This window comes from Physcomitrium patens, chromosome 8 (genome assembly GCF_059467195.1).
Source record: "Physcomitrium patens ecotype Gransden chromosome 8, ASM5946719v1, whole genome shotgun sequence".
NCBI classification, from domain to species: domain Eukaryota; kingdom Viridiplantae; phylum Streptophyta; class Bryopsida; order Funariales; family Funariaceae; genus Physcomitrium; species Physcomitrium patens.
The window spans coordinates 11,586,675-11,695,545 of record NC_143417.1 but is presented as its reverse complement, the minus strand read 5'-3'; the positions used below and the strand labels follow the sequence as shown (position 1 = coordinate 11,695,545).

The window sequence follows — 108,871 nt, the reverse complement described above, 5'->3', positions numbered from 1 at the left end:
CCAGGTGTATTTCATTTCTGTGACTTTTTCCACGTAAGCTGCAATGGGTGAATGTTGGCCAAGGGAGGGTCGGCAGTTTTCTGACTGCTCTCCTAACTGTGGCTACTAATCAACTGCTTCTGTTATCTTTTCTTCTTCCTCTAGTTTTCTTGCCATTCTCCTTCTTTTCTGGTTTTTAGAAATTAATGTGGATGTGGATTACTCAGTCTTTTCGTTCCAATCACTGCATTCTGCCTGCAAAATTATTCTCACCCAAGCATCTTCATCTTCTTCTGCTGCTTCTTCTCTGTGTGCATCTGTGCAAGCGTGGCCTGTGTTGTTTTTAACGTTCAGACGCGAAAACGCGTGTAAAGATAATTGGAGACAATCAGTGTTAATAATATACAATTTTGGGTAATAGTAAGAATGTGACACAAACTGAACCCCACGTGGATTCGCTTCCTCTCCGAACATGCTGCACCCCCATGATAATGAAACTTGACTCCAGCTGTGTTTGATGTTTCTTTTATCTTTTTTTTTTTTTTTCTTTTTTTTTTTTTCCCCTTGTGGATTTACTTCCAATGCACACAGAATGGATGTACCGCACCGCCCATGCGCAGTCCACGATGGATGATTTCGTTTAATCTATTTTATTTGTTTTCTAATATTTGTTTTTCCCATGCACGTCGTTGGATGATAAGTGCCGCACCACCTACAGTCTCTCTGTCTCTTTATCTCGGTTGCCGTGTCCTGACTGAACGCTGGCATGGTCTGGTCTGGTCTGGTCTGGTCAGCCTTTGCGATCGTTAACTTTGCACCACATTGGAGGAAAAAGCGAGGAAAATTAAGCCGCCCAGTCAGACAGCCATCAAGCCACTTGGACCAGGTTTTCGAGCATCAGCAAAATAATGCAAAATAAAGAACATGAAGACAAACACTCACACTTAAGTATCTCTGTAAAGGTGAAAAGGACGATCAGGGAAGAAAAAAGGAATCGGGATAGGAAACCCTTCCGAACCTTTGGCCCTTCTTTACTTCCCATTGACCTCGTTTTCAATGGGCGAGGAGAAACTGCCCAGTCTCAAACCCTGGAAAATGAATGTATTTGAATCACTTTCATTCAAATCGATATTTTGGGTCAGTTCAAAATTCTTCAATATGCCCAGTTATTGAACCGAATTGAAGAAAGTGAAGAAGTTTGTTTCAAAACCAAGTAGCAAATGAGATGCAGTATTAAATTAATAGCTTCTCAACCCATGTCGGCTTTTGATTCCAACCCCCGTCAACAGCAAGTCTCGCCCTTGTCACACACAATAGTCTCCACCACAAGCTTTGCTGAAACAAAATTGTGAATTTAATATGCAAAAAGGATTCTACTTCAATGTCACCACATAAAGGACAATCTATTGTGTGGTGATTGTCCACAAGGGTAATTTGCTGAAGCATTTTCCACCTGCATTGAATGTTAACTTTTTTCTCTCAGAAATCATTCTTACTCCTAATAAAACCTGAAGAGGAATACACACAAACTCATTGGACCGGCATTTTTTTTTCACTCGTAAGTGGCAAGTAGTTGTTATTGTTTTTTTGTTTGTTTTTGGAGAATAAGATTAATAATGCTGCCCAATTCATTGATATACATGCCAAGTGGAATGTATCGGACACTTGGGGACCCCTCCTCATTGCTTGCTTGTAAAAGCTTTCGTTTGAAGGGAGGGAGGGGGGGGGGGGGGGATAATGAGTTTCAACATGTCCCACCATTTTCATGTGGGTCCATCGCCAGCTTGATTGTGGGTCGCTTCTCATTCCCTCCTTCCTTCAAGCTCAACATGGGCTTTGTTGCATCGAATATGTTTCCAAGAGTTGTCAATATCTGCATTGAGTGTATACGCGTATGATCAATGTGCGTTTCATGACCGACACAAATAAAAAGAAGAAATGGAAATCCTTATTTGCAATGTGAGGAGATTCCCAAGAGAAAGGCTATTTTTTGATTGAGCATTATTTATTTTTGTCCGGTATTCAAATTCTGTGCAATGACGTGTACATTGCTTCCTAGAGCCTGCAGCCCGAAGCGGTCACAACTACTTCTGAGTGTTTTTCGTGTTTTTATTTATTTCTGTTTGTTTTTTATTCTGTTTTTATCGTCTCGCTTTATTCACGGGCCGTTCACGATGAATGCGTTGTATCAGTGCTAGTGTTGTGAAATTCAGCGAAAAGGTTTGAAAGGAGGAGAGAGAGTAAACCAAACAAAGACTAGTCCTGCTGGACATCGTTTTAAAATTCGGAAAATACCTCAAACCCTTCGGTCACAAAATGGCAGGAATTCTCTTATGCCAAATCTCACACCATCAAATCCCTTCATCCGCAATGCCAGACGCTATAGTTCAACCGAAATAAAAGGAAAAAAGGAGAGTACAGATAAACTCCACAAACAAGATCACATCACATCCTTTGCTTATTCCACCGGTACACTCAAGCCACCAAATCGACAAAACCCCAACCACTCAAAGCAGCAAACATAGCAACAGAAGGGGACTCAGCTGGAAGCCACTCCCCCCTCTGCGCGGCTCCCGTCAGAAGCTCACCCTCCGATGCTTTTCCCCAATGCACCATCATTCCACGAAAGAAAAAGAAGAAAAGATACTCGGGTCCATCTACAATGAAGGAAAACGAGAGTCCAAAAGGAGGAAATTCTCCGAGGTCTATGGCTTCAGAGGAAGAGCCACAGAGAGAGAAAGAGCCAGAGACTGCGACGACGTCGTCGCCGTCGTGTGTCGGCCGAGTTATGAGGAATCGTTCCCCTCGTGGGGCACGGATGGAGAACGTCCACGAAAGCGTGGTAAGATACGCACCGTTCCCGACAAGTGGGCATCGTTCCCAAATGCGAGCATATCACGGTCCCATGTCGGTTGCAAAGAGTACTGCAGGAATCTGCATAGGGAACATTGGTTGATTCCCATTAATAGAACGCGTTCGCTACAGGCTTCGATTTAATGTGATTGGATTTGCAGATTTGCTGAAAACTTTGGGGCTCAGCTCGACGTGAGTGCTTCGAGCTCTTCCTTGGGCGAGGAGGTAGGGCTCCGCACTCTCACCCACCCACTCGGGCTAGGCTGGGCCCCCGATGGTCCTCCCGGAAGTTGAGGAGAGCCTGCGATCGGTGAGATCGTCGCTGATCGCAGGACTATCGCTCCCAAATCTACCACGACCGAACTGAAAAAGAGATGCTTTTGCGGAGACCGGGTCTTTGGGCTCTCGCAGCAGCCTATCTGAGTCGGAGGAATTTGTCGTTTCGGCAGCGATGAATGGGACGGCGTAATTAGGGGTTAACGAACTGCAAGGACTAGGATTCCGGTCGAAGGAATCGGGATGGTGGCTGTGAGAGTCATGATGGCACGGCGAGACTGGCTCTCTCAAAGTTGTGAGTTTTGAGTGGCGATTTTGCACCCACCTTGCGTATGCGTGAGTGGAACGGTTTCATTGGGAATATGCTGTGGTATCTGTCATTCCACTGCAATGTCCTAGGCTAGCAGATAATTTCAGATATAGTTGTTATGTTTTAGTTTTACTGTTTTTTACTTTATTTTGCGGGTATGGATTGTAAAAATCCTGCAGAATTGTGAGTGTTGAAATTATGTCTGAACATGGGAACGGCTTGTACGAAGCAGTTAAATGACAAGCGTTCAAAAGTAGGTTATTTTATGTACATCTTTCTGAATATGCTTTCATACTCCTCCTTCGCATGGGGAAATCTTATAATCTTGTTGTTAATGCTGATATAACTACAGATTCGAAGATGAGCCTGTTCTTTACTCACAACAGGTTCAAGGAACCATGGACTCCGTAGGAAGAAAGAGAGAACATGTAGACAGGGCATCTATTAATGCCCATGAATATGTGCGCCCATGTATCTTACTTCTACCAGTATATTCATGAAATTTATTGACTTGGACGAAAATAAAAGAATAACAATGTATCATAATATGATGAAGTTCAACTACAATGCATTGTTTTTTGTTTGTTTCTAGTGAGATCTTTGTACATGGCAGCACATTTGTAAAGGTTGCCGTCCAAAACCCCCATGAAGGTCCCTTGCTTGGTGAAGAAAAGTTTTATCCTTTTAAATTTTTTTATTTGAAGATAGTACAAAGAGGACATAAAACAAATCATTTTTTATTACCATTTTATATATTACAACACATATCTTTTCTCTACCACTTGAAAATTAAAAATATATGTGTAAATGATACATATATATATATATATACATATATATATATATATATATAAAACATTTTTTTTACGTGGCATCTCAATATATTATAAAATCACCCTTCAACAAAGAACTCAATGGAAAATTTAGAAATGACATTATTTATACCATGTAAAAATAATAAAAATAATAAAAATCACCTTGACTTTTCCTCTCAATACACTTTGAATAATTTACCTCAGTAACTGATAAAAATAGACTTCTTTGTTTAAACCAGCCTATATATACATATAATTTAAAAACTATATGTCTCTATAGGCTGGTCTAAATAATTTCTCAAGTTCTATTGTAGGGATAAAGACACTTGTAGTTGTGTCAGTGATACACAGAAGTATCTTTTCCCCTTGTGAACCTTGTTGTACAACCTTGCAGAGCCATTCAATAATGCCCATGATGAAGAAGAGTAGTACCAATGGTTCCATAGCCATAAATTATTCATTTCTCCCCCCCCCCAACCCCCTCTCTGCAATATACTGGGTTCTTCTTCTTTTACAATACCTCTAATCTGAAAGGTTTTAGTTCTGGAATGTTGCCATCCTCACACTGCATGCATTGTGGGTGCTGGTTTTTCTCACACTTGTCAGAGCTGTGAAATAAAATGTGGCCAAGACTGGATGCAGAAACTTGCTGCAGAATATATATTTATTTTCTGAATTTTTGCACATGATATCTGGCAAAATAATAATAACATGTAATAAAATTTAATGATCATAACTGTGAAGTAGGAGCACATTTTGGTTGCACATAGGGAAGGCAAATGCCCCCCCCTGAACTTGTTGTCTATGAAAACAGCAAAGTAGACAAGAATGATTCCACACATTGAGGGAAGTTGACAAGAGTAAATTTAACTACAAAAAGGAGGGCAACCAGTGGAAGGTAGTGTGAACCAGGTGAACAAGAAAGGGTGTTTCCTTGCAAAGGCAATTGGCACTGAACTGATTGATTGATTGATTGAGTATGTATGATATGCAGGGTCACAAAATCCTTTGGGGATACTGCAACTGATCACCCTGGTTACATTTCCCATGGTTATTAGTATTAAACTCCAACTATTAAGGCTGCCCACTAATTTTCATTTAATTTTTTTCAATGAGAAAATAGTATATTTCTATACCATATATGTGTATACATGTATGTGTGAGAGAATGATGCCTTCACCCTTTTAGGTCAACATGTACATCTTAGAGCATTGTGAAATAGGACTCTATGATTGAAGTGTCATCTCGGCAGTGGAAAATTACCACCAAAAATGGCAACTGAGGGGCAAGTCATGAGTCTCTGTCAGCTGGTCTCCTCCTACAACCATTGTCACTCCAATTGTCAAAGAAAAGCATTCCCTTTCTTTGCATGTATAACATTCTTTAGTTCCTTTGAAAGTCTTGAGTACATATTCCCATCTTTCTTTGCATACATTCACATTTGGTCATCCAAGTGATAAGCTCATGGCATGCAGCAAACCCACCTCCACATGCCCAGAAATGCCGCATCATCAGGACCCCAGAAACACACAAATGCTAAGGGGAGAAGAGCTCAATTATTTGAGAAGGCCTTCCCATTTTGGAGTTTTCTGACTGAAATGGAAGTGGACAAAGGTCACCCAAGTGATCTATATGGCTGAACTGGGTCAAGCTCTTAAATTTAACCCCCCACTCTCTCTCTCACTCACACACACACACACAACTCCTTGAATTACTGCTACCCATCTCTGGAGCTACCCAAAGGGTGCCACAACCCATTTGCGTACTATTTTAGTATGATAGGACCCAGTCTCTTGTCCAACCCAACATTCATGTTTTGGAAGTGCCCGCTTGGGCATCTAATAGGTTCCCATTGTTCCCCAATCATTGTTGGCATAGTGTGTAAAACCCCTCTTAACATAGCTCACATGAAGTGATAACCCCATTTCATGCCCTTGCCTAGTGACAGCTTATTGCTATGAAGCCTGGATGCCTACTATTCAATAATTTAGTTAGCAAATGAGTTAGATGAGGTGCATGAACACCCCACAAATAAGAAAAATCTGTGTGATGTGGATTGAGGAATGTGCCATGCTGGTTTATGGCTTTTAACTCCTAATCTCTAAACTTTGCATGACAAGTGTCATTTTGCCAGGAATGCCAAGATTCTTTTGCACTTAGTTAGCTCTAAAATGGGCCTAAAACAAGATTAGGGTTTGTTGCCAAATGATATAAAGAGCTGAATTGCTTCTGTCTCTGTAAAGTTGTATTTATTTTTAAGCCAACAGAATAAAGTGGGCTAAGTCAGCGAACAGATGGATGTGTTTTATTCACATAATCTTCTGTTCATCTATGTTGTGCACTGATTGGTGTCTTCTTTATCCTTAATGTGGTTGTTTTTATTATTATTACTATTATTGGTCTGTCGAATAATAATTATTCCTGATATATATTTTCTGAAATATCTTCGTTTTATTCTATTTTTTTGTTCTGTGATCATGCATTTTTCATTTTTTTCCCAGAAAACGTGTTGTTTTTTGGAGATGTGGCATGCCTTATTTATATTTATTTTTTTGTGTTCATCTAATTGATGCTTTGAACTTTCATCGTCAGAAGTTATTAGTAACACATATGTTGTGAATAATTTATACTTCTTTAAATAATTAACTGAATACTTTCACTTGTATTTTATAGGAATACTTGTTATCTTTTTTCATCTGCATTCAGTTTCCTTTTGCAGCTTTACGGCCACAATAAAAAGCACCCGAAAAACAGCTCTTGACTGCAAGCCATCATTTTTCTTGTGCTTTACTAATCATTCTTCTTATTTGTAAAATTGCATCATGAAAACCGTTTAAAAAACATTTGGTATTTTTGATTTCTCCACAATCAAACATTACTTCAAAATTATTTAAGTGTAATACTTTAATAATTTCCTAAGCATACACACAATCCTCACTGCATAGTTCTTCACAATACTGCATAATTTCCACTAGAATGTCCATGGGTTTTTCTTTCTATCTTTAAGAAGTCCAAAGCAAAACACAAAAAAACAAAGTTTTTGTTTAAATCACAGGATTCAATATGAAGGGAAGGACCCCATCAACAGCGACGAATGAATTGAACCAACAAATGAGGAGTCCAACATTCATCGACACCACGAAGCCACGGAGACCCATCTCCGCCTCTTTCACAATCGTAGACCCCCCAAGCCCGTTCCCTTCATGGCAACTCGTCATTTCCAGACCAGCGAAAACACAACTGGCAGTCCAGGCTTGGTGGTTAATGGGAACGTGATGGGAGAATGCGTTCCTATTTATGGGATCCAAGTGAACACATGTTTGGGGAATCAATACGAACGTTGTAACTCACCACAAGCCTTAGAACCTTCACTTGCTAAGCTTGGGAGCACCCACTGGCCTACATTCTACTCAAATCTGCGTTATTAACACGATAGCTATTCTGGTGCAAAACTCAATCTCAATGCTTATTGGGTTCTCTTGTTTATTTAGAAGATCATAGGTTTAAAATAAATGGGGGAGAGAATGGAATATGCTACCGTCATATTACCACATTCCAGTACTTCTCTTCTTCAGTATTTCGAAAGGTCTTTTTCATACCACAGGCTGAAGACCTAAGTTAGTGGAGAAGAGAATACAAAAAAAAAAAAAAAAAAAAAAAAAACATGACTCTTTGAAGACCCTCATAGGAAGTCTTAAGTGATTGACCTTCAACCGCCTGTGTAGCCGATGCTTGGATGCAAAAGAATTGGCAATGGACTATCTTTGGAGTCTTGCTGCTTTCACTGTGTGTACCTTAAGCTAGAGAGTTTGGAACTTGAGGATTTACACTACAAGTTCAAGGTATTTTGATGGGCCATTTTGGCTCTTGGCTTTCGAAATCCCATGTCTCCGTCTCAGTTCGACAGGCCACAAACCTTGTTAGCTTGTCTATAATACTTTGTGATAGTGCTTTACACTGATTTGTGGTGCCAGCTATATATATATATATATATATATATATATACATATGTGTGTGTGTGTGTGTGTGTGTTCATGTTTGTTCATTTCTTCTGAGTGTTAGAATTATGTAGGGCAAACTTGCACAACCTTTGTACATGCTGCCAGGTAGATACTGTCCATCCCAACAGTGTGTTGAAGTACAAGCTTGGACATACTCCACTGTACACGAAAAAATCAAAACAAAGAACAAGGCAAAGCAAAAAATTAATAGAGGGAAAGGGCAGTCATGTATTATTTCAGTGTAGTGGGCAGAGGTTGTTCAGTGCTTTACGTGCGAAACTTAAACCCTCATATCCCACTGAAATTAATTCCTACTGTTTGGATAGTTTGCAAACACTTTGTTGCTTGGTTCCTTTCCGACCGGGATGACATTTTCTGCAGAATAGGACTAAATTGTGTTTGATTGGATAACCATACGTGTGCAACACCCATTGATTGCTTATATATAGTTAGTTAGTTAGTGCACAAAAGATACATATTATGTATTGTCCCACAAACTGGAGCTTTCCTGGGAGTGGTTGCCAATTGTACCACAATCACTAGCAGTTTGTTTCAACTCCCACAACCCTATGCAATAATGCAGTAAACCCAAAACTGGGCTATAAAAAAATGGCACGTATCTATCTGTGCTGGGCTCTGTGAAACACGCGGAGCTAGGACCACGGCATTGTTCTGATGAAGCTGGCGCAGTCAGTGAGAATCACATCTCCCCCTCCAATAATACACTGTTGACATGGTGTGCAAAGGCACTCTGACATCACTCTAACCCAAGCCCCCTCTCTTTCTTTTCTCCTTGACGAACAATCCCGGAGCCATTCCTCGATGCTGGCCTGTCCGTAAAGTTCCTCGTTCAATATACCTGGTTGATTGATGGATAAAGGAAAACAAAAACAAAATAATTCTCATTATAATAAAAAAAGAGAGTTTTGATTTGTGTACGTGTGGGGAGTTTCAGGTGATGAATGCCGAACTACCTCCTTACATAGTACCCGAGCAGATGGGTGAAAGTTTGACCTATTTACTGTGGTTTCTGGCCAGCTGCAATATGATTATTGAATTATTCTGGACGAATGAGGAGGAGAAGTCGTCTTTATAGGGGGGGGGGGATCCACACACACACACTCGTTGTTTCACATGATGCTTGTGGGAAGAAGGGTGAAGGCATTTTCTGAGGTCTGTGTGTGGGTATATTCGTTTCATGTATTTTGTATAGCACAGAATCCCACGTGGTAGCACCAGACTGGGATCTGAAAGTGGAAAAAGAAAGTGTATGAAAACGAAGGACATTTAGTCTCCGTCTTGATGGATGCCGTCTCCGGAATCATGTGCCGAAATAATTTGGCAATTTTCGCACCGCAGGGTCAAGCTCCAGCAGTGCAATCATCGCCCTACAGGTAATGGCCCCAGTGGATCTGTCCGTGCAGAGTGGTTTGGGAGACGCAGTGTCAGAAATCAAATCATGCGGCGGGAGGGTAGCAGGGAGTTAGGGAAAGGATTGGTGCTAACAATCCTCCTGGAACCAGCCTACAAACGGGTAGTGGATCGACTACTCGAAGCAGCACTTATGCAAACTGAATACCACCTTGTGTCTCTCAACTTCCAGCAATTTGGTCGAAATTAGGTGCAGCGGTTCTGACATGAGGCTGACGCCTATCTGTTTGGTTTACTCGAATGGTTCCAACAAAAACGACAGCCCAGGGTGAGAGTTCATTGACAGCCACCTCAGGCATGGCTTAAGTGCCGTGTCAGCAGCATGATTGCCGCAGGAGGGGGCATGTAGTGGGTCTAATTGAGTCATGCTTTTGAGCTTCTGTGACTTGTTTGGCATGGATCGAAGAGTTTGCACCATCCCGGGTGAAGGTGTGGGACATGCGGTCACGGTTCATTATTTCTGTTATGTATCTACAATTCAATGAATGCATCGTAGCAGAACAACAACCTGCCAGATTTGTAGATGTGATTGTGCATGTGTTAAATAGCACGGTAGGCGACGAGGATGCTGGACTGGTTCAAGAGCCTGGACACTAAAAGCCAATTGAACTATCTCGCTTTCAAGTAGGCACTAAGCACAGGCAACAATAACGTTGAAGCGTTATATAATGACGTGCTCTTATTAACAGTTGCCTCTTCATTTATGCTTTCTTGACGGGCTATCGATTTTTCTCAGGTTTGCAGCCAATGCAAAGTTGTGATAGACGGGGAAAGCCACCAATCCTGTATGAGGGACAGGAAGAGACATGGGGATTTGAGGTGTAATGCTGCAACTGGAAGGTCACGAGAAGGTCTGTCTGTGAACGCTTCGTGTTACTGAACAATTAAAGCTCTTTATGATTGCTGCAACTCCATGAACTAGAGTATCTTCTCAAGAACAACCCACTGCCTTTACACCCGCCGAAAGAGCCTCCATGGATTGTCAGTATTAATAACTAATCAGATTAACCAAACTGTATTAAGTGTAAGCAAGCACCTTCTAAGAAATGCAACATGCTATCCCTTCAAATTTCAGGAACTGAAAATCAATGAAATGTGAAGGGATAATGTGTTGTTTCTTCCAACGCTAGCCTCAAACCGACGTTGTGGCCAGAACGAGGGTTTGAGAGCTGCATGGTATCTCAAGGCCCGCGGACAGAACTATCAAGCATCACTTGTGAATAATACGGAAAGAAACAAAGGAATTTTTCCATCACTAAACCATGTGAAGTATCAAGATCAGAGACATCACAAGCTATACGTTAAGCAAGGGGATAAGCAGCAGATGATGTATTTCTGTGCTTGTACCTCCTTGTGGACTGTCGATCCTCAAAGGCTGATCGTTAATAAGTCACAAATGTGACGAATAAATCTGGCGTCGCGTAGATGACAAGAATCATCATGACAGCATGTATGAAAAACACTACACTTGCACATTTGTAGAAAAAGAGGGTTCATAAAGGAAAGTCTTCCTAACTTCACGCTGTCGCATGTACATCTGTTCAACAACTACGCAGAGAGCAACAGTACTGTACAGACGGGAAACGCCGAAACCCTAAACCCTAGGTACATTAGTACAATAAAAGTTAAGAATTGATCACACGGAGCATCCGTATTTCATGACATGCAGTAATACGTTAAGGACGACATTGGCAACCGAGACCAATATGAAAGGCGAGAAAGGTTTGAAAGCTGCATCAGTTCCAGGTTTGGCATGACGGAATCTTTGCGTGGCCACTGCGAATGGACGTCAAGCAGGCCCAAGGACCCATCATCTTCTACCTTAACACCAAACCCAGCCACGAAATCCACCGAAAAACACTGACCTGAGACCTTTCACAAAGGTCAGCAAGGAAAAGCAGAAGGAAGTCACACAAGTACGAATCATCGACTTAGACGGAGCGCGTGACATCAAGAGCAACGCGCACCTTGATTGAGGGTTTATTTAAGAAGTTGGACTCATATTAGGGTCTAATAAAGAAGTTTCCCAAATTCTAATTCCAACGACTGCGCACACAAGATCCGTGACACCACACTTGAATTCGTTAAGCTTAGGTGACCCTCACGGCGATGGCTGTGTGACCCACAACCGTGTGACTTCGGCCTACCCCATCCAAATTTTCTTTGCACTAGTCATGGCAGAGGGCAGGTTTCAGAAAAATTGAGGTATGTAATCTTTTGGACGTTTGGATCACGGAAACATCATTCGTTAAGAGCGAGGTTCAGGAAGTCATTGCTTATCCTACTCTTTTCATGACGAACTCTTATTGTTCGTCTTGAATCGGATGGTGCTGCAATGGAACAGTTTTGCATATGAATTTGCCGCTGGAGTATTCCGAAAATTTTCATGCGTGTGGATCTGCGGCTTCAGATTGAGGCGTCGTGCGTTTTTTTGCGTTGTAATGAGGTTCCCAAGATCAAATTCACTTCGGGGGTGTAGTGCGCTATGGAGTTTCTTTTGCGGCTCGTTGCTTCTCATTGCTCAATTTGTGTAGCATCTGCTGTATTGTGATTGTTGTTATCGAGGAAAACGTAGTCGCTATCGCAGACGGACTATCTGCCTGCTGTAGCTGTAATGGATTACATTTCAGTTGAACAGCACTTAGTGCATAGTAACAGATTTGTAGTGCTCTGGAAAATTTCGTAGCTATTTGATTCAGGCATTGTTCTGGACATTGTCAATGATGAGTGGTTGACAGACAAACACCCCAACAACGGTGTACATATTCCCACCTGGCCGTGATAAGGGAACGGTAATAACAATTGTAAACCAGTATTACTGTGTGTGACTTCTTTGTAAAATTTTCGTGGATTATGCAAATCTAACTCCTGCATTCGTTTGACACATATGCCTTGCCTTGTGGACGTTACTTTTCCTGCCAATCATATCAATGAAGAAAGTGTGAATTTCTTCTGGCTTTCCCTTACTCACACGTAGTATTGAAATCTCCAATTTTGTGGAGTTTCGTTGAATGGTGAGGACCTGCAGTAGTCTGTTGAAAAGTTGTGCTTTCTCAGACTGCAATTTCTGACCAGGAAACTCCATTTGGTCCAGGATGATAGATAGTGGACATTAGGATTATAGGTTTCAATGTGGTGCTTCTATCTTGTGTTCCCACTCTTGATGCACCTTCACTCTGCACTGAATTAGACTCCTAGTGGTAATTCTGCACATTTCTCTCATGAGGATTTATTGAAAACAGAAATAGTGTTGCAGTAATCGTGGTTTCTTTTGTGGGCTCTTGATGTTGATGTGATTAGGGTTTGATGTCTCTATTCTTGAAATAAATCACATGTTAAGAAGACCTCGGTTCCATGACACAATTACATTCTTTTCTGTTCAATATTTAAGTGTGTGTAGGCTTCCTTTTTGAAAAAAACGCTTGCGTTGTTACTATATTGCTGCAGCCTTTGTTCTGTGACAGATCGAGAACTACTACTAGCCAAAGAAGACAAGTGGACACAGCTGCGCCTGCGTTACGGACATGCAAAACTAGGAATAAGTAATGCTGCTGCGGAGCTTCAATGTCATAAGATCCTTTCAGAGACTACCTTATCTGAGTTTTGTGAATCAATTTAGTTACGATTCTTCGCGCTATTTCTTGTTTTTATTTTGATTTCATTTTTTCGTGTGTGCACATGCATACAAAGTCACGATATTAGGAGCCAGTAATTTGCAGTACACTACCATAATACTTGCAAGACTAGGAAGAAGGTCGATACCAGTGTGGGGTTTTCATCTCTTAGTTATTGATTTATCTAAATCAATAAACACAGCTGGTTAAAATAAATTGATTGATATGTTTGCTTATTGATTGATTTAGAACTTTTATTCCAGAAGCTTTGATAGCAACTACGTTCCACATTAACAATCATCAGCAGTGTAATTTTGGCAGAGGTCGATTGGTTGATTTGGTAGTATTTTCTAAAATTCAGCAGAACCAGACCATGTACCTTCAAATCTTGTATAGGATCTTACAATCTTTGGCTTGTTTCTCGTTAAAAAGGTAGTGCTATTCAGATAATTGTTAATAATCCATGCAGCAATGTGGTTGGATCTGGATATCACACTGCTACAAAATGAAGTATATCTGCAGTTTGTATGGGTTACCTTGGCTACAGGAAAATAATTCCTAAGACTTCGCAACATGCTTGAGCGATGATACCAACTGCCAACTGAAGATGCTAGAATCCACATTTGAACCTATCGTGTGATCCCAAGGTCTTAACAAGGGTGTATGTATATCGGATATGAACCTGTTGAGCACTGTTCTTCACTCATAAATGATCTCAGATACAAGCTCCGTCCAGCCTTTCTTGAGTTGCTTTGGGATGTTGGACAGTAAACTAGCTGCCTGGTAAGGTCCATGTAGTAGTGAGTCTTCAAAAGTGTAGGTGGTTTCTGGTCGGTGAGGAATTCCGGCATTTGCTAAGCATTTTAATCCAGTAAGCTAGTTTTGATTCAGTTTGGATTGAATATGTCGACGTAAGACAAGGGTCATAAGTCTTAGAGTCTAGGGCTCCTGCAGAATTGAAAATGTATTAGTTTGTTAGATGTTTTTTCTGCAGCGTAAAGAGTGGTACATCATTTGACTTATAAAGCTTGTATGGTGGACACACGAGCTCATTATGCGAGATACCCTCTCGACTTTGCTTGCACGACACTGATACTTAACATCAATTTTATATTTTGAATGTATTTTTACATTTGTTATCAGAAGCATGCTGAAATATGTAGGGTAATGAGATTTGGATCATTGCCCTATACGTTCAACAAACATCTCATTATTGAAGATGTGAGGCTGCTGTTCTAGATGCATTGTCATTACGTTGGTGGAATTTCTAAGTGAAAGTTGTGGGACAGCCGGTGTAAAAAGACCGCATCTGTAAGACAGTCAACTGTAACCTGAGAACTGGATATTTCTCTCTTTCAGTATAACGATTGCCAAAAGGTGAAACTTTACAGATTTTCTTGTAGTGAATTTCGCTTCCTCTGTTGTCAGCCATGGAGATCCCCCCCCCCCTTTTTTTTTGATAAGCATTGGAGTATCGTGGTCTATTTCGAAGAACCTTTCAGCTGGAAGAATCACTAGACTCTTCAACGGCGTATCAGTTGTCCCAATCTAAATTTATCGACTGTGAAGGTTGCAGCTCTATTCCAGTAGAGGAGGTCATTGCTGCACTCATAAGAGTGCTTGTTGAGCGTCTCTGTTTTCAAGAATGTGGTTCACGTGCAAATGTACTTGATATATTTTTCCAGATACAATTTGGTCAACTCAACTTTTTGATTATAAAAAGAACAACAAATTTCAATTATTTGCACATGCCACCTAAGTCTCGGCTTAGTTCGACCTGCCCATGATGCGAGAAACTTTTCTTACGTAGCACATGGCTATTTCTTAAGATCCTTTTCGGCGCGTTCTACGACAGCGATCTCGGTGAGTCTAAGCCACAAACACCTCTTAGACTCGTACTCAGTGAATCAATATTTATTGTTATCATTTATGCAGTACATGGTTCATCGACGTGTTGAACGTCCCTGAGTCATATCTTCTAGGTTATGTTTTTCATCCCTGTATGCTCTCATTTATCGAGAAGCTTCGACGGGGCGTCGGACTCCAAATTCCTGGCTTGATCTTCGCTACATGACGGTCGCAGATTCTGCAGGACGTCCGGCTGTGAGTAAAATCTGGAGGTTTTCGTCGTTTAATCTGCACCCTAAGGACAATAAAATCATTTCAAGTACGATCAGTACTGCACACTTGACTGCCAATATTGCCTGATTAAAATTGATCACTAGAGTTGGAACGGACAGGGGTATTACTTCCGGCAGCTTGTCTGCAAACTACGAACATACAATTATCATGCCTGATACATTTTACCACTCTTGGAATATGGAGTTTTATCGGTCTTGGTTTGGAGCCCTTATTGGAGAAGATCAGCTGACCATCATCACCAAGTACGGAAGATTCTCCAAGTACATGGTCCTGCTTTTGATATGGAATCCGCTTTCTCGAGACGAATTCATAGCCGGCCTTCCCTCCTGTAGGAAATGGTGCTGTCGAGCACGGTGCGGCGAATCGAAGATCCAGACCTTCTCCACAAGGAAGGACAAGGCAAGACAAAATTAAAGCTCCGGGAGATCGGCACTAATCAACATCTTACAACCCAACCACCAGGCACTGTAGAATCTGCTGCCAGCGCTCAGTTTGTCTGGAAGGACGAGCTGTACTTGCTGAGGCATATTTCCAACGTGACGAAGAGGCTAGTGTCCAGAGCCATCTGCATCTGCTACGACAGAAGCTCAAGCACTGGGTTCAGGGCTTGGAAAACCAGATCAGTTTCTAACGGATCCACGTTCCTCATTTAAAAAAGAATACCAAAAAGAAACAAAACATAAAAGGAAAGTCTGGACTCTCATGGATGCATCGTATCAGCTGGACTGGGACAGTGCAACAGTCTTAGTGAGATGATCTTTTACGCAGCGACAGTCCAACTTTTCAGTTGGAATTCAATTCCTGGGTAACTTGGGGGATGCGTTCATCAACGGGCCCAGATCAGGGATAATTTACAAGTTACTTGCAAACTTCTCGGAACCCGATAGGGTGAAAGCGGCTAGCAATCTTGTCATAAACTCATGTGCTGCTAAGAAGCGACACTAGAGTCGCCGAAACTAGAGTTCCTGAACAGTTGTAAGAACTGTGTGGCCTGGCTGATGACCTCTTTACATCGTAACGGAGAAGTTCGTGCACGGTTGGGACATATATGAAAATAAAAGATTGCAAAAAAGAAAAGGAAATGAAAAGAAAATGAATATGCAAAAGCAGATATACATATATGACGAAAGTTGGTTATAAATATTGGTATCCTCTGGTATATTTGCGTCGATGCAGCGTTCGCTGTATAGGTCTGCAAATAACTCTCCCTAAAGCGCTGCTGGAGGGATGAATAAATTTCAAGGCTATGTAACATGGTGATTGGAACCTTTGCACGGTTATCAGTCGCCTTACAGCGAAAGCTGAATTGCCTGCAAGACACCGCCACACGAGATGTTTCTAGTCGATGTAGAGCACTGCATTGAGTATTGGCTAAGCGACTCCTGAGAGTGCTACTTTGAGCTTACAGCATCTTTACCTAGCAGACGGTATTTGCAGCTGCCGAGCCCAATGGTTTGGATTTGGAGGCTTGACCATATTAGTATAGGCTGATGATTACTTTTGCTAGAGAAGTGGCATGTCGGAGGATGATCGACAGGTCATCTGGCCTCTTTCTCAGCTAAAATTCTCTGGATCTGCGAAGTGCTGTATTTTCTGGTCAGCAAGTGAAGGATCTTAATTTTTGGTCTAGCGAACGTTTTCTTCGTTTTTCTATCACGCGCTTCCTGCTGACTGCACTTTCGTAAGCCATGGATACCAACTTCGACGAGATTTTCGGAGACTGGCAGAACCAGTACTTTGAAACACTGTGCCCGGAAATCAATTCTTGTAGTGAAAGTGGTGTGACGAGCTTCTTGGATGACATTATCGATGTCAAAGAAAGCGTCACATTGGCTTCCTGCCCTTCCAATTTAGAGCCAAGTTCCTCGGTTGTATTCTCAACTCGTGCTAATGCGCCCTCGGTTTCAAGTCCCCTGTGGGCTTTGCAGACACCAGTCTCGGTTGCTTATATTCAGAACGATGTGAGCTCTGTCACTGACAAACTGCTGGATCAAGTGGTTCCATCCCCTGAGTTAATTTCGCCCATGTCGACTTCCTCACCAGGAAGCGTAAAAATTTGCATAAATTCTGGTTTGAAACGTCAACTGCAACCCCTCATTGCAGAACAAAGCTCCTCACCTTCGAAACGCAAGAAACTGAACCCAGCAAGCCAATCCCAGATTGCGCCGAAAACAAAGGAGTTGTTTAAGGCTTTTAAACAATCCGTAGGGAGCCGGATACCAACCCCTGAGGAGCACATTCTTAGAGAGCGAAAGCGACGCTTAGACATGGCTTCGAAGTTCCAGGTGCTGGAGTCAATATTGCCTGCTGGAATCAAAGTAAGTGCTCCGTGGCACATACTAGTTCTTCACCTCTGCTGCCTGTAATTCTTCTCTGCTAGCAGATTTGAAATGCCTCTCTTCAATGAGAATCTTTTTCTTGCTGGGAGATGTATCATGAGTGCAAGGAGTATGCACAAATCCTGCGGCAATGGCTTTTGTGAGCACAGGCCACTTAGAAACGTTATAACATTGTACTGTGCAGATTGTTGTGGCGATGAATTCTGCATCCCTAAAACCCTCACTGAGTGTACTGAAACAAGCTTTCTTTCGAATTTTGTACTGTTGGATGAGTTGATAGTCCGCTTGTTGCCTAGTCACTAAATCTCCACAGATGAAAACCATTTTTGAGCCTCTTCAGACCCAGGAGTTTTGTTTCTTTCACATTATATGTATGCATGGAACATACTATATCAGGGCATTTCCACGGGAGATCTAGCTTGTTAAACTAGATCAGGCGCACTGATCTCCGATCATTTTTTTCTACAGCGCGAAAAAGCTGTGGTTGTAGAGGACGCAATAAAGCTGGTGAAGATGTTGCAACTTCGTAAAGAGGAGCTTTTGAAGCGCCGCTCAAATTTGAAGCTGGAGTTGCTTATTCAAAGCTCGGAAGCGCCACGATATCGAAGACAGAGTAAAACATGTCCAGTCCCTCGCAAAGCTGGTGACAAGAAGTTTGACGCAATTCAATCGAATCAACCTAAGCATATCATCTACAAAGGAGGCGACCTGTTGAAGCAAATACCTCCGATTGTAGATCGAGGGAAGCCTATCAACACTGCGTGGATGACGGGAAATCCGCAGAACCTGATCGTACCGACTTCTGTTCATCACAACACAGCGGCCAGTAGGGACATCATCAGCCCCGAGAACCTCCGCATCCATGCTCAGGTTTCTGAGGAGGAAATTTTAGTGGAGATTTTTTTGCATCGGTATCCATTCAACTTGCAGATTCGCCTTTTTCAATCGATGGAATCCCTGAAGCTAGATGTCGTTCGCTGTAGCATACTAAGACTACCATTTGAGTTCGTGGAGTGCTTCATCGTTGCCAAGGTAAGTTAACTTTCATGCTCTAATATTTTTGTCGCAGCATTATCCCTAGTTTAGTGCTAATCGCTCGTGCTGATCTAGACCACCGTAGATAATTTTTTTCGGATCGTCAATTCGTCATGTGGATTCTTATTGATAAAATAGTTCTGAACCTGCAGCCTTACGTGGACTCAATTACGTGGCGACTTCACGAGGTGCGAACAGCCGCTAGTGTTCTGATTGAAGCTCTGCAAGCAAATTTCAAACGCGTCTAAGATAGCAATCCCACGAAGGATTCTTCCCACGTTGAGTGTAGCATTACCCCACCGACTGTCTTTTTAGTATCGATCAGGAGAATTAAGCCACGATGATGTATCTTTCACCGATGTGCAGAGCTTGCTTAAGCATGCTATGATACATGCTGCAGGCCACACTGTGAAGTTCCAATCCAAGCCGTACTGATTTTCCCCTTGAATCTATGCAATGTTGTGGCAGAAGACTTCCTTAGATGATATAGAAGAACCGTGAGAAACCATCAACATGTATTGTAAGTAACGTGGGAGCAGTTGGATCATCCCCGATCATGCATTCCGACAGGTTCCCATTTAGGCCCCAGAGTTTGATCCATCCAAGATGGTCGCACTGCAGTAAATCTCGATTGTACACCGATCTAGGCACGAACCTCGGCTTGATCATGGGCTGCTTCCAGAATGCCTCACATTCCACGATTGATCGGGATAAGTCGCGGTTGGGGTGTGCATGTATCACAGAAATTGGGTTGCATCAGTTTGATCATTTCAAAGACCAGGTCATGCTACTGGCACCATTCACAAGGCCAGAGCCGAAACTTTATAGCTCAAACTCGAAACACTGGTTTCGAAACTGATCGTCTATGCAACGAAGCTAGTTGTCCACGTTGCTCTGTTTTTGCACGGAACGACACTGCTCATGTGAAACCACATCCTGGTTTTGCTTTAATCCCCTTCTCTTTAATATATTGCCTTTGGTGCTTCGATGCGGTTGTCCAACAGAATGCGACACGAGGGCATCATTTCGGACCAAAATCCTCGATTGATCATATTTGATTCCTTCCTGAAAATCTGCTCTGGGCTTGAGCACCTGGAATCTTTAGACTGCACGTGTTGTTAGAAGCAGTGGTGGAAGCCAGTTGCACGTCATTCAAGTGCTTCAGATACATATATTTATATATTTACATTTTTTTCACGTTTATTGATGTGGTACGTTAAATTGTGTTCCAAAGTACATCATGGTTGGCAGTCCTAGTTGAGCACGAGGGAGCTATGCCGTATTCTAATAATTGTCCAAGCATATTATGTCACATATGTCACCTGGTGAGTGACAGTTGAAAAACTCTATTTACGAATAATGTAATTCACTATTAAAACTTTGTTTTTCTATTTCCAAAATTTTTTGATGATAAATTTGTGACTTTAAAAAAGTTAAAAACATCAAATTGTAGGTGATTTTTTTTTAATACCTTTCATGTATTTTGGTATTAGTTTATTATTCTCTAGTTTCTTTGTAAATGGCAATAGCCATTTTAATTTCTATCTTATATCTATTTTAAATTTGTCAAATTTCTTTCTTTAAGTGGTACAAGAACATATTGCTTTTTTACATTTTTTTTGTAATTCATATCCTCAATATATGGCATATCTAAAAAAAATTAAATACCTAAATCGTACTTAAGAAACATTCTTAATATTTCTTAAATAATATATTAACTACTTAATGTATTAATATTTTCTTCGATTTATATTTATTTTTTGAAATAATAAAGGTATCTATTATAATGTATATAGATATATATAATTAAAAATTTAAATTATTTTTTATTAAGTCTTAAATATTAATAAATAATTAATATATATATATAGATAAATATAGAAAAATATTAAATCAACTCTACTTGCCATTATTTTGATTCATCCATTATTATAATGGATAAGTCTTTTGTTTTCATTCCTTGTCTCTTGTCCCTAACTCCCCTCCCCTCCTGCCTCCTTGTCTTTCAAACTTGTATGACAATGTGCCATCTATTATACTCCATGTATGCATATGTTTGGCCAAGTGAAGTAGAAAGTTTGACTAAGGCAATACATCAATTAAAATATAATGCATGTATCGTAAGATAAGTTTAATGAAAAAAAAAAACTTGTATAGAACAAAGATTAATATTGAACCTCTACTTTTGCAATAGGAATGTCTATGTGCTGAATTCTACTTGCACCTTGCTACTCCTTATACTTACATAACTTCAAAGATCACTTTCCTTGGATACACAATAATTATTGCCAATATTGAAATTGAAACTCAATAATTCATGGAGGAATAAGTCTACTCGAGATGCTCGCTAGAGCATGGTCTAAGGTGGAGTTACTAATTGGACATGATAGTTGGAATGTAAGTTTTACATTTGATAAATGAACAAAAAATAGAGATCAAATATTGCTGAAATATAAAGATGTTTGGATGGACAAGAATTGTGGTGCTTTTTTTACAATATCAATGGATCTCAAGGTCTACATCAAAGCCTTTTCTTCTCTATCATACCAAATATATACACAATGCAAATCATCAATCTCTCAAGTCCTTTCTTATTGTTCTAATTTATTCATTTTATTTATTTATTTATTTTTATTCATCCCTTCATTTACAAATAATTTTTTCAATACTAGCTGACAAATCCATCAATACCTCCTCTGCATCAAGAAAATTACCCTTCCACACTTTCTATTTCTTTAAATGTGAGAAAATCACGCACTAATTTGTTGATACTATTAGTCAGCCACTACTCAAATTTGTAGAGGCAAAACTATGACATGCAATTTTAAAAGCTCTAATTTAGTCTATACACTACTTAGCTTTAAGCTTATTAAACTCTCCCACAAACATAGAGTCTACAAAAAAATATAAGCTAAGTTGTTAATAGGATTGTCACTACTATGTTGTCATATTTTGTAAAGTTTGCTTAAGTATGCAACAATACCTGATTGTGGAAGATAAAATGGAATTTGCAACAACAAGATCGTAACAACTCTAATAGAGTCTTAAATAAAATTGAATTAATTTTTAATAATTCTAATAAATTATTAATCAAATCTAAAAGAAGTCTTCTAGAAATTATTTAAGAAACATAAAGAAATCATAAATTAACCTTAAAAAAATATGTATATAATAAATAAAATCAAAGAAATATCATAAAAATATTTTTAAAAATATTAAAAATAAAAATCCTAAATAAATCCTAATAAAATCCTAAATCCTAAATCCCAAATCAATTCTAATCAAATCTTGAATCCTAATAAATCTTAAAAAATTATAAAAAAATCTTAATAAAATCTTCACCAAATTCTAAATCCTAAATCAATCCTAAATCCTAAAATAAATCCTAATAAATTAAAAAAAATCCTAAAAAATCTTAATAAATTTTAATAAAGTTTTTACTAAATCCTAAATTTTAATCAAATTCAAAATAAATACAAAAAATCTTAAAAAAATCTTAATTAATTTCTATAATTATTTTAAAATCTCAATAATTATTAATTAAATTATTGATTTCTACTAAAATTTTATTCACACTTCAAACTATAAGATAATATTAAGTACATAAAATTTAAAGAAAATTGGATTTATCAATTTAAAAAAAAATCTTAAAATACTTCAATGTTAGCTAATCTCTTTTTTTAACTTGGATATTGACCTTTTGGCAAAGATTTAGTTTTTCTTAATTTTTTTAATTACTTTATAAATTAGCCAACCTATAGATTTTTAAATCCAAATTATTACCAATTTTTGCTTCAATCAAACTAGAAATTTTTTTTAGGATTGCAAAAAACCTCTTATAATCTTAAATTTCAAATATTTGAGATCCTATAAATCACGAAATTAACTCATTAGTATATTTTAGTACAAAAAATGTACTTATGGTGCTTAAAGTCACTATTTTAGTGAGTTAGTGTAGGAATTTTGAGATAAATAGAAAAATAATAGAATGACTATTATAAAAAAGAGTTCTGGGAGAATTTCTAAAAAGAAGTTTTAAAACAAATATTTTTTCCTTAAATTAATTAATATAAATTATAATATTTAATAATAGTTTTATTATTATAAATTATTTAATTAAACTAAAAACTAAGAAGGATCTTTGATTTAAATCAATTAAAAAGATAAAAATAAAAAATAGAAATGAAAGAAAAATAAGCCACAAAAGAAAAGGTAATAAGGAAGACAAGATGCTGCCAAGAAAGGGCGGCAGTTTCCTTGTTGATTAGGAATCACGTCACCTTGGACCTTATTTCTTAAATTTTTTTTATTTTCTTCATAAAAAAGATTCAAGATTTTAATTGCCAAAGATTTTTCATTATATGTTTTTTTTCATAGGTGTGATTGTGGTAGTATTGGAGGATAATCAAGATTGGTGTTGCATTTTTTTTCTTCTTCAGTACAAAGAAGGAGTTGGTATGAAGCAATAGTGAAGGGGTCATTGTCAAAGCATTGCAATTGATTAGACTTTTTTGTATAAGGTTGCTGATTAAGGCTCCTTCATCGATATGAAATGCACAATCTGAGTCTGTTGTCAATCTGCAATGGAGAAAAAAAAAACAAAGTGTTGCAATCCATTCTTTTTTATTAGTTATGATTTTTGAAGCACTTTTTCTTGTATTGCATTGAAGTGACATCCTTCCCATTGTTAGTATCTACTAGAAGAGAGTCGTAAGCTTTAGTCCATAGATGAGGCCATGAGCAATGAAACATTGATTATCTTTTAATATAGTGGAGGTTATTTAGCTTTGCTATAATGATTTGTGATCTTATCACAATGGTTTATGCATGAACTAATTTCTTACTATAATGACATCTCTTGATTTTTTTGATTCCAACTAGTCATCTATCCTTGAAAAGGTTTATTTTGCTTGTATTGTGGAGCTCTCTCTTATTCACGTTGGAACAAATTTGGTGAGTGTAAGTTGATACTCTTTTCTTATGGCTTTGGACTACATTGTGATTAATTTTACATTGAATAGGCCGTATTTTCTATATCAAAACTTAGACAAGAATATTAAGCTAGGCTGTAAAAGATGGTATTAAAAATTGAAGTTCTCAACTATAATTCAGCATGCGTTTAATCAAAAGATATATACAGCCATTATATTAAACAAGTTTTTAGAATAATTAAGTTGAAGCAACTTATTAAGTCTAGAGATTGGTTAATATAGAATTTTTATATTGAGGCTGTTTTTTCAACTTAAGGTATTCTATTATCTTAATACTGTTGAAATGAGAGCAGTGTTGTAATACGTGAAGTCTTGCTTAAGAATTCATCGGGCACCTGAATGTGGAAGGTAGAATAGAAATTGTAATAACAAAATCCTAACTCTAATAGAGTACTAAATAAACTCAAATTAAACTTTAATAATGCTAAACAAGCTTTAATCAAATCTTAAAGAAATCACAAAAGAAATAAAAAGAAATCTTAAAAGAGTTAAAAAAAATCTATAATAAATCTTAAAAGAATCTCCAAGATACATCAAAGAAATATTAAAATAATCACAACTATATCTTAAATAAATTAAAATCAATTCCTAATTTAATTCTAGTTGAAATCCTAATGGTCTTTAATCAAATCTTAGGCCAAATCCTAAATCCTAAAAAAATCCTAAATCCTAAATCAAATCCTAATCAACTCAATCTAATCCTAATAAAATTTAGAATCTCAATATCTATTGATTAAATCATTGATGTTACTTAATATTTTATATACTTTTTAACAAGTAAGTTAACAACAAGCGCACAAAATTTGAAGATAATAGCACTTACCAAATAAAAGAAAAATTCTAAAATCTACTCAGGTGTTGGTTGGCCTCCTATTCCAATCTAAATGTTGAATTTCTAATGCCAATATCTTCTTTTCAAACCATTCAATTGTTTTCAAATGTCACCTATGTGTAGAAAATTAAGTCTATTACCTTTATACATAAATTTCACTTTAATCCAACTAATAGATTACTAAAGATCTTAGAAATTCTAATTGCCCTTCAAAGTCCAATTTTTGAGACTTCAACCTACTTAAAATTCAACAACCTTTAAGTCAACCATTTGATCAAGCTCAAACTTACAATATACACTTCAAATAACTATTTATATAATTCCTTGAGATTTGAATTGTAGATCTACTACCAAACTCATGAAATTTTCTAAAACGTAATACTTTTTTTATTTCACAAGTTTTAGAATCACCTAAAACAATTGTGAATTTGTAAAGCTCTTATAAAGTCATTACACACTCAAATCACTTAAAATAAATATCCAAAGAAACCATATCAATTTTTTTTTTCATATTCCATTCTTTGATTTGCAAAAGAATCCCAAAATTACTTTAAGTGCCTAGTTTTGTGTCTTAGGATCTGATTTTGATCCAAGTTGATAACTTATCCTCTTTGGGTATCAAATTTAGTCTTTTGAGTTAATTTTTATTAAAATCAACTCTTAATTTCCTCCCATATATATTCATATCCTTTATTTTTTTAATCTAATTTTTTTTTTTCCCTTATTTATGGCCTTACAAAGTAAGTAGAAGCATACTTTGTAAAAATATAGCATTACACCTTTAGTTTTATTTTCTTTTGGACTATTGTATATTTTCTAAGATAATTTGATATAATATTTGAAGTAAGATCTTCTATAATATAATAATTTCTTTACACTTCTACTTATCAATCATATTATATCACAATAGTGGCAAGGCTAATACCAAGCTTATGGTGTCAACAAAGAACTAAAAGATCAATATTGTAACAAAGATCTTTATGATTTAGTTGGATGGAAAATTTTTCTATGTTGCAAAGCTTATTGTGGTGTGACTTTGGATGTAGATTTAGCAATTTTATTTGATAGCATAGAATTGTGTAGTAGTTATGCATTTAATGAATATGAAAAAATAAGTGGTGTTGTGATAGGTGGTTACTCTGACTTCTAGTTGTAGCTTGAATAGCTCTTTGTTGCTTTGAGAGAATTTTCAAAAATAAACTTTCCAATCCGTGGTGGTGGTGTAAGATGAATTTAAAAAGATGATTGAAGCAATAGACAAGAAAGAGCTGTAGTAGCTATACCTGATTATTACCTTAGTTGGCTCTTAATTAAGCTCATCTCTAATAATTAAAGGGATTTAATCACCTTCTCTACCTCTTGTATCTTTTCTTTTTATCTAATTATAAGTTCTTTTTTAGAGGCAATTTTTTAGTAATAGAACGATTTAATCACCCTTTCCATCTACTATACCCTTCTTATTTATAATTGCAGTATAAAAAATAATGCTTCAATAACTTCAAGAGTATTTTACCACCAATTCAAGAAAGTTTTGGAACAAAAAAAGAAAATAAGAAAAAAAAAAAAAAACTTAAAGAAAAAAGAAATAAAGCAAAAGATTTAAAATTCAAAAGCTACATTCTAAAGTAAGTTCTCTTGAAACAATCAATAAAACTTTTTAATTTATTATTAAATTAAAATAAATTATAGATTAAAAAATAAGGAGCTAGAAGAAGAAACTTTATACTTTGAGAATAAAAATTCAAATAAGTTCTTAACATTGTTGAATTATTTCAATTTTTTCAAATTTTAGTATATTTATATGGAGTAAAGAGCTAGAAATTGGAAGGTAGAATCCAAGAAGAAGAAGTAAAAAACGTAATTATTTATTCTCTCTTCTAGAACTTAATTGTAATGGGATAAAATGAAACCTTTATTTTTGACCTTATTCTTTAGATAAGCTTGTGATTGATTAAAGAAATTGTTTAGACTTTTTTTTGGTGATTTATTAACAAGTGATAGGATGGCTAAGAATGCAGCTAAGTGAATTTTCTTTCAAATTGATTTTAGGCTTGTAAGAAACTCTTTTGTCTAGTAACTTTTATTGTTAATCAAATAGTGGATAATTTCTTAATTACATTGGTGTAAACAATAAAAAAGAAAGAAAGCTTGGGCTTCCTACTGGCAACAAAATGCCTTTGCAGTGAATATTACTTAGGATCACTCCTACACAAGGGCATTCCATATAATACTCTAATGAAAGAAAAGTCTTACTTGAGATGATATTCAAGTAAATATTCTTTTTTTAGATTATTTTTTTAATATTTTTTTCATCAAAAAGAGTATTTAAATGAAATGAAGGTTAATAAGTACAAGATATTAAAAAATCAAATTCTATAGTTACCTTATTTAGCTTATTTAGCTTATTTTAATTTTTTAATTTTTTAATTTTTTTAGAAATGACATGGTAATTATAGAGGTTTAATGCATCATTCAACTAGGTCCTAAGAACCTATATTAATAAAATCTTTAGATCTCTTTTACCAAATAATAGTAATTCTACTCATAAACTTGATTTAAACATGCCTAAAAATCTATTTCAAGAATTTGAAGACCTTTCCTTACAATACCTTAAAGAAGATTCAAAAAATATATTTTCAAAACCTTTGGTAGATAATAGAAGTAACTCAAATCAAGCAAGTATTCAATTGCTTCAATTGGAAGAGAGAATAGATCCAAATAAATTAATAAGAAAAGAACCACCAACCATATTAATCAATTTCTTGATTCAACTAAGGAATTTAATTATTCAAGTTTGTAACGAACTTAGTACCACTTTTATATCTCTTAATCTTTCCATATTCAAATATATTAGGAATGAAGATCCTTTGGTCTATGTAGAACATTTCATAGAAACATTCACTATATTTTTAATAACAGATGGTTATTATTATTTAATATGGTTTTCAACAACAATAAAAGAGAAGGCATATGAGTGGTATTTCAACCATTCTCTTAATACTTTCTTAAATTAGGATATAATCCAATATTCTTTTTTATAACATTTTCAACCTGAAGTAAAGCAAAACACATTCCTACTTGCTTTATCTTCCTTTAGATAAAGAAAAGATGAAGACATTATGTCTTACATATGATGTTTTGAATTAATAGTTATAAGATTTGTAAGAACCTTGCCCACATACGACACCTTGAATTATTTTTTTATTCAATAATTTGCTAAAAAAGAAACAATTAAAGAAATCCTCCATGTATGTCCTAAAAATCTTATAGTATCCAAAAATGTAATAAAATGTAATAAAATAAAAAATAATATAAAAAATTATGGCATAAAAAAGACCATAATATTCTTAGTTTTATATCCATGCATGCTAGGATTTCTTATGCATCAAGTTCCTACATACATGAACAACCATCATTAGTTCCTACAATCTTAGGAACCTATCTCTTATCTTTAAATATTAGATATCTACCTCTTTCATTGGCCTTAACCTATCCTATTAAAGATAATAGGTGAAAGGAGGATTTATCAAAAAAAAATCTTAACATCTTAGTTAGAATTTCAAACCCACATCTTTTATTAAATAAAATTGATGAAACAACAATTAGTTGGATTGGCTAGAAATTCCAATCTTAATCCTCTTTCATCTCCCATTGAGTCAAGAAGACATACAATAAGAATATGGTGCATTCAATATAGATAATTAAGATATTTAGCCCAATATTGCAATTCTATGCTCCTACAAAACCGACATTCTTAACTATATGTATCTCTATACAAAAATCAACCTTTTCAAAGGTATAATTTGAAGCAATAAGGATTTAGTTCTAGAAATCAAGGTACTATAAGTCAAATAAGACAATAAATAGATTTTCACGTATTTTGCAAGAAAAGACACCCATTTGATCAATGTTTGATTAAAAACTAAGTAAAGTGTGAAAATTGTAGTAGTAACTATTCCACAAAGTATTATAGAAAATCAAATAGAATAATTTTCTTATAACCTATATTTTTTATAATTATATTCAATAGTTGTTTGACAATTGTAAAGAAACAAGAAAAACTCTAATAAATAATAATTTGAGGCATTCAAATTTGTACTATGACTGTAAAAATAATAGATAGAATCAGAACACATCAAGTGGGCTTCAAACTAACTCTAGATATATTCTACTAAATTCTAATTAAAGTCAATCTCAAGGTCGAAATCCTTTTAATCAATCAAGATATGGTTAAGTATCTTAGGATGTGACATTTGTATCTCAGTTCATAGGAGAGTTAAAAGAGATTCAAAATCTTGTACAAGCTAATATCAAGCAAGATTTTTTTTTTCAAAACTGAATTTAATAACTTTTGAAAAAAATCAGTAAAAAAAAAAAAAAAAAAAAAAAAAAAACTTACCTATAATACCAATGCTTGTAGTGATGATTAGATTTAGAATTGCATCTTTATCTATCTATTAAAAGAAAGATACTAGAAGCTCAAATAATTCACCTTACTTTTTAAATTTAAAATAAGTCATGAAGGATACAATTAAGGTAACTTAAAATAACATTGCCAAAATTATAAGATTTGATCTGTTGGAAGAAGAACTATCATTTTAAAATCTTAAAGTTAAACATAAATTAAGTATTAATTTGAATAACCATAGTTGTAAAGGTTCTAAAATTTTTACATTTGAAATCCATCAATAACACAAAGGTATGGAAGAATCCAATATATAAGAGTATAATTTATAGGATGATCTTAAAAAATTAAAGGCTAATATTAATTTTTTTCAATGGTTAAAAAGACATTAAAAAATTATATTTTAATGAGACACCAAAGAAAGCCTAAGATTAGGATGGTAGTAAAAATAGATACCTATACTAAATGAAGTGAAGTAAAAGCAATAGAAATTGAGGTTTCTATTACAGATAAAATAATTTCTTATACCATTATAAATGGTGGCAGTGGTTTGAACATTATGTCCTTCCAACCCATAAAGAAATTAGAATTGAATGCCACTTATCCATCTCCTTTTGTTATCAAGATAGCAAATCAAAGCCCATTTATTTCAGTAGACAAAATAAAAAATTATAAGACTTGGATTGAAAGAGAAAAAAATACCTTGAAATATCATGCCATTTGGATGCATATGTAAAAGAATTCTTTTTCTTTATTATTAGGTAGGCCATGGTTGAAGGATTTAAAAGCCATAGTTAATTGAAGAAGAAACAAGCATCACATCACCTTTGGCCTTTGGAAGAATAGAACCAAAATTTCCATGTAGCCTATCTTTGATCATGGATTTTTTATTATGTATTTTTTTTTTTTTATAAATATGACTATAGAAATAATGCAAGACAATCAAAGTTGGTATTGCATTTTTTTCTCCTTTACTACAAAGAAAGAACTAGGATCAGACAATAGTAAAATAGCCATTATTGAAGCATTGCAGTTGATCAGACTTCTTCATATAAGGCTACTACCTAAGGCTCCTTTGTCAATATAAGGTACACAATGTGAGCCTAGTATTGATTTATGGTAAAGAAAAGAAGCAAAGCATTGCAATCTAGTCTTCTTCTTTGATTAAGATTTTTAAAGCACTCTTTTTTTGTATTGCATTGAGGTAGCATTTTTTCTATTACTGATATCTATTAGAGAAGAGTCTTGAGCTCTATTCTAGGAATGAGGCCATGAGCAACAAAAAATTAATCACCTTTCTAAGAAGTAGTTGCTATATCCAACCTTTTCAATTTGTGTAGAAGTAGTTGATTTTGTAAGTTTCTTCTTTATCTTTCTAGACTTCCGTAGAATACTTTGATTAATTTTTTAAAATTATATTGTAATAGCACTATTTATAAGGCCATGGGTGGTGTATTGAAGCATTCTTATGATCAACCTTAAATAAAGTTTGTTTAGAGCATAGTTTGCAATTCAATTGTTGTGATTTAAATGCATATTTCTTAGATGTATTGAAGTTAAATACTTTATTTCTTTGCAAGTAGATGGTACTTGTGCTTGTTTTTAGGCCTTAAAAGTGAGCAACTATCATATTTTTATTTTTGGTCTTGTAAGAATCACTCTTCCTATCATTGATCTTCATGTGTATTATTAAATTAGTCTTTATAGACCTGCTATATTTTTATGGTGTGTTAAGTAATATAAAATTAAATCTTATAATTGTATAAGTTGCATAAGAGTTGGATAAGCTACTTGCATTGTCAAATTTTTTAATTCTTGTTTCTTTTAAAACGTTAAAGAGAGTAAAATAGGTTATTTCGTACAAGTCATCAAATAGACTCATTAATTGTTTTAGAATAAAAAGATGTATTTAAAGTACTTAAAATCATAATATATGGTGAGTTGTGTAAGAATCTTTAGACAAATAGAAATTAAAATTTTAGTTGTACAAATGGAGTCTTAGTAAATCTTAGAGGCAATTATCTAAGTTTCTTTAATATTTTTACTCATTATTAAATATTAAGAATAATTTATTATGATTAATATTTATATTAGTCTTAAATCTATATTTATAAATTATAAAAAAACTATAAATATTAGTCAATAGTTAGAAGAAGCATGAGAAAGAATCTCATGACTTTTTAGTTAAGTATATAAAAAATAGGATTTATAGTAGATTTAAATTCATTTTACTAGTATAAAAACTTATTAAGGTAAAAAAAAATAGCTTAAAATTTATATCAATATTATTAATATTAAAAATTATAAGAATTTTTAGAATTTATTTAAAATTTATTTAGAATTTTTAAAGAATTTTTAGAATAATTTCGAAGAATTTGGTAAAAATGAGTTTTATTACTTCAGGAGCCATTATGAAGAAATGGAACAAGATTTGAAGGCCACATGAGGTTCTTAGCCTAATTGGATATTTTTAAATACCAAGATAAAGTCAAAAATATAAAAATATTGATTTTACTAATAGAAAATAGGAAGACCAATGGCTAGTATAGTCCTTGTATGAAAGGAGGTGCACAAGTCCCATATAGGTTGTAGTATCTTGAAGGTAGTTAAGAAGATAAGACTAAGGCCTCGTGTCCTCTCTTAGAGACCTATATACACTACTTGTGAGCCTTGGTGAGGCTCAAACTCTTGTTCTCTTTAGCAAGTTATCCTTGATATAAAAATTATTCACTTGACTTTTTATTTATTTACTTATTACTTTTAAACCTTCATAACTTATTCATAATAACTTGAATTTATATGAATCTTCCACCATTGAAAAGATAAAATAATTAATTTAAAAAAATATATTTTTTTACTTTTATTTTTTACTTTTTACTAAATAAAAATTTAGTGAATAAATTAGAATCAAGTTTTAGATTGTTTAATTGCTTGATTTTATTTATTTTAATTATTTTATGTTTGTTCTTCTTTTATTCTTACTATTTTCTTTCTCCAGTTTAGACCACCAATTACAAGAAACTCTTAATTGAGGCCATTTTTTAACTTAAATTGACGAGTGAATTTTATACTCATATTTAGCTTTGCTACACTAATTTGTGATCTTGTCGTGATGATTTTTGCATGAACTGATTTTTTTTTTTTATAATAACACTCGTTGATTTTTTTTATTTGCAGCTTATAGTCTATCCTTGGGAAGGTTTATTTTTCTTGAATTATAGAGCTCTTTCTTATTCAAATTGAAACACATTTGATGAATGCAAGTCAACAGTCTTTTCTTGTGACTATATGTTGTACTGTGAGTGATCTAACCTTAAGAAGGCTACGTTGTCTACGTCAAAATTTAGATAAGAATATTAAGCTAAGCTATAAAAGATGGTATTAAAAATTGAAGTTCTTGACTATGATTTGGCTTGTATATAATCAAATAGTAAATATAGCCATTGCATTGAATATTTTTTAGGATAATTGAGTTGAAGCAACTTACAAAGTCACTTATTATGAGAGAATTTGCAAAAAGAAACTTTCCAATCCATAGTGGTAGCATTAGGTGAATTTAAAAAGATAGTTGAAGCAATCAAGTAAGAAAGAGTTGTAGTAGCTATACTTAATCATTGCCTTGATTGACTCTCGGTTAGGCTCTAGAGAGGTAGCCTTGATCCAACAAGTTATAAATATAGTTTTCAATAAATATTATTTTTTCAAAAAAATTTGGCTAAATAATTGAGTCTCATTTAGTAAATAGACTTGTAGTTAATACATGGAATTTGTACATGCTTGACATTAAAAAAAACATACATATAAAATTAAATAAATTGGAATGAATTTAGAATTAGAATTTTAAAAAAATTAATTTTAGATAAATTTTTGTAGATGAAAGATTATTTAAAGATGAATTTTTATTCATAGATGATTTTTTTTATCGATGGATAAAATTTGATTAAAATAAAATAAGAAAAAATATCTAAAAGAAAGAAATTTTCATATCATTAAATTATTGAGTGATTTATTATTATAAATATAATTTAGTTGTAGAGTTTTTACTTAATTTCTTGTATTAATTAAGAAAAATAAAGAGTGATTTTATTAGGATTTAAATAATAGCCATAACTTCTAAAATTCACATAATTGATTCTTTTATTGTGAACTAGAATAAACTTCCAACTAGTGGAGGTTTATTTTAGCTTACAAACCTTAATTCAATAAAAAATTTATGTCCTTCAATCTAATTATTTAATTGACATTAAATTTATTGAATATATTTAAGACAAGCATAATAAAAAACTTAGAGTATTTCATCTATAAATTTTCTATAATATTAAGAAAATCCTTAAGTTTATAAACATCTTTTTATTTCTCAAAATCCAAAACTATTGAATACAATTCTTACTTTAAAAAGCTCTCAAAAACTTAGTATGTATTAAAATTACTTAAAATAAATGCCAAAACAATCCTTCTAAAGTTTTCTTCCTAATTATATTCTTTAATTAGTAAAAGAACCTTAGAATTACTTTAGGTGCATAGTTTTGTGCCTTTGGACCTGATTTTGATCCAAGTTCATAATTGGTGCTCTCTAGATATCAATTCTTAGTTTTTTAAGGTAATTTTTATTTAATTTTTTTTTAAAATTTTTTCTAAATATGTCTATATCAACTATTTATTTCATCTTCTTTAATTTGTCTTATTTATGATCCTACAAAGTAGAAGTCTCTTTTATAGAAAAGTAGCAGTAGCACTTATTATGTTTTATTATATTCTTGTCTATTATCTATATTTTTTAGATAATTTTTTAAAATATTTTTATTTAATTTCTTCTATAATATATATATATATATATATATATATATATATAGATATTTTCACCTAATGGCTGTTTTACAATACAAAAATTCACTAAGTACTTTGCTTTAGTAATCAGCTTAATTGTTGCTCATGTAATGAGTTGACAATCATTTTTCTTTTTTTCTTTTTTTCTTTTTTTTTTAAACTTTTTCTGACTTAAATAAACTATAAAAGAATGGCCTATCAATCCTTTAGTCTTTCAAAATTTGAAGCTAAAGGTGTAAGAAAAATTAACATAGAAATGACTAGCTTGTAGAAGCCAGAAGTTCATAAGAATATTGTTTTTTGATCTTTTGATGTTGATTGTGACTAGAAGTTATAAGATATAGAGTATATAAGATCTAATGCAATGAGTTAGAACTATTATAGAGCTTTTAAAGGACGCTCATGTATAAGATTTATTATAGAAAATTAATAGAAGAGAGATGATGATTTGATTGTGGAAAAAGGATGTTTTTTTTTTTGCTTTCCATTGTTGGACTTCTTAGATCTACAACAACTAGTATTTTGTGACTACCATTGAAAGTATAAAAAACTAATGTTTTTACTAGATCTCATCTTCAAATTACTTTCTCTCTTTATATTCATGGTCTCAATATAACACATGTATTTGATTCTTAATCTTGAGATCAATAATAAGTTGGAAGAAAAGTACTATCCATCTATTATTTTTTTTATTCTACATAAGATTTTTTTTTTCATTAAGCTCACTTTAGGATATTGTATTATTTTTTAACAAATGTCCTATTCTAGCCAAATTCACCATATGACTGGGTCAAATAGATGCACACATGAAATATCATAGATTGCATACTACCACATAAGTACAGAGGAAGGAGGAATTAAGACAAGGAATATAAATTGAAACAAATTGGAATAAAGAACAAAGGAATTGGAATAAGGGACAAAAACTCCACCTATTTTGATGATGAATGGTTTGAAATAACAATAGGTGGAGTTTATTCAACGTATTCTTATATTTATTAATAATTATATAAAAAAATTAAAAATTATAATTTAAAAACTTAAATTATAATGTATATATATATATATATATATATATATGTATATATGTATATATATATGTATATATATGTATATATATATGTATATATATGTATATATATATGTATATATATATATATATATGTATATATATGTATATATATATATGTATATATATACACATATATATATATATACACACATATGTATATGTATATTTATATTTAAAATTTTAAAATAATCAAATCATAACTAAATAATTAAAAAAATTCATAATTATATAAAATTTTGTAATTTTTATATATATAAATTTAATATATGATAATATAAGAAAAAATTGGATTTAAAAAAAATAAAGAATTAATTAAGACATCTAATATTTTAGACTTATAAAATATTTTATAAAATTATAAAAAAAATTAGGATATCTTATTTATAAAAATTTCCAATATCTTATCATTTAATAAAATTTCCAATATCTTATCAAGTTCTAACATGTTAGTACTATATTTATATGTTATTAATTATTAATTTATTTAAAATTTAAAATAAATCTTAAAGTTTTTATATAAAGATTCAAAAGAATAGATTTAATAATTTTCAAAGAACTTTTCAAAGAATTCTTAATTTTTAATATTCATATTTTTTTACTAAAATATTTTAAGATTTAGATTTTTTTCAAAATTTAAAATTTAAAGCTGACTAAAGCCAAATAATTAGAAATTTAAACATGTGTTGGAAGAAATAAACTATATCAAATTTCTAATCAAACATCCAAATTTGATAATTTATTTAAGAGATATCTATATTCTTATACCTTGTGATAAAAAATACTAAGGAATAAAGAATACATTACAAGGAATTTGGTCTCTTATTGTTTAAAAATTAAGAAAATAGATGATGATGATGCTATAAAAAATTATGGTATTTTAATAAAATTTTATTTCAAATTCAGTACTTTCTATATATTTCATAAGCCAAAACTTATTTTATTATTTTAAAAAAGTCTTTGTGTATATAGTTTTTTTTAAAATTTATTTATTATAATTTTATATTAAAAATGTAAATTTATATATACATATATATATATTATTTAATTTATTTTTCTATTTGTATATTTTTTTGTGTCATTCTAATTCTTCAAGATAGAAACAAAGATGTTTTTTTTTGTATTTGAAATAGATATATACAAATTTTTTTAATAAATATCTATAATATGATTTTTTGTAAAAGCTAAAGCCAAAGGTTTGTATCCAACATGGTTAATGCTGTTAAAATGACTTGTATAGTCTCTATTTTATTTGTGCTATTATTATGATACCTTTTGGGAAAAAAATAGTGTAATATATTAATTTTTGGAGTAGCATATATTTATAAAATAATTTATAAAATAATTTTTTATATACATGGATTATAGGAGGTATAATAGAAAGGATTGTTTGGACTCACAATGACTATTTATTTGTTTATTTCTACTTCTTTATTCTAAATTAGTCATATTAATATGACTTCTTACCTAAATCTTGATTTAAGTTATGATCCTTTAATTAAATTAGAAGCTAGAAAGAAAATAAAATTTACATTTGATCATAGCTAAGTTTGAAGTAGATCAAAAGTTTTCAAGTATAAATTTTACTATCTTTTTATAATAGATTATTATATTAGAATTCAAGTCCTAATTATAAATTTTATAATTAAAGAATAGATTGACTACCAAATTACAATATAGTTTGAAAATATCCATGATTTCTTCTTTATCTTAGGTAGTCTTATATACCTAAAAATATAGACAAAACTTACAATAGATATTAGTACATTTTTTAAAATAATTATGTAGAATCTTGTCAATTATTTTAACATATTAAAAACTTCTTGAAATTTTTATATTTAGACACCAAATTAACTCATTGATATTTTCAAAGGTCTAAAAAGTTCCATCCATTTATTTTCTTTAATATCATTAATTGTACTTTAAAATTAAAAGACCAATGGAAAAATAAAGTCATCTATTGATTTATATTAGTTAATCTAATCTAAAATTATTAGAGGTAATATATTTTTGTAAAATAGATGCATTTATCTCTCTAATATAGAAGATATAAGATATTTTTAGAAGCAAATTTTATGATTTTGATTCAAATAATATAATTTCTTCTTCTATAATTAAATATTATTGTAATTTTTAATAAATTTATTATTATTGATATATTGAATATTATATTAATATAGATTCAAAACTCTCTTAAGCTTAATGATTAATCTTTTTAAAGATATGATAAGGTTATACAACAAAAATTTGTCCTATGTATTATAAAATTTTTTTTTGCTTATTTTATAAGATAGTTAGCTATCTTAATTCATATTCAATCAACTCATGTTTAGTTTTTAGATCTTATTGTTCATTTGATAGAATAAATAAGAGCTTATGTAAAACTTAGCTACTATTTTTTGAAAGCTTAATGAAATACTTTATAAATAAGTTTTTATTTAAATTTTTAGTATTTAATTTAATTTGGTATATTAATATAATCAAATATTTAGAAATTAGTAAATTTATAGCTTCTCTTATATTAATGAAGTCTAGATTTTTTTTAATATAAATTTGCAATATGTCTTTTGTAATATCTTAGTATACTTAAGTTTTTATTTATTACTTAATAGAATTTTTTTGATTATTATTCAAATTCAAAAATAATTATAAATAATCTTATTCTATAAAAGTAAAGAAATAAAGAAATGATAATAGTATACTATTAATAATAATAATATTTTTTGATATTTTGATTTTTATTGAATACCATTAATTCAATTTATGTTAGACTTTGTTTATAAGAACTTCATTAATATATAGTATGTGAGCCCAAATTTCACTACTCAATGAAATTGATGCTACATAACAAGTTCAAGAGGTATTTTGTTGGCTCCCTTGTACATTCATTAATATCATATCTATGCTAATGAACAAGATATTCCAACCTATTTTGGTGCCGCCTTGAATCTAAGACTTCTTCCACCTCAAATTCTTAATTATTATCCACTTCTATAAGAGGAGGTGGCATTGGTCTTCTTTCTAAGATATTCACTGTCTTATATGGCTTAAGAAGAGATATGTAGAATATGAAATGGATCTTCATAGATTCCGATAGATATTATTGATAAGCAATAAGATTTACTTGTTTACTAATAAGAAATGATCCAAGCCTATGGTAATTCAATTTGTCACAAGGATGGATAGTCTTGATATTACAACAAAGTAACCATATCTTATCACCTACATTAAATTGTGATTATTCCTTCTAATAGGCATCTACATTAATCTTTTGTTATTCTTGAGTTCCATTTAACTATGCCTTTATTATTGCATGTAGCTCTAATAAATGATTTGTCAAATCTTTTACTGCAGAATTATCAATTTTTGAAAAGTCAAAAATATTAAGTTATAGATGATAACCATAGTTGACAAAGAAAGGTGTTTGTTGAGTAGATGAATGTACCAAATTATTGTGCACAAATTCTAATAATGGTAAAAAAATTATCCAATCATCTTGATAATACTAGATGGTATATCTTAAGTATTACTCCAAAATTTTATTCACCCATTGTTGTGTTGTAGTTTGGCTACTATATGAAAATAATGTAATTATGTACTTAATATATAATTTACTAAGTAACATGGTGAAAGCCATGTTATTAGATTTTTGTTGGTTGTAGAATATAATTTGATTATTACCTTGAGAAGAGGTTGTTTAAAAAGATTACTATAGAATTTTTATAACTTTAATTTCTTTTGATAGTGGCTTTCAAGATTGATTTTGATTGATATTAACTTCTAAATATTTAGAGTCACCTTCGTTAGACATTGGTGACTTTTGAAAACTTATTTTGGTTCTTTTATTTGGTGTTTAGAGCATAAATTATGAAAATCTTATAAGAAAAAGGATTGAAGAAGGGTTTTGGTAGCAAAGAGAGTAATTATGGCACCAATATAGATGAATGGAGATAGATGATAAAAATCTCCATTCCTATTGGTCAAAAATCATGACCAATGGGCTTTGAGGAGGCTGCCCAAGGCCATATTAGGGATTAAGGTTAGATTCTCGGAGCCATTTGAGTTTTGAATGCTAGGGTCAGCAAGTTTAGGTTTTTGGCTATAGTTTTGGTGCAAATCTTGTATGATTTGAAGTTTATATAAAGGAGATATAGGCGCTCAAAATTAAGGTGTTGATTTGGAAGCTACTGTCACTCCTTTTGATATAATGCACGCGTACGGAAGGCAATTGAGGATCGGCGACTGTGACTAGAGAGAAGACTTTTGCGACTACACTTTTCACATACTAATTGCTAGATTCCAAGTTATGGTAAAGGAGTTATTAGATTTTTAAGTCAACACATGCAATCTAAGGGTAGTAAGTGACCTGATTTACTAGTGGTTGTGTCTTGAGCTATATCTTGAGCAATTTGATGAGATTTTCGCTCCAAATTTCAGAAAATGTGTAATTTTATGTTAGTAGACTTTATACATAAGTTTGATTACATTTAAGTATTGGATTCTTGAGATATTAAGAAAATAGTGCTCGGGTGCTTGTAAATGAGGGTTTAGAGCATCTATTAGGGTTTCTTAGATGCCAAAAGATCGGGAGTGAATTTGCGGTTAGTTTTTTTAATAATAAAATTTAAGGGTGATTTCTACTTATTCTGTAAATTTGAAACAAATTGAGCGGTTAGATCAAGAATTATGAATTTCTAAAGTTTGGAAAGAGAGAACCCTTCGCCGGAAAAATATGTTTTGAAGGGATTTTGTTATATTTTGAGTTTTATGCAAAATACAAGAGTTTTGGAAGCTAAGACAAGATTCACATAAAGGTTTAAGCTACACTCTCTAGAGTTAGATACCCAGTGTATTCCCAGATAGTAAATCATGCCATACGACATTATTCTATTTGTCTATTAGTTTGAGGATGAATAGCCAAAAAGAGAGCTTTATATCCACCTTTACAATCTTAAAAAGGAATTTCCAAAATCTTGATATAAATTGAGTCTCCCTATCCAATATAATATCTTTAGGCAATCCATGATAGCAATAAATGTTATTAAAAAAAAACTTAGTTGTTTCTTCTCTTTTGATAGATTTTGTACATAGTATAAAATGTGTTATTTTAGTAAAATGATCTACTACCACAAATATGAAATTATACAAACTTCAGATTAGAAGATCCATGATAAAATTTATAGAAATGAAAGTCCATAGTTTTTTTGAAATAGGTAATTACTGAAGAAATTCATAAGGTCAATTATCAGGAGTTTTGGATCTTAAACAAATATCAAATGATTGTACAAAGTCTTTCACTGGCTTCCACATTTAAGGCCACTAGAAATCTCTCAATATTAGCTTCAAAGTCTTATTGTATCTAAATTTTTTGACTACTCGAAAGTCATGACGAGTTTCAAGAATATATAATCGTGCCCTACCTTTTGGAATATATAATTGTCCCTCAAAATAGAGTAAGTTATTCTTGAACTCAAACTTGGAAGTATCATGAGACTTAAAAGAATTATTTTTGATATTATGGATAAGAAGATCAGAGGACATACTTGATTGAATTTTCTCAACAAAAGTTGAATCAACAATCAATGTTGATTTTATTGCTCGAAGGTGAAAATACTTGGATTTTAAGAGAATCATTTTTTGTTAATTAAAAGATGCATCTCCTTCTTTTGGTACAATATAAGAACAGTTAGAAAAATCATCCAACAAACCTTGTTGTATTTGGGATCTATAAGTTATTTTAAAATAAAATCTTAAAAAAAAAAAAAAACATACTCCAATGAGCTTGGCATCAATTCAAAACACATATTGACATGAAATACTTGAAGTTCTTGTGATCTGTATATATTGTGATTGGACTTGAAGCACTTTCTAAATAATGAGGCTATTCTTGAGATGAATCCATAATTACAAGGAGCTCATTGTTGTAGATCTCATAATTAATCTCGACTACTGAAAACTTTTTGGAATGAAAAGCTACTTGATGGAGTTTGTCATTTGCTCCCATTCATGATAATACTACATCCAAGACAAAGTCTAATACATTTGTTTCCATAAAAAAATGCCTTGAAAAAATCAACACTATATAAGATTAATGCAAAAGTAAATTCATTTTTTAAAGCATCAAACAATGCTTTGGCTTCTTTACTCCACTCAAGTTTGTCCTTATAAGTCAAATGTATAAGCAAAGCTACAACTTGAGAAAATTTCTTAATGAATAACCGATAGTAATTAGCAAAGCCTAGAAAGCATTATACATCTTTTACTGTTCTTAGAATCTTCTAATCTATGATAGTCTAGACCTTCTTCGGATCCATCATAAGTCTTTTGTTGGAAATAATGTATCCTAAGAAGTCAACTTGAGTAGTGTAGAATATACACTTTTTTAACTTGGCATATAATCCTGTATCTCTAAATTTTTGTAATACACAACAAAATAAACTTCATACTCTTTTGTATTCTTGAAATAGATTAAGATGTCATCTAAATAACAAAAAATAAAATCATTAAGAAACTTACAAAAGACATCATTCATTAGATGTTGAAAAGCAACTAGTATATTTGTGAGTCCAAAAGACATGATATTATATTCAAAATACTCATACCTAATTTGAAATGCACTTTGCTATTCATCTCTTTTTTTAATGCATATTTGATTATATGTTCTTTGTAGATCTATTTTTGTATAGAACTTTAATTCAGTCAATTAATCAAAAAGTCTTGAAATGAAAGGTAAAAGATACATATTCTTAATAGTGAAGTTGTTGAATACTTGATAGTCCACACACATCTGCAGAGATTCGACTTTTTTCTTCACAAATAACAATGCTTTGGAAGAATATATATATATTTTTTTTCAAAAATATCTTTAAAATCTTGATATTGGCTAAGAATACTACTTGACGTCTTTTCACCATCAAAAATGGGCATGGCATATAAAGCAAAAGATAATCCTACTTTTGTGACATGCATAAAAGCTCTCACACCTATCAGTAAGGATTTTAATGTACTAGACTTATGTATTTGTATTTGACTAACAAAATTTTGGCTTAAACTATTAAAAAAAATAAGATTACAAAAAATCCAATCTATTTGAGGATTATGCTTTTTTAACCAAGATAATCCTAAAATAATCAAATTAGATAGAAATCTTATTACATTAAATATTACTATTATAAACTTTAATTGCTATATCTAAAAGAATAGTCTCATGCATAATATCTCCAAAAGATAGCAAATGACCACCTATAACTTCTTTATGTACAGATTTAGATTTTTTAATTAACAAAATATTTTATTTTTTGACAAAATCTTTATCTATATAATAATTTGAGGCTCTTGAATTTAACAAAGCTAAGATTTTGTGATTTTTTGTTCCTATATAAACTTCTATTGTAAAATAAGGTGAGGGATCTAAGGAAAAAATAGGACCTTTATTAGGAGTTACACCAAATTCTAGCCGCACAATCCCTATTATAGCTGAAGAAACTTATTTTCTAATACATTGTCCTCTTTGGCAACCATGCTTCTCATTTTTTAGTTGTGTTGTTTCTTTGCACAATGTTGAATAGTATATTTAGCTTTTCTATAATATAAGCATAAGCCTTCTTAATATCATCAAGTCTTTTTCTGCTCCATGAGAGGTTTAAAAGTACCATATTAATTTGCATTGGTTTTGGCCTTGATGAATGTGTTTATGAAAACTTGGAAAATGCCATCATTATTTGATTTTTTTTCTTCAACCAAATTTTTCTTCTTGACATCTTTTAAATAATCAATTGTTGCATGCAATGGTTTGAGCAATAAATTGTTTTAAAAAAATTATCTTTGACATTGTTAATAACAAATCTTTCACATTATTCTTTAATCCATATTGAAATTGATTGATAAGGATTTTATCATTTCATTCCACGTTGCAAGCTAGCTTTGAAAATTCAACAACATATATAATGGGTGACTATAATTTTTGTTGCAAAGATAAGAACTTGGTCTCTGCTAGTCTTTGTCAATCATTTTTTTTTTTTTTTAATGTGGCCGTAAATACTTCTAGGAATGAATTCAAATTATAAAAGAGTTGCAAATCTTTTTCATTAAAGATGTAAATCAACAGAGGGCACTTCTTGATAGAAATGCGCCTATGAATTCAACTTGAGTAAATCCATTAGGATATTAGAAGGAATGTAAGCTTAGATAGAACTTATTTTGTTGAAGAAATCCTTGAAATTTTGATCTTGTTCTATCAAACTTCTTAGGCATACTAATTCTTATCCCTATTATATTTGTCGAAGCAAAAATCTCTAGATTTGATTGTAAGGTCCATCTACTTACTTCTTTCAATTGTATGACTTCATATTGTAGACTTTGAACTTCTTCTATAGGGGTTGGAATAGTATGTCCATGATTCACATTAGAAATTATTGACAAGCTCATAAAGATCTGCAATAGTTGCAAATCTATTCTCACTTCCATTGAGAATAGCATCCATAATCTTTCCTTTTATAGACAACTCAAACAAGTTCAAAAAGTTAAATTAGAGGAAGGTAATCTGCAACCTCTAATATCAAATAAAAATTTTTATAAAGAAAGTAATCCACTCTTTTTAAGAAAAAAATCAATATTAAAAGACAAGATTGTTTATTTAAAGATGGATAGTCTACAACCTTCAAAATACAACAATAGAAGTAAGGTAATCTACTCTCTTTTAAAACAAGATAGAAACAGTAAGTTAGCACTCTTGTCAAACTATAAAGGACATGAATCTTGAAAAAAGAAATCCTCAATACACACTTGTAACACTAAAAAGAACTAAAAAATCACTCAAATATGATATTTTATTGAACTAAAATGGCTATTGTCAAATATAAAAAGACTAGAAAGTCTAGAAACAAGACTAAAGACTAGAAAGGCATTGATAAGAATGAAGAAGGCTTCACTCTTACCTCCATATGTACTCTTAACTAGGAGCTATGTGGAGATGTCTTATATGACCTCCAAAACATGTTAACTTTGCAAGACATGTATCTTAACTTATAAGGCAAGTTTTTTATATGTGTGCCACATAATTAGCTTATTTTGTAAGCTACTAATACGTGGTTAACTTATTGACTAAATTTCTAACCTACCAATCAACTAAAAATACATGTAAAGTCAAAGCAATGTCTATGAAGCTTTTAGAAAGCTTCTCTAGAAGGTATTATGAAATTAACCTACTGTTATCTACTTTTATCTATTTCTACCTGATCATATAAGAATTTATTAGAGTACCTATGTATATCCATGATACAAAGATAAATATGTTGAAGAAGTTTTATAAAATAAAATCAAAATTTTGAAGATTTTTATAACAAGTCAAATTCTATTTAAGTTTTTATTCTCTCAATATTCTAATAGATTTATTTAAGTTGGATTTATTGGTGTACTTTTATTTAAAAGAACTCTTTCTTGATTTGTATCTTTGATGGAAAAGAATTTATGACTCCTATGTGATTTAAATTCATTCTTAGAAGTATTTACAATCACATTGAAAAATAAAACTCCTATCTTTATAACAAAGATTATCTTTAGCCATCGTATATATTGTTGAATTTCAAAACCTTATTTGGAATGTGGATTGGAATGACAAAGCCTTTGCTATAGTTAAAAACTTATGCAACTCCTAATAAAGGTCATATTCTCTGTTTAGATCTCTTACCTTACTTTATAATAGATGTTTGATTAAGATCAAAAAATTTGCAAAGTCTTTGCATTTATAAAAATCATAGATGGTTGTTTGTTGTCTTTTCAAGATGTTATTCATTGAACTATTCTTTTAGATGTAACAACTAATGGTCATAATAGCTTAATAATATTTAATATAATTAGATCTCTTTTTAATTTAATTAAATTATATTTATTATAATTAGAAAAATATAATCATAGAATAGATTGGATTTTTTGTAACTTTTTTTTTTATAATTTAATTTAGACCTTTATAAAAAATTAAAAGTCAAGTAGATGTAATAGCATTTATATATGTAAAAAAATATCACTTTTTGCTATTTATGCCATATTCAATTTTTTTAGTAGAAAAACTTCAATTGACATTTTAAGTCAATATTAAGATAATCAAGAGGTCTTTTAAAAGAAGAATGTAGACATTCTTCTAGAGTATTATGATTGTTCAATTGATCTTCAAGAAAGAACTAAACTACAATTTGAACCAATCTAAAACTTATTACAAAATAAGTTGGTTGAATTCAAAGAATATATTGATAAGAATCTACCTAAGAATTTCATATACTATGCTAAATTTCTACCTAAAGACTCTATTTTATATATATATATATATATATATATATATATATATATATATATATATGTGTGTGTGTGTGTGTGTGTGTGTGTGTGTATTATAGATGTATGTGAATTATTGAAGACTTAACAAGATTATTATTAAGAATAAATATCTTCTACCTTGATTTTAATACTTTTTAATCAATTAAATTAAGCAAAGATCTATGCAAAAATAGATCTATAAGGAATATACAATCTAGTACCTATCAAAGAAAGAGATGAATAGAAGAGTGCATTTTGAACCAAATATTAGTATTTTGAATATAATGTCATGTCTTTTGAACTTATAAATATACAAGCTACTTTTCAATATTTAATAAATTATATTTTTAAAGAATTTTTAAATATATTTATTATTTATTATTTAAATGATATCTTAATCTATTCTAAAAATATAAAAAAGCATAAATTTTATGTTTGTTGTGTATTACAAAAACTTAGAGATGTGTGACAATATGCCAAGTTAGAAAAATATATAATTAATACAACTTAAATTGGCTATTTAGGATACATTATTTCAAATAATAGTCTTATGGTTGATCTTAAATAAGCTCAAACTATCATGGATTAGAAGATTCTGAAAATAATAAAATATGTCTAATATTTTTTAAAATTTATCAATAATTATTAAATCTTTATTAAGAATTTTTTAAAATTATAGTTCGACTTATATATTTGGCTTGTAAAGACAAAATTAAGTAGAATTATAAAGTTGAAGCATCATTTGAATCTTTGAAGACAACTTTCATGACTGCACCAATCAGACATTACATATATCAAAACAACCATGATCTTTTGTTTTTATAGACATTATCACAAATCTTTCAATTTCAAGTTCTTATGATTTTATATATATAATAGTAGATTTTTTAACTAAGATGGCATATTTTGTACCATGTATAAAAAACTATCTTAAGTGAAGAAACTACTAAAAATAATTTTGATAATATTTATTATTATCATGGATTGTCCAAGGATATTATATTAAATAGACAGACTCAATTTATATGAAGATTATAGAGAATTATTTTTCAAGATATTGAAGGTGAATACAAAATTATCTTTAGCTTTTGATCTTCAAAAAAATAGATAAAAAAATAAAAAAATAAATCAAGTTTTGAAATAATATTAGATGTGTACCATAAACTATCATAAAAATAATTGGATAATTTTTTTATCATTAATAAAGATTACTTATAATAGTATGATTTATTTTTTTTATTTAATAAATATCTTCTTTTGCTAAATATATTCTCCTTAAATTAAAATAAGATTTTGCTTCCATCTTTGTCTTTTCTTTGTTTTTTTCTATCTTTAGATCCTCTCTTTTTAAAAGACTCGCTCTTTTATATACTCAATATATGTCTCCATCATGTATGATATATTTAAAATTTCAAAAATATATGTATATATATATATATATATATATATATATATGAATGTCTACTAATTTATCCTAAATTACATTGCTTTATATTAATTGCAATGCAATTTAGGACATATTAATATAAAGCAATGCACTTACAAGTGCATTTAATAACACTCTTTTTTAGTCATCTAAATATAAAAAATATGAAACAATTTGCATGCTTTATTATTCTTATAAGAATGTTTATATCTACCTTAATGTAATTCTAAATTGAGTTTAAGCTACATGTTTGACTTTTAGTTGCTTAATTATGCTTTAGTTTGGAAAGACTTTTGCATTCTATTTTTCTAAAATAAATAAATAAATAAAAATAAAAATCTTATTCAAAAATATATCTGTATATGTTGTGTTGTTATTGTTTATGAAATGAGGGGAATGCAAAACTATTTCCTAAAGAATTAAATTGAAAGAACAATGTCCTTAAAATTGCTTTCATCAAATTCTTTGTAAGATTTGAATTCTCTTAGTATAGAAAATATTGAATCTTTTTAGAATATTTGTGCAAGTAGGAGTAATTAGTTTTAATTGTAGATTTCTTTACACAACAATTTGAAACTAACAGTATGGAATGATTCAACTGCAGTTGGTTTTTGAGTTTTTTTAACAATATATTAATATGATAACAGAGAAAAAATAAATATAAAAACAATATAAAAGTGTTTGCAAAAATGGCTAGAAACACAACCCTTCTTTGTGACAGTATATCTTTATTTGAATTAAAACCAACTTTGATAAATGTTTATTGAATATTATCGTGATTAATACAGAGCAAAACGCTCAAAAGTTGGTATATGGAGAAGGTTGCACAACATGACAGTATGAATGGGCAGGAAAGTTCAGGATTCTAGAAGATCCGCTGAGCTTCACAATCTGATTTGATGCACACTGTTGTGGCAATGCTACTCAAAAATGCTCAAATTAAAACATTACAACGTAGGTTCTAAAATAATTTTAAGCTTTGAAAGAAAAATAAAAGCCCGGATTCTAACATTTCTTACAGTAGATGCCGAAGTATACAAGAATGAATTAATTATTCCAAAAATCAATAAATATCAGACCTGTTACCCACGTACGTATTCACGTTGTTTCTGCAGACAGCATACTTGGTCAGGCAATAAAATCAAGCTCAAGTGAAAAGTGTGTGCGGAGTCTGCGAGGGAGAGCTCTGTGAAGAATCACGACAGCCAACACCTTGTACAAAAATATGTGCATCAACTTCAGTAGTGGGATCTAATCAAGCGCCTCTGTTGTTTATAATTACAGTAAGGTTTGTCAACGGGCCCGTGCAGAAAGAGCCTGAGACTTAAGAAAATATTTGATTATCGACCCTCTTATACTATACAGACTGTGTCGAATCAGTATGTGTAAGCTTCGGTTGCGGTTCACGGCGCAGAAGTTGGGGGATGAACGCATCTTCAAGTTCAACAAGGTGCCTGGGGTCATATTCGCTCATATAGCCCTCCACAATGGCAGTAATAGGGGCCGTTCTGCACAAGAGACAACGAAAGGAAATATCAGTATAGAAAAAGATGGTTTCTGCAAGCAATATTCTCGCTATTACTGAGAGTAACAATATAATTGTGATGTATCATAACTATGTGTTGACCAAGTATGATCCTAAATATATGCTACCAGTCAATACATGGTTATAATACAATTCTCAGTATAGAAACCCAGTAACAAAGGAGCTTTCGGAAGACCACGAGAAATCGACCCAAATCTGGTCACTTGTGACCACTCATCCTACTACAGAGGCTTACTTCTGAATAAGAATCTTGTACAAAGCTCGCAGGATGGGGCAAAGCTCAATGGGTCGGACTGGCTTGCCAAGCTCAGGATGCATTACGCTTAATGAGGGCTGTCGCAACAACTCATGGAATGCCTCCACTGCAGATATACCCTGGATATAAAAGACGGCCTCTTTTAAGGGACGGAACTTGCTGAAAACAAACTTTTGCAATTACAGAGACATTGCAATAACTCAAGAAAATAACCACTCCAAGGCAGCTCGCTGGATGGTTCATATGAAGATGGTAAGGAAGAATACTGCAAATTGCAATGGACAAGAAAGATAGACCTTATATACGTATATTTCATGGGAAAAAGTTCGATCAAATAAATAAGAATTTTTCTCCAACTGACCTGAATTGTACCCTTTCCGCTGAAGGTATCACCCGTCTCAATGGTAATCTCTCCTTTAGCAAGTTTTCCCCCATACCATGCATTCCGACCTTTCAAAAGCGTGACGTAAGTATCTGCAAGCAATGGACCTGCCAGCGGACCTGGGTTTTCTGCCAGCAAACGTGTGATATAAATCATCTCTGATGTTGAATGTGAAAAATACACGGCCTTGCTTGTAGCTGACTCGTTGGTCAAAGCTCCCACCATTCCTGCATATGCCAAATTTACCCGAGTCAGCACAAGAGCAACGTTTTTCTTAGTATCCCAATCTCGTACTCAGCACTAACATTACCTGTTCATTTTAAGGGCAGAACGTCATCTCCAATTCAGTGATTTAACTCTAAAGGCTAGAATGAGAAAACATTAGATGATTACATTCTCAATGCATAGAAGACTAACACAGAGGATCGTGACAGTGGCTCACCGGCACCAATGGCGTACACATTCTTAAGACCACCCATGACCTCATGTGTGACAATGTCAGGATTATCCCACACAATAAAGTGTGGCTGGCGCAGAAACTTTGCCAAGGGCTTCCGCCATTTCTCAGACCCGCAGATCCGTGCATTAGCATACTCCTTGTTGTAAACTTCAGAAGCAATGTTCGGACCTCCCAGGTACAAAACATTTTCAGAAGGCACGCCGGCTGAATCACAATTACACAATATTCAGTCCCAACCCTCATATTAATTCATACCATTTCAACCTGACAAGAGCCAGCTGGAGGACACATTTACACACACACACACAAAAACATTAAAAAAAAAAAAAAAAAAAAAAAAAAAAGAAGAAGAAGAAGAAGGTAATGAACGCTAGTGTGCCCCGCACCGTCCAGAATCAAGCAATAAAAGTTTCACATCAAAGTGCTAATTCAAAAGGTTACCTCATTAATGAGCAAAACAATTACTAAAAATCACGGAGAATGAACTCGTACACATGTAGCCTAAATAAGTAAGAGACCCCCATTAAGTAACAAATTCACTTGCTGAATACCAAAGGTTCAGTCTGTAGTTAAAAACCCCGCATCCAGTGCATGCGGAGCTGTAATTGAATAATTTCAAGTCTGTAGAAACGCACTTGTTTTAAAGGAAAACATAAACTGCTGTGAGTACCAAGCACTTTTTGTTTATGTTCCTAGCAGTGAAATGAGATGCAGGAAAAGAAAGCCGCAATGAGAGAAGTGGACTTACTCATATCCACAATCATTTGAGTAGGAGTGATGATGTGAGGGTGAGGGTCCAAGGCAGTCTCCACTCCCTTCGCCAGGGAGATGATGATGGGCATAGTGCGACGCTCCCGCCAGTATCGACCAATGTCTTTAAAAACTCGCCGAATCTCAGTGGAGGGGAGACCCGCAACCACAATATCTGCGTCCCACACGGCCTCCTGGAGGTTGGTGACCACCTTGACAGGGCACAGGGGCGTGTCTATCATGTTCACACAAAAGCCATCCCGGAGAATCTCATCGGCGTACAGAATCCGTTCCCCAAGCCGGCCCTCCACGTACTTGAGATAAGCACATTTACGAATGAGGCGACGTAGAACGTCCTCTCGAGAATTGATCACCTCGAACAGATGCTCCGCCGTTTGACGATCTACCTCCTTGCCCCCTCTTCTCCACAAGCGCAGCTGGAACAAAACACAAGAAAAGTAACTAATTCCTTCCTCAACTTGGACGAAACCAAGATAAGTTCCAATTATATGCCCAACAGAAATTGCTTGCATTCCCCTAATGCAAAATTCAATTTCCTTCCACGGTGATCAATCTCTCGGAGAACAGAATTGATTCCTTCAAAATACTGCACGTCCTTCTAAGAATGCTCCAAAAAAAAAATTGTCAAATAACTCTATCCTTGCTGAAGTATGTTTTTAGACTTAAAATTGGAGATCGAGAAAACGCACTCACCTGTATGTCATCACGGAAGGCACCATAAGTATCCTGCAGCATGGCAATGAAGACACTGCCCCAAGCTCCTGCACCAACGCCCACCATTCGCAACGGGTCACCATCTGCCTTCCCTAGCGATTCTCGAAGCTCTCGCAACCTGGCCTCGTTGTTGTGTGTCTCCTTCTCCTCCGTCTGCACGCCGTTCGCATGCCCATTTGCAACATAGGTTGCATTCCCTGATTCGTCCATCGCTGCCTACACGTAGGCCGGGCTATCAATCACTTTCTGGGCTCAGAGTGAGGCAGTTGGGTTCCAAGAGAAACTAAACTATTCGCTTACTCAGGCGCACACCAGACCCACTGCAGGATGCGCACCGGCCACATTACCTGGAAGTGCTCGAAGGATCCGAAGACGAGCCTTTGATCAAAAGTGGAGGACGCCTCAAAAATGAAAAGAAAACAACAACGACATATCCGAGCAAATTCATTCACCCTCAAAGTTAAAGGGATTCAATTCGACACCAGTTGGGTGAAGCTCATGAATGCAGTGAACCGGAACATGGGTAGTGAACACCAATGACATCATAGGTCAGTGACTTCATATAAGAAACCCTAACCTCACTTTTTAATAGATTGCTACGAGGACAATTTACTGCAAATCAATCCCAGGTGAAGTGCTGGCTTTCAAAAACTAGATATTATTCATAAAATTTGAGAGAAACAGATAACAGGAATTTGAGGAAACAATCAGCGATGACAGAGTTGCCTCTATCAGGATTCCCCTACAGTCTGCTGCAAACACTTTCGACCTGCAGCTTCAGTTAAGTGTTACAACATTAACAATTCAGATTAAGAAACAAATTTGGTCTTGTTGAAACCGTTCGACAATACCTATCCAACACACAACAACTCCCGCTTCCGAGTTTCGTTTACCTTTAACGTGTTTCTCTAAAGTTCTGGTTTCAAGAGCACGCCGTCCCAAACTCCTCGATCGTACGCAGAAGCTTACATTCTCACACTCCAACCCACCGTGAATGCAGAGACAACACCCTCTCACATTCGAACACCACTGTCCATTATAAACAATCGAGGAGATCGGTTACAGCTTCGGTTGTAACGATCAATCGACGGTCCAAGGCAAGCTTCAACTCAATCCCTCCCCCCCCCCCCCTCGCAGTTGAATTATGCACAACCCGTGATAGTAGAGAATGACTCTCAACTGCGCGAATGTCTGGAAGAAACAAGCTGTCAAAGATCAATTGCTACTACCCTACATGCACGAAGCACAACGAAAGGCCGTGATGAACTGGAGCAGGGATTGAAGGAACGGATCTACCAAGGCGGTCCAAACAGATGGGTGCGAGAGCGATAGCGCGGAGGTCCCCAAGCACTCAACACATCTGGATGAAAGGGACAAGTGACGGGATCACATGGATGAATCAGGAAAAGGAGGTTGTTGGAATTGGGCGACTATGGCTTTTCTCGTAATAAGTCGTGAAGAAAAATGGAATTGGGTTGTTGCGGAGACAAGTTGGTGATTCGTGAGGCATTCAATGCGGTGCTTGACCAGTTCAATCGATTGACTCAGCTACCGTACAGCACTGGAGAAACCAAGTCTCCGACGTCCTTTATTGCCGATGGCCAGTGCTTAATTCACGCTTTGGCGAGTTGATCAGTACCTGTGTTGAAACGTTTTGCAGCTAATGTCATTGTGGCCAGGTTCATTCACTCGTTTCTACGAGGGATGCTTTTCATTATCTACCTGTTCAAAATTATAGCACGAATTCACTTCATTAACTGGGTTGCGCGGGTGAAGACTGCGCAACGAGATCGTGAAATGCATGACATGCACGAAGTGCTAGAGTTGCGTAGACATATGTTGGGACAGCATTGAGAATATCGCAATCGGCCGCATCATTCATTTCTCGCAAATGGAGATTCATGGCATTCTTCGACCCTTGGATCTGTCGGTTTCTTACAAAGCTGCCCTATTCACAAATTGTAAAAACTAAGCCAGATTCACTGATTTTCAAAGAATATCGATGAAGGCTAACAATGAAATAAATGATTCATTAGCAATAATGTTTAGTAATGTACAAATGTTCTACTTAGAAGAAGACGGGAAAAAATGACCGATGTTTGAGCGCTTGACTGGACGCACAGCCCTGTTCCGTTTCATAGAGTCTAGAAGCTCTTTCTGAATCTCAGCAGGGAGTTCGGCCAAAACCTCCTCATCGATCTCATCTTGCCTGTACTCCCAGCTGCCAGAGGGCCTCTTTAAGACGTTCCGCTGCCAGAGATCCTTCAACTTGGGTGATGATGTTGCCTTCGCCACCAGCGAACCATGACCACCTGCACTACTTGGTGGATTCACATTCTCGGCCAAAGGTTTAGACGATGAGCGTGCTAAATGTGAGTGCACGACCCCTGATGCCTTCTCCTCAGTTTCTATTCCAAGCGCACAAGGGTTAAGTGTCGCTTCATATTTCATTCCTAAACTGATATCTACGGGGTGCGAATCAATACTGACTACGGCGCAAGTATGAGAATCTGTTTCTACTCTACAGTGTACGGAGAGATGATCTTCTACGGGTGAGCATTGTATCAAGGCTCCGTCTAAACTTGAACACGGATTTGCAATACAACCCCTTGGAATTTCGTGATCTCGAGATAATTCTAAGGAGCTCTTCTGCCGCACAGGACTACCAATGCAACCAAAAGACGGAGTACACTTTACGTCGAAATCAGGATTTGCGTCGTCATCAGAATGAAAAAGGTTTCGACAACTGGGTCGCTCCCCTGAACTGCAAGAGATTAAAGTTCCACATTCCTCATCTTTGGTAACACCATCTGAGAGGAATCCCGCCATCCCTTCAAGGTCGTCACTCGAAGGCATTCTGCACATGGTAGGGGATACTGGTGAGCTCGCAGAAAGGTTCGCCTCTGGAGATCGTGGTGGTGCTGCAAAGAAGCTTGTGATAGAGTTCACTCCCTGTCAATCAGAATCACAGTCAACTAATAATTTCGTAAAGTTCAGAGCATACTTTTGGAAAGTTGCCAATGATCTAACTTGTTCGAATAATGTATGATCGTCATAAAGTTACCGTGGGTATGGTCGATATGCCCCCTGCTCCAATAGATAAAGCCGTGACTGCCCACTCGCATTTGCTGTTGCTACTACCCTTAACAGGGGAAAGGCTTTTGTTCACAGGGCAGAAATCTCGAAGACCACGTTCAAAGAGAATGCGTGCATCGGCAAGTATCTTTTCTTTTCCGTAGCGGATGGGACATGACTTGGAAGGAAATTTCTTTCCAGGCTGGGGATTTCCTCCACGCTGCAGCCAGCTAACCACAATCACTGTTAGGGATGCTTGGGTGCAGGACTGCAAGATATAAAAAGCAGAAAGTGAATAACTTAAAGGTGACCACTGTTGGATTGTAATAGTGCAGTTCAAGTTTGCGTACCAGCTGAACAGCTGCATGGAACACAAGAAGTTTGGCTTTCCGATTATGTACTTCCAAGTCAATATCAAGCTTTTCTTGGAGTTCGTCGCACATTTCTCCAAGCCAATACATAACCTGTATTCCCAAAATCTCAGGAATTAAGGAATGCATACACGAAATTCTTTAAAAGTTCAATTCAAAGCTACTCTGGGTGTCCAACATAGGAAAAACACGAGAAATTACTCGAAACCATTAAATATTTAAGACTGTACCACGACATTCTCAAGGACATCCAGATTTTGATTTCGTATGCGTGCAGGAGATGTAGTGTGCGCGCTAGGAATTGAGAAAATCAAACTGACTAAAAAAATACGTATGAAAAAAGTCATAGAAAAACATGTAACTCACAGAAGTCATATTCGTCAGTGCTGTGCGGCCTGCAAACGTTTTACCACAACTAATGCTTTTCGGGAGAACTTTGGCTTTCACCTCGTCTCCGTTCTTACCCCGCGCAACGTCCCATAACCAATTGCTGCAAAGACAATTAGAACTTCAATTTAACTCTCAATTAACTTCCGAAACCTTCAGTGGCTCAAATGGTAACATCCAATAGAGGGTCTACAATCCCGTGATACTGTGTAACACTCAAACCTATTGCAATATATTGCAGAAGAATAAAACATACATACCCAGTATTGACACCATAAAGCTCTTGCAATTTCAGCTTTGAAAATTGAATCAGATCACCAGGTGTTTTCACACCAAGATCTTCTGTCAGAGATTTTCCAAGCTTGCCTCCTAAATGTCCACTACAGCAGTACAAGTCCAACGCATCATTAAGTGTAAGGAAGTTGCTAGCTTTTCAATAAGTGTAATAACTCCAGATATTCGAGCTATTCCTCCTGTCGTCTAAAATAACAAGTCTAGAGTTATTGTACAAAATCAGATCATTGACCAGCTAAGAGCCCCAATTTAGTATCGAGAGATTAATCAAACACAGGACGTGTTGTGTCAGGAGGCACCACATGCACAAAAGAGATACCTCTTTCAGTGCTTTAAAAAGGAAACCCTATTAAGTATCTTAGCTGCCTCACAGACAGCTACTCACATCTTTTTTAGAGGTATCGTTGCCAGCAGTGTAGGAACATAAGATGATGGTATAAGAGTTTGCTGAGCGGGCTTGTGCATACTGCTTGTGAGTTTGGCCAACATCTGCCACTCATTAAAGAGGGGAAAAAGCCACTTTTAGATCCCATCAGTCAAAATAGAACTCAAAAGTAAATAGCTCAGCCCTAGTTTTTAGCCCATTATATGTTGCACCCAATACCTTGTTGTGGCCAATACCCGCTGAGCAAGTGAATTGAGTTTCTGCCAAAACTGCAGCACGTAGCTCAGCAACGATTAGGGCCCCACATGCGAGCAGTGCATCACACCTGGGAACGTTGCTTTGACAGAGCCATTCGCCAGCTGTCATTGCATTTTCGCCATCCTGTACCGCATTGATCTCCAGTAAGAATCTATGGTCTTCTTAAAACCGTTAGTGAGTGCTTATCAAGAGCTCCATCTTCACCTAAAGTTAATTGACGCCCATCAGCTCAACCCATAACAGTGTATAGATGCAGACACAGCTTGGTACTCACTTCTTCAAGACCTAGAATGTGTGTCTTTCGGGCTTCCTCTGAAAGTGTCCCAAGGGAAGGAAGGCCCTTAATCAACCTGGCAGCTGCGGCTTCCGTGATGTCCAAATAAACCTCATCAATGGATGCCCTCTCACAAATACCTCCACGAGACAGTACTTCAACCACCTGTTTGCTACGAACCAACACTCAATACTAGAAGAAGCATTTATTCCTACTTGTTTTCCCACAAGTGATTACAAGAGATGGATAGAATATGCACTAAATTTCTAGTTTACAGCTTCAGCGGAGAATACTACATCTGTCAACATGATCCTACCTCGGTGCCAGCATCACGGTAATAATTGACGTTGGCGTGACCGTGTGCCGTCGGCACCTGCACCAGCTCTATGTCTGGGCACATCTTCTTTGCATCATCGCCTCGCATACAGCTGTGAGTCAATCAAATCCCCTAACTCAGTGACACAATCACATAAAACACCATCATAATTGCACATGGTGCAAGAGAGTTAACACGAGATTGCAATTTCAGTGCGTCAGACAGAGTGTTTTGAAATAATAGTAAAACGTTGGTGCAATCAAATTCAACAACTTGAGAGGATGGAAGGTCAAGTATACAGTAAGCAAGAGACGAGAAGAGCAAGCACCGTAAAACACCGCATTTGCGAGCTTCATAGCTGACGGCAATAAGACCCCCTCCTTTCCATGGATTGAATTGCACCACGGCTACGGGCTTCCCACGAAGCTCTGGACGTTTCCTTTGTTCTACTGCGGAATCAATCAGTTCACAAAAGATCAGTCACAGGCAACGTTGAATCACCATGACAGAAGACAATCATATGTGCATTTGGAAACTCAAAGAAGCACAAATGCGACAAGAACGAACCCTGAACGTAGAAGCAATCCAGATCAAGATGGGCAATGACTCGAGTCTCGCCCGAATCTGGTCGAGCCACCGGCATTGTAAGACTTGCCTTCCGAAGACTTCAACACCTAATCAAAAATCCAGCTCGACTCCACAACACAACCCTGCACAAACGACCCACATATTCATGTAACATTCTTCTTCTTCTCCTTCTTTGTCTCTTTTTTTCTTTTTTCTTTACTTTTTTTTCCCCCCAACTTCGAAACAAGAGATACTTGGACAGAGGGGCAAGTCAAGAGAGCAAAAGAATGACCAGAGACACTACGACATACAGGAAGAGCGACAAACCAAAGCACAATTCAAACCCAACTGCGAAAACTACCCAGAAGTGGCGCTGAATCGACAGGAGGAGCAAAATCACTCCACAATCGCGACGAGAACTCAGTGACCCCTAGAAACACCATAGTATCTCCCGCGCTGCACATGACATACGAGCTCGCAATCCACGCAATAACGTGCTCAGAAAAATTCCACCTCGTGGCTCGTCGCAGGGCCTGCATTCAAAGCCACATCACCCAACCAAAACCGAGCCGAAAAAGATTCAACAACACGCTTCAATAACTAAATTTTGAATTATATAAAAATAACGCTTTTTTATTTTTAGAAAAAATACATAAAACATTTTAAGCTATGCAACCTTTGCACACATGTGAGATTTTTTTATATATATATTAGTGAATATGACAAAATATAAGAAGATTGACAAACATCAATAACATCTAATTTCATGTCAAGTTATAAAACTAGTATTGTAATATAACGAATTTAGTAATTGCCTTTTTGTAAAAAAATTTAAATTTAAAGTGAATACAAAATGCTTGTGAGTTTCATAAAACCATGGCCAAACTTCTTCTATCCCAAACAATCACAACTAATAATTCAGATTGATTATCATAAGATGTAATTCTTCAAACTGATTTTATAACAATGAATTTACCTAAAATTTAAACGGATTGAATAAAAATGACGATACATTATGAGAATTTAACAGAGACCAGAGCAAACAAACTTCTATTGTATTAGTTTGACAGTTTACTAGAATAATTTGATCACACACTTAAACACATTCTGTTAAAACAAAGAAAACAAATAAAGTTGCAGAAGTCCATCAAATGGATGTAAAATCGTCTTCATTTATGGTTCACATCCATCCATCAACGCTTTGGTTGCTGGACTCCCTCCAACCACGTGAAGGCTCCACGTGGACCCATTCTAGTCCAGTTCAGCACATTGTAAACCCTAGCGAGCTTGCGTGGCCTTGAAGTGAAGAGAGGCTCCCATCGAGCAGCTATGGAGCTCAGAAACCGTCGCTCTTGTTTGGCTATGGGGGGAGGGAGCTGCGGACTGTGCAGAAGCCCAGGGTCGTCTCATCGGATTTTTTTTTATTGTGTGTGTATTTTTAGAAGCATGATTGTGTGCGCAGGAACTCCTTCGTTTAAATTATTAGGAATTAATGTCTTCCGACATTTTCATGAGCAGTGATCCAGGTGAGTAGCAGTATAAGGCTGCTGGCTGTGACTCTGCTGCAAAGGCTCGTCGATTCAGGGACGAGCGTATGCTAGGTTGGAAAGAACTCCATTTCGATCAAGTGATTGCCAGTTTTTGGCTGCTGTCGAGACGTGCTGGAGTTGAATTTGGAGGAGTTTATTCGGTGCGCTGCACAGCTCGTTGAGATTGTGGTTTAGACATGGATTGTGGATCGGGTTTATTAGTGATCTTGGATTGGAGTTGATTGCCTTGTGAGTTATTGACGAGTCGGATCCCGAGGTCAGGTTTATTTATAACAGGGGACGCGCTCGGGACTTCGTTACAGGTCACCAGGTTTGCTTCGTTTTTTCGGTACAGGCCCCTGGAGGCCTCCGTCGTTTGTAACCTTTTAGATCGAGGTTTTATGGAATGTCCGTGCAACATCAGAATTGTGTTTGTTTCTCATCTTATCTACTTGCATTTGCAACCCCTTTCCCCGATACAATACTTGATTGATTTAACTGGTGTAGGTAAACCTGATGACATTAAATGCCCTGAATCTTCATCTCTTGAAGGAGGAGCCGTAAAGGACGAATGTAGCGAAAAATAAATCCTGATACTACCGCAGCCCCAGCCACCAGGAAGTATTGAAATCATGCGTGAATGTATCTACTGCTTTAGCTGTAGGGGACATGGACATTCGGCTGTTACATTTTTCTCCGCTAGGCAATTGATACACTGTGGTCTGATTTGTTTCACTGGTGCGCTTTAATGTGTGACTTAAACTTGCGAATGTTAAGTGATCAAGCAGGTCTTTGTTCGAGGAAACTGTTAAATTTAACACGAGGAAGTTTTCATGGCTCAGAATGTAGAACGTAACAACCAACGGATGCGCAGGGTACACACTGGGCAGATGCAAAAAAACTGGTTTGTTCCGGACTTCTAAATGATGTAAGTGGAAGAATCTCATCTTGTTAATTTCTTTTATTTGAAGACTCTTCAATTCAGCCGAGATGTCATTCTCGTGTCATAAATAGTTGCTGTTCTGCATGAGGGCACGTGGGGTTTTTGTTGATTTGAAGCTTTTAATTGCTGCAGTTGATAATTCTACTCGTTCACTCCTGGGCAGTTCTTGTAGCTTTGAGTTTTGAGGGTTTAGAGTGTTCTGTGATTAGGGTTTGAGCAATCTGCACCTGTACTGACATGGAGAAATCCTTTTATGTCGCTCTTTCCTTGTGTGTGAGGTCATCATGGAATTTCTTCTTGGCTTCACTTTTCTCTATGTTATATGCATGATTTCTCACTGAATACTTGTTTTTTGTTTTTTGTTTTTTGTTTTTAATCTAATATCGTTTAATTGATAGGTGATAACTTCAATAACTTGCAGGGCTCGAGGTTTTCGTGCCACATTATTACCCTGTGTTGCTATTATTGCCTGAGGCGTAATTTACATATTGTAAAGATTTAGCTAATGTGTATGGTCCATGTTCTATAATGTCCGTTGATCTACCAGCGCTTGGTTTTCCAGTACCTAAAATACTTCCGCAGTAATTCTACTCCCAGCTACTCACGATGGGCGGGGATCCTGAAATGTGAAACGGCTCCATATTTCTGAACGGGTTTTCTGTTATGTACCATGAGCTATATTATTTCGAGGACTTGCTTTTTTCCTGTCGCTGCAGATTAGCGTGGAATCGTTTTGAGACTTGTATTATAAATCCTCCTTACATCAGGTGGACACAATGCAGCTTTTGCTGCTTGTAAGATCTTTCGAGTCATGTATTGCAATTGCTTGCATTACATGATGCATTTTTATAATGGATAAGTTAATAGAAGTCTGTTTGAGGATCATGCTGCTGCAATTGTCATTATCAAGTATAACGTGGGAGATTTCAGGGCTCCTTTTGTGGGTTGTGTTCGTAGATTGGCAGCTTCAACCGTGATTGATCTGGGGGTCCAAATGGTGACTTTCCGTCACTAGCTTTGTCTCTGATTATAGATGGTGAATCGGGGAGAATGTTAATACGAAGTGATAATTCAACCGCTGAACTGCTACGAATATCACCAAAAGACACGAGCACAGTAATCTATGAAGACCTGCATTAGAACGTTGACTACTTAAGACAACCAGTGTAGCATGCATCTGATAAGTTGTGACTTTGTATTTTATTGTTTATATTATAAGCTCGACTTATTCCCAGAACCGACACAGAAGATGTTTCAGCAACTGGTGCTGTGTACGACAATATCCCACGAATATCTGTTGAAGCTGTCAAAGTGCACGGACACGGTCGGTGAGTAGGCCATTCCCACAAACAGAACCACGTGTAAAGTCGAGTCAGACTTCTCCTAAGCAATGGAGTTGTTACTCTACTGTGCAGCTCCAGAATCAAGTTCTTTCGCTAGCTTAATGAAGAAAGAAATCCTTCGGTGTTGGGTGCTTCCAAAGCGAATCCCTGGAACGAAATCACACAAAAATTCGATTCTTTAACAGGAAAGGGTTCTTTTTGTCGTCAACAATTATCATGTCTACATGGTGTGCTACGGCTCCTACCCCTGTTCTACAAATAGTTGCATGTGCAATAATAAATCATGACATTCAAATCACTCGAAATTACGGAAACGGTCCAAATTGAAGTAGTGGTTACGAATCTCTCGGATGTGGCAACAGGGCCCTATTACTAGTTGGCGCACACTTGCCGCCTGTCAGCAGCGCAGTCGGATTTCTCTGTCCGAGAGGAGTCCGTTTTAAGTCCTAGTGACTCGGCATGAAAGCTGCGCCGTGTTTGTAGTGAAGAGTGTGGTAACTGAGTCCCCGCCTTTACCGTAAGGACCTCTTAAATGCCAGTTAGGAGTCTAAAGGGACATCCGTTCTAGAAATATGGAAGGCTCATTCATCAAGCGAAAATACTGTTAAAAGAAAATGCTGTGTTAGCTCCTCTGTGGCCCGTGCTCGTTGTTCGTTGTCCAGGAGCCCAGAAACATAGATAGGAGGCAGTTCACAAAGCTTCATCATCAGGATGGATCTTGCCACGTAATGGAGGAGGCGGTGAGGGCGGTGAAAACGACACCTACATGGTTTTTATTTTATTTTTTATTGAGGTTTTCACGCAACCCTGGATTGGGTGATGGATGATGATAGTCTGGTGATGAAGCCCGCGGACTCACAGAAACGATGGAGATTTGTGGAGGTGGCAATGAAGAAACATGTAGCGATTGATCCTCATTGCTAAATTTGATTTGTGTAGTTTCAGTGGGAGCAGTAGTAATGAGGGGGAGCGGTTTGGGTGTTTTGTGACGAGTTCGGGGGCCAGCTTTCTCTGCATTCAATCAAGCGGATGATCTTTGCACAAGTATGTTACGAGTTCTTCCGTTGTGGTTGTATGATGTCAAGAGGGAAAGAGAGGACGCCCGTGATGTAAGAAGATTAGACTTCCGCCCTAACCCTCTTCTGCGTTTGGTCGATTTGTTGAACGTTTGAGTGGCGGAACCTGAAAAGTCGATTGGACGTTCGTGTAATTTGGGAGCTCGTGTGGTGGTGGGATCTGTTTTGAAAGAGGAAGGAGAGAATTCATTAGGTCTGAGGTGGTAAGCGAGGATGGTGAGCTGGGTGCTGATTGATACGAGGGTGATGTGGGAGGAAGATCCGTAAGACAGATTCGATTGCTTCATGGACAATGCAAAAATCGTTTTGGCTGTGAGTGAAGTGGAGCATTTCTAAATGAAGTTTGGAGTTGCAAACACTTCCAGAAAAGGACCGGATTAAGCCAATTATTTAAGATTTATTGTTTTTCAGCTGAGTAGATGAGGCTTTCACTCTAGTGCCATTAGTTGAGTGCGAAAGTCGCTTCAGGACCATGGAGTAGGAGCGCTAAATTAAGGTGGACGTGCTGATACATTTATGAGGAGGACATCAAGGACGTCCATTCATTTGAGATTATGTGACTGCGTAGTTTTTCCAAGTTAACATTCCTAAGCAATCAGCAGTTCTTCCTTGTGTTCATACCAGGAATGCTTAGTTCGCATTTTTTCTCTGCAGTCCCAAGTCTTTGTTTTTTCTTCGTGCAATCATATAGGTGCTTCAGAGAAAAAACCCAGATTTAAAAATGATCGTGCACATCGCTTTGGTACCTAGAACATATTCCGAGAAAAGTCTGCCATTGATTATATCCGTATCCAATGGAATTTTTCTGGTTTTGCACCAAACATGTTTGTTTTAGAGTACAAGAACTAGCAGCGATTAGTCGTGACGTTAGGTAGGGATACCCATTCCGTAGCGGAAGCTCTGAAGAACTGTCTTCTACTTCTGATGTAGGCTGAAGCACCTTGTTTTTCTTTCGTTGGTCTCTGATAAGTATTTGCTTAGAATTAAGTTATTTAACTCTGTGTGCCCCTTGCATCACGCCGATGTGTCTAGATTGCGGGCAGCTGTTAACGCTTAGCAGTTGGAGCTTAACGTCGGTGGTCAAACCGTGTATACGTAGTTTTCCATGTGTTGATTTTACAGAAAGATCCTTTAGTGTTTACGACATCTTTTCGTTTCTTCCTGGTTCGGCCTTGTTCTGGTGGATTTAGAACAAAGAAAAAAGAGAAGAGAAAATCATTTGCACAGTTTATCAGGCTTGCAGTTCAAAATGTAGGACGCTGGATGATTTGTGGTAGATTATGTTCCACCCACATTTCTTTCTCATGTTGGTTTGTTTCTGAATTTGCAGAGGGGTTAGAAGATGGGTGACAACAGAGAAACTCATACGGGAAACAAGTCTGTCACGGAAGCGAGGGGTTTTGAATCCTTAATGCAAGATTCTAATCTTTCCGATGATATGCCCCCACTTCAGGTGATGGTTGATGATGATGGGGGTGTCTCGGCAGATCGCCCTCGTAATCACAAGGCAGACACACCACTGAGGGTAGCAGTTCACAATAACGACGATGGGGACGAGAATATGTCAGAGGAGGAGCAGGAGTCGTCAGAAGAGCACGTAGGAGGATATGAGCGCGAGGAAGAGGACGAGGAGGAGGGTGGAGAAAATCCTATGGAGGAGCCAGTGGTGGAAGAGCCTGACACGCTGTCAAACCTGCGTATCATCGCTCATGTCACGGATGGCATGTCAGATTCTGATACAGGGGAGCAGTTAGCTTTCCCTGAAGAGCACGATGATGACGAGAGCGACGAGGAGCATGGGGAAGCCCATGAAGATGCTCCTGAGGAGAATCACAGAGAGGACCTTGATAGAACCCGTGAAGATGTCTATTGCGTAATCAACGAAGAAACCCAGGAAGATTATGATGACAACGACGAAGTGGATCATTATGAGAAGAATGGGGAAAATCAAGCAGTGGCTTATGTATATGGTTATGAGGACTCTCGTGGAGAAACCTATGGGGATCAACAGCGTGAAGATGATACGGGCCTACAGGAATATGATCCAGGATCGAACCAACCCCTGAAAGCCGAGGAGTTGCAAGACCTCATTAATCTTGCCGAGGAGTTCGAAGGTGAGAATACTGAAGAAGGCGAAGAGCTAATCAGTATGAATGGAGCAGCGCATATGGAAGGAAATGTTCTAGAACGAGCAGCAGGTGGGGATGAAGGCAACAGTGAGCAGCAAGCTCAGAAGGACGAGACTCACTCGAAAGAGGAGTTGCGGCAAGCAGATCATTCGTATGGTATGACAATTAAGAACCATAGAGATCCTAAACTAACTAAACGGCCACTAGGAAATATTATTGGAAAGAAGAAAGCTCCTTCGTTTGTTGCACAAGGTAAATTAGCCAGACCATCTACTCCCTCTGTTTCTGGTGCTCATCCTGCATCGGATGGACCATCTGTGAGGGCATCGCGTGCTAAATTGACAGTGCCACAGCCTTTCCGTCTGGCAACGGAGAAGAGAGCGTCCTTGGGAGGACGTCCGGCGGAGACAGAAGCACCTAGGCCACGTACCTCTAGTAGCCTGGTCAGGAAGTCCCATCCAGCGTCTGCTGCGAAGACTGTCAGGAATTTTGGAGGAATCAGAGCTACTTCGACAGAGATCTCGAAGGAAGACCAGGACGCGCTTAAGACGTTGGAGAAAGATATGGAGGCGAAACTGGAGGAGGAGATGGCTGCTCTTAGTATTAAGTCCGGGAATGCGTCCGGGTTTAGCTTCAAAAGTGACGAGCGGGCAGAGAAGCGACGAGAGTTCTACTCCAAATTGGAAGAAAAGATGAAAGCCAAGGAAGAAGAGAAAAGTCAGATTCAGGCCAAGAGCCAAGAAGAGCTGGAAAATAAAATGAAGCAATTGCGAAAGAGTCTTACTTTCAAGGCTACTCCCTTGCCAAGCTTTTATCAAGAATCAGGGCCACCGAAAGCAGAAGTGAAGAAAATTCCCCCAACTCGGCCGAAGTCTCCTAAACTCACCTCTGCAAGGAGAGGCAGCCTGATGGGAGATCATGAAGGCTCAAAATCTCCAGTGGCGAGGATCAAGAGCGACTTAAGAGATCGCGCATTATTTCTGCATCAAAAACCTGCTGATTTAGCCGACGAAAAAAAGCCAGTCAATATCAAGAAGCCAGTGACTAAAGTTCCGTCCACGGACAAAGGTGCAATACGTCCCAAGGCCAATGGTAGTGCCGAAAAAGAAGCAAAAGCGAAAGCAGCTAGTGTTCTGCCTTCTCCCCGAAAAACGCCCACCTCGGTGATTTCAGAGCCTCGGACAAACAGGGCTGAGGGACAGGTACAGAGAGTTGATAGAGGGAGGAGGACAGATCTTAGGAGGTCTCTACAGAATGGCGTAACTTCAACTGATCGTGTTAAGAGTTCTGATAGAGTTGAAAATAGAAACTCTAAACCGTCTGGAAGAGTAGAGAAGGTGGACTCTAAGGATGGGATCAAGAATTCACTACCAAGGCGTTCAAAACCTAATGGGCCTACAACATCTGGTTCAGGATTATCCAAACGTGACATAGGGGAAGCTGAGCCTGTGAAGCTTGTATTTACTACACCAAGCAAGGATGATCTGATGAGTTTGGAAGCCGAACCTCTTAAGATTGCGATTGTTGAACCAACCGAGGACGAGCTGACACCAGTTGTTCTAGATGTGGCAGTTACATAGCGTGAGCGAGAGCGAGGGAATGTACTGTTGTGAAGCTTCTGTATAAGTTGTGATATTAGTGTTATATACTTCGAGAGTCTATAAAGTAAAGTAGGGAAGCTGCATTTTTGCAAGTAGTGAACTCATTGTTAATACCGCAATGAATTTCTGAACTGCTGGTAGCTCTTGTTGAATTGACTGAGAAATGCAGATGTTCTTGCTGTGGTGAATGAATCAGTGCTTTCGATAGAGATGAGATCTAATCCTAAGAGTTCTCATCACAATCTTGTAACATATGAAGTGTACAAGTGAGCGCACATGTGCATTTTTTATTATTATTAACAACTCCGGATTTGTAATCAAGTACAAATGCTGAATAATGCTACCTTTAATGAGTTTCCCAGCTTTTGGGAACTACTGTATGCTGATAAACACTTTTTCTTTCTTTTATCAGATTAATAAATACTACTTTAATTTTACATATTTTCATACAAAAATTACAAGCTTAAAACATTTATATATTTCATTCATCAATAATCCAGTTTTATGAAAAATGTATGTATTTGATTCTTGCAACATAAACATAAAAAAAGAAATGTTTGTTTTAATTGTGGCTTTGTTATTTTGTACGCAAACTAAATTTCTATGGTACTCACTTTATTTTTTTGCATCACATAATGTGATTTCTTTCAAAATGCATATGTAAATATATTTTCTTTTCTTTTCTTTTTAAATAAGAATTTTATAGCAAGGAATTTTGTAATAACATGAAGAGATTATTATTTTAAATAATATATATGTATATTAGAAAGTTTTAAATACTTCTAATATAATTCTTATAACTTTTGGAAACCTTCTTTTAGTAAAACCATTATTTAAAAAAAAATTATAGTACCAAAAAAATAAAATGAGGACCAAATAAGTTTCATTTTATATACTAGTTATCCAAAAACAATTATCACCTTAGAATCTAAAATAATAATTTAAATTAACACTTTATTTAGAAAAAAATTCATAAATTCATATATAATAATATTACAATAAAATTTGAAATTATTTGTATTTTTTCATCACAACATTTGATTATATATTTTTATTAGACTTTAATTGTTACAAAAGAATTTAATTTTTTAATGAATAGAAAATTTCATAATAAGAGATTTTAAAAAGAAATGTGAAAGCTTGAAAATTATAATATATCATAAATAAATATAATAATTTTAAAAAATCTATCTTTGTAAAAAGTTAAGGAGAATGATAAAGCGACCCAAATTAAAATAACCCACTCTATCTTAAGCATCATTGCACCTTTAAAGCCCCATCCCTATTCCTAGCCGTTTCTTGTTTCCAACAATTGTTAGGGATGGGGGCAAGGGCCTAGGAATATTGGGAATGGGAGCAACAACTAGAAATAGGGCATGTAGGTCAATTTAGTAAAAATTTGGGTAGTTGTATCATTTCCCAAAGATAAAATTTAAGTTATTATAATTTGATTTAAGTATAAAATATTTAACTCTTTTAGATTATAGAACAAGGGAAAACAAGGGAGAGAGGGGAATGGAGGGGTTGGAACAAAGAAGGCTGGGAACAAAGAGAGTGGGAACTAGGAACTATGGAGGTTGGGATGAAGGCTATGATTGTGATGATGGTTTCTACAGATGATTCATTTTTCTAATGATGGTTACAATAAGATGGGTCAATTTAGTAAATGGGTGGATCATTTTAACAGACACATACATACATATATATACATATATATATATATATATATATAGATTTATTTGACTTCAATTTTAAATCAGATTTTTTGAATCTACTTTCTATGATCATGGCCACAATTTACTTACAAATTATTCTCTATCTACTACATTTTGTCATAAAAGTTAGTGTTATTGTTTTTATATAATTCTTTCTTTTTAAAAAGTGTATGGATATAATCCATAATTCCACGTTGATGTAAAAAATAAAATATAAAGTCCAATAAGTTTAATTGAAATCAATAATAAATAAATATATACATATATATATATATATATATATATATTAAGATTCTTGATAGATGTCATTATTATTTTATAACCAAGTCTTATCATCTAATTCAAAATAACATTCTAAATTATATCCAAATAACATTCTAAATAATGTGTAGTATAAATTTATTTTTATCATTTTTATTTCAAATATTTTGTAATTTTTTTATTTTTAAAAAATTAATTAATTCAAAATTTATCAATGTATCTTAACAATAAATTGGAACACAATATAATAACTAAATTGTTTTGGATAGAGGTACAAGCTGACTTGGATTTTTTTTTTTAATTTTGTCTTTATATATACAAGACTAAATATTTTGATCCAAGGTTCTATTAATTTATTGTCGAAACCAATGGAAGAATCCTTGCAAAGAAGCTTGTAATAAGACTTGTTGGCTAAGTTACCCAAAAGGTTTGTTGACTGAATTTAATTATTTTATTAAAAAGTTATTAAATTGTTCCAAAAACTTACAGAAGAATGGTAAAGCTTATGTCAATAATACAAAATATCTCATCCATAGACAAACTAAATTAGATTAACTCTAAAAAAAACCACACTTTTAGATATATATATATATATATATATATATATATACTAAAAAACAAGCACTGCACAATTTACAACAATTAGCAATAGTATTACTCCAATCAAAGATTAATTGGACTTTTGATTTATAAGGATTAAACATTTTATAATCACGACATAACAATAATACTTTAATCTTTTTGAAATCATGTTGCTTTACATGAACACAAACAAACCACAATAAAGAAAAAGATAAGAAAATAATTATCAGCATTTAAAAAGAAAGTCAATAACTTTGTACATGTCACAAACACCTTCAACAACTTCTTTTCTGAAATAACTAGCTTCACAAATACACATAGTTGTCATTATGAGCACAACAACACATCTTTACTATCAAAAAAAAGTTGGGAATGACAAAACCTTCACAAAACAATGGATGACGTTTTCACTCAATTCATAATCAGGTGCTCCCATGTCAATTCTACCAACTTGATTGAGAGAAATCCTATGAACAAATGATAAATCCCAATAAAGAAGTAGGCAAAAAGTGTTAATTAGGGTTATGAGGTGCATCCTATGTAGCATGGAAGGATGCCATGAATCTCAACCGCCGAGAAAGCCCATTTCGCTTTGTGTTCAAACGAGCTCCCACGCTATGCATTTTTCACCCGCTGGCTTCTTCTTCAAGTCGCAAACAGAGGATCCTACCGACGCAGTAGCATACAATTCTCATGCAGTGCAGAAGCTTGTGGACTCTTGCGTGTTCTGAGGCTTGCAGGAGTGTTTTTGTATTTTTGCTAGAGCCCTGCGATTCAGTTGCTCATGTTTTATGAGGTTTTTCACAAGGGTTTTACGAGTAGGCCGGGTTTGATAGAATGGGAGTGAAGGTGGTGAGGGAGGGAGTGGTCGGATGAGGTAACTCGTTGCTAGCTTTGCGAGTGGAGGAGATTGAGGGATTGGTGTTGAGGTTGTGGCAGGGTTTAGGTTGGAGACCATGCGGTGGTGTGGTGTGGTGTGGTTGGTTGATCCATTGTAGACAGGGAGGGAGGAGGAGAGAGTGTGGAGGAGAGAGTGTTGCGGAGTAGATTGGAAGGAGGGAGGAGACATTGAGCTGCGATGGCAACTCCTGCACCGCAGAAGCCATGGAAGTCGGAATATGCGAAATCGGGAAGAGCTTCCTGTCGCACTTGCTCAAGTCCCATCGCCAAAGATGCGTTTCGCCTCGCCAAGATGGTGCAATCCACTCAATTCGACGGCATGATGGCTGTATGTCCTCTTTCCTGTTGTCATTCTGCCGCAACTTTTCCTTGTTGGTTCGATATCTTGTCGGATTTCTGAATGTGACGCTTTTAGATGCCTTGGACTCACTGCATGTTGCCTTCAGGGGTTGGAAGTGCAACCGGTTCCTGCGGTTCATGTCACTAATTCGCCATGTGGGGATATGTGCTGCACATTGTGAAATTCGCGAACTGGCAAAGTTGGATAGGAAATGTCCCACAAGTTCTGAGATGATGGGAGGATTCTGATTCGGGAATCTCTTGCATTTTGAAATTAGGATTTAGTTGTTGATTCCGGTGTTTTTTGGTTGACAGTACTGGCATCATGCAGGTTGCATTTTCAAGAAGAAGAAACAAATTCATGAGTAAGTGCCTTGATCGTTTTTATAATCTTTAAACACTCAACTTTTTTGTGATGGATTGTCTGGGTAGAAAGAGTTTCTATGGGGTCTTCCAGTATCTGATCATGCTACGATTGAAGCCTGCACGATAAAACAGAGCTTATAAGTAATGAACGTTATCATGCGGCCAGAGTACATTATCTGACGGTAATGAGGATTTTTGGCAGTTGGAACGATGTTGAAGGAGCTGACACTCTCCGATGGGAGGATCAGCAGAACCTTCGCAAATTCATTGAAGGTCAGTTTTACTACACCGTCAGCTTTGGGATTTATGAGGTTTGAATGCATACTATTTCCTCAACTTGAAAGCTGCTTAGATTCTTCAGTTTTAAAATCGTTCTTGTTTTGATTATCGTGTGGTGTTTGCAGGTGGACCTGTAGAGGATGCCAACGAAGAAGGTCAATCTGCAAAAGGAAAAGGAGCCAAAAGTAAAGCAAAAACTAAGGGCGTAAATGAAGATGGAGATGAAAGTAGTGGGGAGTACGCGATAGAAAACGCGAAAAGTTCGCGCTCAACTTGCAAAAGCTGCAATGAAAAGATTGACAAGGGCCAGGTAAGTTTTTGTACCTGTTCTCATAGAAATGACATCGTTACAAGTCTTCAAAACAACTTACTCGAATACGATGCTGGTACGGTGTCCCAACAAAGTGTGCTGGAACTTACTGGATTCTGGTTTTACATCAGTGCTCAATTCTTACATTAAACTTCCCACGCTTCAGGTGCGTATCTCTACTATGGTGGCCGCTGATGGTGGAAGGTTTCGAGGAAAAGTGCCACAATGGCGTCACGCGAAGTGTTTCCTTTCTATGGGTCATTTTTCGGGTCCGTTAGCAAGTTTACCTGGATGGGACACCCTTACGTCCGAAGACCAGGCCCAAGTTCAAACTCTAGCTAAACCGTCTGCTGGTAACCGTCTGCTGGAATGCTCAGCGTTTGATTTACTTATATGAATGTTCCTAGGAACCGTATCATAGTATCAACGCCCTAGGTTGAAAGGTCTTGCATTTATGTGTCATAATTGGATATATGCTGATGGAACTGAGAATATACATTGTCAATCACTTTTACATGGTTCATGTTATGTGAATAATGAGTTCTCGCGCATATTGATTCTGGTTTATTTATTATAGCGGCTAAGCGGAAAGAGGCAGTCAAGGAATCTAAGGCCACGACTGCGAAAGAACCTAAGGCTGGTCGTGGAAAGAAAACTCAAGCTGAACAGGATGAAACTGTTGAGAAGCCCAACAAACGTAGGAAGCAAAACGATGGTAACTACAGTAACTCTTGTTTAATCAATCAAATTGTATTTTCTGGCTCATTGACGTATACATACATATATATATATATTTCTCAATTGTTGACATTTATAACTTCTTTCTGCAGGAAAGGAAGCAAAGGCAACTGATGGTGTCGGTACGACAGTTGCTCCGAAGAAGGTGCCAAAGGCAAAAGGGCCTGTTACTGCAGGCAAACAAACCAAGCTTGATCCTGAATTGGAAAGTAAGTTGGAGAAGCAGTCAAAGAGCCTGTGGGAAATTAAAGATAAATTACGTGAACATGTGTCAATAGTGGAGCTCCGGGAAATGCTGGCTGCCAATAATCAGGATACTACTGGCTCGGAGTATGATGTGCGGGAGCGCTGGTTCGTTAATCTCATGTCACATAATTGTCTTTCGACATTAGCCCGCAGATCATTGGCTGTGTAGAAGCTAGCTTTATCTTGTTTTAAACTGAATTTGGGAATAGTTGGGTGTTCAGGACTTGTAAAGCATGATCCATGCAACGTGATGGAACAAGTAGGGCCGATTTTGCTATGTTTATGTTCTCACATGGTTGTCTGATTCATATGTGGACAGTGCGGATGGAATGATGTTTGGAGTCTTGGCGAAGTGTCCACTTTGTGAAGGTTATATGGAGTATCAAGGGGGATCATATAGGTGTCGAGGATATTTGTCGGCCTGGAGTAAATGCACCTTCACGACGTTGACACCCGAAAGAACCACGGCTAAGTGGGAAATCGGAGAAGCATGTGACAATGATTATCTTTTAGGGGTACAGCGTATACCATCAAACGTCCTTTTTGAGCTGGTCTATATTGGCTAATCGATCCAACTCAGTTATGTAGACCATCTTTCTAGACTCGTGGGTATCTTGAGTTCCTAATTTGATGATGTTGGATGGAAATTTCTAAACTGAAGTATTCAAGTTCTTGGCTTAGATACTTGAAGAAAATGCTCGAATATGTCCTCCAATGATTACGTAGGATTTTATAGAGCTTTACCAGCGTGCTGTTTAAACTGATGGTAACAATCAGATTTTCTGACTTGGTTTCAGTGGTATAAGACACAAAGCAAGATGAAAGGTGAGCGGCTGCTTGTGCCAGCATCCCAAGCCGAGCCCACCATCGCTGAGAAGCCTCGTAACTGCAGTGAATCATTTCTGGAGGGATGCGAATTCGCGGTTATTGGGAGGCTATCGATTACTCATGTTAGTTTCTTCTGTACTTGGATTTCCAAATATTTTTGAAGAAGAAAAAAATTATTACGCAAAATATTTTGCTACACAGATCGATCAGGGCTTGTTGATTAGCGTGTTTCTCTAGGTCTTTTCAGCATAGTCGTTATTTTTAGACGCACTATTTACAGTTTTAAAAAACGAAGTGTAGAGACTGCTGTTTGTTACTAACGCTAGGCAACAGGCGAAGCTGAAGGAAAAGATTGAGAAAGCTGGAGGTCGCGTTCGGTCTGGGGCTACTGGTATTGGAAACAGTAAGTTCCATTCTTTGTTGTTGTAAATTTACTCCTAATATTTTGTTATCCAGCAGCTTCATTTCTACCAAATGCATATTCGAAAATTTGTATGCAGTCCGTCTATACCTTATGGACCTAAGGTACACTAAAGTACACATGATATTTCGCCTGTCATCTTGTAGCTAGTGTGCCTTCACCCCTGTTTGTTCATGTCAACTTAATTCTAACTTCATCTGGGATGGTTACAGCTGTGACATGCGTTGTTACTACAGAAAATGTTGTTGAGGATGAGAAGCATCGTCGCGATTTAGAATATGCCAGGTGAGTTGTTGAAGCCCTTCCAAATGAAATCATACAACCGTCATCTGTCACTTTGAAGCCATGAATGAATGTTCACATAGTATGTGCGTGAACGTCATGATTGGTCATGAAGTTTCCAAGGGCTGAAGGTTTTTTTTGCATACAAACCTGTGGAAGGTTATGAAATATTTGAACTCAAGGATAGAGGCTGAGTTTATGCATGTCCTTTCGAGCTCTGTTTTTGCTTCTACACGTTGAAAATTGCATTACGTGTTTACTAATTCGTATGTCCAAATGATTGGTGCTGTTATATGTACAGGGCAGTGCCTATTGTGAAGGAACAGTATCTCCTTGATTGTTTCGAGAAGAAGGAGAAGCTTCCTGTGGACGGATACAGGTTGGAGATTGGTTCAAAGCCTTCTATCGTGAAAGTTAAGGTCAAGGGTCGAGGTGCAGTGCATGAAGACTCCGGGTTGCAAGACACTGGTCACATTGTTGAGGAAGGCAAAGTCATATACACAACAACCCTCAACCGCTCTGAACTCGCTACAGGAATTAACAGGTGCTGGAAATTGTAAATTGTACTCCACAGCCCAATTATTAGAGTGGTTGTGTTGCTAGTAGTTACGAGAATTCAGAATCATTGAAGTCCTGTATTATTTAAAATCTGAATGTCGTTTTCTCTGTTTAGTTTTTATGTTTTGCAGCTTATTGAGGAAGATGCAAAAAAGACAGTCCATCTGTACAGGAAATGGGGCCGTGTTGGTAACGACAGGATAGGCGGTGACAAGATAGAGAAATTGTCAAAAGCTGATGGAATCAAAGAGTTCAAGCGACTGTTCAAAGAGAAAACAGGAAATGACTGGGAGTCATGGGTGAATCGCGAAGATTTCGAAAAACAACCGGGAAAATTTTATCCTCTTGATATCGTAAGATTGGAACTAATCTCTTTTTTTCAACTGGAAGATGTGTTGAGAAGTTGAAATTTCTAATCCTAACAGGAACCCCGTATTAGTATCTATTAAATTTTTTTCTTACTCTGAAATAGTAGACATGAAAGTACTATAAAATCTCTCGCTCTCGCTATATATATATATAAACGTGTGTGTGTGTGTGTTGTTTTAGTTACTTGCAATCAATAATATTTTTCTGAGATTGTCATTCTGCAAATTATCTGTGCCGATCTGTGCTTGTACTCGCCTTTAGGACTACGGTGTGGATGAGGTGCCGAAGCCGGATAAGGCACTTGTTGGTTCAAAAAGTAGGCTGCATCCACGAGTCATCAATCTCATGAAGATGTTGTTTGATCTTGAAACTTACAAGTAAGGAAATCAGTCGAATAACTTCCTTATTTTGTCAATTTATCGGTATACACGCGGATGCCTAACTTGGTTTTAATCCCATGATTTCTGTTCAGTAGTGTCTACACATTGCATTCATTTGTGTCAAGTATTCTGAATATTTATTGAACCTGAATTTGTATAGCAGTGTCTTAACATAATCAGTGGAGGTGCTCGATTTCATGTGGTTGTAGTTCGTGCAAATTCTTGTTCTATGATGCTTCTTACGCTTCACTTGTTTCCTTGCCATTCATCCGCAGGGCTGCTATGATGGAATTCGAAATTAACATGTCAGAAATGCCTTTAGGCAAGCTGAGCAAACGCCATATTGAGCGAGGTATTCATATTGCTGCTTACGTTGACTATCCGTCTTCTTAACTGCCGCATCATACCCGATGTTTTGGAAAGCATGAGACTGAGTTTTGATATGCGTAGTTTGAGTGTAACACCTGTGATTGATTGCAGGTTATGAGGTGCTGACTGAGATTCAAAATATTCTGAAGGAGGCCGTACATGGTCCACGCGAGCAAGGATTGCTGGTTGATGCAAGCAACCGCTTCTTCACTTTAATTCCGACTGTTCATCCAATGATCATCTCGGACGAGCAGACATTGAAATCTAAGGTGATTTAAAACACTTTAAGGCTGCTGAATCAGCATTTTGGCCGTTATGAATCGTCACTGCGTTCGATGTTGGAGGCTGTTAGTATCATCTGTCTCATCTTCTAAGTCATTACCAGTATCCTTTGTATGTTATCCAAAATCTTCCCTTAAGCGCATAATATGTGATACACTATTTTCTTGCAGATCCATATGTTAGATGCATTGCGTGACATTGAAATTGCGTCAGAATTCTTGGGCTCAAAAGTAGAAGAAGGCACTGAGGAGGAGGATCCACTGGATACACATTACAAGAAGCTGCATTGTGACATTAGACCTATTCCACATGATAGCGGTGACTTCAAGCTGGTGGAGAAATACTTGAAACAAACTCATGCGCCAACCCACACAGTATGACTTCGGATATTTTTACTATCAAAACAGAACTGCAATTATGGTCTGCAAATTCCAGCTGTAGTCTATCCATGGATAGCACAGACCTTCGAGCATGTTTGCTTCTTCTTTGATGTAGAAAAGCATCATGAACTGTCCTGCTAGTAGTATGGGAATGATTGTTATCCTTGGGTTATTCCTGTCCTCGGCATTTCGGCTCCTGACTGTATAGTTCACGAACCGAATTAGTGGCTAGATCAACCCTCCACTATCTTACTGCTGGTGCTTATTGAGTTTCTGTAAATGATACATTTTTTTTCATAATTGTGACGTTACGCACATTAAATTTCTGTTTGAGATATAGTTTTCATATCTGCTAGAGATGGATCTCAAGTGTTCGTCTAATTGAGTGTTCGTAATGTAATTGCAGGATTGGGCTCTGGAGTTAGAGGATGTATTTGCTGTTGACAGAGAAGGAGAAGCTGATAGTTTTGCACCTTTTAAGATGTGTCTTGATAACCACATGCTGCTCTGGCACGGTCAGTTAACTTCGACGTGCTTCTTCAAATATGCTATGCAGATGACTTCCGCGTTTTTCTATCTGTTTTTGTCTTTGTCTATGTCTTTGTTTTGTTTTGTTTTGTTTTTGTTTTTGTTTTTTTGTTTTTGTTTTTTTTTGTTTTGTTTTTGTTTGTTTTTGTTTTTTCTAGTTTACTCTTTTAGGTAGAGAACAAAGGTATTCAATTCAAGTACTTTCGAACCATGCAAGGTGAGCTTGAATTGTTTGTTGTTGAGGGATTTGCAGGTTCTCGAACAACAAATTATGTTGGTATTCTGAGCCAAGGTCTGAGAATTGCTCCTCCTGAAGCTCCAGTAACAGGTTACATGGTACGTATCGTTCATCTTTCAATTTTAGAAATTAGCAGGCAAGAAGTCTGCGTGGTCTCTGCTCTTTTTAACATTTGTGGTTCTGTGTGTTGAGCACTGCTTAGCATTCGTAAGAACTTTCAGCATGCTGACCATTTTTTCCCTGTATTTTGATAATTTCAATCTTTTGGTTGTACCACGTGGTTTGCAAGGTTAGCTACAATGGATGTAACTCTACAATTAAAAACTCATTGCATTCAAGTTCAGGACCTGATTACAGACTCTGGTGTGTTCCTCAACTAACATCCTCTCTTGCCGTGCCAGTTTGGAAAAGGACTGTACTTCGCTGATTTGGTCAGCAAGAGTGCTCAATACTGCTATACCACAAAGAAAAATCCAACTGGGTTGATGCTACTCAGTGAAGTAGCCCTGGGTAAAACAAATAACCTCAAAAGCGCGAAGGTAGAGCACGTAACCTGCCTACTTCCTCATACTTCTACTCTGTGAACATCTCCGCACAGGCGATGATGCCATTTTAAGGCTATCTAGGCTTTGTATGATTTTGGGAGATTCGAAGGCTTTTGGGGATTCGCATACTGTTAGTTTTTCTAAGAAGCAAGTTCATCATTTGTGTGAGGTCCTAGGCTTGGAGTTTCAATTAAGCGCCGAATGATCGATCTTTTTTGCTTTTGTCTGCGTGATTCTTCCTGCAACTTTGCACCAATCATCGACTTCTGTGTATTGCACCTAGTCGGGCTGCGTTTATACACGGCATGTCTGATTTGTTTCCTAATATATGGTGCAGTATATGGAGAAGCCGCTTCGAGGAACTAACTCCACTCTGGGGCTTGGTAAAACGAAGCCACTTGAGACGGAGTTTAAGAAATTCGAAGGCGATGTTACCGTGCCATGTGGCCAGCCAGTACCATCTGGCATTCGAAGTGACCTCATGTATAATGAGTATATTGTGTATGATACAGCTCAGGTAATCTACCATCCTTTCTCTTTCAAGTCAAGTCTCGATTGTAATCGTTAACATTACGTTGCAACTTCTGACATGTATTGAAGCGTGCACTTCCCAGCTTTTTGGAGGTGTGTTGAGTATGCTGGTACGAAGGTAATGTGTCCATTGCTTTTGGTGCTCTGGCAGGTGAAACTACGATTTTTGTTGAAGGTCAACTTCAAGCACAAGCGCTAAGTTTCCCAACCATTTCCAGTTGACAACTCAATCCGAGGTGCTTTATAGGTTGCAACATGCACTTTGTGTGAAGTTATTGACGCCTCAGAGTGTAAATAAGATTTTTTTTGTTGATGTGTTGGGTGAGACATCTGTTCATCAGCACATGGGCTGCAGATGTATCCTTTTGACTAGGTCGATTTAAGTTTAGGTCGTGTACTGTCACTTTTTGCCAGTTGTGACATGGGATTTGACGCAGACTGATGCAGTCAGAAGTGTTGCGTCCTGTTTTTTTTGGATCTGATCCGCCCGGACTGTGAAGGCTCATTTTTTTAAGTTACTGAAATAGAACCCCCGACATCAGGCTTTTTCGTATGTATCTACCACCTCTCCATCTGCCACTATGTGTCTTGGAATCGGGACTTGGTTGTAGCATTGCCAAGCTACTATCCGCTCTGCGAGATCAATTTCTCGTGAATATGTTCATGGGTCTCGAAAACAATTTGAACGGCCTGCGTTGAAGGTTTTCTAATGAAGGCTTGATAACGTCATCTTTGGAATTTCTAATTATGTAATTACTTAACATGTGACTGTATTGTGTTCCTGGTTACCAGTTCTTGTGGTCTGCAATTTCTCTTCCAACCCACAGCAAGTTCTCATGATCAGGCTATTATCATTACTGCCGTAATATTAGTCTTTGAAATCCTGGAAAACCAGCAAAACAGAGGAGATGGCTAAATGTTGTGGTCGAATCCACTGGGCTTCGGAAATGATCACGATTCACTCTTGGATAAAGGGAATCTCCTCGAATTACAGGGGAAGTCTCTGGCTGAAGTGATAGATTTCTAACAGCTAGGTCTTTTGTGCAGGGTCAGTCCAGTTTTGAAGCCCTAGTGTGTTAAGGAGCTCTAGAGAAACGAATCATAGAGCCACTTTACGCTATGAGGCTAGTTCAAGATTGATTAAGTGCAATGTTTAGTCCTGAATTTGAAAAGAAGTACGAATCGATCCCAAAGTCTTTTAATGAAGAGTTGAGTCTAAACTTTGAGAGCCAAATTTTAATGCTCCATTCGTATATTTTCATGCAGTGGACTCAAGTCTTGATGTGATACATAAGGGTAAGAAAGTGCATTATTTTATTTTTTTAAGATCATCACAATCGCCTGTAATGCTGAACCGTGCTCTCATTCCTCAAGAGCTGATTTCCCTGTATCGTCGAGCAGTTCACTCTCCAGAATCTTTTTCGGGTGCGTTCAATTACTCGTTTTCATGAGTTGAATCTTCTTGTCGATTATACCCTGTAATTCACTCTCCTCAAGTTTTTTCGGTTCTACGTTACTTGGACGGCGTTGTGTCATTACTCGTACAGTGTGTTGGGCAATTTTAATCGTATCTTCTAAGGAGTTATGAAAGATTTTCGGGTTGCATCTAGCTGACGATAATCGTAAAGTCCGTCCACAATATCGATTCCAGTTTTGTTTCTTCAATCAGGACTATACTTTCCTAGACCTCTCTGCACTAATTTGCGTTTTATCAGGAGAATATCATAATTTTTGTCCAGAGTCATATTCTTGGTGACCTAAATGATGATAGAATCACAGTATTGGAATGAATCACGGAGGGGGCAGGTTTTGGAGGACATAATTTCCCTTCCCTTCATCTCAGAGCTTGTTGTAATTACTGACATGTGAAAACTAAGCTACGATTGGCTTTCAGGTGTGAACTTTGTTGGAAGACAGATGGAAGGTTTTGTATCAACTTCGGACGAAAAATAAATCGCTGAAAACGATGCTGATCACATGCTGATCACATTGCAGTTCTTACCCTGGAAGACATAGCCAAGTGTGCGCAAGTTTCCGATGTGTAGCACAATTGGATATTGGTTCTACTTGAGCAAAATGTATCTTCCAACGGTCTCGTGAAATGCTTTTGATACGTTCACGCTGGACGTGTTCTTTATGTGACAGCATTGAATTCTGGTTCGTAAGGGATGGGTGAAAATTGGTTGTGGCGTCATGCCAGGATACGATGCCCATATCAGCATCTATGAAGAAATTTGCAACAAATATTTGTATCCTCCTTCCGCACAAAAGATTGACAGCATACTCATGCGGCGTCTGGTCGTAATTGTTTAGCAATGAATACAAACACGCTGACTGAAAGCACGAAAGATTTAAGGTTCAACTCCTTGTAAATGTGTAGTTAAGATTCTCTACAAGACACCGCCGAACTTGTTTACGAGTATGCGGCCTGTTTAAAAAATCAAATGTACACATCACAATCACATGATTGTCGATTCTCATAACTTCAGAAGTGAACTAATAGCTGTTCACACCAGACATGCAACAGAAACTTTCCATGTTCGCTTGGGCCCTATCATTCCCATTCACATGTACAAACGAGGGCTGAATAGCACTAGCATTGGAAAAAACGAAGGCTGAATAGCACTAGCATTGGAAAGTAATTTGTTTAGTCGTAAAAAATGTTCCTACGGTCTCTGATCCTACACTCTTTTCTCCTTCCAACGACGAATTCAGCAATTTTAGGTGATATGTGTGTCACAGTTCAACTTTGACAGCCTTCTAAATCCTGGAAAAATAACACAATTTAAGTGACGGATCGATGCTGTGTAAGAGCCACCTTCATACCGGAAGTAACTACTCGTGGGAAAAAGTGATTCAGTTTGCGTTTCAGAGGAAATCGTTGAAAGATTTGCTGGAGTTCTGGCTACGAATATGTACAGCACTGTTCCAGGCAGTAGAGATCAGCTCCATAGCCTTTGAAATTGGAAGGGAACACACTCAATTTGCTTCTTGCTCAAACTCTTCCACTTCGCTTCCCTCCTCCCCGTTGTCAGCATCCTCGTCTTCGGCATCAACGTAATCCTCCTCGTGATTCTCAAGTGTTGATTTCCCAAGTGGATTCACGTCCTGATTCGTGGTTCGTATCTCAGCCCACTGCACACGATTCCCACACTCTCTGTATTATCCTCCAGGCAGCTAGGTTTATTGCAACAGACTCGATAACACGCTACCTTCTCAACATTAACCACGGCTTCTATTGCTCACAAACTCATCCAAAAACCCTTAGCCCGTAAATTCTCCAAAACATACAAACCATTCAAATCCTAAGAGACGCTTCTAAATCTAATTCAATCCCATACAGGAAGGAAATAAAAAAACAGAAAAGAACTGGCATCCCATTTATATTCTCCCCACAACCACCGCCATCACTCCACGCACAGATTGAACCCCTAAATGCCAAACCCCTGAGAGATCCCAACTCCGGGCAGACAGAAAGGTCAGAGAGGGTTGCAAAATTTCACAGCAATCAGTTGCAATGCTCCATACCGGCGGCGCACTCATCTGCGAACGTGTTGGAATCAGGTGACAATAGACATGGCCGTGAGTGATGGTTACCTTCTCTTCGAGCTCTTGCTCCTCCTGGGCAAGCTGCGTCTCGCTGTCGTGCGCAATGAGCCAGTCGTCGCTCTGGTCCACGGTGGGCGGCACCAGCACAGGGAACTGGACCATTCCGGACAACATGGCGATGGTAGTCGATGGTAGTTCTCCTCTCCTCTCCGAGAGCGATGGCGATGGAAGAATGCTTAATGATGGCTGCGGCTCCAACCGCATGGACTCACCCACATGGATCGAAATAGAGTGCGAGGTCCCTCTGGACACATCCCACGCCGGATTCACACAGCTACTGTTGGAGTCAGAATAACCTTGTTCACACAACATTAAATTGACTATAAATAGCTCTGTTCACATTTCCCTTGCGGGACTAGTAATGGTTTTTTTCACACTAGCGCAACTCGGAGGGCCTTGTCTTTTCCGTTTTTCCTCTTCTTCAGGTGACGTTTTTTTTTTAAAAAATTAAATAAAACAAGGGACTCGTTAAAGCCACACCCCCTTTTGCACTAAATGATCCAAATTGTACTAGTCCCATGTCCTCAACTCTGTTTCCATCCCACATCCCTAGTATCTTATTTCTGTACCCCATTCCCAGCCACCATCCCTGCCTCTGACCCCACCACCCCATCCTAACCCCCCTTGTCCCAACCCCATCCATGTCCCCAATTTATTATAAGCATGTGTAATTAAAAATATATTCATTTAATTATGCATACAGAATTAATCACTAAAGTAAAACATAAAATACATAGATTTTTTTATGTATATATGTGTATTTTATTATAAGATATTGATAAAATATCATTTATATTTTAGCAAAAAAATTAAAAACTTTTAAAAATTAAACTAAGAGTTTTTAAATTATATGTTTGATTATTTATTTTTAAAAATAAAATATTAATATTAATAATATAAGATAGAATATATATATATATATATATATAGGATATTTCTAATTTATTGATTAAAAAAAATACCATCAATATAAAGTATTTCTTAAGTTACAAACATAAATTAAGATTGAAGCTATTTATTAAAATTTTGTGTATAAAAGAGTCTATAATGATAGTGACAATTGTAGCTACAACCTTTTCATTTTTAGTAGAATTAAAACTACCCAAATAAACATTTTTGTCCAAACAAGTATATGTGGAACTCTAATTTCAAAGGTTAATATTATTGTTATAATTCACCTAATCAATACACTTGATTTCACTTTACTACATTTCAAAACTTTGAAGGGTATATTTGCTACTATCAAGAATGTAGGGATATTCTTGATATTTCAATATATTTGAGAGGTATATATAATATTTTCCCAAAAATATAACCTTCTTAAAACAATAAATCTTGGAGGTTATAACACTTTTATAGTATACACAAGTCCATATGCTAGTAATACAAGACATTGACAAACTTGTCTTATGTTAAGTCTTATATTAAACACAAATGAATATGAATGAAGAATGTGAATTGAGCTACAAAAGAGGGGCAACTTTGCATCTAAAGCTCAATCACTACTTTTTGTGGTCTTGTAATTATTATTTTATAACCATGACTTTAAAAAATTCTCTTACACTTTTAACATCTATATATATATATATATATATACCCATGGCTCCATTCAATTCCATGATGAGATGTTCTGAAATCTACATAAGATAAAAGTTCAATATAAATGGCTTAAGCGGCAGTCATTAGTGCGGTCACCTTTTCTATTCAAGATAGATGTTGTGGTTGTTAACAAATTCATTTTGAGAGAATTCAGTGAGCTTTCCCTGAGGAATTTGCCTGACATAACAACATGGGAGTGAGTCTGACAATGAGGTTTGACAATGACTTGGAAATATAATTTTTATGCTTCTAAGAATCAAGTCAGCTACGTTGGACAAATCAATTATCAACAAATCAAATAATTCTTATGATGGTGTCTCCACTAAAATAATGGTTTTCTTTTTGTGAGGTTTAGGTAGTCTACACTCTTGAAGGTGGAGGCCTTGGAGGTGGAGGCCTTTGTGTAAATGGACGTTCCAACTTGAGTGGCTCAATAGTGACCAGCGGCGGGGATGTACTCTCATAACACCTCTTCGAACACAAGGGAATCTGTCCTTCCTAAATCACAATACGAGAAGAACAATACCAAATTATTCACAGTGACAAAACAAAGGTGCATAATAGAAAATACCCATACCCATTTGCACATGGAAGGGTCGAGTGACGGACAAATTTTTGAGGAACCCCAGCTCTTGCGTAATGTTTGACACTCCAGTCGAAGACATAGTCCCGTGCGTAACCTGCAAGCAATTTCTTTTATGAGCAGGCTGCATTGCTAGGAATTGCGATGCAAGCAGAATACTGTCACGTCTCAAGAAACACAAGAATATTGATCTCGTTCTTACTGCAGAAAGTTTAACAAATGCCAGTCATCCATCTTATGTAGCAAACTATTCATGTATAAACCCCAAGCCCAAAACAAGGTCACCAAAGGATCATGAGTGAGTAGTTGAAGATACAGTAAATTCAGTCACAAGGTCGAGATTGTTACTCGCCTTCCTCGACCAAGCAGTCTTGAAACATCTTCTTGTAACCTTCATAGTCAGGTTCTGCTTGGAATGGAAGTGCTCGTGTGACTTGGAGGAACTTCCCAAATTGTGATGGCAATCCTTCACAGATCATCTGCAGTGTAACATTAAATTATAATGAATCGAGTTGTCACACGTGAATATAGAAAAAGGCACAGCGAGGTTGGTAAGCGTGAGTTTAAGCGATCAGATGTTATGTTAGTACCTCAGCGCACATAGCAATCTTCATTTTCATGATCCTTTCATGCTTCTCCTCTCTAGTTTCTGCTTTTATGTTTTCCCATGGAAGACTGTCCCGTTCAACCAACTCCACTTCATAGAAATGGTTAAGACTTACTTCAGCTTAGGTTGCTGAGATGCTATTCAACACGTAATGATATGGTTTCTCCTCACTAAGTATCATTTGAGAAGGAAGTTGACTTTAAAATTTCACGACATAAATCTCTCATTTGGAGCATTACATGAGCATATCCAGGACTAAAAGACGCTTGTCACTGACCTGCCTTTAAGCAAGTACACAAATACATATCCAAGGGACTCCAAGTCATCTTTTCTGCTCTGCTCTGTTTGTACCAGCATATACAGCTTTTTTAGAACCATTGCTCAATTAAGTGGAGCACGATTATGACGGTTTATAATATACAAGTGGCTGCATACTCACCAAGACCTAGATGATTGCCGATACTTGCATACCGAGCAGTGCCTACAAGATCCTTCTCGCTTCTACAGACATGAAAATCGAAAGCTGGTTGAAGGTTGATTATAATCAGAGAGGTAAGTTTACTCAGCTTAACAAGATAAGCATAACAAACAGGATGTTTCGTTAATTTGTCTCAAATGGAATAGGAATCCAATCTAAGGATACAAGTGTAGTCTGAAACAGAGAAATAAATGGCAGCTGATAAAATCATGAGATATCAGCTTCAGATGGATACATGAGCAGAGGCATTCCAGAGAAATTTAAAATGCGATACCTGCAAGGAATGTGTTCTTTAGTCTTAGGATCACTCCACTTTTTTGCGAGTCCAAAGTCGATAATATGAACCTAACGATTACCCATCTTTAGATAAAAAATCTTTATGCGTGTCACGATAACCACTCAATAGAAACTTCATAACTAATCAACCACCAAAATGCGTGTTGCTCTGTAACGCTTTCGATCACCTGATTTGCTTGTCTGCCAAGCCCCATTAGCAAATTCTCAGGTTTCACGTCTCTGTGTAGGAAACCTTTGGAATGGATGTATTGCAGCACATTAATCTGCAACGTTGTGTGAAGATGTTCTTAGCAGTTACTATATTCTAAAACTGAAAAATGCAAATCTTATCACCTCATACTACAAAAGCAATGAGAACTCCTGAAACAAATCGCATTCTTCAGCCGAAGGTTGAGAAATTATCGACATTAATGACTAGTAAGCTTTACAAGCAAAATCACGTTCAGTTTCTCTTTTATAATTTTCATGACCGTGAAACCCTTTCATAAAACGGGATGTCAGAATGTGGAACAATTCGATGTGGGACTTACAAGCTGATTCGCAAGCATAAGAACCGTCTTCAACGAGAACCTGGCAAGGTTTTCCTTGCAGCATGAAAATTTGACACTGCAGAACTCCTTGAGATCTTCAAGAGTTGGACCCAGAAGATCCATGACTAACACCCTGAATTGACCTTGTAAACCATACCATTGCATGTTGGCAATTCCAGCTGGTTAAGAAAAAACCCCCCACTCATAACAATTCAAAATGTATTAAAAAAAGTGTTTGAAACACCAATCTGGTATATATGTCAATTCGAAAGCTCCTGAAGACTCTGGATATGAACACATGGATTTTCGTGATCGAAAGAGGTACTACGAAACCTTAAAGCATGAGGTCCTTACGTCCGCCATGTAGAATTCGGTACAACTTTGACTCATACAGTAGCTGTGGATGCGTCGCGTTGATGTTTTCCTGCACGTTACGCATCAGCATTCTAGTGTTGAGGGCTTCTTTACATGGGAGCATTCAAGGTCACATGCTCAGATACAACAGTATTAGCTTCTGCGTCGTGTTGTGTATCAACAAATTCAAGGTTATTACTGTTATTATTATTCAAATAGAAACCAAGCCATCGCTGTCACACCAAGATCCACTTTGCATAGCGCATGCACTAATACAATGAGGCAATCGTAAGTCCTCACGCACCAACTTCATTGCAACCTGCTGGTTGCATCGGACATTTGTTCCTGCATTGAAGTGAAGGATTTTGGAAGTGTGTACACATGAAAACATGATCTGATGTGACGCAGTATGAAGTGGTCTTTCGCCACAGTTGGTATTGCATTGCTTGACTTACAAAATGCCTGAAACTATCCTCCACAAACTTGCGTCTAATCAGTCCGTGGGCCCAAGTTTTTATATACTTCTAAGCTTACATCGGTGATAAGTTTTTTGTTATATGCATACGACGAAGATTGAGCCAAATTATGACCAGTGCTGTTGGAAGGAAAAGAGCTCTCGGGCTTCACTGACCTACAAAGACATCAGCGGAGGAGCCATTCCCAATTTTTTGCCCGAGCAAGTATTTGTTCCCTCTCTCGTAATTCATGGAAATCGGTACTGCGTTTTCGGTGGCTTTTTTTCCATGCAGTTACTTGCTTTTTCAATGCAAATGGTTCATATCCTCTTGGAGCTGGTTCTCTGTCTCAAACAACCGTCAGGACAGAGGGCTTCAGATTGTGTGTACATGAGCGATTAGGTCTACGACAATGACAGTTCACTGCTGAATGATGGTTTACGAGGCCTGATGCCTATTGAGATCTACTTAAAACCCTATATCTCCATGGCTACATAAGACCTGTTACAACCTTTTAATTCAAACAAAACTGCCTAACTAAAACTTGACTAGGGTCAGTCACCTAAAAGTCGAAAAAATGTAAGAGAAAAGCTAGAATTTATGTAGGTGGCCGCCAGCTTATCACTGGATTGTTGAACAACCTACCAAAAGTTTGGAGTTGGCTCGCCGGTGGCCGTTTGATGTTGAAACAACATGTAGACCTAAATGAAGCGATAAACTAACTCGCACTGCAGCGGAAAAACAAGTACAATCGATCAACTTGCACAGGACAAGAATTGGGAAAGTGTAATAATGATCACAGCGAATAAGGACCAAATACTACTCGAAATTCTCCAGCTCTGGAACTCAGGTCGACTCACAACTCCACAAGTAGCTCAGCTCCAGTGAATTCTGCACAAAATTCAGTTAACACGCATTTCACATTCCATACTATGACCGTGGATCACTACAGGGGCTACTGTTGAAAATGCGGCGATGTACTTGTGAAAGTCTGATAGCTCCTTGTTGAGTTATCTAATACTTGTCGTTGATTGGAGTTGGTAATGCATCTCGATTCTCCACCTTTTGATGATCAATTTGTTCAGTTCTAAACGTGCTAGTCCAACTGTCTTGAGCAATATCTTGCTTCCTTTATTTCTACTTTTCAGGCGATGCAAGGTGACATCAGGGCATCGTCGTCTGTTCTCGAAATTGTCAATGAGAGCGTGAGGCTGCTGCTTTTCGCAAATGCATCCTGCCATTTTTTGAGAAACAGGGTCAGCACTAAGAAATTCAAATTCCATTCTGAGCTTTGTCAATGGCGAAGTCTGGAAAAATATGAAACCTCGTCCTTAGCGGTAAACAAGAACAACAATTCAATGAGAACTGGTGAGTCCCCCTTGAAGTTTGAGCTCCCTATTTCTGAATGAGATTTCTAAGAATTGCAATTACTTCATTTTCATCCAGCAACTAGGCGAGTATTTTCTGTACAGGGTAGTGCATTGCATCACGCCGATGCATCAAAGCTGCGAGCAGGCGCTACTATGTGGGAGTCTAATCTAGCTGCAAATCCTTCGCTGATCGTCAATAATGGTGGTCCAACAAGGAAGCACATTGAATCTGTTTGCAAGTAGTTTCGATGCATAGACCAATTCGTCAGTGACATTACATTATAATTGTAGAAGGAGATTAGATCTGGTATTGAGCTTTAGATAGCTTTGCTTGGTTTGTGACTTGTGTGGTTATTGCTAGATTTGCTTGTAATTTTGGTGTTGATGCAATCCAATTGTTGTTGCTGAACTAATTTCCTTGTTTTCTTTGCCTTTACTCTTGTAGCTATTTCTTAAAAACTAATCACATGATGTAATGCCCCCTCTACAAGTCTACTGTGGTGCTGTTCCGGTGCCAATTGTGGTGTTGTTCAAGTGTTAATAGCCCCTATTATTGTTCAAGGGCTTTTGGGAGGTAGAATCGTGTGAGGGAGGCTCTCGAGTGGTAGTGGTGATTGCGATGCAGATTGTGAGTCGGGGATGGTGCGACCTGTCTGATGCATTGGAGGTGTTAGAGATTATTTCTGTGTTCCCACTTCGTCTTGTTGGAGCGCAACATTGCATTGGGTTCCTTTTTTTGCAGTACCAAGGAAGTTAGCAGTGGTCGATTGGAACAGGACAATCTCAATAGAAAAAATTCTTGTGTCTTGAGACCAAAGAAACCACCTACTAATAAGATTTTTTTCAGCAAGCCGGAGAGCTTGAATTCAATTCACGAGGCTTTTGAGCCTATCATGTTATCGGTGCTTATATATGGTCAAGGTCTCCTACAGTGCCTTCGGGTGATTACTAAACTTATCGTTGCAAGGCAACACAAAGTTGAAAGTGGAGGTTTGGGTGGGGCGACTATTGGATGATTGGTGGAAAACAATATGAAAACTTTGGAGACTAGCAGGAAGGATTTTTGGAGGCTTCGAGGTGGCGCCAGAGTTAGCCTTCAAGAGCATGATCACTGCATTTGATCCAATATCCATAATTGCGAGGTGCAGTCTTTGTTTTATAACGAAGACATGGTGGAGATGCCATGGTGGAGTCGAAGTATACAAGCCTGAGGAAGCGATCGATGCGCTCAAGTGCCCTACTGGCCATAATAGTTAAAAATGCAGGGAATTTGTCAATAGTGTCAAGCCTCCCCTTGCATTTTCTGCTGCAAGTGAAGTTGATGGTGAGCAGTCTACTATCGGACAAACTTCAAAAGCTGAGTTTCTTTCTTTTTACTTTTTTTTTTTTTTTTTTTTTTTTTTTTTGACAAATACTCCGGCTAGTATATGCTCATAGTGAGTAATTTTCATTGCATAAAATAAAATAAAATAAAAATAGCTAAATGATAAAGTAATAAACAAATATGATAAAATTCTCTTCTTGCTTTTGTTAAAACAATAGTAATTAAGACCAATAAAAAAAATATAACAAATATGCCACAATTCAAGGTGAATTTGTTGATTTGGATACACTTAATGAAGATAATTTTTATAAGTTGAGGACTTGACAATGAAGTTCAAATTTAATTTAATCCAAACATTTTGCAATTAAATCCATAGATTGTTTATTGATATTGATGTAATGTAATTGAATTTTTTCTTCTAACACCTTTTTACAAATAAAATAATGATGAATTTCAATGTGTTTAGTTTGAGCATAAAACATTAGATTTTAAACAAGTTTAATTGCAATTTAATTATTGCCAAAGAAGAGAATGTGTCAAAAAATTAGTTTCTCTAATTACATTAAGAAATAAATGTATTAAATTTCTTTTAAAACTAAAGAAGCTACCTATGTAGATTTTTTATAAAAACATATGCATTAGACTTCTTTTGTATTTTTTTTATAAAATGAGTTGCATTAGACTTTCTATAGGTATAATATTATCACAAATGAGAGTAGATAATAAGTTCTATCTAGTAGTTTATTATACTAAGAAATTTTTAGCAATCGAGATCATTTATAAGATCAGAGATAAAGAATTTTTTACAATCGTGGATTCATTTTTAAAATGGCATCATTATTTAGAAGATACTTTTATTCTAGCCATTGTATATATAGATCACAAGAACCTTGAGTATTTCATGTCAACATGTATTTTGAATCATTACCAAGCTTGTTGGAGCATGTTTTATATCAAGTTTTGATTCTAAGATCACTTATCTATTCAAAAAATAATAAGGCTGCTTAGATGTCTTTTTTAGATATTCTTATTTTACATCAAAAGAAAGAGATGTAACTTTTGATTAATAAGTTCGAATATTTTTATTTTTCTATTTTTATTTTTATTTTTTTTAAAATTATGAAGTATATTCTCAAAGATGAAAATGTTTCAACTTAAAAAAAATAATTGGAGCATTTTTATGTCTTTTTTTTTTATATATAAGATAAGAACATCCAAGAAATCTTGTTGTTTTTTGAATAGATAAATGATATTAGAATCAAATATTGATATAGGACATACTCCAATGGACTTGGTGATGATTCAAAACACATGTTGGTATGAAATACTTGAGATTCTTGTGATCCATATACACAACGATTAGACTAGAAGGATCTTTTAAAAAATGACCTCATTTTTGAAATGAACCCATGATTGGAATTTCAATTTGGAGCATTTTCATTTTTGAGCAATGAAATCAACATTGATTATTTATTCAATGTTTCTCAAGCAAATTCAATTGATTCTGTCTTCTAATCTTCTTATTTATGATATTATTAATAATTCTTTTAAGCCTTATGATACTTCTAAGTTTGAGATTAAGAATAATCTATTCTATTTCAAGGGATGATTATATATTCTACAAGACAAAGAATGATTACATATACTTCAAGCTTGTCATAATTCTCCAATAACTGAATATTTTGAATATAACAAGAGTTTGAAGGTAATATTGATAGATTTTTGGTTGTCTCAAATATAGAGGGCAATTAAAGATTTTAAACAATCATATGATGTTTTTTGAAGATCAAAAACTCCTTGTCATCAACCTTATAAACTTCTCCAATCATAACTTATTTATTTCTATAGATTTTATCATAAATCTTTCAGTCTCAAGTTCTCATGATTTTATATTTGTGATAGTAGATTGTTTTATCAAGATAGTACATTTTGTACCATATACATAATTTATCATGGATGAAAAAATAACTAAGCTTTTTCTTCATAATATCTATTACTATCATAAATTATCCAAGAATATTATATTGAATAAAAGGATTCAATTTTTATAAAGATTTTTGAGAGTTCTTTTCAAGATTCTAAAGATGAACATAAAATTATCTTTGGCTTTTCATCTTCAAATCAATGGACAAATATAATATATAAATGAAGTTTTGAAATAATATTGAGGAATACCATCAATTATCAATAAGATGATTGAACAATTCTTTTGTCATTTATAGATTTTTTTTATAATAACAAGATATATTTTTCTATATAAAAAACATATTTTTTTTGTTTATTATGATTATCATCTATGACTTGATGCTTTTGACTTTTCAAAAGTTGATAATTCTATGGCGGATATTTTAGCAAATCATTTATCTGAGCTATTGTCATAGACTAATATTTATTGTAATTATTATATAGATAAAATAAATAGGTAGAAGTAAATAAAAATAAATTAATTTCATAATATCTTCTAAAGAAGCTTCTTAGAAGCTTTAAAGATGTTGTTTTGACTTTATATATATTTTATACTTCTTTAAAAAAATCTCACTTGTTTATATGCTTTTATTGAGTTCTTGTCATAGACATATTGATAAGAATGTATTTATAATATCAAAGCTTTAGCTTTTCTTGAATAAAATAAAATTATTCCTTTCTCTTAATAAGATATAAGTATATTAGAAATTACAGATTATTATCTTCAAAATTAATATTATTTTTAATATTTTATTTATAAATACTTTTTATAGATTAAATTTATCTTTAAATTTTAAATTAATAATATTTTTAATATTTTATTTATAAATACTTTTATAAATTATAAACTGTAAGGATGTAATGGTATAAATGAAAAAATAATTGAGGAAGTTAATGCTTGCAATACATCAACTTAATTTACCACCACAAGGAAGAACAAAAATAACAGAAAGTGGAGATATAGAGATGATTGGAGCTACTTCAATATCTCCACCAAATCATATTCCTTTTCTTATGGTAGAATACCATTGAAGTGTTAGAGAACCAAAAATTACCTTATTTGAATAGTTTGATGATACAAGATCAAAGTTTCAAAGATTCATCAATCAAGTATAATTAGCAATTGAACTTCATCTTCAAAGCTATTCAACTTTACGATCACAAGTTAGGTTTATTAGAACACTACTTTTTGATTCGTATTATCATCATTTTATCTTTTTTTGAACTATATTATCCAATATTGGACAATTTTGAAGCTTTTTTTGTGATGTTTTGATCTATGTATAGAAAATATGATGTAATTTATATTGCTATGAATTAGATCCATATTTTATAACAAAAAAATCAATCTATAACATTATATACTTCACAATTTAATCAACTTGCAATTGATATCAAGTAAGATGATATTGCACTTATTAGCCAATTTTTTTATGGATTACAATATGAAGTAAAGAAATTGATGCTCAATTTATCTAATCTTCAAATATTGAATCAAGCAATTGATTTTTCTATAAAGTGTAACAATCAATTTTTTGAATTTTGATCTAAAAATTGTATAAATAGGCCTCAATATTATTACAATTCAATGGAAATACCAACATCTTTTTAATATATACCTTCAAAAGTAGAAGATATGCAAATTGATGTAGTATATTTTAAATCTCTTATTAAGGAAAAAAAAGAACCTTGCACAACATCTAATGAAGGTCTTATTCTTTCCTCAAAATCCTCTCTTTATTTTACAATAGATGTTAGTTTAGATCTAAAAATTATAAATTCTTTACCTTACTAAATTTAAGAGCCTCAACTTGATTTTAGCTAAAAAATTTATTAAAAGACATAATATACTTTTAGTAAAGAAAATAAAATATATTCATGTAGAAATTATAGATGATTGTCTATTATTTTTTAGAGAAGTTATTTATAAAATACTTTCTATAGAAGGAATAACTAATGGTCATAGTAACTTTATCATATTTAATAATATTAGATCTTCTTCTAATCTAATTATTTTAGATTTATTGTTGATAAAAAAGTACAATCCTTGAGTAGATTAGATTTCTTGTAGTCTTGACTTTTTTGTAAGTACAACTAAGAGTGTAATTAATCAAGTAGAAAATCATAAGACTAGTATAATTAAACTAATATTTATAAGTATAAGAGCTTTCTTGCATGGTATAAAAGAAAGATCACCTTGTGTCATTTATGCTGCACTTATTTTTAATGGAAAAAAGACTTCAAATAATATTCCTAGCTAATATTAAGATTTTTAAAATATATTTGAGAAAAAAAATGTAGATGCTCTTTTAAAACACCATCCATATGACTGCTCAATTGATCTTCAAGAAGGAGCTCAACTACCATTTAGACCAATTTATACTTTATTACAAAATGAGTTGACTAAATTCAAAGAGTGTATTGAAAAGAATCTGGCCAAGAACTTTATATGACATTCAAAATCTCTAATAAAAGCTCTAATTTTATTTGTAAAGAAAAAAAATAGATCATTACATATATATGTCAATTATTGAGGACTCAATAAGATTACCATCAAGAATAGATATCCATTACTTTTGATATCTAAACTTCTTAATTAGTTGAACTAAGCAAAGATCTATGCAAAAATAGATCTATGAGAGATATACAATTTGGTATGTATCAAAGAAGGAGATAAATGAAAGACTACGTTTTAAATCAAATACAAATATTTTGAATATAAAATCATGCATTTTGGACTTATAAATGCACCAACAAATTTTTAATATTTAATAAATGATATCTTTGAAGAATTTTTGGATAATTTTTTTTTATCTTTTATCTAAATAATATTTTAATCTACTATAAGAATACAAAAATATATGAACTTTATATTTGTTGTATATTATAAAAACTAAACGATGCAAGACTCTATGCTATGATAGAAAAGTGCATATTTTATTCTACTTAAATTTACTTCTTAAGATATATCATTTCAAATGATAGATTTATGATGGATCTTAAAAAAATTCAAATTATTATGGATTGGAAGATTCTAAAAACAATAAGAAATGTCCAATGCTTTTTAAAATTTACCAATCATGATTAGATCTTCATGAAGGACTTCTTTTAAGTTGCAACTCCACTTACATGTTTGACTTGTAAAGAAAAACTTCAATGAAATCAAGAAGCAGAAGCAATATTTGAAGCTTTAAAGACAACCTTTGTTTTTATATCAATCTTATATTATGTCAACTTTTTAAAGTCATTTTTTTATAGTAATAGATGAAACAAAATTTTCTTTGGATGTTGTATTATCAAAGATATTAACAAATGATAAGCTTTACCTAAATGCTTTTTATTCTAATTTTTTTTCAATAACTGAGATCAACTACAAAATCTATGATAAATTTTTTTTGTAATCATGGTGTCACATGATATAGTATAGGATACCAAATCTTGTTGGATGTATGTAGTTTAATTTTGTTTGTGGTTCTTCATCCATTGATAGTTTTTTTTGTTGATTGACTTTATTCATGTCAATTAGGATTTTAATATTTAAGTAAAAAAAAAAATCCTTGACTTGACATTCTTATAAAGTTAAGTCTTATGAGTGATTTTGAAAGTAAAAGAACTTGTTGTAAGGATTTACTTGGCTATGGTGTTTTAGCCATTTTAATAAAGCTTTAGAAATTTTCTTATTTTTATAATTGCACTCTTAGATTTTTTTTGTAAATATTGCGACTTTGGACTCATGTGCCTATCTACTTTATTTGATTTGGACAAACTTGGCATTATTTTACATACTTAGAAAAACACTTTTTAGAATCCAACGACCTTTTAGATACTATATTGATGATATTTTGGATGATAACATAATTATTTGATTATTATTAAGATTAATAAACCTCTTCTTGCCTTGGTTAATAAGATGGAGGTACTTCATGGTGTATTTCTTACATTTTTGACATTTTCAGCATCATTTGCATTTTGAGCAAGTGGATTTGATATAGTTTAGAATGTCAATTCAAAAATCTATGAAGAACCTAATGCCAATGAAATAGAGTATGCCATAGGCTTTTTAATTAGCACTATAGTTACTTATGATCTTATTGAAGGACAATATTATTTTCTTCTAGGCCAAGCTACAAACCTCAATACTTTGATATGGATTTTTGGCATATCTTATTATTCAAAAGCATTTTCATGACCATATTAGTACCTTAAGGTTAGAGGATAATGGTCAAGGAGCAATAGATCTTAAATTTATTAAGATAAAAGAATCCAAGTCATTTCTTTGCTTACAAAGGCATGCAATGGATGAGCTACAAGCTCAAGGTGTCTTTACAATTTTAGCTAAAGACTTAGAGAAAAAAAATATTCAAAAGACTTTTTTATAAGATTTTTTTAAAAAAAAGATACTCCATGTTTTATCAACAATTTTAATTCATACAAACATTGCAATGATGAAGTTCTTTATTTGGCTAAAAGTGAGGATGTTGAGGGCATAGGAGTTGTTTCTTCAATAGATTAGCAATTAAAAGCCATGCCGGCATATAATGGTGCTCCATAGGTGAAAAAAGAGACCATAAAATTTGATGATTAGTCATTGGAATTATAACTACATCTTATTGATACTAGAGCAAAAAAAATATGAGCTTTTATTTGCTTGTATCACAATTGTTTTGTCTTTAGCCTTAAAGAACTTAAAGGTTATTAAAGATAAATCTATTTGCATGCAATTGAAAGGTGATCTTTCAATCTTTTGACAACCTTACAAGCTTAGTGCTTGAGAGAAAGTTGGTATCTAAGCTCATTGCCAAGAATTATTGGCTACAAGCTTAATTGAACTTTCTAATAGTGAGTATACTTGTGTTACAATCATGCCTTTGAAAAAAGATGTTTTTGGAAATTAAACAAAGAAATAGATGTATTGAGATTATTATCTAATTAATTGTAAGACTAAATCTAATCAATATCTAATGCCAATGCCAATAGAATTATTTGATGTAATAGGATTTTTTGAAGTATTCAGTATTTTAGATTTAAGATTTGGTTATTAATAATTAAAATTATTTATTGAAGTTTAGATAAAGATAATATTTTAGAGACTTAATTAAGATGATAAAAATTAATTCTATTATTAGAAGTTTTTATTTGATCTTAAAAATATACCAATTTAATTTCAATAAGTGATAGATTAAGCTTTATTTTGCTTGTCAATTGTTAGATACTACATTGATGATATTTTCATTTTTAGTAGTACTCCACAAGATCATGTGAGGCATTTATAAGTAATATTTTAATGATTACAACAATAAAAACTATACTTGCATCTTAAAAAGTAAAAATTCTTCTATGAAAGATTACCATATTTGAATCACATGATTATCCTAAGAGGTCTTAGCGTACAAAAAATAAAGGTAGATGCTTTATAAAAAATTCCAACACCAAGTGATGTTTCATGACTTGGGACTTTCTTAGGATTGGCAAATTACTACTCAAGATTTATTAAAAACTTTAGTGTCATTGCCAAGCCTTTAACTATTCTCATGCATAAAGATCAATGATGGACTTGAAGTCAAGAGCAATAATATGCATTCAATACATTAAAGCAAATATTAGATTCAACTCTAATGCTTTCATATCTAGATGCCAATAGGCTTTTTTAATTACATATAGATTAGAGTGCAGTAGAATTGAGAACAATCTTGATACAAAAAAATGATGTAAGATAGGAATATATCATTATATTTACTTTTAAAAGTAATAACAATGTAGAGTTAAATTACTCAACTTATAAAAGAAAAGCTTTAATAGCAATTTGGACTATTGCTTACTTTTGACCTTATTTATATGGTCAAAGTTTTATATTGGTAATTGACCATTAACCTTTAAAGTAGTTTATGGAATCAAACAAGCTTACTAGCAAGCTTATAAGATGAGCTTTATTGCTTCAAAAATACAACTTTAAGGTTGTGCATTGAATAGATTTTATTAATTTGGATATTGATGGATTTTCTTTTAATTTATGTCCTTCAAAAGAAGACTTAACTAAATCTTGGTGGCATAGAAATTGTGATTGAGAGGTGATTCCTAGATGGCATGTAGCTACATATTTGACTTTAATGTCAAGTTCTACAACCATTATTCTTGATCAAAATTCAGATGAAGAACTAGATAAGAATCAAGTATTTAGTAATATGTAAAAAGATCTTGCAGTCTTGTGCAAGTTTCAATAAGAAATATTTTCTTCGGCTATCTTTAATATAGAAAGAAATAAGATTAGTTATTAAATAATATGATTTTTTTAGAAGAACAATTTGTTATTTTGTGTATGGCCTAATAGAGCTAGGTGCATAATTTTAAGATTAAATCAAAGAATCTCTTTAATATGCCAAGTATATGAAGAATTTGGATATTTAAAGATGCATAAGATATATTTTATGTTATATAATTAATATTAGTGGAATGATATGTATCAATAAATGGCCACATATGTTTCTTAGTATAAAGCGTGTAATTGAATTACATCAATCTTTAATACTTTATTACTTTAATTGAAGCTATTACATATTATTAATTTATGTTATTGTTGGTCTTTGGATTTTATTGGACCACTTTTTGTTACTTTACGTGGAGTTAAAAACATATTAGTGATGGTAGAGCATTTTAGTAAGTCGATTGAACTTGTGGCTTTACTACAAAACTCTTCAAAATTGGCAACTATGGCTTTTTTTAATTGAGTATTGGCACATTTTGGAATACATATTAAAGTCTTAAGGAATCAAAGAAGAAAGTTTTTTGAAAATTTTGAAGCTTTATATACTAAAACTTTGATAAATCATTGTACAATGTTTAGAAATCATCTTGAGACAAATGGCTTAACTGAATAGGTTGTTCAGACTAACAAACATATATTACAAAAGTATGAATTATTTCATGATAACTATCATGATTGGAACTTGATGTTTTAGATTGTAATGGATTATTGCTTCAATAGACAAGTATCTTTGGCATCTTATAGTCCTTACTAGTTGTTGTATGAATAGGAGCCGATTCTATCCAACTCAATATGTAAGAAGCTAGCTTTAATTGTAGGCCTAAATGATCTTGATGTTTAGAATCAATGTCTATATGATTAGATATAATTCTTTAAACAAGCCATGTCTATGGCTATGAAGAACTTAGCTATTGCTCAATATTGCGATGTCATAATATGTGAAGTCTTGCTTGAGAATGCTCCGAGTATCTGGTTGTTGAAGGTAGAATAGAAATTACAACAAAAAAATCCTAATTCTAATAGAATACTAACAATACTGTAATTAGACCATAATAATGCTAAGCAAGCTTTAATCAAATTCAAAGAAACCTCAAAGAAATTTCAAAGAAATAATAAGAAATCTAAAAGAAATATTAGAATTATCACAAATATATCTCAAATACATCTCAATTCAATCTTAATTTAATTCTAGTTAAAATCCTATTGGACTTCATTCAAACTTTAGGCCAAAAATAATTAAATCTTAAAACCTAAACAAACCATAATAAAATTTTAAACCCTAAATCAAACCTTAAATCATAAATCAAACCTTAAATCTTAAATCAAACTCTAAATCTTAAACCAAACTCTAATAAAATCCTAAATCCTAAACCAAATCCTAAACAAACCTTAAACTAAATCCCAACCAAATTCTAAACCAAAACTTAAATCAAACCTTAACCAAATCTTAAACCAAATCCTAAATCCTAAATCAAACCTTAACCAAACTCTAAACCTAAACCAAATCCTAAATCAAATCCTAAATCCTAAATCAAATCCCAACCAAACCCTAAACCAAATCCTAAACCCTAAACAAATCTTAAATCAAATCTTAACCAAATCCTAAATCAAATCCTAAATCCTAAATCAAATCCTAACCAAACTCTAACCCTAAATCAAATCCTAACCAAACTCTAAATCCTAAATCAAATCCTAATCCTAAACAAATCCTAAACCAAACCCCAATCAAATCCTAGTAATTTCCACAACAGTTTCAAACCTCAATAACTAATGAATGACCCATTGATCTTAACTCAAATTTTGCACACTTCTTAAAAACTAAGTTGAAAACAAGCACAAATAATTTGAAAAGGATCGAAATAACCAAATAGATGATATTCTCAAAAACGTGCTTGGATATTGGCTGGCTACCTTCTCCAATCTTAATGCCAATCTTCTAGAGCCAATATCTCTTCTTTTCACCGTTCAATTGATCTCAAAACTTTCATAAATATAGAAAAATAAGTCTAATATCCTCTTACATAAGTTTTACTCCAATCCAACTAGTCCAATTAGTAGATTTCAAGAAATCTGAAAAACCCTTACTAGACCTAAAATTCTACTTTCTGAGACCTTGACTTAGTTAATCCTCAATAACCCTCAATTCAACTATTAGATCGAGCTCAAATTTACAATACATATTGAACACAACTATGACCACTAACCTACAAAATTTCACCTATAGATATATTACAAAACTCTTGAAATCATCCATAACATAAATCCTATTTTATTTCATAAAATCCAAGTCATCCAAAACAAACTTTGACTTTGCAAAGCTCTTACAAAGTCAATACAGATCCAAATCATCCAAAAACCAATGCTCATAGAAACCTTATCTAATCATCTATCAAATTCCATTCTCTGATCTACCAAAGAATCTCAAAGTCGTCATCGAGACTCAGTTTTGTGTCTTAGGGTCGGATTTTGATCCTAGTTCATAACTGGCCCTCTTCGGATATCAACCTCTAGTTTTTCTAAGTAATTTTTACTATAATTTACTCTTAATTTTGTCTTAAAGATGTCTATATCATTTATTTTTCCAATCTACCTTATTTTGCCTTATTTTTGGCCCTACAAAGTAAGTAGAAGCTATTTTTTCTAAAAAGGTAACATTACTATTAAAAGTTTTACTACCTTCCTATCTTTTATCCATATATATATATATATATATATATTTTTTTTTAACTTGGCTCTTCTATAATAAGATCTATATCATCATCTTTCATGATATAGTTGTGTTACAACACGACAGCGATACTTTGTAATATGCTTAAATTTATAGTAGAGCTTATCAATCCTAGTTGCAAAGATTTTCCAAAGAAAATTATGTATATTTGAAATTTGAGGTGCCAACAACATTTGATATTAAGGCAAGGTTCATAATTTTACATATAAAGAAAATATTATCTAATGGTATTTTATCATTAGAAGGTAAGGATGGACAAGAGTGTTGGAAGCATTCAAAGAATTGAGCTCCTCCTTGTCTTTCTATTGATGACTCTATACATCTTGAATTGGCAGTTGTATTAATTGTTCTTTTTTTTTTTTATATGCAATAAGAAGAAAGAAGTTGCTATCATATTTTTATATAATTAATGCCAATGTAGATTACATATGGCATGTTTAACACCACTTCTTTTGATACTCCCATAAGAAGATTGAATTTTTCCTTATTGTAAGAAATCTTCTAACTATGCCTCATTTCTTGATAAGGATTTAAGATTTCATCTATTATGTGTGTTACACACTTCAATAGTCTAAGTGCTATAATACTAAGTTTGAAAGAATATAATTTGGCATTCATATCATAGTAGCATTCATCTTCAAAAATATATATTTTGTAGTTCTAATTGATTAAAAGGGCTCCTAATCAACTAAAGAAGGCACTTGAGAATGCATTGGATGTATATTTGTATTTGGCTTAAATTACATATTTTATGATTGATTTGTAGTACTCAATATGTTATGTATAATAATCATTATTTACATAATAATTGTCATATGATATGGCATTTGGTCCCAAATCTTGTTGGATGTATGTAATTTAATTTGATTTGTGGTTTTTCATCTATGATAGTTATTATTAATCTTTTCTATCATTTGATAGTATTTTTGTTAGTTGACTTTGTTCATATTAGTTAGGATTTGAATATTTAAGTAAAAAAATATCTTTGATTTAATATTCTTATTAAGCCAAGTCTTGTGAGTGATTTTGAAAGTGACAGAATTTGTTGTAAGGATTTACTTGGCTATGGTATTTTAGCCATTTTAATAAAGATTTAGGATTTCTCTTATTTTACACTTGCATTTATGGATTCCTTCTCTGTAATATGAAAGATAATTTGGTATAGATTTCTTATTATTTTTTGAGAGTATATTGGGTATCTATTTATATATGATTTAAATTACATACTTTATGATTGATTTGTAGTACTTGATGTATTGTATATAATAATATTTATTTATATGATAATGGATTCATTTTAAGAAAGATATTATTTTCTAGTTTGATCTCTATATATACAAATCAAAAGAATCTTAAATATTTTATGTCAATAAGTGTTTTGAATCCACTAAAGCATGTCTTTGTGAAGATTTGAATTCAAAATCACTTATTGACAAGAAAAATAACAAGATTTATTAAACATACTCTTTGAATGATCTCACCTTGCACTAAAAGAAAGAGATGTTGTTTTTGATCAACAACAAAAAATTCTCTTAAAGCCAAAGTATCTTTATCTTTGAGCAATGAAATCAACACTAAATGTTGATTCATTTTTTTTTAAGAAAGTTCACTAAAGTATGTCTTTTGATCCTCTTATTTGTGATATTAAGGAAAATCCTTCAAAATATCATAGTATTTCTAAATTTGAATTCTAAAACAATCTATTATATTTTAAGGGGTGCTTATATGTTCTAAAAGGTGAAGCTTGATTGTATGTTCTTTAAGCTCATTATGACTTTTTAGCAATAAGATATTTTTGATATAATAAGACTTAGGAGCTAATATCTAAAGATTTTTAGTGACCTCAAATGTAGAAGGTAGTCAAAAATTTTATACAATCTTATAATATTTGCTCAAAATCAAAAATTCCTTATTATCAACCTTACAGACTTCTTCAATCATTATCCATTCCAATACAATTATAGTCTTTTATTTCTATAGATTTTATCATAGACCTTTTAATTTCAAGTTCTTATGATTTTATACTTGTAATAGTAGATCGTTTTACTAAAATGGCACATTTTGTATTATATACAAAATCTATTACAAGTGAAGAAACAACTTAGTTTTTTCTTAATAACATTTATTGCTATGATGGATTAGCTAAAGATATTATATCAGATAGAAAAATTCAATTTATATCAAGATTTTAGAAAATACTTTTTAAGATTCTAAAAGTAGATATAAAACTATTTTTGACTTTCTATCTTTAAATTAATGGACAAATAGTGTGTATAAATCAAATTTTGGAGTAATATTTGAAGTGTATCATTAACTACTAATAAGATAATTGAATAATTATTTTGCAATTGATAGAATTTTTTTATAATAATTTTACATATTTTTCTATGTAATAAATATTTTTCTACTAATTATAGTTATTATGTAAAACTTGATACTTTTGACTTTTCAAAAGTTGATAATCCTATAAAAAAAGATTTGACAAATCATTTATCTAAACTACATGTAATAACAAATGCACAACTAAAAGAAATTCAAGAACAACAAAAGAATAATGCAAATGTCTATCACAAGAAATGACTTCATTTTTATGTTTGTGATAAAGTATGATTGCTTTATCAAAATATTAAAACTATTTGCTCTTATGAAAAATTGGATTATTATAGATTTGGACCATTTTTTATTTATAAATAATTTAATTTAATCGCTTATCTATTACATCTACCAAAGTCTATGAAAATCCATCATATATTTTACATATCTCTTTTAGAGCCATATAAGATAATAAATATACTAGAAAAAAGAAAAATATCATTGCCTCTTATAGAAATAGGTAATAATAAAAAAAAAAAATGAGTTAGAAAAAGTCTTAAACTCAGGGAGGTGCCAACTTAAGTTGGAATATCTTATTCATTGGTTCAGATACAATATTAGCAAATACACATAGAAGCAAGCAAAAAATCTTACAAAGGCAACAAAAAAGGTCAAAGCTTTTCATCAACAATATCTATCAAAACTAAAATGAAGGATATCAAATCTTTGCTATAAAAGAAACAGAATATATAAAATATTATATTCTACTTTTTATCTTTATTTATAGTTTTTATATAATTGTAGCATTAAAGAGATGGAGAATCAACAACCAATAGATTCAACTCAAAAGCCATTATTTGTTGATTTATGAGATTAAATATTGCGATTATCTTAGTCTCTAAGATGACATAATAGAAATAAAGACCTTTAAGAATGAGATATTTTTCTTCAAATAGATGGCAAGATATAATGTATTTGATATCACAACCAAAGAAAAGAGTCTTAATGTTTGTTGATTTTATTAGAGATAGAAATGATTCTTGATGGTATTATAAATATTTTGTTTGAAGGAAGTTATGAAGGTTTCAAGTATGATCAAATAACAAGGTGGTCTTCTTGTCTTAGAATAGAACATTATTGATAGCTAAGAGGACCTATCAATTACTTTCAAAGAGAACAAAGATTAGAATATGTAGCAAATATAATTCATCACATCTTTGAAAAAATATATATCTATGATATTATTTCTTCTTTCTAAAACAAATTCCATGAGGAGTAGTAATTACATGTATGAAATAATATCATGGATATATATTTATTGCAAACATTATCTAAGTAATATGAATAAGTAGAAGTAAATAAAAGTATATTAATTTCGTAATATCTTTTAGAAAAGCTTCTTAAAAGCTTCAAAGATGTTGCTTTGACTTTTACATGTATTTGTAGTTAATTGATAGGTTAAAAATTTGATCAACAAGTTAATAACATGGCACATATATTGATAGCTTGCAGAACAAGCTAACTATGTAGGGTCCATATAGAAAACTTACTTTGCAAGTGAAGATATGTGTTGTAGAAAGTCAACACGTTTTAGAAGTTATATAGAATGTCATCACATAACTCCTAGATAGATAGTATACATAAAGGTAAGAATGAAGCTTTTTTTATTCTTATCAATTCTTTTCTTATTTCTAGTCTAATTTCAAGTAGTCTTTAGTTTTTTTATCCTTTGGCAATAGCCATTCCAATTTCTTTTCAATATACATACTTCTTTATTTCTATTTTTTTATACTTCTTTAAAAAAGTCTCACTTGTTTAGTTGCTTTCATCAAGTTCTTATTCTTGACATCTACATACAATAATGGAGGCATAATTAAATGAAACTCAAGAATGAAAAAAGACTAATGTAGATGCCTATTACAAAAAAAAACTTTAATTTGATATTAATAACAAGGTATAATTACTTTGTTACAATATCAAAACTAATTGCCTTTGTGACAAGTTGGACTATTATAGACTTGGACTATTTTTTATTTGTAAATAAATCAATTCAATTTCTTATTGATTATATCTATTGGAATCTTTGAAGATTCATATTGTATTCCACATATCTCTTTTTGAATCATATAAGATAGTAAATATCATGAAAAGAAGGTAAATACTATTTTTTCTTATAGAAGTAAATAATATTCAAGAATTCAAAGTAGATGAAGTTTAAAAGTCAAAGAGATGTCAAAATAGATTGAAATATCTTGTTTATTAGCACAGATATGTTATTAGTGAATGCACATGGATGTCATAGACATATTGTTATAGATTTATATATTTACTCCAATAATTATCTACATGATTAGATAGAAGTAGATAAAAGTAGATAAAAATAGATTAATTTTATAATATATTTTAAAAAAGCTTTTACAAGCTTCGTAGATATGGTTTTAACTTTACACATGTTTATAATTGACTTTTAGATTAGAAACTAAGTCAAAAAATTAGTCACATGTCATACAATAGATAGCTTGTGAAATAAGCTAACTATATGGCACACACATAGAAAATTTGTCTTGCAAGTTAAGAAATGTGGCTTATAAAGTCAATACATGTTGGAGGTCCTATAAAATATTGCCATGTAGCTCTTAAGTGGATAATATATATAGAGGCAAGAAAGAAGTCTTCTTCATTTTTATTAATTTTTAACTTTTTTTATTGTAAATTAAAGAATCTTTAATTTTCCTATCTTTTGGTAATAGCCATTCTAATTTTCTTTTAATATACATGTTTCTTTATTTCTATTTTATCATACTTTTTTGAAAAAAGTTTCACTTAGTTATTTATTTTTATCAAGTTTGTTCTTAATAAATCTATAAGAATACACTAATTATATTAGAGTTTTATCTTTTTTGGATTAAAAATAGATTGTGTCTTTTTTTGTAAGACTTAGGCATATTAGAAGTTATATATTACCTTCTTCTAAAATAATATTGACTTTAGAATTTTCTTTGTATTCAAATCCTCTCTTCTATTTATTTCAAGTAATATTAGATTTTTTTTAAAGTATTATCATAGTAAAGTTTTTTAAAATGAAAAATGAAATGGCAAAAAGATAAAGGCAATTGAGGAAATTAATGCTTGTAATACATCAACTCAATTTACCACCATAAAGAGCAATAAGAATGGCAAAGAATAAAGATATATAGATGATTAGAACTACTTCAACATTTGTACCAAATCATGTCCTTTTTCCTATAGTGGAACATCTTTCCAATGTTAGAAAATTAAAGGTTTCACTTTTTAAGAAGTTTGATGGCACAAGATCTAAATCTTAAGGATCTATCAATCAAGTACAACTTCTGATTGAACTTCAATTTGAAAGCTATCAAAGTCCATGATTATAAGTTAGATTCATTGATATACTTCTTTCAAAATGACACAATCACAAAATGAATGATATGATTATCAAAGAAGATAGTATGTCAAAAAATAAGTTTTTCCAATTATAATAGGGATTGTGCAGTTGAAACCTTATATAATATCTAATAAAGGTCCTATTCTTTCTTCAAAATCCTCTTTTTGTTTTACAATAGATATTAGTTTACGACCTAAATATTACAAAGCCACTACCTCATTAGATTGAGAAGCCTGAATATATTTCTTAGATGAAGAATTTACTAAAAGATATAGTATACTTTTAGTAAAGAAAACTAAATCTATTCACGTAGAAGTCATAAATGGTCATCTATTGTCTTCAAGAGATATTACTCATAAAACCTTTTTTTATAGAAATAACAACTAATAGACATAGTAGCTTTAAAATATTTAATATTATTAAATCTCTCTCTAATTCAATCATTTTAAGCTTGTATTATTTATACTATACATGTTTCTAATAGTGAAAAGATTTCAAGTGGCATTCCAAGCCAATATCAAGATTTTCAAGATATATTTGAAAAGAAGAATGTAAATACTCTTCCACAATATCATTCCTATGACTACTCAATTGACTTTTAAAAAAGAGTTCAATTGCCATTTGGATCAATCTATACTTTATAACAAAATGAGTTGGCTAAATTCAAGGAATATATTGAAGAAAATTTGGCCACGAACTTCATATGCTATTCAAAAACTCTAGTAAGTGCTTCAATTTTATTTGTGAAGAAAAAAGATGGATCATTGCAAATGTATGTCAATTATCAAGGATTCAAAAAAATCATTATCAAGAATAGCTATCTACTACTTTTGATATTTAGACTTTTTGATTAATTGAATCAAGTTAAAATCTATACAAAAATAGATTTATAAAGAACATATGATCTGATATACATCAAAGAAGGAGATGACTAAAAGATTTTTTAAAAAACTAAATATAGATATTTTGAATACAATGTCATACCTATTGGACTTATAAAAGTACCAATAACTTTCCAACATCTAATAAATGATGTCTTTTGAGAGTTTTTAAATGATTTTATTATCTATTATTTTTATAATATTTTAATCTATTCTAAGAATAGAAAAAAACATGAACTTCATATTTGTCATGTATTATCATGGACATACACATGTAAGCTAATAATTACATATATAAATAGGTAGAAGTAAGTAAAAGTAGGTAAAAGTAAGTTAATTTTATATTATTTAGTAAACAAGCTTCCTAGAAGCTTTATAGACACTGCTTTCATTTTATAGGTGTCTTTAATTGACTTTTTGGATTAGAAACGTGGTCAAAAAGTTGGCCATGTGCCACACATGTTGTTAGTTTGAAGACCAAGCTAACTATGTGGCCCATACATAGAAAAACTTGCCTTGTAAGTCAAGGCATGTGTCCTACAAAGTCAATACATATTGGAGGTCGTATAGAATGTTGCCACATAGTCCCTAGTTAGATAGTATATATAGAGACAAGAGTGAAGCCTTCTTCACTCTTGGCAACTCCTTTCTTGTTTCCAGACTAGTTTCAAGAGTCTTCATATTTTCTAGTCTTTGACAATAGCCATTCCAGTTTCTCTTTCAATATACATACTTGTTTATTTATATTTTGTTACCTTTCTTTGAGTGAAGGCTCACTTGTTTGAATTATTTTTTCATCGAGTTCTTGTCCTTGACAGATTGACAAGAGTACACTTACAATATCAGAGCTTTGTCTTTTCTTGATTAAGAGTGAATTATCCCTTTTTCTTGATAAGACATAAGCGTATTAAGAGTTGCGGATTACCTTCTATTAAACTAATATTATTTTTAGTATTTTCTTTGTTCTCAAGTCCATTCTCTTACTTGTCTTGAACAATATTAGATATTTTTTTTCTAGGTGTTACCATGGTAGAGCTTGTCGAATTGAAGAATATAATGACACAAATACAAGAAAAACTGGGATAATTAATGCTTGTGATGCATCAACTTAATTCACCAATAGAAGAAGGAACAAGAATAATAGAAAGTAGAGATGTAGAGATGGTCAGAGCTGCCTCAATATCTACATTGAATCATGCTCCTTCTCCCATGGTGGAACACCATTCAAATGCTAGAGAACCAAGAATTACCTTATGCAAGAAATTTGATGGTACAAGATCAAAGTTTTGAGGATTCATCAATCAAGTACAATTGACAATCAAACTTCAATCCCAAAGCTATCCAACTTCAAGATCACAAGTCAGGTTTATTGAAACACTACTTTTTGGTTCTGCATTATCATGGTTTTCATCTTTTCTTGAATGACAAGATCCAATATTAGATAATTTAGAAGCTTTCTTGGCGGAATTTCAATTTATGTATGGAGAACATGATACAGTTTGTATTGCAACAAATAAGATCCGTATCTTGCGACAAGAAAATCGATCTGTAACAACATATGCTTCACAATTTCAACAACTTGTGATTGATACTAAGTGAGATGATGCTGCACTCATTAGCCAATTTCTTTATGGACTATAATATGAAGTAAAAAAAATTGATGCTCAATTTATCCGATCCTCAAACATTGAGTCAAGCAATTGATTTTGCTATAAAATGTGACAATTGACTTTTTGAATTTCGATTTGAGAGTCACATAAGTAGGCCTCAACATTATTACAATTCAATGGCAACACCTACGTCTTCTCAATATATATCTTCAAAAGTAAAAGATATGTAAATCGATGCAATACGTTTCAAATCTCTTACTAAACAAGAAAAGACTCGTTATTGTCAAGAAGGATTATGTTTATATTGTAGAGAATCAAAACACACTGCTCAACATTGTTCAAAGAAACGACGCAACCACAAAATGAAGAGTATGGCTGTCAAAGATGATAATATGTCAGAAAACAAATTTGTCCAGCTACAATAGGGACCGTGCGGCTGGAACCTTGCACAACATCTAGTAAAGGTCCTATTTTCTCCTCAAAACCCTCTCCTTGTTTTACATTAAATATTATTTTAGGACCTAAATATTACAAAACCTCTGCCTTGTTAGATTCAGGAGCCTCTGCGTGTTTCTTAGATGAAGAATTTACTAAAAGACATAGCATATCTTTAGTAAAGAAAACTAAACCTATTCATGTAGAAGTCATAGATCGTTGTCCATTGCCTTCTGGAGTTATTACTCACGAAATCCTTCCTATAGAAGTAATAATCAATGGTCATAATAGCTTTATAATATTTAATATCATTAGATCTTCCTCTAATCCAATCATTTTAGGTTTATCGTGGTTAGAAAAATACAACCCTCAAATAGATTGGATTTCCTGAACTCTTACTTTCTCTAAAAGTACAACTACTAATGTAGTTAATCAAGTAGAGAGTCATAAGTCCAGTTCAATTAAACCCGTGTTTATAGGTGCAAAAGCTTTCTTGCATGCTGCTATGAAAGAATCACCATATATTATTTATGCCACACCCGTTTCTAACGGTACAAAGACTTCACGTGGCATTCCAAGCCAATATTAAGAATTTCAAGATGTATTTGAAAAAAAAAATATAGATACACTTTCAGAACATCGTCCCTATGATTGCTGAATTGAACTTCAAAAAGGAACACAACCACCATCCGAACCAATCTACAGTTTATCACAAAATGAGTTAACTCAACTCAAGGAGTATATTGAAGAAAATCTAGCCAAGAATTTCATACGCCATTCTAAATCTCCAACAGAAGCTCCAATTCTATTTGTGAAGAAAAAAGATGGATCATTACAAATGTATGTTGATTATCGAGGGTTCAACAAGATTACCATCAAGAACAGGTATCCACTACCTTTAATATCTGGACTTCTTGATCAGTTGAATCAAGCTAAGATCTATACAAAAATAGATCTCTAGGGAGCATGCAATATAATACGCATCAAAGAAGGAGATGAATGGAAGACTACATTTTGAATACAATGTCATGCCTTTTGGACTTACAAATACACCAGCAGCTTTTCAACATCTAATGAATGATGTTTTTCGAGAGTTTTAGGACAATTTTGTAGTCTGTTATATAGACGACATCTTGATCTATTCTAAGAATCCATAAGAACATGAACTTCATGTTTGTCATGTGTTATAAAAATTAAGAGATGTAGGACTCTATGCCAAGATAGAAAAGTGTGTATTCCACACTACTAAAGTCGATTTTTTAGGTTACATCATTTCAAATGATAG

The 108,871-nt window shown here is 34.2% G+C and overlaps 7 protein-coding genes and 1 long non-coding RNA gene across 25 annotated transcripts; 4 read left to right on the top strand and 4 right to left on the bottom strand.

Annotated features, from left to right (window-relative positions):
* Positions 1-9,360: 9,360 nt before the first annotated feature.
* LOC149988471 (uncharacterized) lies at positions 9,361-13,268 on the top strand. The gene is made up of 2 exons (XR_016504508.1): positions 9,361-12,865; positions 13,130-13,268. It is a non-coding gene; the product is annotated as an uncharacterized LOC149988471 (long non-coding RNA).
* Positions 13,269-16,575: 3,307 nt separating this feature from the next.
* On the top strand, positions 16,576-19,998 carry LOC112285477 (uncharacterized). Of its 2 annotated transcripts, XM_024526339.3 has the most exons (4): positions 16,576-17,739; positions 17,945-17,989; positions 18,229-18,792; positions 18,948-19,998. In XM_024526339.3, exons 1-4 carry the CDS (start codon positions 17,110-17,112, stop codon positions 19,041-19,043), a joined length of 1,335 nt encoding a protein of 444 aa, XP_024382107.1. In that variant the 5' UTR covers positions 16,576-17,109; the 3' UTR covers positions 19,044-19,998. The 2 variants fall into 2 exon arrangements, with proteins under 2 accessions (XP_024382107.1, XP_024382108.1); XM_024526340.3 differs by lacking the exon at positions 17,945-17,989 and having other exon boundaries at positions 16,578-17,739.
* Positions 19,999-47,841: 27,843 nt separating this feature from the next.
* LOC112285846 (putative glycerol-3-phosphate dehydrogenase [NAD(+)] 2, cytosolic) lies at positions 47,842-50,995 on the bottom strand. Its single transcript, XM_024527120.3, has 6 exons — positions 50,765-50,995; positions 50,049-50,487; positions 49,283-49,504; positions 48,820-49,067; positions 48,438-48,577; positions 47,842-48,164 (listed from the first exon to the last, which is right to left on the bottom strand). The coding sequence occupies exons 1-6, from the start codon at positions 50,993-50,995 to the stop codon at positions 48,014-48,016; spliced, it is 1,431 nt and encodes a 476-aa protein (XP_024382888.1). The 3' UTR covers positions 47,842-48,013.
* On the bottom strand, positions 50,946-57,252 carry LOC112285845 (DNA polymerase eta). Of its 5 annotated transcripts, XM_024527119.3 has the most exons (14): positions 57,074-57,252; positions 56,713-56,855; positions 56,474-56,594; positions 56,146-56,257; positions 55,830-55,994; positions 55,517-55,678; positions 55,298-55,401; positions 54,879-54,998; positions 54,598-54,721; positions 54,211-54,324; positions 53,850-54,080; positions 52,879-53,737; positions 52,425-52,507; positions 50,946-51,001 (listed from the first exon to the last, which is right to left on the bottom strand). In XM_024527119.3, the coding sequence occupies exons 2-13, from the start codon at positions 56,786-56,788 to the stop codon at positions 52,500-52,502; spliced, it is 2,196 nt and encodes a 731-aa protein (XP_024382887.1). In that variant the 5' UTR covers positions 56,789-56,855; positions 57,074-57,252; the 3' UTR covers positions 50,946-51,001; positions 52,425-52,499. The 5 variants fall into 5 exon arrangements, with proteins under 5 accessions (XP_024382887.1, XP_024382885.1, XP_090108711.1 ...); XM_024527117.3 differs by lacking the exons at positions 50,946-51,001; positions 52,425-52,507 and having other exon boundaries at positions 52,789-53,737; XM_090252585.1 differs by lacking the exons at positions 50,946-51,001; positions 52,425-52,507 and having other exon boundaries at positions 52,789-53,642.
* A 768-nt stretch (positions 57,253-58,020) lies between these two features.
* LOC112285732 (uncharacterized) lies at positions 58,021-65,485 on the top strand. Of its 8 annotated transcripts, none has more exons than XM_024526807.3 (4): positions 58,021-59,169; positions 60,142-60,512; positions 61,467-61,571; positions 62,934-65,485. In XM_024526807.3, the coding sequence occupies exon 4, from the start codon at positions 62,946-62,948 to the stop codon at positions 65,310-65,312; it is 2,367 nt and encodes a 788-aa protein (XP_024382575.1). In that variant the 5' UTR covers positions 58,021-59,169; positions 60,142-60,512; positions 61,467-61,571; positions 62,934-62,945; the 3' UTR covers positions 65,313-65,485. The 8 variants fall into 8 exon arrangements, with proteins under 8 accessions (XP_024382575.1, XP_024382574.1, XP_024382571.1 ...); XM_024526806.3 differs by having other exon boundaries at positions 59,606-60,512; XM_024526803.3 differs by having other exon boundaries at positions 58,021-60,512.
* Positions 65,486-68,470: 2,985 nt separating this feature from the next.
* On the top strand, positions 68,471-77,337 carry LOC112285864 (poly [ADP-ribose] polymerase 1). 2 transcript variants are annotated; one of them, XM_024527170.3, is made up of 22 exons: positions 68,471-69,119; positions 69,446-69,495; positions 69,699-69,769; positions 69,901-70,085; positions 70,252-70,438; positions 70,663-70,800; positions 70,916-71,174; positions 71,389-71,584; positions 71,867-72,019; positions 72,231-72,300; positions 72,531-72,603; positions 72,902-73,144; positions 73,274-73,511; positions 73,789-73,904; positions 74,183-74,259; positions 74,388-74,545; positions 74,729-74,932; positions 75,345-75,453; positions 75,720-75,802; positions 76,106-76,243; positions 76,587-76,766; positions 76,932-77,337. In XM_024527170.3, the coding sequence occupies exons 1-22, from the start codon at positions 68,970-68,972 to the stop codon at positions 76,977-76,979; spliced, it is 3,126 nt and encodes a 1,041-aa protein (XP_024382938.1). In that variant the 5' UTR covers positions 68,471-68,969; the 3' UTR covers positions 76,980-77,337. The 2 variants fall into 2 exon arrangements, with proteins under 2 accessions (XP_024382938.1, XP_024382940.1); XM_024527172.3 differs by having other exon boundaries at positions 68,844-69,119; positions 69,462-69,495.
* Positions 77,338-79,299: 1,962 nt separating this feature from the next.
* Positions 79,300-80,614, bottom strand: LOC112285865 (uncharacterized). The gene is made up of 2 exons (XM_024527173.3): positions 80,378-80,614; positions 79,300-79,915 (listed from the first exon to the last, which is right to left on the bottom strand). The coding sequence occupies exons 1-2, from the start codon at positions 80,591-80,593 to the stop codon at positions 79,760-79,762; spliced, it is 372 nt and encodes a 123-aa protein (XP_024382941.1). The 5' UTR covers positions 80,594-80,614; the 3' UTR covers positions 79,300-79,759.
* Positions 80,615-81,782: 1,168 nt separating this feature from the next.
* Positions 81,783-85,729, bottom strand: LOC112285654 (uncharacterized). Of its 5 annotated transcripts, none has more exons than XM_024526632.3 (13): positions 85,469-85,729; positions 85,142-85,182; positions 84,838-84,907; positions 84,484-84,662; positions 84,121-84,216; positions 83,931-84,001; positions 83,618-83,679; positions 83,456-83,519; positions 83,162-83,246; positions 82,924-83,050; positions 82,598-82,668; positions 82,353-82,477; positions 81,783-82,165 (listed from the first exon to the last, which is right to left on the bottom strand). In XM_024526632.3, the coding sequence occupies exons 1-13, from the start codon at positions 85,542-85,544 to the stop codon at positions 82,090-82,092; spliced, it is 1,143 nt and encodes a 380-aa protein (XP_024382400.1). In that variant the 5' UTR covers positions 85,545-85,729; the 3' UTR covers positions 81,783-82,089. The 5 variants fall into 5 exon arrangements, with proteins under 5 accessions (XP_024382400.1, XP_024382399.1, XP_073391779.1 ...); XM_024526631.3 differs by having other exon boundaries at positions 82,353-82,486; positions 85,469-85,722; XM_073535678.2 differs by having other exon boundaries at positions 82,353-82,486; positions 84,484-84,616; positions 84,817-84,907; positions 85,469-85,490.
* Between the last annotated feature and the right edge of the window lie 23,142 nt (positions 85,730-108,871).

Excerpts from the sequence above, each read along its gene's own strand:
- LOC112285845 (XM_024527117.3), bottom strand. The coding sequence starts at position 56,788 with ATGCCGGTGGCTCGACCAGATTCGGGCGAGACTCGAGTCATTGCCCAT. Across the intron at positions 55,679-55,829 it reads ACATTCTAGGTCTTGAAGAA|GATGGCGAAAATGCAATGAC; the intron begins GTGAGTACCAAG and ends AATGCGGTACAG. Across the intron at positions 54,325-54,597 it reads CACTGACGAATATGACTTCT|GTTATGTATTGGCTTGGAGA; the intron begins GTGAGTTACATG and ends TTGGGAATACAG.
- LOC112285732 (XM_024526807.3), top strand. The coding sequence starts at position 62,946 with ATGGGTGACAACAGAGAAACTCATACGGGAAACAAGTCTGTCACGGAA.
- LOC112285846 (XM_024527120.3), bottom strand. The coding sequence starts at position 50,995 with ATGGACGAATCAGGGAATGCAACCTATGTTGCAAATGGGCATGCGAAC. Across the intron at positions 50,488-50,764 it reads CCTTCCGTGATGACATACAG|CTGCGCTTGTGGAGAAGAGG; the intron begins GTGAGTGCGTTT and ends GTTTTGTTCCAG. Across the intron at positions 49,068-49,282 it reads TGTGTACGCCATTGGTGCCG|GAATGGTGGGAGCTTTGACC; the intron begins GTGAGCCACTGT and ends TGGCATATGCAG.
- LOC112285654 (XM_024526631.3), bottom strand. The coding sequence starts at position 85,544 with ATGAATTACGAGAGAGGGAACAAATACTTGCTCGGGCAAAAAATTGGG. Across the intron at positions 84,908-85,141 it reads AGCAGGTTGCAATGAAGTTG|GAAAACATCAACGCGACGCA; the intron begins GTGCGTGAGGAC and ends CGTAACGTGCAG. Across the intron at positions 82,487-82,597 it reads CTGGGGTTCCTCAAAAATTT|GAAGGACAGATTCCCTTGTG; the intron begins GTCCGTCACTCG and ends ATTGTGATTTAG.
- LOC112285477 (XM_024526339.3), top strand. The coding sequence starts at position 17,110 with ATGGATACCAACTTCGACGAGATTTTCGGAGACTGGCAGAACCAGTAC. Across the intron at positions 17,740-17,944 it reads TATTGCCTGCTGGAATCAAA|ATTGTTGTGGCGATGAATTC; the intron begins GTAAGTGCTCCG and ends TGTACTGTGCAG. Across the intron at positions 18,793-18,947 it reads AGTGCTTCATCGTTGCCAAG|CCTTACGTGGACTCAATTAC; the intron begins GTAAGTTAACTT and ends CTGAACCTGCAG.
- LOC112285865 (XM_024527173.3), bottom strand. The coding sequence starts at position 80,593 with ATGCGGTTGGAGCCGCAGCCATCATTAAGCATTCTTCCATCGCCATCG. Across the intron at positions 79,916-80,377 it reads AGCAAGAGCTCGAAGAGAAG|TGGGCTGAGATACGAACCAC; the intron begins GTAACCATCACT and ends AATCGTGTGCAG.
- LOC112285864 (XM_024527170.3), top strand. The coding sequence starts at position 68,970 with ATGGCAACTCCTGCACCGCAGAAGCCATGGAAGTCGGAATATGCGAAA. Across the intron at positions 72,301-72,530 it reads GGCTACTGGTATTGGAAACA|CTGTGACATGCGTTGTTACT; the intron begins GTAAGTTCCATT and ends GGATGGTTACAG. Across the intron at positions 76,244-76,586 it reads ATAACCTCAAAAGCGCGAAG|TATATGGAGAAGCCGCTTCG; the intron begins GTAGAGCACGTA and ends TATATGGTGCAG.